At 43.2% G+C, this 144,179-nt stretch overlaps 5 protein-coding genes and 1 pseudogene across 5 annotated transcripts; 2 read left to right on the top strand and 4 right to left on the bottom strand.

Annotated features, from left to right (window-relative positions):
* Positions 1 to 11,188: 11,188 nt before the first annotated feature.
* On the bottom strand, positions 11,189 to 20,078 carry LOC144604698 (CCN family member 2-like). The gene is made up of 5 exons (XM_078419345.1): positions 19,976 to 20,078; positions 18,113 to 18,329; positions 16,432 to 16,680; positions 13,777 to 13,991; positions 11,189 to 11,790 (listed from the first exon to the last, which is right to left on the bottom strand). Exons 1-5 carry the CDS (start codon positions 20,033 to 20,035, stop codon positions 11,539 to 11,541), a joined length of 993 nt encoding a protein of 330 aa, XP_078275471.1. The 5' UTR covers positions 20,036 to 20,078; the 3' UTR covers positions 11,189 to 11,538.
* Positions 20,079 to 58,623: 38,545 nt separating this feature from the next.
* On the top strand, positions 58,624 to 59,673 carry LOC144604604 (P2Y purinoceptor 1). The gene has a single exon (XM_078419223.1). It carries the CDS (start codon positions 58,624 to 58,626, stop codon positions 59,671 to 59,673), a length of 1,050 nt encoding a protein of 349 aa, XP_078275349.1.
* Positions 59,674 to 64,982: 5,309 nt separating this feature from the next.
* Positions 64,983 to 80,261, bottom strand: zgpat (zinc finger, CCCH-type with G patch domain). The gene is made up of 6 exons (XM_078419033.1): positions 79,661 to 80,261; positions 76,298 to 76,431; positions 74,487 to 74,639; positions 73,644 to 73,775; positions 72,185 to 72,605; positions 64,983 to 68,282 (listed from the first exon to the last, which is right to left on the bottom strand). Exons 1-6 carry the CDS (start codon positions 80,182 to 80,184, stop codon positions 68,144 to 68,146), a joined length of 1,503 nt encoding a protein of 500 aa, XP_078275159.1. The 5' UTR covers positions 80,185 to 80,261; the 3' UTR covers positions 64,983 to 68,143.
* Positions 80,262 to 82,465: 2,204 nt separating this feature from the next.
* Positions 82,466 to 98,092, top strand: arfrp1 (ADP-ribosylation factor related protein 1). The gene is made up of 9 exons (XM_078419032.1): positions 82,466 to 82,571; positions 83,449 to 83,538; positions 84,349 to 84,442; positions 87,654 to 87,741; positions 88,083 to 88,165; positions 90,992 to 91,073; positions 93,489 to 93,559; positions 93,952 to 94,052; positions 95,931 to 98,092. Exons 3-9 carry the CDS (start codon positions 84,350 to 84,352, stop codon positions 96,016 to 96,018), a joined length of 606 nt encoding a protein of 201 aa, XP_078275158.1. The 5' UTR covers positions 82,466 to 82,571; positions 83,449 to 83,538; position 84,349; the 3' UTR covers positions 96,019 to 98,092.
* Positions 98,093 to 108,758: 10,666 nt separating this feature from the next.
* On the bottom strand, positions 108,759 to 116,541 carry LOC144604603 (tumor necrosis factor receptor superfamily member 6B-like). Its single transcript, XM_078419222.1, has 4 exons — positions 116,530 to 116,541; positions 112,631 to 113,024; positions 110,936 to 111,130; positions 108,759 to 109,036 (listed from the first exon to the last, which is right to left on the bottom strand). Exons 1-4 carry the CDS (start codon positions 116,539 to 116,541, stop codon positions 108,759 to 108,761), a joined length of 879 nt encoding a protein of 292 aa, XP_078275348.1.
* A 9,469-nt stretch (positions 116,542 to 126,010) lies between these two features.
* LOC144604602 (uncharacterized) lies at positions 126,011 to 138,905 on the bottom strand (annotated as a pseudogene).
* Positions 138,906 to 144,179: the final 5,274 nt, after the last annotated feature.

Below are 144,179 nucleotides of genomic sequence, written 5' to 3'. Positions count from 1 at the left end.
AGACTAGAGTCTTGTTCAGACTAGAGTCTTGTTCGGTCTTGTTCCGAAACATCACCTATTCCTTTTCTCCGAAGATGTTGCCTGACCCACTCAGTTACTGCAGCATTTTTTAATCTTCGGTCTCCATTAAGTGCAATCATGTTGCATGCATTTTCTTAAAAACTTAGATGTAAAATGCATGCAACTTGGTTGTTTTATGACCAAGATAACAAAAAGTGCTGAGTAAATCAGCCGGTCAAGCAACATCTCTGGAGAACATAGATAGGCGTTGTATAGGGTGGGGACCTTTCTTCAGACTAATGACTTTCCTTTTATGACTTAATGTTTTATGACTCTCCTATTTTGTGGATTAATAAGTGTTTCTACAGAGTTTTTCACTTCACTTACAAGATCGATGAAACTAAATCCAAGATGGGTTTCCTGGTAGATTACTTGTGATAGGCTACATGATCTTTCTAGACTCCATCTACACTTCATGCTGCCTCGGCAAGGCCACCAGCATAATCAAGGACAAGTCTCACACCGGTCACTCCCTCTTTTCCCCTCTCCCATCAGGCACGAGGTCCGAAAATGTGAAAACGCACACCTCCAGATTCAGGGACAGTTTCTTCCGATCTGTTATAAGGCAACTGAACCATCCTATCACCAATTAGAGAGTGGTCCTGACCTGCCAACTACCCCATTGGAGACTCCCAGACTGTCTCTAATCGGACTTTGCTGGACTTCATCTTGCACTAAACGTTATTCCTTTTATCTTGTATCTATACACTGTGGACGGCTTGATTGTAATCATGTATTGTCTTTTCACTGACTGGATAGCACGCAAAAAAAAGGCTTTTCACTGTACCTCGTGATAATAATAATAACGTAATCTAAAATGACTTGTATTTTGACACAGCCTACCTCATTGGCTTTCGAGTGCAGCGAACCATAATTAGACGTAACCTGTAGTCACATTTTTCTGAATCGTGGTGTCAGAATCAACATAATCAGTGGCGTTGTTTCATCATTGTTTATGGGAAAATAGTGAAGACTGGCTTTGCATCTATCACGCCAATGGCCTTTTAGATTCATGATGGGAAATGCAGGTTCAACCACACACACTTAGCCGAGTAGGTTTTATTTCTCACCTAATCTCACAAACAGCCAGTTTTCATTCACACGGTATCCTGTTTACCTTGAAGCAATGAAAGAAGACAAAACCAAAACCAGAAAATGCTGGTAGCAGTATAGTCAGAATCTGTGGGGAAAGTGGACTTTTTAACATTCTCAGTGGAGGAAGAGCCTTGGTCAACTTACTGTTTCCAGCGATTTCTATATTTGCTTATAATATACAGTGTCTGGAGGTTTTTTTGTTGCTTTTCTTTGTTTAGGTTGGGGCATGTGAATGAAGGCTTAGCAAGTCCTGTGTTGATATAGATATTCAAGTCAAGTCAAGTTAAGTCCAGTTTATTTGTCACATACATATACAAGATGTGCAGTGAAATGAAAGTGGCAACGCCTGCGGATTGTGCTAAAACTACAAAATAGAATAGAAAAAAATGTTAACACAAAAAATAAATTAATACAGTAAATTAAATTAGTCCCTGGTGATATGAGAGTTAACAGTCCTGATGGCCTGTGGGAAGAAACTCCGTCTCATCCTCTCTGTTTTCACAGCGTGACAGCGGAGGCGTTTGCCTGACCGTAGCAGCTGGAACAGTCCGTTACTGGGGTGGTAGGGGTCCCCCATAATATTGCTGGCTCTGGATCTGCACCTCCTGATGTATAGGTCCTGCAGGGGGGCGAGTGTAGTTCCCATAGTGCGTTCAGCCGAACGCACTACTCTCCGCAGGGCCTTCCTGTCCTGGGCAGAGCTGTTCCCAAACCAGATTATGATGTTTCTGGACAAGATGCTTTCTACAGCCCCAGAGTAGAAGCACTGAAGGATCCTCAGAGAGACCCTGAATTTCCTCAACTGTCTGAGATGGTAAAGGCGCTGCCTTGCCTTACTCACCAGTGCGGCAATGTGTGTTGTCCATGTCAGATCCTCTGTGATGTGGACTCCCAAGTATTCATCTCCTGTATTTACTAGATAATGCCACAAGTCATAGGAGCAGAATTAGGCCATTTGGCCCATTGAGTTTACTCCACCATTCAATCAGGGCTGAATTATATCTTTCCCTCTCAACCCCATTCTTCTGCCTTCTCCCCCTAACCTTTAACACCTTTACCAGTCGTCAATCTCCGCTTTAAAAATACCCAAATGAATTTGGCCTCCACAGCTGTTGTGGGTGAAATGTGTTACTCTATGTCTAGGTTTATTCGTGTCACATGTACTGAGGTACAGTTAACAGCTTTGTTTGGCATGCTAATTTAACAGATCAGATCTACCTTTGTCTACCGCTGTCACACTGTGAAAACAGAGAGGATGAGACGGAGTTTCTTCCCACAGGCCACCAGGACTGTTAACTCCCATATCACCAGGGACTAATTTAATTTACTGTATTAATTTACTTTTTGTTTGTAGTTTAGCACAATCCGCAGGCGTTGCCACTTTCATTTTACTGCACATCTTGTCTATGTATGTGACAAATAAACTTGACTTGACTTGCCTTATATAAATGCAATCAGTACATTGCTTAAGTTAGCAAATAAAACATAGAACAGTCCAGCACAGGAACGGGCTGTTTGGTCCACAATGTCTGTGCCGAACATGATGCCACGTTAAACTGGTCTCATCTGCTTGCACATGATCCACACCCTTCTATTCTCTGTACTTCCTTGTGCCCATCTATCATATCATATCATATCATATATATACAGCCAGAAACAGGCCTTTTCGGCCCACCAAGTCCGTGCCGCCCAGCGATCCCCGTACATTAACACTATCCTACACCCACTAGGGACAATTTTTACATTTACCCAGCCAATTAACCTACATACCCGTACGTCTTTGGAGTATGGGAGGAAACCGAAGATCTCGGAGAAAACCCACGCAGGTCACGGGGAGAACGTACAAACTCCTTACAGTGCAGCACCCGTAGTCAGGATCGAACCTGAGTCTCCGGCGCTGCATTCGCTGTAAAGCAGCAACTCTACCGCTGCGCCACCGTATTATGAAGGTTTAATATTTTTGTTTCAACCCCTGCTGCAGTTTTGAAAACCAGAAAGAACGTGTCTTCTTTTGCATTCAATTTAGTTTGGAGCTCTGATAAGGGTCCTAATTTGCTTTAGTTTAAAAACCTCTTGGACACCACTACCATTTCTGCCTTCACCACTAACTAGGCCTCCACGACTCTCCCTGTAAAAAAACTTGCTCTGTATATCTCCATTAAACGCTCTCCTTCTCTCCTTATAGCTATGGCCTCTAGTGTTGGACATTTCCACCCTGGGAATAAAGGTTCTGATTGTTCACCCTATCTATGCCTCTCTTTATATATAATTCTGGATAGATATCATTATGCTGATTGCTAGGATATTCATTTGGTTTATATATTTCTATTATCAATATAGTTAGAGTCATAGAGTCACTCAGCATGGAACGAGGGTCTTCGGCACAAGTCGCCCATGCCGATCAAGATGCGCCATCTGAGCAGGTCGCATTTGCCTGCATTAGGCCCATATCCCCCTAAACATTTCCTATCCATGTAGCTGTCCAGGACACCATGTTCTTGGAATCCAACACAGAGCTCCAAAGATTCTGATCATTTGCTGGATCGGTTCAATCCTGACCTCAGGTGCTGCCTGTGTGGAGTTTGCATGTTTTCTCTGTAACCGCATGGTTTTCCACCGGGTGCTCCGGTTTCCTCCCACGTCCCAAAGACGTGCAGATTAGTTACTCTTGTAAATTGCCCCCGAGAGTGCAGGGAGTGGATGAGAAAGTGGGATAGCATAGAACTAGTGTGAACGAGTGAGCGATGGTTGGCGTGGACTCAGTGGGCTGGAGACTCTGTTTCCATGCAGTATTTCAAAAAAACTGAAACTTCTGATCGCAATACCGTGTTCAAATACTCTTGGTTACTGGATTTCACTCCAACTGTTCCTCCTTGCTCTGTTTGAAGAAGGGTCTCGACCCGAAACGTCGCCCATTCCTTCTCTCCTGAGATGCTGCCTGACCTGCTGAGTTACTCCAGCATTTTGTGAATAAAAGCCTTCGATTTGTACCAACATCTGCAGTTACTCTCTTATACTCCTTGCTCTGTTGGTCCATTGGTGTTGTTGGTACACATTGACACAACCTAATGCCACAATCTCTCTTTATCATTGACCACATCTCTTGTTTCCCTCTCCTCTGACTCTCCATCTGAAGAAGGTTCTCGACCAGAAACGTCACCTATTCCTTTTCTCCAGAGATGCTGTCTGACCCGCTGAGTTACTCCATCTTTCTGTGTCTATTTTCGGTTTAAACCAACATCTGCAGTTCCTTTCTACACAGTCCCTCTGATGTACCTGGATTCAACCTCTTGTTGGCTCAATATTGACTTTTGTACGTCCTGTACTATCTGATTAATTGGAGAAACTTACTATTAACATTATTTACCATTACATTACCATAACGATTACTACGACATGCCTTACTGTTACACCGCCTCTCCACGTCCCTCCCACCTCTCAGACCTTCCCTGACACCCAACTCATTCCAAACCTTCCTTTCACCTACCGTTACCTTTCAGAAAACTGTGATAGAGTGAGAAAGCTCCAAATAAAGAGCGATCCAGACCGCTCAGTTCTTGGATTCCAATACAGACTAAAGATTCCGATCATTTGTTGGGTCAGATACCTGGAGGGTACGAGTTGGAATGCGGGACACAGCTCACACAGTTCAGCTCCACATTCTGTTGAAGGTTTGGGAAAGTTCAAACGTTGGGACAGCACCGCGGCGCAGCTGGTAGAAGTTGCTGCCTCACAACGTCACCGACCCCGGTTCGATCCTGGCCTCGGGTGCTGTCTGTGTGGAGTTTGCACGTTCTCCCTGTGACCGCGTGGATTTCCCCCGTATTTCACTCTGATTTCCTCCCACATCCCAAAAACGTGCGAGCTTGTAGGTTAATTGATCTCTGTAAATTGCCCCTAGTGCCCTAGAGTATCAGGAGTGGACAAGGAAATGGAATTCAATGGTTCAATTATATCTTAATGTCGCATACAGCATACAAAGTGCGCAAAGAGTCGCCATATATCTGGCGCCAACAGTTACTCATTATGGTCCCGATGTCCCTCTTTATTCTCTCTTCCCCCCTCAATAAGATAGAACTAGTGTGAATGGATGATCGCTGATCTGTGTGGACTCGGCGGGCTGAAGAGTTGTTTCCATACTGTCTCTCGAAAAACTAAAACCAAGCTACATCCACTCCAACACGTGCTTCTTTACAAGTGACGGGTTAAAGCTTTGAGAACTTGATATCTTAAATTCCAACATTCACACCCTATGATCATCCACTCAGAAACAGAACAAAAAGCGTTTGGATAAACCAGCTGATTTGGAGACTTTAAAGATTTTATTTATTTTGATCCCGCAAGCTGAGACATCCTTTCCAAAGTAAGGTATTTATTCACAAAATGCTGGAGTAACTCAGCAGGTCAAAGGTTTTGACCTGCTGAGTTACTCCAGCATTTTGTGAATAAATACCTTCGATTTGTACCAGCATCTGCAGTTATTTTCTTATACTTCTTTCCAAAGTAAGACTGTGCATGAACGTACAATGTTCCACCATTTTCTGCTTTATTTTAGATTTCCAACTTATCCATTTTTTCCCCCCAAAACACCAACATGCAGAGGAAGCGGGTAAAGAGGCACTTCATTTAGACAATCACTTGACATCAAAGTCCCCTTGGAAATATGAAGATTCCAGGATGTACATCCTCTTATCATTCCTCAATACAGGTCCACCACAGATTTTCAGTGGAAAATCACCCTTGGTTCCAGAGCCTTTCTGGATTACCCGTTTTTCCAACCCAACACAGGTCACGGCCTCCGACAGAGGTCCAACGGTACTGGAGCGATCAGCCCAGGCAGCCGGTGAGCCCAGATACCGGCCCGCAAAGTCGGCCTCGGAAGTCGGCTATGGGAACGTATGTACCGGCTCCGGCCGGGCCGGAGTTCCAGAGCCCCGGCCACAGTGGGGCAGATTCGATCCGCCGATCGGCCGCGGAAGTCCCGATGAGGTCGAGATCAGCCGCCTCACCCGGCCTAGGTGCCACATTTTTGGGGGGGATTTCAAGTGCTCTCGTGGAATTTTGTCCGGATTAAAGGAGGTGCCGGACCACCGGCAAAAGCGGTGGTGGACCCGTATATCTATTGAGTTACGCATAATGGAGTCCCTTATGTCAGAGAGAGAGAGGGATTCAGCATGGAAACAGACTCTCACCCATCGAGTCCACACTGACCTTCAACTGTCCATTTATCAGTTCATTGTGGATTACCAGAGATACCAATTGGACTTTTAAAATGCATATGACCTTTGTTCCAATGTTCTCTGCGATGTAAGTGGATTGCACCTTGGCCATTGAATTCTGCTGCATGTTGTTAAACCACCCTTATTCTAATGATTCACATCCTTGTCTTCCGTCGATAGTGTGCGAATGTGCCATTTTTAAAGTATTTATTGGTAATACAAGCTTATCAATCTCTTATTAAAACATGTAAGGGGAGTTCCTATTCTCCTGGTTAAAGGTCCTTTCGTGCGATTTTCGGCATGGCATGGAGTTTGGACCCTGTTCATTGAAACGTTGTCAAAGAAGAACTATCAGTATATTGGTAGGAAGGGAGTGCAGATGCTTGTATAGACCGAAGATAGACACAAAATGCTGGAGTAACTCAGCGGGACAGGCAGCATCTATGGAGAGAAGGATTGTGTAACTTTCGGGTCGAGACCCTTCTTCAGACTGAGAGTCACAAGAACTCATGGGACTTAATTGCTACTTTTTTGCATATCTTTCATTCATTTGTTCTATAACTCTACACATCATCGTCTATATCTCTCATTTCCCTTTCCCCTGACATCAGTCTGAAGAAGGGTCTCGACCCGAAATATCACACATTCTTTCTCTCCAGAGATGCTGCCTGTCACGCTGAGTTACTCCAGCATTTTGTGTCTATTATCAGTAAATTGGTTTTGTTTTGTTGACGTTTCGTGTTATAAACCTGCTCTGTGATCAGATTTCTGGCTCATTTCTTGTGCATAAGTTTATTGATGATCATGGTCGCTTTGAAACTTATTTCCATTCAGGAAATAAACAAGAGGTTATTGAATATGTAGATACAGACCTGGGCATTAAGAGACTGAAAGGACAGACAACTAGAACCTTATTCCCATTGTGTAAATGTCAAAGACTTGAGAGCAAGAGAGCGAGGCACAGCTTTTTACACAGAGGGTGGTGGGAGCCTGGAACGTGCTGCTAGGGGTGGTGGTGGAGGCAGACACGATAGTAGCATTTAAAGAGGATTTAGATAGGATGTGCAGGGAATGGACGGATATGGATCTGGATATAATTTCCCCTGAAAATGACAAAACATAGTCAGAGTCTGAAGAAGAGTTTTGACCTGAAACGTCATCTATCCATGTTTTTCAGGGGTGCTGCCTGACTCGCTGAGTTACTCCAGCAATTTGTGACCATTATTAATAATGATTTATGTTCCATTTATTAAGAGGCGTAAAGAGAGCAGCATTTTAAAACCACACTGGGATTATACATCGCTTGGCTTGACATGACTTTCAGAAGATTAAATTACAGTCAAAGCTAAGATGTCTTGCAGTGCAAATGGTATAAAGACCTGTTCACCACAAATTAAATAATTTTATCAGAATGGTCTGCAATGTTAACTGCTTCGCTTTCCGCAGATGCTATCTGTCACACTAAGTGCTTCCAGCATTTTCTGTTATTTCAGATTTCCTGCTTCTGCGGTTTATTTCACTTTTATTTCATTTACTATTTTCACTCCGCTCAGCTAAGATCTCAATGGCAGACAGCTTGAGGGATTGTGCAATCTATTCCTGTTCCTAAATCATATGTTCCTCATCGATGCTCTGAGCTGCGTCACTTAGACCTTCGAAATTAAGTCTCAGTTGAAATTAAGATGAGGACAGGATAAGTTAATTAGTTCTATGAGCAGAATTTGGCCATTTGGACCATCGGGTCCACACTGCTATTGCATCATGGTTGATCTATCTTTCCCTCTCAACCCCATTTTCCTGCCTTCTCCCCATAATCCCTGACACCCTTACTATTCAAGAACCTGTGAATCTCTGCTTTAAATATACCCAAAGACTTGGCCTCCACAGACATCCATGGTAATGAATTCCACAGATTCACCACCCGAAGACTAAAGAAATTTTGCCTCGGCTCCTTTCTAAAGATACACCCTTTTATTCTGAGGCTGTGCCCTCTGGGCCTAGACTCTGCCACGAGTGGAAACAACCTCTCCACGTCCACTCTATCCAGGCCTTTCACTCTTCTGTAAGTTTCAATGAGGTCCCCCCTCGTCCTTCTAAACTCCAGCGAGTACAGGCCCAGAGCCGTAGAACACTCAGGTCATGCAGGCAGGGTGTTAGAGTAACAAATGGGAGACTCATTGGTCCACTGTTGTGCATTTCCTGCTATGTGTTTCAAAGCTGGGCTGTCGGTGATTATGTAGCAAGATTCTTGAATGGTTTTGAAATGTAACTTTGGCATGGGGTGAAAATCAAAACTATTTCTCCCTGGCTGGTAAAAACATATCATCAGTAAATGGCTTCTTTATTTAAAAATGGGAACATAACGGGAGATTAATCTGAAGACGGGAGTCCGATGAAGGGAGTCCGACCCAAAACATCACCTATTCCTTTTCTCCAAAAATGCTGCCTGACCCGCTGAGTTACTCCAGCTTTTTGTGTCTATCCTCGGTTTAAACCAGCATCTGCAGTTCCTTCCTGCACAATCCCTCTGATGTACTTGAATTCAACCTCTGCTGTTTCGACATTAACTCTTGTATTTCCTGTACTATCTGGGGCGGCACGGTGGCGCAGCGGTAGAGTTGCTGCCATGCAGCGCCAGAGACTCAGGTTCGATCCTGACTACGGGTGCTGTACTGTACGGAGTTTGTACGTTCTCCCTGTGACCTGCGTGGGTTTTCTCCGAGATCTTCGGCTTCCTCCCACACTCCAAAGACGTACAGGTTTGTAGGTTAATTGGCTGGGCAAATGTAAAAATTGTCCCTAGTGGGTGTAGGATAGTGTTAATGTGCGGGGATCGCTGGGCGGCGCGGACCCGGTGGGCCGAAGGGCCTGTTTCTGCGCTGTATCTCTAAATCTAAAAAAATCTGTTTAATTAGAGAAACTTACTATTAACATTACTTACCATTACATTACCAATATGATTACTACTACCACGCCTTACTGTTACACCTCCTCTCGACATTCGTCCCACCTCTCAGACCTTCCCTGACACCCAACTCAGTCCAAAGCTTCCTTTCACCTGCCGTTACCTTTCAGAAAACTCTGGTAGACTCCAGTGCTTTGTGTCTATCTCCAGGAAACTAGATAGACACAAAAAGCTGGAGTAATTCAGCGGGACAGGCAGCATCTCTGGAGAGGAGGAATGGGTGACATTTCGGGTCGATACCCTTCTTCAGACCCCTTCTTAAAGAAATTAGAACTTGTTCTTTGATGAAAATGCAGCCATAAATGACAACACACGGCAATTTTATATAAAACGTTAATCATCCCGACACAACTTGTAACATACATAGTTAGAAGCAATGACAAATAATTAAATGTATGATTATTACATAAAAATAATTCAAGGAAATGTGTACAAACATGAACATAAATTTACATAAAATACATTTTTCAAGCACAAGGCTTTAGAATGCACATTCTTTGCTAATATGCATAATATTACTTTTAATTAAAGATATAACAAAATATTGTATTGCTCTGTTTGCTTCAAAATAAATTGTTGAATACTCGACAGAGATGCAACTTATTTCCTCCTTAAAATGTGTCATATCTTACTGCAGAGATTCACATTCACTTCAGATAATTGCTAGTGTAGGAAGGAACATGCTCTGTAAATGGTGCATTATAATATTGTCAGCAGAGGGAGCTCATGGTTTAATAAATATGTATTGAGATGGGTCCCAACCCGAAACGTGGCCTATCCATGTTCTCCAGAGATGCAGCCTGGCCCGCTGAGTTACTCTAACACGTTGTGCCTTATTCTGTAAACCAGCATCTGCAGTTCCTCAAGTCTGCACTTTGGGATGGGTTCATTGTTTCCCCAAATGGCTAACCGTGATGGTCCGTTGGCATTTACACTTTGCATGAAAAGCAAAAAAGTAGAAATGCCAAAATTTCAAACGCACTCCCACTTCCTAACGCCCTCATCTGCCAACACCAACCAAACCCAACATTCATCCCCATTGACACATGATTGTCAACTTACCTTTAACCCCTTAATAACCATAAGACCTATGACTAAAAACAATCATCAGACCTGCTCCACCTCACTGCTGAACAACTCACTTACCAAGCCCTTTCACTAATTATTGGCCTTTGCACCCCTTCGAATTCTCAACTCTTCATCACTGCCTTGCTTACTCTGATGCTCTGAGCCTTGTGCTCTATTGAATTTCCCATCAGCAGACCTCAATGACATCTTTCCCAATGCAAATAACCTTTAAGGCATCAAAGCTCTTGGAGTGTGACACAAGGAATTGCAGGTGCTGGTTTTCAGAAATAAGACACAAAGTGCAGGAGTAATTCAAAAGGTCTGGAAGTATCTCTGCAGAACATAGACGGTTGACGCTTCGGGTCGGGCTTCCTAACACGAAATGAGGACTCAAAATGTCCTCCAGAGATGCTGCCTGAACTGCTGAGTTACTCAAGCACTTTGTCTTTCTTCTCAATGGCGTTCTGTCCTTGTTTGTCACAACAGAACAACAGTGCAACCTGTAACCTCAAACTCTCGTAACAAAGACTTTAGATACGAAGCAGTTCATTATTGGTATGCAGTAACTTAAGGTGATCACCAATCTATCTTGTTATGAAGATGGAGTGCTATTTCGCACTAGAAACAATATTAAAATGACTGAAGATAGACACAAAAAGCTGGAGTAACTCAGCGGGTCAGGCCGCATCACCAGAGAAAAGGAATAGGTGAAGTTTCGGGACGAGACATCGGAATTTGAAGAAAGGTCTCGACCCAAAACGTCACCTATTCCTTTTCTCCAAAAGTGCTGCCTGACCTGCTGAGTTACTCAAGCTGTTTGTGTCTATCTTCAGGGTAAACCAGCATTCTGCATTTCCTTCCTGCACATTAAAAAATGGCTGAATTGTGCATTAAACCCAGAAGTAATTCAAAGTAAGTTGCTGCAAGTAAGAATGTCATTGTTCTATCTGGGGCATATGACAATAAAATACTCTTGATTTGACTTAACTCTTGACAAAAATGATTCTATTTGAATTTGTTTTGGAAACGGATCATATTTAAACGCTCAATAAAGCAACTTTGTTTTTTACATGGAAAGTCTTGCATGGGAATAAACAGCTCCTGTTGCTGCAGTATGTTGGATGGATTCCATTACTTGTAGGCATGTGAGCAGTTATAATGGCAGGCACAGGTGATGATGAACATCATTGGCTGGTGGACAACCCTGCCATGCTTGCACATGAACTCGATGCTCTCTGTTGCGGTTTTGTATGGGGTACAGCAGCGACTGTCAGAGCAAGACCCACAGTAGGTGGGCCGGTAACTCTTCAAACTGATGCAGTTGTTGTATTCAAAGTGAATTGGTTGAAGTGCTCTTGTGGTCGGCTTGCAATACCTCCTCCCCTGCAAACGAGACGCAGTCAGAGTTCAGTTTAGTTCGGTTTATTGACATGCTTACCGAGATACAGGGAAAAGCTTTCTAACCAGTCAGTGGGAAGACAATACATGATTACAATCGAACCCTTTACAGTGTAAAGATACATGATATGGGAATAACGTTTGGTGCAAGACAAAGCCAGTAAAGTCCGATCAAGGATCGTCACGGCAGAGGGGATCTTATCGAAACGTATTAGATTATTAAGGGGTTGGACACGTTAGAGGCAGGAAACATGTTCCGAATGTTGGGGGAGTCCAGGACAACGGGCCACAGTTTAAGAAAAAGGGGTAGGCCATTTGGAACTGAGACGAGGAAAAACTTTTTCAGTCAGAGAGTTGTGAATCTGTGGAATTCTCTGCCTCAGAAGGCAGTGGAGGCCAATTCTCTGAATGCATTCAAGAGAGCTAGATAGAGTTCTTAAGGATAGCTGAGTCAGGGGGTATGGGGAGAAGGCAGGAAAGGGATACTGATTGAGAATGATCAGCCATGATCACATTGAATGGCGGTGCTGGCTCGAAGGGCCGAATGGCCTCCTCCTGCACCTATTGTCTATTGGCAAGGACACGGCAATTAAGTGCAATTATTCAGCTTGAGAATAGACCATGCAGTTTTTAGTTAAATATCTATATACTAAAACTCTCGTTTGTTATCTTGTTTGTGACTGAACTTCAGCCAAAACGGTACACGATAGCGCAACAATTTTAGGCCCACCTTACTCACCATTGTCATTTTAGTGATAATGCAAGTAGTTTTATTGAAATCGGTGTTATATTTTTTAAGTTATTCACATTTTAAAGTTTAAAAGGAGGGGAGGGGAGGAGGGAGGGAGGGGGAAGGGGGAGAAAGGGGGGGTTGAGGAGAGAGGGGAGGGGGGGAGGACAGGGTGCTGCACCAATGCAGGAGAGGTTTGTCTAGTAAATTCTAATAATTGCATAATTTCCCAGCCAGTAGATATGCTGCCTCACAGCACCAGAGACCCAGGTTCAATCCTGACTGCGGGTCCTGTATATGTGAAGTTTGTATGTTCACCCCATGACTGCAAGGTTTCCTCCGGATGCTCCGGTTCCCTCCCACATCCCCCAAAACATACAGGTTTGCGCATTAATTGGCTTCTGTAAAGTGTAAGTTGTCCCTGGTGTGTAGGATAGTGTTACTGTGCGGGGATCACTGGTCGACATGGTCTTAATGGGCCGAAGGGCCGGTTTCCATGCTGTATCTCTAAGGTAAAGACCTTCAATCATCATTGTTATGAAATCTTCTGTTTTTCACATTTATTACAAAACACTGCAAGACCAACCTCACTGATGAACAGATTACAGTAAACCCTCGCAATAACGGATCTCTATCAGGCGGATTTCGGTTTCAGCGGACCGAGGCTCCCCATAGACTGCCCGTCCACCTCCGCCAGGTTACCCATAGAGCTGGCCCCAGGTGGAGGGAGCCTACCGTTGCAGGAGTGGGAAGAGAGGGAGTAACATGGAGGTCAGTACCGGGCCCGATCAGTAATGATGGTCTGCCGCTCCCCACTTGTTTAACCCCCTCCCCCAACATTGTGTTTCTTCCCTCCCGGCCTGGGGGTTAATCTTTACCCTCACCCGGTTAGAGCGGGCAATCGGCAATAACGGACATCGTCCTCCCCCCGTCCACAGCGCAGAAACAGGCCCTTCGGCCCACCGGGTCCGTGCCGCCCAGCGATCCCCGCACACTAACACTATCCTACACCCACTAGGGACAATTTTTAACATTTGCCCAGCCAATTAACCTACAGACCTGTACGTCTTTGGAGTGTGGGAGGAAACCGAAGATCTCGGAGAAAACCCACGCAGGTCACGGGGAGAACGTACAGACTCCGTACAGACGGCGCCCGTGGTCAGGATCGAACCTGCGTCTAAGGCGCTGCATTCACTGTAAGGCAGCAACTCTACCGCTGCGCCACCGTGCCGCCCACTCACCGTGTAGGCTGGTCTTGCATGATCCTGTTGGCACGGCTTCACTATGCAAAGTTGGCTTTGTGTCTCCAGAACACAGCGGCGATTCTTGTTGGAAACCCGTGTGGAAATCCCCATGCCACAGCTCCTGGAGCAGGCAGACCACCCACTGCTCTGTTCCACGCAATTGTAAAGCACGCTGGAGGGATATCGTCCGTTGAATACTTCTGATCTGAATGCTGGGGATGAAGTGGACAACAACCTTAAGTTATTTCCGCGTCATCCATAAATGATCAAACCATATATTCAACCTGTGAAATAAGGATATAAGGATAATGGCGCAGCGGTAGAGCTACTGCTGCCTTACAACACCGGAGACCCAGGTTCAAGCCTGACCCCGGGTGCAGTCTGTACGGAGTTTGTACATTCTCCATGGGTTTTCTCCGGGTGCTCCGGTTTCCTCCCACACTCCAAGGACGTTCAGGTTTGTAGGTTGTATGACTCTAATAGAAGCTTTTAGATATGACCAGAAGACCACCAGACATAAGAGCAGAATCAGGCCATTTGGCCCATCGAGTTTACTCCACCATTCGATCATGGCCGATCAATCTTTCCCTCTCAACCCCATTCTCCCCCCCTTCTCCCTTTACTAATCAAGAACCTATCAATGTTTTTAAAATACACAATGATTTCGGTTCCACAGCCGTCTGTGGCAATGAATTCCAAAGATTCACCACCCGTTGACTAAAGAAATTCCACTTCATCTTCATTCTAAAGGTACATCCTTTTATCATGAGGCAGTGCCCTCTGGTCTGAGACTTTCCAATTACTGGAAACAGGCACATGCATATTGTCGGGAATGGAGGGATATGGATCATTTGCAGACAGAGGAGATTAGTTTATCCTGGCATCATGTTCGGCACAAATATTGTGGGCACTTCCTGTGCTGTACAACGCTGTGTTCTATCTTGGGCAGCACAGACAATGATAATACAGACTCATTTCACCCCTGCCATCGGGAAGAAGATAGAGGAGTCTGAAAACTGTAACATTCAGGTTCAGGAACAGCTTCTTCCCTACAGCCATCAGGCTATTAAACACCACAACCTCAAATAAGCTCTGAACCACATAGACTATTATTGTTAATATTGCACTATTATTGTTTGTTGATTGTGTACATATGTGCGCATGTATGTAGATATATTTGTTTTTCTACATATGGTTGAAGAAGTGTCTCGACCCAAAACGTCACCCATTCCTTCCTTCCAGAGATGTTGCCCTGACCCGCTGAGTGACTCCAGCTTTTTGTGTCTATCTTATATATATATATACACACTCACACACACACACACACACATACATATTTGTATTTATACACACACTAAACTTTGTTTTCTCATTTATTATATTGTTTACAGTGCATGATGTTTACATATTCTGTTGTGCTGCAGCACGTAAGAATATCATTTTTCTACCTGGGACCTATGACAATAAAACAATAATATTCTTGACTTGAATCTTGAATACTAACAGACAGCTTATTGATTAAAAAGAACGATTTTGTCTCAGACCTCAATACTCTAAGGGTGCATGCATCTTTAAAAGAGAGATGTACAGTCATCTGAAAAGCCCCCTCTTGATCTTAATCCAATTTATGTTAACATTTACTGTTGACTGGTACCCAATATTGTCAGCTCTGTTTCCCAATTCTGCATTTATCAATGTCCTGCATCCCTCGAAGTGTCAGTTCTGTTATTCCACTTGTTTGCTATCTCGGCAACTTCCAAGTCAGCGGCTTTCCGAGCCAATGTGGGAAAGATGTAGTAGATGTTAAAGTAGACCAATGTCCGCTTCCCAAAGAACAGCACAAGAGGCACAGTGTGGTCTAAAGGGGAGATTAGGTACTGAGGTGTCAAATGCCGGCAGATTTGAAAGCTATCACTGAATTTTACCTGACTAGTACCTCCATGATCTGGGCTTCTTTGCATCTACCTGTTCTAAAATACTGATTTAATGACATAGAAAAAATAGAAAATAGGTGTGGGAGTAGGCCATTTGGCCCTTCGAGCCAGCACCATCATTCAATAGGACCCTGGCTGATCATCCAAAATCAGCACACCGTTCCTGCTTTCTCCCCATTTCCCTTGATTCCGTTAGCCCTAAGAGCTATATCTAACTCTCTTGAAAACATCCAGTGAATTGGCCTCCACTGCCTTCTGTGGCAGAGAATTCCACAGATTCACAACTCTCTGGATGGAAACATTTTTCCTCATCTCAGTCTCAGAGATGTGCTGTCAAAATGACACTGATTACATACATTATTACCATCACCAATCTCATCTGATTCCTGCAGCAATTCAAACAATGGCTTTTCTTCCTGTCTGTACAAGAATGTCCTTGTTCCTTTCATCTTCCCCAGCCATAAGCTGCAACTTATCAATTACCTGCCAACGTATCTATCTCCTCACTTCCACAGTCCAACCAAGAACTTTATTCTATGTGCATTATCATCTCAGAGTATGTTTAGTTAAGTTTAGTTTCGTTTATTGTCACGTGTACAGTGAATAGCTTTTGTTGCGTGCTAACCAGTCAGTGGAAAGACAGTACATGATTACAATCGAGCCGTCCACGGTGTACAGATACACGATAAGGGAATAATGTGAATAACGCTTCGTGTACCTGCCAAGGCATCTCCAAAGATACCATTGTCTTGCTTCTCGCATATCCATTGAGGACAGCATTCTCCAGGGATCTCCACACGTTTTGGATAAGGACAATCCGGGCCGGGCAGGCGGATGTCTTCACTGCAGCGTGGAATGCAACCAATTCCTCCATCTGAACACCAACAGTGATGTTTACAGCTGGGCTGGAACACATCACCATCCTTATAGAGCACCCCATTGAATTCACAAGTTCCAGCTTCAAGCGCTAGACACAATTTAAAAATGTTCATCATTCATATCTCATTTAATCTGTTCTTCATTGTAGCACATCTCAATATGTTAAAACACACCATAACATCCATGTACATCCACTGGTATATATTACAATAGACAATAGGTGCAGGAGGAGGCCATTCGGCCCTTCGAGCCAGCACCGCCATTCAATGTGATCATGGCTGATCATTCTCAATCAGTACCCCGTTCCTGCCTTTTCCCATACCCCCTGACTCCACTATCCTTAAGAGCTCTATCTAGCTCTCTCTTGAATGCATTCAGAGAATTGGCCTCCACTGCCTTCTGAGGCAGAGAATTCCACAGATTCACAACTCTCTGACTGAATTTTTTTTTCCTCATCTCAGTTCTAAATGGCCTACCCCTTATTCTTAAACTGTGGCCCCTTGTTCTGGACTCCCCCAACATTGGGAACATGTTTCCTGCCTCTAACGTGTCCAAGCCCTTAATAATTTTATATGTTTCGATAAGATCTCCTCTCATCCTTCTAAATTCCAGTGTATACAAGCCTAGACGCTCCAGTCTTTCAACATATGACAGTCCCGCCATTCCGGGAATTAACCTAGTAAACCTACGCTGCACGCCCTCAATTCCAACAGAATCCTGCATTTTGTGGCCTCCAACTACATTGCCCACACCGACCAACATGCCCCATCTACACTAGTCCCCCCCTGCCTGCATTTGGCCCATATCCCTCCAAACCTGTCCTATCCATGTACCTGTCTAAATGTTTCTTAAACGTTTTGATCGCCTCTGCTCCTGCAGCTCGTTCCATACACCCACCACCCTTTGTGTAAAAAAGTTAGCCCTCAGGTTCCAATAAAATATTTCCCCCCCTTACCTTAAACATATGTTCTCTGGTTCTCGATTCCCCTACTCTGGGTAAAAACAAACTGTGCATTTACCCTCTCTATTCCTCTCATGATTTTGTACACCTCAATGAGCTCACCCCTCATCCTCCTGCACTCCAAGGAATAAAGTCCCAGCCTGCTCAAACTCTCCCTACAGCTCAGGCCCTCGATTTATGTCATCATCCTGGTATATCTTTTCTGCACCCTTTCCAGCTTGACAACATCTTTCCTATAACAGGGGATTAAAACTACACACGATACTCAAGTGTGACTGCCTGACCCACTGAGCAACTTTGTGCCTCTTTTCTCTCCAGAGATGCTGCCTGACTCGCTAATTACTCCAGCACTCTCTGTGTCCTTTGTTTTCCAGAGACGCTGCCTGACCTGCTGAGTTGCTCCAGTACTCCCGTGTTGTAGAGCATCTGCAGGTCCTTGGGTCTGGAGTTCCTCCAGAAGTTTGTTTATTGCTTCATGGCCATTCCTTGCACATCCCTCCTGTTACCCCCCATCTCTCCCACACACACACATACACACGCTCAGTAGCCTTCAACTTACAGGTACAGATCCCTGCGTTGCCAGCGTAGCTGACGCTGTAGTCACAGTAGAGCTCCCGTTCCGGGTCGCACACGTCCGATCTGGTGCAGTGTTCTCCTAATTGTCTCGCACAAACCCGGCAGCAACCGCATGGATCGACAACCAGCGAAGACCCCGGAGCGCAGCGGGGTGGGATCCGGGGACAGCGGCAGGGGTAGAGGCAAGGCTGGGCACCAACCTGCGGGAGAGGGCGGCAGTCGTTAAAGTGCCATGGAACTATGTGGCAAGCACACACTGCGAAAAGCGAGCTGGACATTGAATGGAATTGAAAGATGCAGCATGGAAACAGGCCTTCGGTCCACCACGTCTGTACTGACCACCAGTCGCCCATTTACACTCGTTCTATGTTAAATTTAGTTTTAGATATACAGCATCAATCATGATTCATGCTGTATATCTGAAACTAAATTTAACATAGAACTAGTGTGAATGGGTGATTGGTGGTCAGTATGAACGAGGTGGGCTGAAGGGCCTGTTTTCATGCTGCATGCAAACAGGCCCTTCGGCCCACCAAGTCCATACTGACCCTCGATCACCCATTCATACTGGTTCTATGTTATTCCACTTTCACATCCACTCCCTTACACATTAGAAGCATTTTTTTAAAACAGAGGCCAATTAACCTACTGTTTGTAAATGTAAGAAAATAACTGCAGATGCTGGTACAAATCGAAGGTATTTATTCACAAAATGCTGGAGTAACTCAGCAGGTCAGGCAGCATCTCAGGAGAGAAGGAATTGGCGACGTTTCGGGTCGAGACCTTTCTTCAGACTGATAAACTGGAAAAAGTGAAAAGTAATTTCGAATCCAAATTTCCAAAGTTTTTAATTTAGTTTTAGAGATACGGCATGGAAACTTAATCCGCACAGCTTTGGGATGTGGGAGGAAACCGGGGCACCCGGAGGAAACATGTGGTCACAGAGAGAAGGTACACACACACACACACACACACACACCACCGGAGGTCAGGATCGAACCCGCTTCTCCGGCGCTGTGAGGCCCGAAATAAACATCTTCCAGAGTACAGTCGCGATTATAGTTGGATTGCTGGCAGTGAGAATAAAGTTTGTTCAAATACCCGTGAAAGGAAGAGGAGAAAGGAGAACAAGTTAATATCAAGTTTTTCCGAATTCCTGTAGATCAGATCCGCACTCGCCTGGAAGTTTTTGGCAGCAGCGTTAGTGACTAATCGGCTGCAGGGCATATATTAAATAACTTCAAAGAAACCAAAACATTCTACCAAATAAGGCGAATCATTAATGTCTATCCTGTTGGTGTCTGAAGAAGGGTCTCGACCCGAAACGTCACCCATTCCTCCTGTCCTGAGATGCTGCCTGACCTGCTGAGTTACTCCAGCATTTTGTGAAATAAATACCTTCGATTTGTACCAGCATCTGCAGTTATTTTCTTACATTCCCTGTTGGTGTAGTTATTACTAAAAAAAAAACCCCATTACATGTAGATCTGATCCACGGTCTGAAGAAGGGTCTCAGTCACCAGTACATTTTCTCCAGAGCTGCTGCCTGACCCGCAGTGTTACTCCAGCTTTTTTTGTTGTTGTCTATCTTCGGTTCAAACCAGCATCTGCAGTTCCTTCCTACACACAATACATATTACATAACAATCTGGGACCACACTCTTGATAGTGGATGATCACAAGTGCCGCGTTTCCTGGCACGGAATCTGATTAAGTCAAGTCAAGTCAAGTCAAGTCAATTTTATTTGTATAGCACATTTAAAAACAACCCACGTTGACCAAAGTGCTGCACATCTGATTAGGAAAAAAAAGAAACATACAGTGAACAAGTGTGGCGCAATCTCACCTGGCATGCACAGCAGAGGATATAAGAGGCTAACGCGCTCTTGAGCCCGAGATTCCACATGGTGCTTCGTTCTGCCCTGTCGGTGCGAGGCAGTAAGGTTTGTTTAAAGTTCGCAGCTTCTAGCGAGCCCGGGGAAAGACGTTGTATTTATAGGGAGGAGTGTGACGTTCATCACAGGCGGGATCGCAGACCCAGACAGCCCTGGAACATCACCAGGTTTGTCCGAATTCCTGATACCTACTGACATTCCGACACTCGCTAACTTGTGGTCCAATTTGTTATTGAATAACAGTTAAAGACGCAAGTAGAAAGTTGCGCGGCTGCCGGTCCACTCAATGTGACAGCTCATACATCACTCTGACAGTCATTCACGAATCGCATCTGAAAGCAAATCGATCGTTGCGTCTTTCAATGCAGAAAAAAGTATTTGGAAACATAGAAAGTAGGTGCAGGAGTAGGCCATTCAGCCCTTCGAGCCAGCACCGCCATTCAATATGATCATGGCAATAGACAATAGACAATAGGTGCAGGAGTAGGCCATTCAGCCCTTCGAGCCAGCACCACCATTCAATGTGATCATGGCTGATCATTCTCAATCAGTACCCCGTTCCTGCCTTCTCCCCATACCCCCTGACTCCGCTATCATTAAGAGCTCTATCTAGCTCTCTCTTGAAAGCATCCAGAGAATTGGCCTCCACTGCCTTCTGAGGCAGAGAATTCCACAGATTTACAACTCTCTGACTGAAAAAGTCTTTCCTCATATCATATCATCATATCATATATATACAGCCGGAAACAGGTCTTTTCAGGCCCACCAAGTCCGTGCCGCCCAGCGATCCCCGCACATTAACACTATCCTACACCCACTAGGGACAATTTTTACATTTACCCAGCCAATTAACCTACATACCTGTACGTCTTTGGAGTGTGGGAGGAAACCGAAGATCTCGGAGAAAACCCACGCAGGTCACGGGGAGAACGTACAAACTCCTTACAGTGCAGCACCCGTAGTCAGGATCGAACCTGAGTCTCCGGCGCTGCATTCGCTGTAAAGCAGCAACTCTACCGCTGTGCCACCGTGCCACCGTGCCGCCCGTTCTAAATGGCCTACCCCTTATTCTTAAACTGTGGCCACTGGTTCTGGACTCCCCCAACATTGGGAACATGTTTCCTGCCTCTAGCGTGTCCTATCCCATAATAATCTTATATGTTTCAATAAGATCCCCTCTCATCCTTCTAAATTTCAGCGTACACAAGCCTCGATTGGGCTTGTATACACTGGAATTTAGAAGGATGAGGGGGGATCTTATTGAAACATATAAGATAATTAGGGGATTGGACACATTAGAGGCAGGAAACATGTTCCCAATGTTGGGGGAGTCCAGAACCAGCGGCCACAGTTTAAGAATAAGGGGTAGGCCATTTAGAACGGAGATGAGGAAAGACTTTTTCAGGTGCAGAATAGGCCATAGGTAATAGGTGCAGAATTAGGCCATTCAGCCCATCAAGTCTACACCGCCATTCAATCCTGGCTGATCTATCACTCCCTCCTAACCCCATCCCCCTGCCATATCCCCCTAACCCCTGACACCCTTAGTAATCAAGAATCTGTCCATCTCTGCCTTAAAAATATCCATTAACTTGGCTTCCACAACCCTGTGGCAATGAATTCCACAGATTCACCACCACTAAAGAAATTCATCCTCATCTCCTACCTATAGGAACGCCCTTAAATTCTGAGGCTATGACCTCTAGTCCTAGACTCTCCCACTAGTGGAAACATCCTCTCCACATCCACTCTATCCAAGCCTTTCACTATTCGAAGGAAGGAATTCTTTGTGCAGTCAATGTATAAAGGGTTCACTGGGGGTTGTCCTTTGAGGAAGTTGGTCTTATACTCATTGGAATAATATATAAGAAAATAACTGCAGATGCTGGTACAAATCGATTTATTCACAAAATGCTGGAGTAACTCAGCAGGTCAGGCAGCATCTCGGGAGAGAAGGAATGGGTGACGTTTCGGGTCGAGACCCTTCTTCAGACTCATTGGAGTTTGGATCAATGAGAGATAATTTCATTGAGACATAAAGATCATGTGTGGATTTGATAGTATAGATGACAATGTATCTCCTCATGAACAAATCTAGAACTGGAAACACATTTTCAGAAAGAGGAGTTGCCCAGTTAAGACAATAATGAGAAGAACCTCTTCTTTCTGATGGATTGCCTATCTTTGGAATTCTTTACCTAAGAGAGATGTGGAGCCTGAGGCAGAGAACATTTTGTGTTCTTGTTCTATGCCTGTATGAAACTTTGCGAGTCTTCAAGGTAAAACAGAAGTCTTTATTACAGTAACTCAATGCTGGCAGCAAGACAACTAAAATGGCTGCATCCCCACAATCTGACTGAACACTGTACAGCCAAGATAACTATGTACAAAACATCTCCCTTTGTCCTGTGCAGCGCCACCTGCTGCATGGGAGGAGCAACGGGTCCTCCCACCCCACACAGTCCATCAAACATCACAGAACACACACTAAATCTGGAGATAGACACAAAAAGCTGGAGTAACTCAGCGGCTCAGGCAGCTTCTATGAAGAAAAGGAATTGGTGACGTGTTGGATCAAGATCCTTTTTCAGACACAGTCAGAGGAAAGGGAAAAGAGATACATAGAAAGTACATGAGACAAATGAAAGATGTGAAAAAAACAACGATGATCAAGGAATGTGAAGCCCACAATGGTCCATTGTTGGCTGTGGGCTGGGTGATAACCAGTTATATAGACAGTGAAACTCAACAGGACTACAGTGAAACTATTACAATGACGAGGGTGGGGGGAGGACGGAGAGAGGGGGTGCAAGGGTTACTTGAAGTTAGAGAAATCAATATGTCTTTGTTAATATTCAAATATTTAATAAATATATTTAGTTTGGCAACAAGCTGCGGGTTTGTGGTCTGCGGGCTTGATTCAACGGAGAGTTAAATTTAGCTCTTGGGGCTTAGGGAATCAAGAGATATGGGGAGAAAGCAGGAACGGGATACTGATTGTGAATGATCAGCCAAAGACTGGAGCAATAAACAATAGACAATAGACAATAGGTGCAGGAGTAGGCCATTCAGCCCTTCGAGCCAGCACCGCCATTCAATGCGATCATGGCTGATCACTCTCAATCAGTACCCCGTTCCTGCCTTCTCCCCATACCCCCTCACTCCGATATCCTTAAGAGCTCTATCCAGCTCTCTCTTGAAAGCATCCAACGAACTGGCCTCCACTGCCTCCTGAGGCAGAGAATTCCACACCTTCACCACTCTCTGACTGAAAAAGTTCTTCCTCATCTCCGTTCTAAATGGCCTACCCCTTATTCTTAAACTGTGGCCCCTTGTTCTGGACTCCCCCAACATTGGGAACATGTTTCCTGCCTCTAATGTGTCCAATCCCCTAATTATCTTATATGTTTCAATAAGATCCCCCCTCATCCTTCTAAATTCCAGTGTATACAAGCCCAATCGCTCCAGCCTTTCAACATACGACAGTCCCGCCATTCCGGGAATTAACCTAGTGAACCTACGCTGCACGCCCTCCATAGCAAGAATATCCTTCCTCAAATCTGGTGACCAAAACTGCACACAGTACTCCAGGTGCGGTTTCACCAGGGCCCAGTACAACTGTAGAAGGACCTCTTTGCTCCTATACTCAACTCCTCTTGTTATGAAGGCCAACATTCCATTGGCTTTCTTCACTGCCTGCTGTACCTGCATGCTTCCTTTCATTGACTGATGCACTAGGACACCCAGATCTCGTTGAACTCCCCCTCCTCCTAACTTGACACCATTCAGATAATTATCTGCCTTTCTATTCTTACTTCCAAAGTGAATAACCTCACACTTATCTACATTAAACTGCATCTGCCATGTATCCGCCCACTCACACAACCTGTCCAAGTCACCCTGCAGCCTTATTGCATCTTCCTCACAATTCACACTACCCCCCAGCTTAGTATCATCTGCAAATTTGCTAATGGTACTTTTAATCCCTTCGTCTAAGTCATTAATGTATATCGTAAATAGCTGGGGTCCCAGCAACGAACCTTGCGGTACCCCACTGGTCACTGCCTGCCATTCCGAAAGGGACCCATTTATCCCCACTCTTTGCTTTCTGTCTGTCAACCAATTTTCTATCCATGTCAGTACCCTACCCCCAATACCATGTGCCCTAATTTTGCCCACTAATCTCCTATGTGGGACCTTGTCGAAGGCTTTCTGAAAGTCGAGGTACACCACATCCACTGACTCTCCCCTGTCAATTTTCCTAGTTACATCCTCAAAAAATTCCAGTAGATTTGTCAAGCATGATTTCCCCTTCGTAAATCCATGCTGACTCGGAATGATCATGTTACTGCTGTCCAACTAGGCTTGTGTACGCTGAAATTTAGAAGGATGAGAGGGGATCTTATTGAAACATATAAGATTATTAAGGGATTGGACACGCTAGAGGCAGGAAACATGTTCCCAATGTTGGGGGATTCCAGAACCAGTGGCCACAGTTTAAGAATAAGGGGTAGGCCATTTAGAACGGAGATGAGGAAAGACTTTTTCAGTCAGAGAGTTGTAAATCTGTGGAATTCTCTGCCTCAGAAGGCAGTGGAGGCCAATTCTCTGGATGCTTTCAAGAGAGAGCTAGATAGAGCTCTTAATGATAGCGGAGTCAGGGGGTATGGGGAGAAGGCAGGAACGGGGTACTGATTGAGAATGATCAGCCATGATCACATTGAATGATGGTGCTGGCTCGAAGGGCTGAATGGCCTACTCCTGCACCTATTGTCTTTAGTCTATTGCCATGATCATATTGAATGGTGGTGCTGGCTCGAAGGGCTGAATGGCCTACTCCTGCACCTACTTTCTATGTTTCCAAATACTTCTTTCTGCATTGAAAGACGCAACGATCGATTTGCTTTCAGATGCGATTCGTGAATGACTGTCAGAGTGATGTATGAGCTGTCACATTGAGTGGACCGGCAGCCGCGCAACTTTCTACTTGTGTCTTTAACTGTTATTCAATAACAAATTGGACCACAAGTTAGCGAGTGTGGGAATGTCAGTAGGTATCAGGAATTCGGACAAACCTGGTGATGTTCCAGGGCTGTCTGGGTCTGCGATCCCGCCTGTGATGAACGTCACACTCCTCCCTATAAATACAACGTCTTTCCCCGGGCTCGCTAGAAGCTGCGAACTTTAAACAAACCTTACTGCCTCGCACCGACAGGGCAGAACGAAACACCATGTGGAATCTCGGGCTCAAGAGCGCGTTAGCCTCTTATATCCTCTGCTGTGCATGCCAGGTGAGATTGCGCCACACTTGTTTTCACTTAATTAGATTCCGTGCCAGGAAACGCGGCACTTTTGATCATCCATTATCAAGAGTGTGGTTCCAGATTGTTATGTAATATGTATTGTGTGTAGGAAGGAACTGCAGATGCTGGTTTGAACCGAAGATAGACAACAACAAAAAAAGCTGGAGTAACACTGCGGGTCAGGCAGCAGCTCTGGAGAAAATGTACTGGTGACTGAGACCCTTCTTCAGACCGTGGATCAGATTTACATGTAATGGGGTTTTTTTTTTAGTAATAACTACACCAACAGGGAATGTAAGAAAATAACTGCAGATGCTGGTACAAATCGAAGGTATTTATTTTACAAAATGCTGGAGTAACTCAGCAGGTCAGGCAGCATGTCAGGACAGGAGGAATGGGTGACGTTTCGGGTCGAGAACCTTCTTCAGACACCAACAGGATAGACATTAATGATTCGCCTTGTTTGGTAGAATGTTTTGGTTTCTTTGAAATTCTATAATATATGCCCTGTGGCCGATTAGTCACTAATGCTGCAGCCAAAAACTTCCAGGCGAGTGTGGATCTGATATTAACTTGTTCTCCTTTCTCCTCTTCCTTTCAAGGGTGCAGCTCTGTCCGGGTGCAGCCCAGTGAGGGAAGTGCCCAGTGAGAAAAGTGCGAGTCTTTGGCTGCGAGTCTTCGGCGAGGTGGCTGAGGTGAGGAGGGTACAATTGTTTTAAGCCTGAACTGTTTATAGACACAAGGTAATGGCGGAAAAGTTGGTGCAGTGTGTTTCCTGCAGGATGTGGGAAGATAGGGACGTCGCTGGAGCTTCTGGGAGCTACACCTGCAAGAACTGTGTCCAGGTGCAGCTCCTGAATGGACGTGTGGTGGAGTTGGAGAGGCAGTTGGATGACCTCAGGGCCATCCGGGAATGCGAGAGTTTCCTCGACAGCACCTATTGTGAGGCTGTCACGCCAAGGGTCCAGGTCGAGCGAAGGTGGGAGACTGTTTCAGGGGGGAGTGGACGTGGACGTGGACGTGGACTACAGGAGACCCCAGTGGCTGTGCCTATTGCAAATAGGTATACCCTCTTGGGAACTGTCGGGGCAGAAGACTTTTCCAGTCCGAGTGGCGGACCTGTTGGCAAGGATACTCGACAGGGGAGACCGAAGTCAGGAAGAGCCGTAGTGGTGGGTGACTCCATCGTCCGAGGGACGGACAGAAGATTCTGTGGCAGCAGGAGGGACTTGAGGATGGTCTGTTGCCTCCCTGGTGTCAGGGTTCAGCACATCACGGACCGGCTTCAGAAAATCCTAGTGAGGGAAGGCGATCAACCTGAAGTCATTGTGCACGTGGGCACGAATGACGTCGGGCGGAAGAGGAAGGAGGTGCTACAGCGGGAGTTTAGAGAGTTAGGAAAAAGACTGAGAAGTAGGACGTCGAAGGTGGTTATCTCTGGACTGCTACCGGTACCTTGTGCTGGTGAGGCCAGGAACAGAGAGATAGAGGGTATGAATTTATGGCTGAGGGGCTGGTGCAGAGAGCAGGCATTTAGATTTCTGGACCACTGGGATCTCTTCTGGGCTAGGGGTGACTTGTACAAAAGGGACGGGTTACATCTTAACAGCAGGGGGACAAACATTCTGGCAGGCAGGTTTGCTAGTGCGATACCTGTGGCTTTAAACTAAGTAGTGGGGGGAAGGGGTTAACAAATTGGGAATATGAAGATGAGGTTAAAGGGAATACAGGAGATATTGCAGAAGACTCTCGGAAGAATGGGAACAGAAGTTCTAGAGGGGAAAAGAGATTAAGGGCAGGGCCATTTGTGACCGATGTGAGAGGGGAGGTAAATACAGAAGTTAAAGTGTTGTACTTAAATGCGCATAGTATAAAAAATAAAGTGGATGAGCTTGAGGATCAGTTAGTCATGGGCAAGTATGATGTTGTAGGGATCACTGAGACATGGCTACAAGAGGACCAGGGCTGGGAACTGAATATTCAGGGGTACACAACGTATAGAAAAGACAGACAGGTGGGCAGAGGGGGTGGGGTTGCTCTGCTGGTAAGGAATGATATTCATTCCCTTGCAAGGGGTGACATAGAATCAGGAGATGTTGAATCAGTATGGATAGAAATGAGGAATTATAAGGGTAAAAAGACCCTAATGGGAGTTATCTATAGGCCCCCAAACAGTAGCCTCGACATAGGGTGCAAGTTGAATCAGGAGATAAAATTGGCGTGTCACAAATGTAATGCTACGGTGGTTATGGGAGATTTCAACATGCAGGTAGACTGGGAAAATCAGGTTGGAAATGGACCCCAGGAAAGAGAGTTTGTAGAGTGCCTTCGAGATGGATTCTTAGAACAGCTTGTACTGGAGCCTACCAGGGAGAAGGCAATTCTGGATTTAGTGTTGTGTAATGATCCTGATCTGATAAGGGGACTAGAGGTAAAAGAGCCATTAGGAGGCAGTGATCACAACATGATAAGCTTTACTCTGCAAATGGAAAGGCAGAAGGGAAAATCGGAAGTGTCAGTATTACAGTATAGCAAAGGGGATTACAGAGGCATGAGGCAGGAGCTGGCCAAAATTGACTGGAAGGAGGCCCTAGCAGGGAAAACGGTAGAACAGCAATGGCAGGTATTCCTGGGAATAATGCAGAGGTTGCAGGATCAATTTATCCCAAAGAGGCGGAAAGACTCTAAGGGGAGTAAGAGACACCTGTGGCTGACAAGGGAAGTCAAGGACAGCATAAAAATTAAGGAGAGGAAGTATAACATAGCAAAGAAGAGTGGGAAGACAGAGGATTGGGACTCTTTTAAAGAGCAACAAAAGTTAACTAAAAAGGCAATACGGGGAGAAAAGATGAGGTACGAGAGTAAACTAGCCAATAATATAAAGGAGGATAGCAAAAGTTTTTTAGGTACGTGAAGAGGAAAAATGTGGGTCAAGGCAAATGTGGGTCCCTTGAAGACAGAAGCAGGGGAATTTATTATGGGGAACAAAGAAATGGCAGACGAGTTAAACCGTTACTTTGGATCTGTCTTCACTGAGGAAGATACACACAATCTCCCAAATGTTCTAGGGGCCGGAGAACCTAGGGTGATGGAGGAACTGAAGGAAATCCACATTAGGCAGGAAATGGTTTTGGGTAGACTGATGGGACTGAAGGCTGATAAATCCCCAGGGCCTGATGGTCTGCATCCCAGGGTACTTAAGGAGGTGGCTCTAGAAATAGTGGAAGCATTGGAGATCATTTTTCAATGTTCTATAGATTCAGGATCAGTTCCTGTGGATTGGAGGATAGCAAATGTTATCCCACTTTTTAAGAAAGGAGGGAGAGAGAAAACGGGTAATTATAGACCAGTTAGTCTGACATCAGTGGTGGGGAAGATGCTGGAGTCAATTATAAAAGACGAAATTGCTGAGCATTTGGATAGCAGTAACAGGATCATTCCGAGTCAGCATGGATTTACGAAGGGGAAATCATGCTTGACAAATCTACTGGAATTTTTTGAGGATGTAACTAGGAAAATTGACAGGGGAGAGTCAGTGGATGTGGTGTACCTCGACTTTCAGAAAGCCTTCGACAAGATCCCCGCATAGGAGATTAGTGGGCAAAATTAGAGCACATGGTATTGGGGGTAGGGTACTGACATGGATAGAAAATTGGTTGACAGACAGAAAGCAAAGAGTGGGGATAAATGGGTCCCTTTCGGAATGGCAGGCAGTGACCAGTGGGGTACTGCAAGGTTCGGTGCTGGGACCCCAGCTATTTACGATATACATTAATGACTTAGATGAAGGGATTAAAAGTACCATTAGCAAATTTGCAGATGATACTAAGCTGGGGGGGTAGTGTGAATTGTGAGGAAGATGCAATAAGGCTGCAGGGTGACTTGGACAGGTTGTGTGAGTGGGCGGATACATGGCAGATGCAGTTTAATGTAGATAAGTGTGAGGTTATTCACTTTGGAAGTAAGAATAGAAAGGCAGATTATTATCTGAATGGTGTCAAGTTAGGAAGAGGGGATGTTCAACGAGATCTGGTTGTCCTAGTGCATCAGTCACTGAAAGGAAGCATGCAGGTACAGCAGGCAGTGAAGAAAGCCAATGGAATGTTGGCCTTCATAACAAGAGGAGTTGAGTATAGGAGCAAAGAGGTCCTTCTACAGTTGTACCGGGCCCTGGTGAGACCGCACCTGGAGTACTGTGTGCAGTTTTGGTCTCCAAATTTGAGGAAGGATATTCTTGCTATTGAGGGCGTGCAGCGTAGGTTCACTAGGTTAATTCCCGGAATGGCGGGACTGTCGTATGTTGAAAGGCTGGAGCAATTAGGCTTGTATACACTGGAATTTAGAAGGATGAGGGGGGATCTTATTGAAACATATAAGATAATTAGGGGATTGGACACATTAGAGGCAGGAAACATGTTCCCAATGTTGGGGGAGTCCAGAACAAGGGGCCACAGTTTAAGAATAAGGGGTAGGCCATTTAGAACGGAGATGAGGAAGAACTTTTCCAGTGGAGGCCAGTTCGTTGGATGCTTTCAAGAGAGAGCTGGATAGAGCTCTTAAGGATAGCGGAGTGAGGGGGTATGGGGAGAAGGCAGGAATGGGGTACTGATTGAGAGTGATCAGCCATGATCGCATTAAATGGCGGTGCTGGCTCGAAGGGCTGAATGGCCTACTCCTGCACCTATTGTCTATTGTCTATTGTTTGTAGGTTATTTGACTTCTGCAGATTATTCCTAGTGTGTAGGATAAAACTACTGTACAGGTGATTGCTGATCGGTGCAGACTTGGTGGGCCGAAGGGCCTGCTTCCATGTTCGAGCTCTAAATTAACCATCTCTCAACAATTTCTACTTCATGTCTCTCAAGATCAGATGAAGTCATAGAGTCATACAAACAGCCCCCTCAGCTCAACTTGTCCATGACGACCAAGATGCCCCATCTAAGCAGTCCTATTTGCCCACATTTGGCCCATATCCCTCCAAACCTTTCCTATCATTGCACTTGTCCAAATGTCTTTTAAATGATGTTACTATATCTGCCTCACCTACTTCATCTGATAGCTCATTCCGCACACCCTCCATCCTCTGTGTGAAGAAGTTGACCCCTCACGTTCATATTAAATCTTTCCCCTCTCCCCTTAAACCTATTGCCTCCAGTTGTTGATTTCCCTATCACAGCAACAATGAAGACCTTTTGGGCAAATGTTTTGGGTAATGTTCTTAACTGCATCACTTAACAACTTCATCTGCCTGAAAACATTACCACCTACCCATTACTTTTCTTCACACCACAAATTTGTCACGGATTTGTATTCGATTCTGTTTTAGTTGTTGACCACAGCACAGTTATTGCTATCCTGCCATTGCATCCAGATGTGCGGTGGGTATCATAAGATCATAAGTGACTTGGCCTCCACAGCCTTCTGTGGCAAAGGATGCCACAGATTCACCACCATCTGCCCAAAGAAATTCCTCCTAATCTTCTTCCTAAAAAAACGTCCTTTAATTCTGAGGCTGTGATCTCTAGTCCTGGACTCTCCCACGAGTGAAAACATCCTCTCCACATCCACTCTATCCAAGCCTTGCACTATTCTGTACATTTAGACAATAGACAATAGACAATAGGTGCAGGAGGAGGCCATTCGGCCCTTCGAGCCAGCACCGCCATCCAATGTGATCATGGCTGATCATTCTCAATCAATACCCCGTTCCTGCTTTCTCCCCATACCCCCTGACTCCGCTATCCTTAAGAGCTCTATCTAGCTCTCTCTTGAATGCTTTCAGAGAATTGGCCTCCACTGCCTTCTGAGGCAGAGAATTCCACAGATTCACAACTCTCTGACTGAAAAAGTTTCTCCTCATCTCAGTTCTAAATGGCCTACCCCTTATTCTTAAACTGTGGCCCCTTGTTGTGGACTCCCCCAACATTGGGAACATGTTTCCTGTCTCTAATGTGTCCAACCCCTTAATAATCTTATATGTTTCGATAAGGTTTCAATGAGGTCCCCCCTCATTCTTCTAAACTCCAGCAACTCCAAAGACGTACAGGTATGTAGGTTAATTGGCTGGGTAAATGTAAAAAAATTGTCCCTAGTGGGTGTAGGATAGTGTTAATGTACGGGGATCACTGGGCGGCACGGACTTGGAGGGCCGAAAAGCCTGTTTCCGGCTGTATATATATGATATGATATGATATGATAAGTGCAGGCCCAGTGCCGTCAAACGCTCATCATATGTTAACCTACTGATTCCTGAGATCATTGTTGTAAACCTCCTCTGGGCCCTCTCCAGAGCTAGCACATCCTTCCTCAGACCTGGTGCCCATATTTGCTCACAATGTTCCAAATGCGGCCTGACCAGCGCCTTATAGAGCCTCGGCATTACATTACATAGTATTGGATTAAACCCAACCTACAACCTGAATCAAATTTGCAACGTGACAATTTATTCAATTGAAGTTGATATATTCTGAACGGTTTGGGCCAAAAAACAATCAAGTAGTTCACAAAAGTTCTTTGGGGAATAGAACTTGCTAACCTCGGCAGTCCAGCATGTGAATTGAACTATTGTAGTTAGCTAAAGTGGTATAACTCCCTATTTAAATAGGTCTAATCGCAATGAATCATCAAATGATGGTACCTATAACCTCCACATACAGAATGTTGGAACGACTACAAAAAAACAATTAATAAAAACAAAGACAATTTAAAATAGTCATTGTTATGACTGTGATTCCATTATCTGGTTCTGTACCACAGCCAAAGAAATTTTTCAACTGAAGTGTGAGCATAATTCTTTAATGGTGCTTGAGATTGAGAGAACACTTTCAATAATTTCAGATACAAGGAACTGCAGGTGCTGGTTAACAGAAAAAAACACAAAGTGCTGAAGGGTCAAGCAGCATCCCTGGAGAACATCGACAGGTGACATTTTGGGTCCTTTTTCTTCATCTCAAGACCCTTCCCCAGACTGAAGAAGGGTCCCAATCTGAAACTTCACCGATCCATGTTCGCTGGAGATGCTGCCAGACCTGCCAGGTTACTCCAGCACTGTGTGTCTTTATTCCTAAGAGTAACTGCAGATTATCCCCAAATTTCAATATTTTTCCAAGGTTTTTAAAGCCGGCTGAAACTTGAAAGGATGCTGCAAAGCGAAATATCAAAATCAAGAAATTGAAAATTGACCGCTTTGATCAGTGGCCCAAGGAACATTTTGCTTGTGGTATAGAACCAAAGAGTCATACAGCACGAAAACAGGCTCTTTGGCCCAACTAGTCCATGCCATCCAAGATACCCCATCTAAGCTAATACCATTTACCCACATTTGGCCACAACTCATTCCATATACATACCATACTCTGAGTGAAAAGGTTGTCCTTTAGGTTCTCATTAAATCCTTTCCCCCTCACCTTAAATCTATGTCCTCAGGTTCTTGATTCCCCTTCCTGTGTAAAAGACGTTATACAGTCACCATACCTATTCCCCTCATGATTTTACACACCTCTACAAGATCACCTTTCAGCCTACCGCGCTCCAAGGAATAATGTCCTAGCCTGTCCAACCTCTCTCTATAGTTCAAGCCATCAAATTGTGGCAACATCCTTGTACTATTATAAGAAGATAACTGCAGATGCTGGTACAAATCGATTTATTCACAAAATGCTGGAGTAACTCAGCAGGTCAGGCAGCATCTCGGGAGAGAAGAAATGGGTGACGTTTCGGGTCGAGACCCTTCTTCAGTCTGAAGAAGGGTCTCGACCCGAAACGTCACCCATTCCTTCTCTCCCGAGATGCTGCCTGACCTGCTGAGTTACTCCAGCATTTTGTGAATAAATCCTTGTACTATTTCCGGCTTAATGATACCCTTCCTAATAGCAGGGTGTGAAACAGGGGTGATGGCCTCATCAACGTCTTATAACATAACATCCCAAATTCTATACCCAATACTCTGACTGATGAAGACCGCTGCACATATTCACTTTTTAGGTTTTAGTATCCTCTTTGATTGAAAGATACAGTTTGGAAACAGGCCCTTCAGCCCACTGAGACACCATCGACAATCAATCACCCATTCGTTCACACTGGTTCTATGTTATCTCACTCTTGCTACAGTCAATTAACCTGCAAGCTCACTTGATGTGTGTTTGTGCTGTGGGAGGAAAACGGAGCACCTGGAGGAAACCCACGGGAGAATGTGCAGGGAGAATGTGCAAATCACACACGCCAATGGCCAAGGTCACACAATGGCACAGCTGGTAGAACTATTGGGGGCAATCTATTGAAATGTTATCCTAACCCTAATGCAACAGCAATGTTATCAATTCTACAGTATTTTATATCTTCTGAATATATAATTTGATCTGCTTTAAAATTTTCCATTTAGTTTAATTTTTTTAAATCATTCAGCTTTGGCACAATACAAACTATTTAGTGTTTATTAAATAAACATTTTAGGTCAATTTAACCTTTAATATTGTTTTCATATGTGCTCTTTTATCTCTGTCAGTTTAATTGCTGTTTAAAAAAATACCCTGGCTCTTTCTTCATCGTGTCTGCGATGTATTCTAATCACTTACTAAAAATCACCCGAATTGGTGAAAATAAATCCTAGTCACGTTGTTCAGCTTGCATGTAATTACCGACTCACAGATCAAAGTTTCCCAGTTTCCAAGTCTTCTCATGACAGAACATCATGCCAGGAATTTGAGCGGTCATATTTAACAACTTTTCTCAAGTATAACTTATTGAATGTACAAAGCAGAGCTTCGGAGCACAACACTGATATATTAACCTGGAGGCTAGACATCAAATTGTATGTCAAAAATTCTTATGGGGTGATGGGAAATCCCTTTTAATGTGAAACAAAAAAAGCCATTATTTTACAAAGCACGCCGTTTCCAACTCAACAAAACAAAAAGCATGAAAGGGCTGTGGGAAAAGAACAGGAATTTAAGATACCGAGCTGGATGATTGCCCATGACTGTATTAAATCGCAGAGCTAGCCCAGAGAAATAAATCAACTGTTCCAGCTCCTAAGCTTCAGTGCTCCAGGTTTCTATGTGCTCAACTTCATCAAGATATAAATTTTGAGAACTATATAAATCCGCTCCAAAATAAACATCACCATGTATACGCATGAATTTTACCAATACCCAAACCTACTTGTATGCATTGCAACCATTATTTGTTGACTGGAAAATACAGCTGGCATTTTCAATAGATAAACAGGAAAGGTTTTGGAAGGAAGGAGTAACTCAGCGGGTCAATTAGCATCTCTGGAGAAAAGGACTAGGTGACGTTTTGGATCTGAAGAAGGGTCTCGGCCTGAAACGTCAACAATTCCTTTTCTCCAGAAATCCTGTCAGACCCATTGAGTTACTCCAGCTTTTTGGTTTAAACCAGAATCTGCAGTTCCTTCCTGCAGGTTTAGAAGGATATGGGCCAAATGCAAGCAAGTTGGGATTAGCGTGGATAGGGCATCTTGGTCAGTGTAGACAAGTGTGACCAAAGATCCTGTTTCCCAGCTGTATGGCTCTTTGACTCTGATTATTTAATATAGTTGTATAACATTGTATTCTCTACCATTTTAATTAAAGCACTGCGATTATTTTAATGAAAGCCTTCAAAGCATTCATTGATATATGATATAAGATTTTTTTAAATGTCTTTAAATAAGAGGAAATGGTTGTCCAACAGTATTTTTCAGGTAATGAACAATTAAGTGTGCTGGAATATGAAGTAAATGTAGAATGTGTGCTGTTTAGTTTACTTTAGACTTTAGAGATACAGAGCGGAAGCAGGCCCTTCGGCCCACCGGACTCCGTGCCAACCAACGATCACCACGTTCATTAGCACTATCCTACACACACCAGGGACAATTCACAATTTTACCAAAGCCAATTAACCTACAAATTTGTACGTCTTTGGAGTGCAGGAGGAAACCGGAGCACCTGGAGAAACCTCACGCGGTCACCGGGAGAACATACAAACTCCGTACAGACTGCATCCATTGTCGGGATCGATCCCAGGACGCAGGCACTGCAACTATTCATTTTTGTTTTATGTTCATGTATATATATATATATATGTGTGTGTGTGTGTGTGTGTGTGCGTGTACCGAGCTGGTATACTGATATTAGCTATACTGAACTTGTTTTAGTTTAATATTTTGTTTACAGAGTATTATGTTTACATATTCTGTTGTTCTCTTGTATTCCATTGGGTTTTTTTGGAAAAATATGCCATTAAGACACGCTTGACTCCACCATGCTTATGAATGTTTCCAACATTTTCTGTTTTTATTTCAAGTAAGTTAGCTGGCATTGGGACCCAGAACATGGTTAACGGTAATAACTTTAAACAATAATGTTTTGCCTTTTGCACTGAGCTTGAGTGCAGGTGGTTTTATGAATAGCTGCCACCGGCTTGATCTTTTCAGTAGCCATGAGAAACACATCCAGGTGCATTGGCAAAGTTGCCACAAAAAAAAAACACCGGGGCAAGTGTTTGAAATTGCACGTCAGATTCTTACAACTCTTTCTACTTTGTTGATCCTGACGGCAGCACACTTTATAAATCTGTAACCTAGGATTACATTATTTTGATGTATCTCAAATGTGAAAGCAATACCTTTTTGAGTTACAGTACCACTGGTGCACCAAATATTTAAACCAGTCTCTCGGGACCAGCGGTTCCATTGTAGGTGGAGCCAAAGTGCGTTAGTGAATTAGTGAAAATTGGTTTAATGGCGGAAAGTTAGTGGCAATGGCTTCTGTTCAGTTTTCTGCCACGAAATCCGGCTTCTTTGATTATGCACTGGAAACCGCGTGGCAATTCATCTCCTCTCTATTGCTTTCCTCTGTTCCACGGTGTGGTTCTGGAAAAACATAGCCCAGAATTTTGGATATTGAAACAAAATTTAAATCCAAGTTGTTATTGGCAAGTTCAAGGCAAATTCAATGTGAACTGTGCACTTTTTGCATTTAATTAGTCTTCGCACAATATTCTAGCTCCGGGAACAGATTTGGACAGGTGGCAAGTGTGCACCAGCAGAAGGGGCAGCACAGTGGCCCAGCAGTAGAGTTGGTGCCTTACAGCGCCAGAGACCCGGGTTCGATCCTGACTACGGGTGCGGTCTGTACGGAGTTTTTACATTCTCCCCATGACCTGCGATGGTTTTCTCCGGGTGCTCTGGTTAGCTCCCACACTCCAAAGACGTGAAGGTTAATTGGCTTTGGTAAAATTGTAAAATGGTCCCTAGCATGTAGGATGGTTTTGGTGTACGGGGTGATTGCTGGTAAGCGCGGACTCAATGGGCCAATATCCGTGTTGTATCTATAAAATCTAAGGTCTAAGATCTCATGTATATAAGTAGATGGTGATAATTGAAAATGGATGTCAATTGTTTGTGAAAAATTGTGACGGTCTTTGAGAAATACAGCAGACATTCAATAACTAGCGTTTGACTGTGAAATAATGGGAAAGGCACAAAGGTAATGGGTCAGAGGGCCTGAGCTATACGGTTCAAGAACATGCTACAGGGAAAGGCTGGGCAGACTAGGACTCTATTGCTTAGAATGCAGGAGGCTGATATATAAAATGATGAGGGGAATAGATAGGGTGAGTACACAGAGCCTTTTACCCAGGATAGGGGAATCAAGAATCAGAAGACATGAGTTTAAGGTGAGAGAGGAAAGATTTAATAAAAACCTGAGGGGCGACTTTTTCACTCAGAGGGTGGTGCGTATATTGAACGAGCTTCCTGAAGAGGTATTGAGACAGGTACTATAACAACATATATACAGACCCTTGTACAGATACAGGTTTAGGAAAGGTTTAGAGGGATATGGGCTAAACGCTGGCAAATGGGACTAGCTAAGATGGGGCATCGTGGCATGGGCAAGTTGGGCCGCAGGGCCTGTTTCCGTGCTGTATTACTCTATGGCTCTGAGTTGGCCCTTGACACTTTACCTACATTGAATGAATAAGAATAACCAGCAATTCAATATTTTTAAATGAATCAATCTTTTTTTCGTGCTCCCTTGGAGTTTTCTTTGAGGCTTGGTCTGAAATTAGTCAAAATATATTGGTTCAGGCTAATGATTTGTTTAGATGTGATTTGGCCAACTCACAGTTGATCATTCAGCCCCTGATCCTGCTCTGTGTTCCAGCAGGTTTAAGGCTGCTCTGAGATAAGTGGAAGAGTAGATAATGTGGAGTGTCTGTTCCTCTCTTTTGATCTACACCCTGCATTTGAAAATTTCACTCACTTGCTGAAAGGTAGAGCTGCTGCCTCAAGGCGCTGGAGACCCGGGTTCGATCCCGACCTCGGATGCTGCCTTTGTGGAGTTTGCATGTTCTCCCTATGACCGCGTGGATTTTCTCCATCTGCTCCGGTTTCCTCCCACATCCCAAAGGTGTGCGGTTTTGTAGGTTAATTGGCCTCTGTAAATTGCCCCCAGTGTGTAGGGAGTGGATGTGAAAGTGGGATAACATAGAACCAGTGTGAATGGGTGATTGAGGGTCAGCATGGACTTGGTGGGATGAAGGGCCTGTTTCCATGCTGTATCTCCAAAACTAAACTTAAAACTAAATTTGGAATCTAATTACTTTTCACTTTTTCCAGTTTCATTGGGAACTTTTGTAGTAATTGATCCTTTTACAATACAATACAATACAATATATCTTTATTGTCATTGTGCAGGGGTACAACGAGATTGGGAATGCGCCTCCCATATGATGCAATAAATTAATTAGCTAGTCAGTATTAATTTAAACAACCCAATGAAACAAATTAGAACAGTTTTAAAACAGAATAAAGTGCAAGTAGATCTGTGCGGTTTGCTGTGCGATGTGACCATCCGGCTCAGCAGGACCGGTTCGTAGCAGTTATGGCCCTGGGGATGAAGCTGTTCCTGAGTCTGGAGGTGCGGGCGTAGAAGGCCTTGTATCGTCTGCCCGATGGTAGAAGTTCGAACAGACTGTTGCAGGGGTGTGAAGAGTCTTTGTGGATGCTGGTGGCTTTTCTGAGGCATCGTGTGTTGTAGATGCCCCCCAAGGCTGGTAGCTGTGTTCCGATGACCCTCTGAGCTCTATGGACAATTGCACAATTGTGTACCTTATTTATAAACTTCTGAAGCATAGTTTAATATTAAGTAACTAATTCTAAAATATTAATTTATCTTATTCCAGATTCCATAAACCTTTTATATATATTTTTAATTTGAAAGTTCTTTGATGTGACACAGACACCTGTTTCCATGTATTATCTTTGAACTAAACGTTACTCGTGCAATCCTTAACATATCCAAATCGTACATTGTAACATTGCCTCTTGTAAAGATCTTTCAACCTTCACTTTGAATTTCTGTTTTTATCTTGTTTTGCCCAGCAAATGAGTGTATCAGAACAGCTGCAAACCAGATGTTTGGAATTGACATTGGCCTTCTGTCCTCTGGATAAATGCCAATAATCAGCCAAATGTGTTGAAGTAAAAGAAGGAAATGACACCTGGATTCCCTACATTTTTACCAAAGCAATATATTCCTGCAAAATCCAAAAGGCCGTTTCACAGCCAGTAGCAAGGCATACAATTTATCTATTTTAGCAAAACTATAGAAAGACACTATTAATTCAGTGCGGGTTACAAGGCAAGAACTCACTGTCTATGATTAGTGTCTAAATTTTAGTTTAGTTTGGTTAGTTTAGTTTAAAAATACAGCGTAGAAACAGGTCCTTCGGCCCACCCAGTCCACACCGACTAACAGTCACCCTTACAAAAGCTCTTTAGATTTTTGTACGCGTGACAATAAACAAAACTAAACTAAACTAGTTTTATGTTATCCCAGTTTCGCATCCTACACACTAGGGACAATTTACAGAAGCCAAGTAACGAACAGACCTGCACGTCTTTGGAGTGTGGGAGGAAACCGGAGCACCCGGAGAAAACCCACGTGGTCACAGGGAGAACGTACAAACTTCATACAGACAGCACCATAGTCGGGATCGATCACAGGTCTCCGCCACTGTAAGGCTGCCACTCCACCATTGCGCTGCCTTTAAATGTCCTTTTGCTAAATGAGATATTGGAATTGCTCATAGAAAATCACTCTCTTCAAATTCTGCTGGAAAAAGACACAAAGTAGAGCTTTTCCAATGTGCTCAAATCAGTGCTCGGCAACTGAAGGCCAAAGTGCAGAGTCACACCTGAACTAACAGCTCCATGTAGAAATTCATCTTTGTTTTTCACATCCATGCTGGCAACACATCGGTGTTATGCACACTGACACAACAGTGCTATTCCAGTTACTGTTGTCCAATCATCAGATAATTTGCTGCCATAAGACTTTTACATCCTATTTATCTTAGCAGCTAGTTCACCTGCTGGCATTAGGCATTGGATTTCCTGACCAGTCTGTTTGCTGGAAGGCTTCAATCCACATGGATGAATCAGTCCTGACCAAAGTGAATTTTATGGCGTTATTTTAAATGTTTCAGTTGAAACACAATCTGGACAAAGTGAAAGGTGGTGGTTTTGGCAGTCAATATCATCATCGTACTGATAAATGGAATAATCTGCACTGTTCCAGTAAAGCAAGAAAAATCGATCGTACCTTCCAAAATGTTCTGTTGTGAGTAGAATGGATATATACTTGGCCTCATTGTGTCACAGTGGTTCAGAATTTACCATAGAACATAGAAGAGTATAGTACAGGAACAGACCCTTCAGCCTACAAAACCCTTGCCAAATATGATACCACCCTAAACTCATCTCATCTCATCTGCCTGCACATGATGCATACCCCTCCATTCCTTGCATGGGCCTATCTAAAGGCCTCTCAAAAGCCACTATTATATCTGTCTCCACCACCATTCCAAGCACTTCCTCCAAAAAACCGACCCGCACATCTCCTTTAAACATTGCCACATCTGTCTGAAAGCAATGCCTTTGAGTCTCTGACATTTCCACCTTGGGGGATAAGGTTCCCTCTGTCTACCCGATTTATGTCTCTCATACTTTTATCTACTTACTAGACCAAGTGGACCCGTTGGGCCCAAACCTCTCCTGCATTGGTGCAGCACACTCTCCTCCCCCCTCCCCCCCCTCCCCCCCCTATCCCCCTCCCCCCATCCCCCTCTCCCCTTCCTCCCCCTTCCTCTCCCCTCCCTCCTCCCCTGCCTCCCTCTCTCCTCTCCCCTCCCCTCCCCCTTCTCCTCCCCCACTCCATTCCTCTCAACCCCCCTCATCCTCCCTCCCCCCCACTCCATTCCTCTCAACCCCTTCATCCTCCCTCCTTCCTCCCTCCCTCCCTCCCTCCCTCCCTCCCTCCCTCCCCCTCCCTCCCTAGGAGATAGATTTAAACTTTAAAATGTGAATAACTTATAAAAAATATAACACCGATTTCAATGAAACTTCTTCCATTAGCACCAAACGGATGACGGTGAGTAAAGTAGGCCTAAATTTATCGCGCTGTCGTGTACTGTTTTGGCTGTAGATCAGGAACAAACAAACAAACAAACGAGAGTTTTCGTATATAGATATCAGGTCTCCGAAGTTCCACAGAGAACTATCCAATTTTGTTCAACCTCTATATCTGAAGAAGGGTCTCGACCCGAAACGCCACCCTTTCCTTCTCTCCAGAGATTCTGCCTGTCCCGCTGAGTTACCCCAGCTTTTTGTGTCTATCTTCTCTATGCTTAATACCCTTTAATCCAGGGAGATAATCCAGGTATTATCAATAATGCTTCTCTGAGGACTAGGTGGGCCGAAGGGCCTGTTTCAGCGCTGTGTCGCTAGGGACAAATTATAATTTTGCCTAAGTCAATTAACCTACAAACCTGTGCATCTTTGGAGTGTGGGAGGAAACCGGAGCGCCCAGAGAAAACCCACACGGTCACAGGGAGAACGTACAATCTCCGTACAGACAGCACCAGTAGTCAGGATCGAACCCGGCTCTCTGGCGCTGTAAGGCAGCAACTCTACCACTGCGCCACCGTGCCATCCTTCCCTTTTGTTCTCAGTGGTCCTTCTCATTTTCAATTGTTGGAAGACCATTTGCTGGATGAGCTATTGCAAAAGCAATTGGAATCAATGGGAACAACTTCCAAAGTGAGTTGCCATGTGCAAGAGGGGAGATGCTATGGAAAATGTTAGGTATTGATGAATAGTGTTCCAAGTACCAAGTAAGCATGGTGAAGATGTTTAAGAAAATAACTGCAGATGCCTGTACCAATCGAAGGTGTTTATTTCACAAAATGCTGGAGTAACTCAGCAGGTTAGGCAGCATCTCCGGACAGAAGGAATGGGTGACGTTTCGGGTCGAGACCCTTCTTCAGACTGATGTCATGGGGGCGGGACAAAGGAAGGATATAGATGGAGACAGGAAGATAGAGGGAAAACTGGGAAGGGGGAGGGGAAGAGAGGGACAGAGGAACTATCTAAAGTTGGTGAAGTCAATGTTCATACCGCTGGGTATGAAAAAAATGTTTGAGATTTAACTTGTGAAAGACGCTGCATGAATGATCTCGAAACAAGATTTACTTCAGATGTTTCATCCATCAGTACAACCTTGGAAAATATTACTAAACCACAGATTCCCAAAAAAATGATATCTCTCAAATGTTTGTAAAAAGGTAAGACGTCTATCATTGTCTTCAAGTGCATAGCTTATGGTAAAAATTGAGTTTTATAAATTTTGATATTGCTAACCAGTTAGTTACTCCTTTGATGAGAACATAAGAAATCACCAATAGAGTCGTAGAGGCATACAGCATGGAAACAGGCCCTTTGTCCCAACTTGTCCATGCCAGCCAAGATGCCCCATCTACACTAGTCCCACCTGCCAACATGTGGCCCATTTCTCTCTAAACCTATCCTATCCATATGTTTTTAGTGCCTTTAGATGCTGGAATCTTGAGCTTGAATTATGTTATTTGAAGATTAGATTAGTTTAATATACCATTACAATTAACCTACAAGCCTGTACGTCTTTGGAGCGTGGGAAGAAACCGGAGATCCCGGAGAAAACTCATTGAAGTCACGGGTAGAAACTACAAACTCTGTACAGACAAGCACGTGTAGTCAGGATCGAACAAGGGTCTCTGGCGCTGTAAGGCAGTCACTCTACCGCTGCGCCACCGTGTCGTGTTGAACATCTATGCGATCCATATAGTAACAAATGGACTTGGAGCTACTTATTCATTGCCAAGGTGGAAGCCAGCAAGTGTTGACAAGACTACAAAAAGGATGACATAAGAATAAAATACATTCCCAAATGGTTTATATCCAGATGTAGAATGTTTTGATTTCCTCGACAAATGATAATTTTGATGTTGCTAATAAATATTTTTAAAACATTGTTGTGTTCAGGATAAACTTAAATAAACGGTATTCTGGCAGGAAAATTAAATCCTTACAGATGTTTGCAACCACACGAAAATTCACCATGGGTACAAAGTATCATGCCATAATCAGGATTCCTTCCTTAAATGAACAGCCAGTACTTTCCTGCACAAAGGAATGAAAAATAAGTTTTTAGTGCCAAAGGTCTTTTTTTCTGTGTAAAATCTGGACATGGTTTATTTTTGTAAGTGCCATAATTTTCTTTAAAGAGTACTCCAATCATTTTATGAGGGGAAAAAATCATTTCTGATAATGCCTGTGAAAGGGAAATGTAAATTTCTCTTTCAGCGTCAGGCAATCAATCCTAGTTCCACATTTTGTACAGTCTCCGGAGATAACATTTAACGTAAAAAATAGATGTAAGGGGAACAAATGAGCAACCACAAGCCACCAGAAGGGTGAGATTCACTAACATTCTTGGACGTTTTCAAGAGAAAGTTAGATATAGCTCTTAGAGCTAACGGAATTGAGCGATATGGGGAGAAAGCAATAACGGGGTACTGATTTTGGATGGTCAGCCTTGATCATAGTGAAAGGCGGTGCTGGCTCGAAGGGCTGAATGGCCTACTCCACCTATTTTCTATGTTTCTTTGCTCTAACAAGCATTTCTTTCAACAGTAAATTCCTTCTTTCAAACCATCAAATTTTACGAGTCAAAAAAAATTATTTTCAACAAACTGGAACAATCCATGGCCAATTCCTTTCAAGTCTAGTAAAGAGCTGACCATGATTTGAACTGGAAGGGGAAGGACATTTGTTAAGGACTCCTTAGTTCTATAAACTGAGGATCTATATGTTGCAATCATACAGTGGTGCGGCTGGTAGAGTTACTGCTCACAGTGCCACAGACCTGGGTTCTATCCTGACTTTAACTGCTGTGTGTGTACGTTCTCCCTGTGACCGTGTGAGTTTCTTCTGGAGTTCTGGTTTCCTCCCACATGCCTAAGACATGCGGGGGTTTAGGTTAATTGACTGTAAATCTCCCCTAATATGTAGGGAGTGGACAAGAAAGTGGATAACCTAGACCCATTGCAAACGGGAGATCAATGTTCAGCCTGAACTCGATGGGCAGAAGGGCTTAATTCCATGCTGTATCTTTCAAACAACCAATCACTCAATCATTCAATCACTCAATCGATCAATCAATCGGTCAATCAATCGATCAACCAACCAATCGATCAATCAAAGTAGGCCATCAACAATTTGATTTTGGCATTTAGCTGGATCTACAAATGATTCATGATTTGCACAGTTTAAATGACATTGAGAAATTAATATGATTTACAGACTTATATATGTTAACTGATTTAAAATTGCTGAACCTATTGTATTCTAAAAAAATGAAAGCAAAATGGTTTGATTTTCTACAAAATACCTACACTTATCCCATTATATTCCAAATGTACAAGATATATCATAGGCAGGCATTAATGTTAATGCAAATACAATGTTCAAAAAATAACAAAATGCCATAAATGGCATAAGTTTTCAATAGCTGCAAAGAGCAGTTTAGAAATAAATGTAAATGATGTGCAGAAAAGTCTCGCAAGTGCTTGAGATACCTGTGTAACCTTCTCAATTTGCTTAATTTGTCTGAAATCAGTGTGAACTTCATTTCTCTTTCCAACAGGAAGACTTGATGCTACTCCGTAAGGCTTTGGTCAGGCCGCATATGGAGTACTTCATGCAGTTATGGTCACCCCATTACAGGAAGGATATCGGGGCTTTGGAGAGAGTGCAGTGCAGAGGAGGTTTACCAGAATGCTGCCTGGATTAGAGGGTTTCAGATACAAGGAGAGGTTGGATAAAATTGGATTGCTTTTTCTTGAACGTCAGAGGTTGAGGGGAGACTTGATAGAAGTATATAAAATTATGAGAGGAGTATAAATGGTAGACAGCAGAACCCTTTTCCCAGGGTGGAAACGTCCAACACGAGAGGGCTTAGCTAAAAGGTGAGAGGGGAAAAGATTAATGGAGGTGTGTGCAGCAAGTTTTTTTACACAGAGAGTGGTGGGGGCCTGGAATGTACAGCTAAGGTTGGTGGAGGCAGATATAATTGTGGTGTTTAAGAGGCTTTTAGATAAGCATAGTGCATGGAATAGAGGGATATGGATCATGTGTAGGCAGATGCATCATGCTTGGCATAAACATTGTTCCTGTATTGTACTGTTCTAAGTTCTATGATACTTATGAACTACTTTATATTTTAAATTGGCATATCATAGAGTTTGGACATACTTGTCTCCAGGACGGAAGACTAAAAATTACCGTTTGATTAGTGCCTCAAATTATTTATGGTTTAAAATCAGTAGAAGAAAATTTTATTTCCTTCATTTTTTCTTCAAGTCTTGTTGAATTAAATCATGGAAACCAATGATTTGCAAAGCAACAAGTTTGCCAAAGGAACATTGTGTGCGTTTTATCTACTGTGCACGAGAGAAATGGCAATACCATAACACTTTCAAATGTACTAAATTGTTTCCATAGTACACAAGGGCAAAAAAACACTTGGCAGAACTTCAGTACGAATCCGAAAATAGATACAAAATGCTGGAGTAACTCAGCGGGACAGGCAGCATCTCTGGAGAGAAGGAATGGATGGGTGATGTTTCAGGTCTGAAAAAACGTCACCCATTCCTTCTCTCTAGAGATGCTGCCTGTCCAGCTGAGTTACTCCAGCAATTTGTGTCTATCGTCGGTTTAAACCGGCGTCTGCAGTTCCTTCCTACACATTCAGTATGATTCCGTCTTGAACACTTTTAAAAAAAAATCATTGTAGAAATTACAGAGAGAAACAGTTTGGTTCATTATCTATATACTAAAACTCTCGTTTGTTTGTTTTGTTTGTTCCTGAACTACAGCCAAAACGGTACACGATAACGCGACAATTTTAGGCCCACCTTACTCACCGTCGTCCCTTTGGTGCTAATGGAAGAAGTTTAATTGAAATCGGTGTTATATTTCTTAAGTTATTCACATTTTAAAGTTTAAATCTATCTCCTAGGGAGGGAGGGGTGAGGGAAGGAGGGAGGTGGAGGGAGGGAGGGAGGGGGGAGGGACGGAGGGAGGTGGAGGGAGGGAGGGGAGGAGGGAGGATAAGGGGGTTGAGGGGGATGGAGTGGGGGGGGACAGGAAGGGGGGAGTGGGAGGGGAGGGAGAGGGGAGGGGGAGGGGGAGGGAGGGAAGGAGGGAGGTGGAGGGAGGAAGGGAGGGGGAGGGAAGGAGGGAGGGGGAGGAGGGAGGATAAGGGGGTTGAAGGGGATGGAGTGGGGGGGACAGGAAGGGGGGAGGGGGAGGGAAAGGGGAGGAGGAGGGGGGAAGGGAAGGGAGAGAGGAGGGGGTAGGAGAGCATGCTGCACCAATGCAGGGGAGGTTTGGGCCCAATGGGTCCACTTGCTCTAGTTAGTAATAAAAAGGAACTGCAGTTGCTGGTTTACACCATGGATACAAAATGCTGGAGTAACTCAGCAGGTCACACAACATCTTTGGAAAAAAGGAGCAGGTGATGTTTCGGGTTGAAACCCTTCTTCAGGTTGAGAGTCGGGGGGAGGGAAACTAGAGGTATGAAAAGCTTCAGAACAAACCAGAGCCGGCACCGATGAGCAAAGAAAGACAGAGCCCACTGTTGTGATATTGCTGGGACTACTTTGTGTATCCAAGGACTACTTTGTATGCCTGTGTATATAAGTGATTGGTGTGATTAGGCGGTCACTCTGGATGCAGGTGGCCACGGAATAAACAGCCTGGAGTTGAGCTCCAGCAATGTAACCTTTTATACACATGTACTTGTGGTCCGTCCAGAGTCACTAAAGGTACAACAGGTACCGGACCACGAAGTATAACATGGTGGCAGCGGCTTGGTGTTTCGCCTAGGGAGGGAATGAAGCATGCCCGAGCAGACAAGGTTAAAAAAAAATTTTTTTTTAAAGAGCCCTGAAGGGAAACAAAACGAAAGAAAAGTTTCCAGCTCGGTACGGGACGTTTGGAGTGCATCCCGACTGGGCCAGTGTGAGTTGGTATAGTTACCTGCTCAGTAGTCGGCGCCGAGTTGCCGACGTGATGCTGCAAGCTGCTGGGGGCGGTGCGTGTAGACCCACGTCGCGCCCCAGCACCTGTGTAGGCCCGAGATTAGAAGCCTGCGACTGCTTCGCGAGAGAGAGACCGGGAGATCCGACACACGGAGATGTGCGGTGACCGGGGAAGACCGACACCCATGGAGGTGTGCGGCGACCGGTGGAGACCGGCACCCATGGAGGTGTGCGGCGACCGGAGGAGACCGGGAGACCCGACACCCATGGAGGTGTGCGGCGACCGGGAGACCCGACACCCATGGAGGTGTGCGGCGACCGGGAGACCCGACACCCATGGAGGTGTGCGGCGACCGGAGGAGACCGGGAGACCCGACACCCACGGAGGTGTGCGGTGACCGGGGAAGACCGACACCCACGGAGGTGTGCGGCGACCGGGAGAGCCCTGGAGGAGACCGACACCCATGGAGGTGTGCGGCGACCGGGAGAGCCCCGGGGGAGGCTGACACCCACGGAGGTGTGCGGCGACCGGGAGAGCCCTGGAGGAGACCGACACCAACGGAGGTTTGCGGCGACCGGAGGGACCGACCACCCGCGGAGGTGCGGCGGCCGGTAAGGCCGAGGCACTACATACTCACCCAGGCGCGTCGACCGTAGAGTCGGGACGGCCCTGGGCCCGAGGCAGCGGCAGCACGTTGGAATTGCGCGGCAGCTGCCGGGAGCACCTGTGGGCGGGGCCGGGGAGCACCTGTGGGCGGGGCCAGCGCGCAGCGGCAGCGCGTTCGAAAAGTTGAGCGGCAGCTGCCGTGGAGCACCTGTGGGCGGGACCAGCGCACACTGCAGAGGAGGCGCGATCGCACCGCGATTACAGCAGTGGGAGCCCAGCAGTGCCAGCCCAGCAGTGGGAGCCCAGCAGTGCCAACCCAGCAGTGGGAGCCCAGCAGTGCCAGCCCAGCAGTGGGAGCCCAGCAGTGGGAGCCCAGCAGTGCCAACCCAGCAGTGGGAGCCCAGCAGTGGGAGGCCAGCAGTGGCAGGCAAATCATGGTGGTGGAGCACCTAGAGCCTACACTACGTTTGATCTACACAGCACGTCTTCTTGAGGGGAAGATATGGAACAAAATGAATATTTTGTGTTTAATGACCTGTGTAGTGATCTATGTACTGAAAGCTTAATGTATTATATTTGATGCTTTTGTATATGTATATATCTGTGGAGTGACCACACGGAGTGAGTGACCACACGGAGATGAGTGACCACCCGGCGATGAGTGAAATTCCGCAGAGGAGTAACCACCATGATGGCGAAAAAAGCAATTGTGTTTAGTTGTGCTATTGGTTTTGTTTGCAAAAAGCAATGGTGTTTTGGTTTTGTTTGTTAAATATATTTTAGCCCTCGAATGGTAAAGATTTTTTTTTATATAAGACAAGGGGGATGTTGTAATATATAAGACAAGGAGGATGTTGTGATATTGCTGGGACTACTTTGTGTATCCAAGGACTACTTTGTATGCCTGTGTATATAAGTGATTGGTGTGATTAGGCGGTCACTCTGGATGCAGGTGGCCACGGAATAAACAGCCTGGAGTTGAGCTCCAGCAATGTAACCTTTTATACACGTGTACTTGTGGTCCGTCCAGAGTCACTAAAGGTACAACAGGTACCGGACCACAAAGTATAACACCCACAATGGTCTATTGTTGGTAGTGGAAGAGGTGATAAGGAAGGGATACGAACAATGAAACGAGCAGGCCGACTAGGGTGGGGAGGTGCGAAGAGAGAGGGAAGGCAAGGGTTACTTAAAATAAGAGAAATAAATATTCATACCGCTGGGTTGTGAGCTGCCCAAGCGAAATATGAGGTGCTGTTCCTCCAATTTGCGTGTGGCCTCACTCTGACAGTGGAGGAGGCCCAGGACAGAAAGGTCAGTATGGGAATGGGATGGGGAGTTAAAATGTTTGGCAACCAGGAGATGGCGTAGACCAAGGCAGACTGAGCGTAGGTGTTCATTGAAACATCTTAAACTGTCCTAGAGTGCATCTTTTGAGATGTTACGCGCCGATATAGCTTACCGAACGCCTGAAGTGTTATCACCTGAAGAAGGGTCCCGACCCGAAATGACACCTACCCATGTCCTCCAGAGATGCTGCCTGACCTACTGAATTACTCCAGCACTCTGTGTCCTCATGAGTACTCCAACACATTATTCCTCCTTTCCAGAGATGCTGCCTGTCCCTCTGAGTTACTCCGGCATTTTGTGTCTATCCTGATTGTAAAATATAGCCCGCAGATGGCAATGCATCCTCATTAATTTATAAAAGAGAGGTATGAGAAATTATTTTAGCATAATTTTAATGCAAAGGGATTTATTCAAAAAACTGACTTCTAAACAAGAAATTTTATTCACAAAATGCTGGAGTAACTCAGCAGGTCAGGCAGCATCTCGACCCGAAATGTCACCCATTCCCCTTCTCTCCTGAGATGCTGCCTGACCTGCATTTTGTGAATAAAATACCTTCGATTTGTACCAGCATCTGCAGTTATTTTCTTATACTATCTAAACAACACATGGTGATTCTTGTGGAAGGCAATATTTGTTACGATTTGGCTGTTCATATATTATGGGTATGAGGAGGTGTCTGAGAGATGGCGCCTGGCACAGTAGAGGTCAGCCCGCCAGACTACCATGGCACCGCCCTTGTCAGTGGGTTTAATAAAGATGTTGTGACTGTTGCTGAGTGAGTGGAGGGGTGTGTGCGTGCGGGAGGGGGAGAGATTGGAGTGGGTGAGGGGAATGGAGAAGTCAAGACGGCTGATGCTCCACCAGCAGATGGGGAAATAAAGGTCCAAAGAGGTTGGAATGCCGACAGGGGGAGTCCATGGGGAGGAGGAATGTTGATGACGGAAGCAGGGGTCGTCACTGAGCAGCTATTCCCATTGAGATGACACATTCCAAGCATAACACACCACATCCCACCTACAACATAAATGCCACGCTCTGTAACAAATGCAAAGCATTCAATAAATTAAGGAGAATGTGGAATTTGAAATTCACAAACACCATTCACAGGTTTGTGTCAAACATTTGTGTCTATTGGAATGGAAACGGTGAATGGTCCTGGTTTCTCTTTTCCCAGGGTAGGGGAGTCTAAAACAAGAGGTCACACATATAAGGTGAGAAGACATATCAGTCTGAAGGAGGGTCTCGACCCGAAATGTCACCCATTCCTTCTCTCCCGAGATGCTGCCTGACCTGTTGAGTTACTCCAGCATTTTGTGAATAAATACCTTCGATTTGTACCAGCATCTACAGTTATTTTCTTATACTAAGGTGAGAAGGGAAAGATTTAAAAGGGACCTGAGGGGCAATACTTCCACACAGAGAGTGATAGATGGATGGAACGAGTTGCCAGAGGAAGCTGGAGAGGCTGGTACAACTATGCTTAAAAGACATTTAGATAGGAACATGGATAGAAAAGGTTCAGAGGGAAATGGGACCATTAAAGGTATAGGTCCTCCTTGAATAGGCACGTTAGGCCGAAGGACCACTTCAATGCTGTATGACTGTATCACTAAGAACATGAAAACTAGGAGCAGGAGTAAGCCATGGGACCCTTCCAGGCTGCTCTGCAATTCAATAATATCAAGGCTGATCTGATTCTGATCTTAATTTCTGTTTCTGCTCTGCTCCTGCCTCTTCCCCACAACCTCTGACTCAGCTGTGGACCAAAAACCTCTTGGATATATGCAGTAATTCAGCTTCGGGTACCCTCTGGGCTGAAAAAAAATCCAAAGATTCATAAGCCTCTGACAACAGAAATTTTTCATTGGATTGCAATGGATGACTTCTTACTCCAAATCCAATGTCCCTAATCTTTAGATATTCACAGAGCATTGCGGCTCAGATCATGGGTAGATAGGGTGGTCAAGAAGGGTTTTGGTACATCGGCTTTCATCAGTCAGGGTATCGATTGTAGAAGTTGGGACATTCTGTTGCAGTTGCTCAAGACTTTGGTGAGGCCACTTTTGGAGTATTGTGTTCAGTTTCGGTCACCCTGCTTTAGGAAGGATGTTTTTAAGCGGTAAAGAGTGCAGAGAAGATTGACAAGGTGTTGCCAGGACTTGAGGTCCTGAGCTATAGGGAGAGATTGAGAAAGTCAGGACTTTATTTCTTGCAGCACTGGATGCTAAGGGGTGATCATATAGGAGTTAAGATCTTAGATTCATAGAGTCATGGAGTCATACAGTGCAGACACAGGCACATCAGCTGAAATTGCCCACACCGACCAACATGTTCATCCGATCCATCTACACTGGTCCCACCTGCCTGCATTTGGCCCATATCCCTCTAAACCTATCATGTCCATGTACCTAACCAAATGTCTCTTAAACATTGCAATATTACTTGCCTCAACTTCCTTCTCCGGCAGCTCGTTCCATATACCCACCACTTTCTGTTACCCCTCAGGTTCCTATTAAATGTTACCCCTCAGGTTCCTATTAAATCTTATTAGACTCTTATTAGCCATTGACTCTTACATTTTCACCAAAAAAAAGAACGTAGGGACCTGTTTACATGCAAAGAGATAATATGAGTGGTTTGGAAAGTAGGGGAGAGATCTAATTAAAGATTTGTGTACATTATGTAGAAATGATATAAGAATTGAATTAAGAGGTGAAAATTTAAAGAAGCAATCAGAGTCAGCAAGATACAAAGCTACACAGATACACAGCAAGATTCATCCCGTCAACGGAAGGTTAGAGGCCCCCGACCGCTGGAGGACAAAGAAGGGAGAGATTGAACTTTTTATTGTTATGACTGTATGGTAAATGAAGTTCCTCATATGTTGCAAAACATACTTGGCTAATAAAATATTATTGTGATTGTGATTTTGAAAGGTTTGTCCTGACATCAGGCAGATGTACAACAACAGAGATTACCACACCCACCATATGTACACCCTTATAGATCTTTAGACTGACCAACTGGCTAGGTAGCCGTATGTTTCTCAGTTCAGACAGAAAGGGACAGAATTCGAGCTGTTTAGCTTTCACGGGATGAGCACCGAGATATAACTAAGATATAACTTGATGCCAACCGGCTCCTGTCCACAGTACATATGAAATAACAAGGAACTGCAGATGCTGGCTTACGGCGTGGACTTGGTGGGCCGAAGTCTGATTTGTTCGGTACACATCTCGTCTCTGATTTGTTCCCTACCTTTTCGTATTTCTCGTTTCTCACTCCCCTGACTCTCAATCTGCAGAAAGGTCTCGACTCAAAACATTGCCTATTCCTTCTCTCCAGGGATGCTGCCTGATCTACTGAGTTACTCCAGCATTTTGTGCCTATCTCTGGTCTTTACTTCTTGTGCCTAAAACTATACTTCTGTGTTTTTTCTATAAATGGCTATCATAAAGTGGTTCCTCTTGTTTCATGATCAACTTCATTAAACATAGCCTGTGGTTTATAAACACCCCTTGTTTATCTTTACTTCAGATAGCTTTGCTAAATACTTCCTTCATCTAATTACAGCCTCTTCTAATATGTCCTTTAAATTAACTTCATTTGGTTGGCCTTATTTCACACATCATCCTTTTCCAGTATATGAAGGACTCTTAGGTTAAATTCACTACAAATTTCTAATATTTTCTCATAATTTCCAGTAATCCCTACATCAACAGCAATATAAATTTATTTATTAAAAGATGATTAATCTTTTGGCAAATTAACATCTGAAAAAATTCAGCCATCTTTTCACACGTCTTTACATGTGGAAAATTCTTTATGTAAGGTTTTAAGTTACTTCTTTATTCTGGATATTTATTTAGTTAATCTCACGCACCAGAATGAACTTGCCACAGACTGCTTTTGGAATTCATTGCTTGGTTCTGCACAAAGACCAGAACCCTGACACATATTAGGAAATCAAATCTCGCTGAGGTCAGCCATTTCAAATGTGTGCTGTTGACTGCATTTTCCTGCATCCTTTATCTCTACTAAAAAAATTTAATTGTTTTCTTTCTGGGCAAAACCAGATTGAGAGACAGTTGCTTCCCAGCTGTTATTAGGCAACTGAATTATCCCACCACTACCAGAGGACAGTCCTGCTCCTCCTATTCACATACAAAGCCCTAAATGGGCTTGACCCCCCCCCCCCCATATCAAAAATCTTCTAACCCATCACTCTATCTCCAGGTCCCTCAGGTTGGCCGACTTGGGGCTACTGACTATCCCGCGGTCTCGGCTTAAGCTCAGGGGTGACCGCGCTTTTGCGGTTGCAGCTCCTAGACTGTGGAACAGCATCCCTCTCCCCATCAGAACTGCTCCCTCCATCGACTCCTTTAAGTCCAGGTTCAAAACCTATTTCTACTCCCTAGCGTTTGAGGCCCTCTGAGGGGGCGCCATGAACTGTTTATGTATGTGCTGTTATGTTTGTGTGCCATTGTATGTTCGTTTTTAGTACCTGAACTGATGTACAGCACTTTGGTCAACGTGGGTTGTTTTTAAATGTGCTATACAAATAAAATTGACTTGACTTGACTTGACTACTATCTACCTCATTGGTGAACCTCGGACTAGCCTTGATTGGACTTTGCTGGCTTTACCTTGCACTAATCATTATTCCCTTATCACTGTAAATGGCTTGATTGCAATCATATTTTGTCTTTCTGCTGTAAGGTTAGCCCACAACAAAAGCTTTTCACTGTACCTTGGTATAGGTGACAATAAACTAAACTGAATGACAGCTATCACCATTAAAGTAATATTTACAGTGTTTACAGAACATTTAATGTGCAATTGTGGCATTTTCATGAGGCTTAGGGCAAAAGGACTTTGCAGAGTGGACTTAATGTGCAATGCTGGCTGATTTATACATTAATATGAGAGCAATATTTGGTGTATTATCATTGCTGTATTTAACCCTGTTAGCCATAAAAGGCATATGATTTAAATCTCATTTTCTTTATCTGAGAAATATAGTGCAGATTCATGGGTTGGAAGTCCAGAAGTGAAATCAATAATAGTTAAAAAATATAATAAGTCATTCATCATAGCACGTTGTTTTTGACAACATTATTAACTCCAGCAGCAGTACATCCTGATACAGGCTGTAACCTGAAGAATTTAAGCCCGTCAGCATGAGAACCCGTTTCGCTTGAACAATAATATTGTGTAAATCATTTTCCAACATTTCCATTTCTTCAGGCCTTTAATTGAGCATGTCAAGATTTTTGCTTCGTAATCCCTAGTCAAACACTGCACAAAGCATAACTGATGGTCCTTCTATTATTGATACTAAATGCTAGAGTAACTCAGCGGGACAGGCAGCATCTCTGGAGAGGAATAGGTGACGTTTCGGGTCGAGAGCCTTCTCCTAATCATGTTTTTTTACACATCACGTTGCAAAAGGAGATGGTTGCTTAACACTGACCAAGTCCACAGCTTTGAACTCAGTTGTTTGAACCCAAACATCAGCTGTTTGGAAGCCATTTATCACATACAGATGGAGACACAAGAAACAGCTCATTCCATACACCCACCACCCTCTGTGTGAAAACATTGCCCTCAGATTCCTATTAAATCTTTCCCCCTTCACCTTAAACCTAACCTATTCTCTGGTTCTCAAGCCCCCTACTGTGAATGAAAGACTCAGTGCATTTACCCTATCTATTTCTCATGACTTAAATGGAAAAGGGGTGGAAAACTGAATGAAGAATTGTTTCTGGATATGGTTTTATGCATTGAACAATCTCCCAATGGGCTGCAAAAAAAAAAGCTGGAAACAGGTTAGATAGCATCAAAAGCAGTGTTGTGTTGGAAAGAATTGCAGATGTTGGTTTAAATCGAAGGTACATACAAAATGCTGGAGTAACTCGGCTGGACAGGCAGCATCTCTGGATAGAAGGAATGGGTGACGTTTCGGGTCGAGACCCTTTTTCAGACCGATGTCAGGGGAGTGGGCGGGACAGAGATAGGATGTAGTCGGAGACAGTAAGACAAGGTTCTCCCACCAGTCTTACTGTCTCCGGCCACAATCTAGTGTAAGAAAATAACTGCAGATGCTGGTACAAATCGAAGGTATTTATTCCCAAAATGCTGGAGTAACTCAGCAGGTTAGGCAGCATCTCAGGAGAGAAGGAATGGGTGACGTTTCTGGTCGAGACCCTTCTTCAGACTACAATCTATCTCTGTCTCACACACTCCCCTGACATCAGTCTGAAAAAGGGTCCCCACCCGAAACATCACCCATTCCTATAAAAAGCAGAGTTAATGTTTCATCAGAACAGAAGAAGTGTGAAATTAAGTTTGTTATATGTTACAGAGAGGGTGGAGTAGAGACCTAGGACAAAGGAAGGGGGGGAGGCTACATTTACTTGAGAGAAACGGTTGCAAAGCTATTTGGTTAACAAATTAATAAGGGCAGTTGAAGAGAAGGAAAACAAAGGGGCATGTATGTATACTGTATATGGCCATCATAGGCTCATCACTTCCTTCCATCTTGACTCTGTGTTGCAACAGAAAGCCTGGTACTATTGTCAATGTCATTGAGCAGTGATTGTCAATGGCCAGCCATTCCCTTTTCTCTCTTCAGCCTTCCTCAAGAGGACACACAGGTGCTTGAAAGCTCGGAGCTCCAGGCTTAAGGAGGGGCCTTACCTTTCCTGCCCTCGTGGTCGGCTTGTTCCGCGGGGAACAAGGGCGGAAGAGGGTCAGTGTGGAGAGGGACAGCGTTTCGTGGGACGGCCAGGATGGAGGCGATGGCTGCAATGGGCCACTGTGAGGAATTTTACAGCCGGGGCTGTAAAATGGCACCACTCGCAAAGAGATTCAGTGGGTTGTTCTGTACACTCTGTACTAACCTGTGATGTATGGTGAGAGAAATGCTCAGCTGTATGCAACAAAAAAAGTATTTCACTGTATCTGGTACACGCGATAATAAAGAAACCGTTGAGGACAGTTGTTCATTCCCCACTGCTTACAGACTTCTGAACCACTCCACTCTTTCACACAATCTTCATTCCTGGGGGTGCGGCCACACACACTTTTACTTTCAACTCTTATCTCATTCAGATATTCCATTATTGTAAGTTAATATCTTTTGCACTATTTCAGACTGCATTACAAATTTTGTAGGAAGGTACTGCAGATGCTGGTTTACAAAGGGTCTCGACCCGAAACATCTCCCTTTCCTTCTGTCCAGAGATGCTGCCTATCCCGCTGAGATACTCCAGCATTTTGTGTCTATCTTCGGTGCGGCAATCTTGTACCATTCCCCAATTTTCTATTCATGGTTGTATTTATCATTACTATACCTTTAGTGTTTGCTCGCTGAGCATCATGTGACGAGAGGATTTATTTGCACCTGGTGTAAAGGACAATAAACCGATCTGAAATAATCTAATGGAAGACACGCAGAAGGTAAGGAAGGAGGACAGGCAGCATCTGTGCAGGACATTTTAGGCCAGGACCCTTCATCTAACTCTCTAATTCATCAACTGAACGGCAACGCAGTGGGAGAAGATAGGCACAAAATGTTGGAGTAATTCAGCAGGAGAAAAGGAATGGGTGACGTTTCGGGTCGAGGCGAACAGGGATTATTGGTGATAACGGATGGTAGAGTACGAATATCAAGCCGTCTTTCCAACTGTCCAGCTGCCCTTTTCTGAGACACAAAATTTAAAGGCTTTAGTGTTTTTTTCTGTAGTGGTTTAAAGAGAGATAGAATCTTCCCGATAGCTACCGGTGGGTCCATTCGGAACAGCCAGTGGTTGGAAATGTAGCCTTTTAAACGTTAGCTGATCTGGACTGCACTGTCCAGGCTTGTATACATTGGAATTTAGAAGGATGAGAGGAGATCTTATCGAAACATATAAGATTATTAAGGGGTTGGACACGTTAGAGGCAGGAAACATGTTCCCAATGTTGGGGGAGTCCAGAACCAGGGGCCACAGTTTAAGAATAAGGGGTAGGCCATTTAGAACTGAGATGAGGAAAAACTTTTTCAGTCAGAGAGTTGTAAATCTGTGGAATTCTCTGCCTCAGAAGGCAGTGGAGGCCAGTTCTCTGAATGCATTCAAGGGAGAGCTAGATAGAGCTCTTAAGGATAGCGGAGTCAGGGGGTATGGGGAGAAGGCAGGAACGGGGTACTGATTGAGAATGATCAGCCATGATCACATTGAATGGTGGTGCTGGCAAGAAGGGCCGAATGGCCTCCACCTGCACCTATTGTCTATTGTCCACTGCACTGTCCTCCGTCCCCCTGGTGGAGGGGTAGACCTCACGGCCCTTGACAACAGCACATTCCACTGGCTGCAGCGCCTGGAGGGCGTTACATAATTTCTGCTGCCTCAAACGCAAGAAGAAGAAGGTCTGGACTTTTGACCTAGTGTTGTCAAATGTGAAAGCACCAAGGAAGGGGGGGGGGGGGGGGGTGTGGAAGCGGGGCTTCCAAATGCTGAGATCCTTCAGCCTTCACACGGGAGGGGGTTTGGGGGGGTAGATCTCAAATTCTGCACCAGGAACAAACACTCAAATGGTTTCAATGGGAAGATGGGGGCAATTGGATAGAAGCAAAAGGGGGAAAATAATATGTTCTTATAATAACTTGTCAGTAAAACGGCTGATTGTTTATGTTTACACGTGGTTCCATGAATCAATTGATTCAAAGATTCAGCCTAGAAACAGGCCGTTCGGCCCGTCGAGTCCACGCCGGTCGCTTCCTTAATCTCATTTGGTAGAAACTAGTCTGAATGATTGATGTGATTGACAGATACAGCATGGCAACAGGCCCTTCGGCCCAACGAGTCCACACTGACCAGTCGATCACCCGCACACACGAGTTCTATGTTATCCCATCCACTTCCCCCATCCACTCCCTACACACTAGGGACAATTTACAGAGACCAATTTACAGAGACCACTTTGTGCCTTTTATTTTAAATACTCTTGACTTTTTTTTAATAGTTTGTAAATGTATCTGAATGCCAACGTTGGGGAGGGGTGCTTTATCACCTGTTACAAACCCCGCACGTCTTTGTGGAGTGTGGGATGAAACCGGAGCACCCGGAGGAAACCCACGCGGTCACAGGCAGAACGTGCAAACTCCACACAGACACAACACCCGGGGTCTGAATCGAACCCGGGTCTCTAGTGTTGTGAGGCAGCAGCTCTACCAGATGTGTCACGGCGCCGCCCGTTTAAACGCACATCTTAACCACTTTGTGCCTTTTATTTTAAATACCCTTGACTTTTTTTTAATAGTTTGTAAATGTATCTGAATGCCAAAGTTGGGGAGGGGGGCGGCTTTATCACCTGTTAAAGTTTCCCAGTCACTTCGACCTCGCTGTGTTGTTAATATTTGGGTTTCAGGATAGCTCGTCCACTCCGGCCGTGAGGAGACCACGGGTCAGTTATCTCAGCACCGCCCACTCCCCTGTCATCAGTCTGAAGAAGGGTCTCGACCCAATCCTTCTCTCCAGAGATGCTGCCTGTCCCGCTGAGTTATTCCAGCTTTTTGGGGTCTACCTTCACTTTAGACCAGTTCTATGATGCAGGACCTTGCATGTTCTGGGAGAACGGGGTGTGGCTGTAATCCTTTAATTGCTGAGCCGCACGCCCATGCTTACATTGAATCACATTACGCTGGGACACGGAATGGCGTTCAGCTCCTCTGGTTGAACAGTTGGGAGTTCGGATTCTGAAGAAGTTGTCCCGACCCAAAGATGCCGCCGAATTACTCCAAAACTTCGTATTTTGCTGGTTCAGATTTATAGCGTGGCTTTTGGTTGACTGGACCACAAGGTTATTTTTTTTAAATGCGGCCCTTCCTCCCATCCTCTCCGCCGTGCTGTCCCGTGTGCCTTGTGGAATGACCGAGGCAAGCTCTTTGGTCGCGGCCTCGCCCGCTTCTGGTTTCATAGTGTGGAACCAAACTGACGACTGCCAAGTCAACAAGACCTTTCAGGACAAGTTCATCTCCATCACCTACGTGATCGTGTTCGTGGTGGGTTTCTGCACAAACGCCACGGTGCTGGGCTGCCTGTGTTTGAGGCGGAGGAAGTGGTCCAACGGGGACTTCTTCGTGTTCCACCTGGCCTTCGCCGACTTGCTCCACGTCCTCACCCTACCTTTCTTCGTGGCTTACTACGCCGCCCGCGCCCGCTGGGTTTTCGGCAAAGGCTTTTGCCGAATCAGCAGGCTGGTTTTCTATCTGAATTTGTACGGGAGCATCGGATTCCTCACCTGCATCAGCGTGCAGCGATACATGGGCATCGTGCATCCCATGAAGGTATTGGGACGATGGAAGACCCGCCAGTCGGCTCAGATCAGTGCCCTGGTTTGGTCCTTGGTTTTGCTACAAACCGTAATGGATTTCTATTTCACCAAGACCAACAACAATGGCTTAAAGTGCTACGACACTGTGATAACCGAAGAGGTGCCCTCTTACCTGTTGTACGTCAAGGTCGTTTCAGTGACTGGATTTCTGATCCCTTTCCTAATCATCATAGCATGTTACTGTCAAATCGCAGTGGTCCTCAGCAAAAACCGCAGCCTAGACAGAGGTCCCAAGAAGCGGTCCCGGAACCTTGCCATCATTATTATGCTTTTGTTCTCCGTTTGCTTTGCACCTTACCATCTCTTGCGATATCTCAATTTAACTTCCAGGCACTCTCGGTTGAAAGGTTTCTGCAAGCAAAACACCAGGTCGGTTTACGTGTATTACCAGGTCAGCAAAGGGCTGACCTGTTTAAACAGCTGCATCGACCCGTTCATTTACTTTGTCATCAGGGACGGCATGGTGGCTAAAATGAAAACGTTCTGCGTAAAAATGCGCCGTTTATTCAACCGCCCCAGAGAAAACCACCCTTCAGTTCCGCTGGGCGATTTATTGCCGACTGGTAACGAAACAGCCGTGTGAAGCCATTTAGATGTTTAGGATTTATTCACAAAATGTTGGAGTAACTCAGCAGGTCAGGCAGCATCTCGGGAGAGAAGGAATGGGCGACGTTTCGGGTCGAGACCCTTCTTCACTCCCGAGATGCTGCCTGACCTGCTGAGTTACTCCAGCATTTTGTGAATAAATCGATTTGTACCAGCATCTGCAGTTATTTTCTTATACTAGATGTTTAGGATATCAGTTGTGGATCCACTGCGTGTGTCAGGAAGGGACTGCAGATGCTGATTTACACCGAAGATAGACACAAATGCCGGATATTTGTGCTGGATTAATGCAACGATATTTGATATTGAATAATTCAAAATAATCCATCTCAAAGTTCGTTTTTAATTAGGCCGGGGTTTGCATTCTGCGTTGAAACCAATTCCACGCTTAGATGTTTAGAGGAGTTTTGTCTAGAGAGACAGCAAGGAAACAGGCTATTCGGCCCACCGAGTCCACACCCACCTTTGATCATCTGTTGACGCTAGTTCTATGTTATCCCACTTTGTCATCCACTGCCGACACGTTTGGAGCAATTTACCGAGGCCGATTAACCTACAATCCCGCACGCCTTTAGTAGACATAGGGAATTGAAGATACTGCTTTAAGAACAAGAAGAGACAAAAACTTGCGAAACGTCATCCATCCATGTACTCCGGAGATGCTGCCTGACTCGCTGAGTTACTTCAAAACGTTGTGTCTCTTTTTCCGCATGTATTTGGGATGTTGAAGGAAACCAGAGCACCTGGAGAAGACCCACGCGGCCACAGGGAGAACGTGAAAACTCCACACAGGCAGCGACCGCGGTCTGGATCGAACCTGGAGTCTCAGCGCTGTGAGGCAGAAGCTCTACCAGCTGCACCGTGGTGACGCCCAAAGGCGGTGGAATTTCGCAGCATGTTGCAGGGAATGGAAAAGCTTCTTCTTCTCATGGGGGTACCTGGCGCTTTATCGAACAGGACAACTCATTGTGTATCTCCTTGACTGAAACGTTCGCGTGCGCCAGCACAGAAAGTGTTAATCTGAAGAAGAAACATCACTCATCCCTTCTCTCCAGAGATGCTGCCTGACCCGCTGAGTTACTCCAGATTTTTGTGTCTATCTTCGGTTGAAACCAGCATCTGTAGTTCCTTCCTACAGAAGTGTTAACGAGAATAGTGTTTGCAACATCAAATCAACCACCGATGGCGCATGGATTGGTATAAGAGAGTTAAATGATGAAATGCAAATTTTAAAAAATAATTAGAAAGTATTACAGCTTAACTCTTGCGAAAAGCTAATCTTCCGTAGTAATAATTGGGCTTAAATGCAAAAAAAAATTAAAATAATAATGACTAAGCATTCAAACATCCAATTTCAGTCGTAGTAACTATCACAGTGTTAACAAAATTATATAGACATGAATGGACATGTCTTGATCTTTCCTGGGGCGTGTATGAAAAATAAACAATACATCCCCCCCGAATTCCTAAAAACAGTTCTTGAACGCTGTGTTTTTAGGTGAAATTCGGTTACGGTAGTTTCAATCTTTATTAACGACGCTCACTGTTCGACAATGGGTAACTGGGAATCTTTGCATGCTGTGCCTTCTTCATCATCAAGTGTTCAGCCATGATCACATTGAATGGTGGTGCTGGCTCGAAGGGCGGAATGGCCTCCTCCTGCACCTATTGTCTATTGTCTAAGTGTGCTTCCGGGAATGTAGCAGTCTCCTGCAATCATAAAGCAACAATGATTACGCACGAAATGCGCCAAAATGGTGTGAGGAGTTACTGCCGCCAACTAAGCTTACAGCCGCTGGGGAGATGGGGACAAACATCGCGAAACAGGCCCTTCGGCTCAAGTGCTTGCCGACTAAGGTGCCCATTAAAGCTAGTCCAAATTATCCTCGGAAAGACGCAACATGCTGGTTAACTCAGGAAGGAACTGCAGATACTGATTTAAACCGAGGATAGACACAAAATGCTGGAGTAACTCAGCGGGTCAGGCAGCATCCCTGGAGAACATGGATAGGTGACGTTTCGGGTTGAGACAGTCTGATGAAGAGTTTTGATCCGTATCGTCGCCCATTCCTTCTCTCCAGAGATGCTGCCTGTTTCGCTGAGTTACTCCAGCATTTTGTGTCTATCTTCGGGCTGGTCTAACATTACTCCAGCAGTTTTGTGTTTTTCTTTGGTAAACCAGCAAACGCAGTTCCGTGTTTCCTATTTGTCTGCGTTTGGCTCGTATCCCTCTAAACCTTTCCTATCGATGTACCTGCCCAATTGTCTTTTAAATGTTGTAACTACAATTGCCTCAAAATACTTCCCCTGGCCGCTCCTTCCCTGTTAGAAACGCCCTCTTTTGTGGAAAATGTTTTTCTTCAGGCTCGGTTGAAATATTTCCCCGCTCACCTTAAATCTATGCCACACGATCAAGTGAGTGGTGGGTGTATGGAACGAGCTGCCAGAGGAGGTAGTTGAGGCAGTTACTATGACTGCTTTTAAAAGATACTTGCACAGGTACATCGATAGTGAACGTGTATGGATATGGACCAAAGGCAGGTAAATGGTACTAGCATAAATGGAGTTTCTTGGTCAGCATGGGTGTGTTGGCCTGAAGGACCTGTTTCCTTGCTGTAGGACTCTTTGATTCTAATTGTATTGCAGGAAATTCCGATAGCAGCTCGGCTGGTTCGGTACAAAGTGTATTTCTTAATCTTGGACGTTGTATGGAATAAGGCACCTGCCGCTTATCTAACCCTGGACAATAGACAATAGATGCTTAAGAGCTCTATCTAGCTCTCTCTTGAATGCATTCAGAGAATTGGCCTCCACTGCCTTCTGAGGCAGAGAATTCCATAGATTCACAACTCTCTGACTGAAAAAGTTTTTCCTCATCTCAGTTCTAAATGGCCTACCCCTTATTCTTAAACCGCGGCCACTCGTTCTGGAACATGTTTCCTGCCTCTAACGTGTCCAACCCCTTAATAATCTTACACGTTTAGATACGATTTCCTCTCATCCTTCTAAATTCCAGTGTATACAAGCCTAGTCGCTCCAGTCTTTCAACATATGAAAGTCCCGCCATTCCGGGAATTAACCTGGAATCAGATTGTCATTGGCAACTGGTTTTTAAACAATGCAGTAGTCCTCGGGATTTCATCATGACGACGGCATGTTTATTTCCCGAGGAAATTGCGGCCCTGCATCGATATCATCGACATCGGGCAACTTTTATTTCCACACGAGGTAGAACCGTTAACAGACGTGTAGGAAGGAACTGCAGATGCTGGTTTAAACCGAGGATAGACACAAAGTGCTGGAGCAACTCCAGCGGGACAGGCAGCATCTCTGGAGAGAAGGAATGGGTGACGTTTCGTGTCGAGGAGACCCTTCTTCAGACTTTAACAGACCGCTTTCAGAGATGCTGTTTCAAATCCGGCTTTCTGTGTCCTTAAATGATCCCATTCATTTGCCGCTGGATGTAAAACATTCTCAGCAATAGATGTGGCATTAGACCTGGCGAAATGCCCATTGACAAGAAAAATACTGTACCATAATGGAAGTACATTTTCCACCTTGTATCTACTACTCCATATTTATCGTATGTCAACTATTGTGTCACGGTGAGCCATGAAGGCTGGACATCCAAATAAAACTTCTACAAACAACATTTCGCACCACCGGAACATATAAACAGTGTTTTTTGCACGAGTAGTTCTACTCAATAACCAGTCTGTAGTCTCTTTTTTGCTCTGGTTTATTTTCACCCACATGTTTAGACCGTAATGTTGTATCCTTATTGTTTTGATGTGTTTATGCTTTATTCTTAATTGTTAACTGTATGTTTGTGTTGTCATTTGTGAGCGGAGCACCAAGGCACATTCCTTGTATATGCACATACTTGGCCAATAAACTTATTCACTTATTCATTCATCTCATCGTAAAATATGGTTCATGTTTTTTTGGGTGGTAAACTATGTATTGTTTAAAATTTCTGAGTTATACATAACTTTGATACTCGGTTATTTTGTTATCTGCGCTTTATATTTCTGTTGCGGACTATACAAAATAAAATAACTTAATGATGCTGGAAATCTGAAATAAAATTCAGAAAACTGTGGGATACTGAGTGAATGAGGCCGTGTCTGTGGAAAGTATGAGTTAATGCTTCTGATCAATGAATCTTCAGAAGAACGAGGTGCATGTTTAAAATGGAGAGGTGAATCTAGTAGCGAGAATAAAGACATGTTTGTTTCGTATGGTAACTAAGATTGTCAGATGATACAACTAATTTTGGTGCTACCAGAGGAACATTAATGCGAGTTACTAAAGAGGTGTAGGAAGGAACTGCAGATATTAGTTTACACCAAGGATAGACACAGAATGCTGGAGGAACTCAATGGGCTTGGCAGCATCTCTGGAGTAAAATAGGTGATGTTTCGGGTCGAGACGCTTCTTCAGGCCGAGAGTCAGGGCGTAGGGAAAATATAGATATGAAAAGGTACAAAGAACAAATGAATGAGAAAAAATGTTGCCTAACCCGCTGAGTTACTCCAGCATTTTGTCTAGTTACTTAAGAGTTGGTCTGTCTAGAGGAGTGTAAGAAGACAGAAGGGAATGAGAGCAATTAGCATGGGAGGGAGAATTACATGCGTAGATGTTTGAAAATTTGCCCTTTCTGATAGGCTTTCGCGAGGCCTTTGACAAGGCACATTACACTGGTCTGGAAGGTTTGATCAAATAGGACCCAGGAAACATAATAATGCAAGATGTCGATTCTCATTCCATTTCAAAAAATTATTGACCTGAATTGGTCGATGCCACTCCCAAATTAGAAGCAAAATAAAAACATTTTCTCTTTGGCTATGAGCCCAACTGTTCAACGTCGAACTGGTTTTGGAGCCTGTTATGGTTCTGAAAACAGTTTGCCACCATGCCAATGAGAACACTAAATAAATCCAAACCTCCCTATTTTCTTTGATTCGTGGGTCTGAGCTGAGAATGCTTATCACACTGAGCACAAGATCACATTGACCTTGTGCTTGGGCCAACCCTCAGCAAACATGAGAATTCTTTCATAGGAAGGATTGGCCCCATTAAGGTTTCATTCAGATTCCATTTAAGTGCTTAATTTCAGAGCTGCTGAGGCATTTGGATTGATCAAAGTATCCGCACTTCTGAAGGGCAAAATCCCCCCCCCCCCCCTCTTCCGTCGGTCAAAAGGTACAAAAGCTTGAAAGCATATGCCAGCGATTTCTTCCCCTCTGTTGTCAGACTACTGAGCAGCTTGGGTGTAGTCCCGATCTTCCAATCTATGTCATTGTGGGCATTGGACTTTTATCTATGGGACTGTAACACGACAATGCTGTAAACCATATTCTGTACTCGAATATAGTTCTCTTTGAACTACCTGGTGTACTTCTGTTTCGCTTGATTATACTCGTGTATAGTACAATCTGATTTAATTGGATGGCACGCAAACAAAACCTTTTCACTGAACCTCAATACACATGACAAAAACACATTAATACCAATATTAAGGCAATTACATTCATGGCACTATTTCTCAGTTCAAGAGTTACAATGGTCAGCTTTGTTCATGCATGACTGTCTTCATCTGCTAAATTTAACTAGCAGGCCTCTATTGGAATTAAAACAGAGGAATAACGCCTCTGAATGTCCATCTATAAATGGTGAACTTGCTTTAAAAGTCCCTATAACACAAATGTATCATTGAAAAAGATACCATCTACAGAAATGTGTATGACTCTGAGTGTTTGTTGGCTCTGCACCAAATTCTGTTTGAGGTTGGGAGTAGACTCCTTCAAGGCCTTTGCCACCTCTTGAGATATGTTACATAGAGCATTGTACATGAATACAGAGACAGAGATGCAGTGATATTGCCTTTCTTACATGGACATGGCATTGAAGCAGAACACAAGAGATCCCCAGGGTGGTGAATCTGTGGAATTCATTGCCACAGAAGACTGTGGACATTTTTCTAGACTGTAGAGGCCGTCAATAGATATTTTTAATGTGGATATTGACAGATTCTTGGTTAGCATGAGTGTCGGGTTATGGGGAGAAGACTGGAGAATGGGGTTGTGAGGGAAGATAGATCAGCCATGATTGAATGGCGGAGAAGACTCGATGGGCCAAATAGACTAATTTTGCTCTTATAACTTTCTTCAGAAAATTCCTCATCTTCCCTTTACGCCTTCTACCAGTTAATTTAAATACATGCTTCTTGGTTTTTGACCCCTCTGCTATTGAGCCTATTTTCTCCAGAATTTAAAAGAATGAGGGTTGGTACCTCTTTGCTGCACGAACCAACCGTATATTTCTTGATAGCCATTATATCTGAAAATCTTTTGATTTCTTTCTTGAATGTAATCGACGATTGAAGGCTCCACAACCGTTTAGGCCCAGCTGAATGAAGAACCCTCTTCTCACATATACTCTGAATGGCCCAGATCTTATTTTGTAAGAATGGCCCTAGTTCAACCAAGGGAAACATTTGCAGTTAAACATACAACATTTTTAAGGGCTTGACAAGAGAGATGTGAGGTTGACATTGTCCTATTGGACCAGGGTCCTTCTCACAAAATAGGAGCTGGCCGAGTACTGCATACAGTTCAGCTGGGGTGCAGAACTGCCCAGTACTCAAGCTATGATCTAACAAGCTGTATGCAATTCTAACACAAACTCTTATCTTTTATTATTCCAAGCTAAGCTAATAAAATTATTTTGCCTTCCTGACCATCTTTCTGATCTATCCATTACGGCCTGTGGACACACACTCCAAGGTCCCTTTGTTCCCCCACCACTACCCAATATTCTCTCATTTACTGTGCACTCCCTTTCTCCTCCCAAATGCATTATCTCTCACTATTTTGGAATTAATTCCAGTTGCTCCTTTTCTGCTCAATTGACCAGACCATATCTCCTTGACAAGAGACACATCAAGATGGAGTAACTTAGTGGGGGCAGGCAGCATCTCTGGAGAGAAGGAATGGGTGATGTTTCGGGTCGAGACCCTTCTTCAATCTGAAACGTCACCCATTCCTTCTCTCCAGAGATGCTGCCTGTCCCTGCTGAGTTACTCCATCATTTTGTGTCCATCTTCGATTTAAACCAGCATTTGCAGTTCTTTCCTACCCAAAGCTGGAGTAACTCAGCAGGTCAGACGGCATCTCTATCGAAAAGTAATGGGTGACATTTCAGGTCCAGAGCCTTGCTTGACGTTGTGTGCAGAGAGCAGAATGCAATGACTGCAAATGACACAAGATTTGAAACATAGGACCATTAGCCATAGGTCCTATGTTGAAGACTGAAAAGATTTCAGGTAAAATGGGCACTGGAAAGAATCTTTAATATTTTCCTTTGTGCATTTCATTTGTTGGCTACTTTTCAAATTTATGCAAATTTAATCACATGTTCGACATTTACTTTTAATTTATTCCTTGATGTTGGATTAAACCTTTCAAGAGCAAAACCATCTGTTCAGCAGAAAACAAATTCAATTCCTGTGCATTTCATTCAGCTCTATCAATAAAATGCCTCCTGTTTATTCAAACTATTGCCACATTAAACATTTTTTTGTCAACCTCCTCCTTCTATAAACATGACTGCCCTTGCCAGTCTCAACACGTTTAATGCCTGACACTTGGCCTTACCATTTTCACTGGCCAGTACGTGCTCACTGCCACTGCTGTTCATCACAAAACACCATTTCAAAATCATCTATTTTCTCCACAATCTTGGTTCACTGTTGCAATATCTTCCAGTTCACACCTACAAATCATACGATGCTGAGGCCCTCTGCTGTATTACCTGCAGATGGAGCTCCAGGTTTTCCCTGAGTCAGTCATCTAACGGCCTAGAAGTAAACAAGTTCCATTTGATACAGAGTTCCAGGATCTACTGTAACACATGAGTGGGAGTATGGCTGGTATCTGGTTCCTCAAATGCCAAGGTGTTGAATCCTGTGATTGAATCCAGGAATCACAATTGTTAAATTGAGTTGATATTTGAAACCAAATCAATTTCCAGTCTGTCAACACACGGAAACAGAAAATCTCTTCTTTCAAAAAAAAAAGTTATTCTTTGAGTTTGACCAGAAGTTTCAGTTTAAGTCCATGTTCTTAAGTTATGTACAATCACAGGGGAGAAAACATTTTAATATAACATCCACTTTACGATATACAAGTCCAAAGCAAGATAACTTTTCTGGGTTTTAAACTAGTTAGTGGAACATTTGTGATGCCTGGGTGCTTACATCGAGTCACTTCTAAGAACAGAAGAGATTTTCATTATTAGTTCTCTGCAAACCCTTCAAAAAGTCACAACTAATAGCACAGGGACCGTATTACACTACTTTCATTGTGTACATATATTTGCTGCAGAAAATGCCGCACAAATGTTTACACTTCAAAACAGAACAAAGAGCACAGGAGGACCTAAAATCAGAATTTGGTCATCATCTTGTGCGTGTTTCCTTTCCTTAGTTCACGCGTTGCCCCGGATTCCTGAGTCTTCAGATAGGATAACTGCTTCCTTGCATTAGACAACCTCTCTTCCAGATGAGAAGTTACTGCTTTGTCTCTGTAATAGAGCAGTGGAGAATAGTGAAGTATACTACTAAGTGATCTTGATGTTACATAACTCTTGATATTCTTCGACCAACGAGTTAAACCTTCACCTTTACTCTAAAGGATTGAAAAATATTTTACCTCGTTTGAGACTCCACACAATATAAAACAACTTTATCGCAGCTTTCTCCCTCCCTTTAAAATATTTATTTCTGCAGTAATATGAAGATCAGGTAAAAAAAAGGGAATACAGAAGATATTGCAAAAGACTCTCGGAAGAATGGGAACAGAAGTTCTAGAGGGGAAAATAAATTAAGGGCAGGGCCAATTGTGACCGATGAGAGAGGGGAGGTGAATACAGAAGTTAAAGTGTTGTGATTAAATGCGCGTAGTATAAAAAATAAAGTGGATGAGCTTGAGGCTCAGTTAGTCATGGGCAAGTATGATGTTGTAGGGATCACTGAGACATGGCTACAAGAGGACCAGGGCTGGGAACTGAATATTCAGGGGTACACAACGTATAGAAAAGACAGACAGGTGGGCAGAGGGGGTGGGGTTGCTCTGATGGTAAGGAATGATATTCATTCCCTTGCAAGGGGTAACATAGAATCAGGAGATGTTGAATCAGTATGGATAGAAATGAGAAATTGTAAGGGTAAAAAGACCCTAATGGGAGTTATCTATAGGCCCCCAAACAGTAGCCTCGACATAGGGTGCAAGTTGAATCAGGAGATAAAATTGACGTGTCAAAAATGTAATGCTACGGTGGTTATGGGAGATTTCAACATGCAGGTAGACTGGGAAAATCAGGTTGGAAATGGACCCCAGGAAAGAGAGTTTGTAGAGTGCCTTCGAGATGGATTCTTAGAACAGCTTGTACTGGAGCCTACCAGGGAGAAGGCAATTCTGGATTTAGTGTTGTGTAATGATCCTGATCTGATAAGGGGACTAGAGGTAAAAGAGCCATTAGGAGGCAGTGATCACAACATGATAAGTTTTTCTCTGCAAATGGAAAGGCAGAAGGGAAAATCGGAAGTGTCAGTATTACAGTATAGCAAAGGGGATTACAGAGGCATGAGGCAGGAGCTGGCCAAAATTGACTGGAAGGAGGCCCTAGCAGGGAAGACGGTAGAACAGCAATGGCAGGTATTCCTGGGAATAATGCAGAGGTTGCAGGATCAATTTATTCCAAAGAGGTGGAAAGACTCTAAGGGGAGTAAGAGACACCTGTGGCTGACAAGGGAAGTCAGGGACAGCATAAAAATTAAGGAGAGGAAGTATAACATAGCAAAGAAGAGTGGGAAGACAGAGGATTGGGACTCTTTTAAAGAGCAACAAACGTTAACTAAAAAGGCAATACGGGGAGAAAAGATGAGGTACGAGGGTAAACTAGCCAATAATATAAAGGAGGATAGCAAAAGTTTTTTTAGGTACGTGAAGAGGAAAAAAATAGTCAAGGCAAATGTGGGTTCTTGAAGACAGAAACAGGGGAATTTATTATGGGGAACAAAGAAATGGCAGACGAGTTAAACCGTTACTTTGGATCTGTCTTCACTGAGGAAGATACACACAATCTCCCAAATGTTCTAGGGGCCGGAGAACCTAGGGTGATGGAGGAACTGAAGGAAATCCACATTAGGCAGGAAATGGTTTTGGGTAGACTGATGGGACTGAAGGCTGATAAATCCCCAGGGCCTGATGGTCTGCATCCCAGGGTACTTAAGAAGGTGGCTCTAGAAATAGTGGAAGCATTGGAGATCATTTTTCAATGTTCTATAGATTCAGGATCAGTTCCTGTGGATTGGAGGATAGCAAATGTTATCCCACTTTTTAAGAAAGGAGGGAGAGAGAAAACGGGTAATTATAGACCAGTTAGTCTGACATCAGTGGTGGGGAAGATGCTGGAGTCAATTATAAAAGACGAAATTGCTGAGCATTTGGATAGCAGTAACGGGATCATTCCGAGTCAGCATGGATTTACGAAGGGGAAATCATGCTTGACAAATCTACTGGAATTTTTTGAGGATGTAACTAGGAAAATTGACAGGGGAGAGTCAGTGGATGTGGTGTACCTCGACTTTCAGAAAGCCTTCGACAAGGTCCCACATAGGAGATTAGTGGGCAAAATTAGGGCACATGGTATTGGGGGTAGGGTACTGACATGGATAGAAAATTGGTTGACAGACAGAAAGCAAAGAGTGGGGATAAATGGGGCCCATTCGGAATGGCAGGCAGTGACCAGTGGGGTACCGCAAGGTTCGGTGCTGGGACCATTTGCGATATACATTAATGACTTAGACGAAGGGATTAAAAGTACCATTAGCAAATTTGCAGATGATACTAAGCTGGGGGGTAGTGTGAATTGTGAGGAAGATGCAATAAGGCTGCAGGGTGACTTGGACAGGTTGTGTGAGTGGGCGGATTCATGGCAGATGCAGTTTAATGTAGATAAGTGTGAGGTTATTCACTTTGGAAGTAAGAATAGAAAGGCAGATTATTATCTGAATGGTGTCAAGTTAGGAGGAGGGGGAGTTCAACGAGATCTGGGTGTCCTAGTGCATCAGTCAATGAAAGGAAGCATGCAGGTTAGGCAGGCAGTGAAGAAAGCCAATGGAATGTTGGCCTTCATAACAAGAGGAGTTGAGTATAGGAGCAAAGAGGTCCTTCTACAGTTGTACCGGGCCCTGGTGAGACCGCACCTGGAGTACTGTGTGCAGTTTTGGTCTCCAAATTTGAGGAAGGATATTCTTGCTATGGACGGCGTGCAGCGTAGGTTCACTAGGTTAATTCCCGGAATGGCGGGACTGTCGTATGTTGAAAGGCTGGAGCGATTGGGCTTGTATACACTGGAATTTAGAAGGATGAGGGGGGATCTTATTGAAACATATAAGATAATTAGGGGATTGGACACATTAGAGGCAGGAAACATGTTCCCAATGTTGGGGGAGTCCAGAACAAGGGGCCACAGTTTAAGAATAAGGGGTAGGCCATTTAGAACGGAGATGAGGAAGAACATTTTCAGTCAGAGAGTGGTGAAGGTGTGGAATTCTCTGCCTCAGAAGGCAGTGGAGGCCAGTTCGTTGGATGCTTTCCAGAGAGAGCTGGATAGAGCTCTTAAGGATAGCGGAGTGAGGGGGTATGGGGAGAAGGCAGGAACGGGGTACTGATTGAGAGTGATCAGCCATGATCGCATTGAATGGCGGTGCTGGCTCGAAGGGCTGAATGGCCTACTCCTGCACCTATTGTCTATTGTCTATTGTCTATTGTGAACGTGATGAACAATAACTTGGTTATTGGTGGCATTGGAAAAGTTGAATGTTGAAAGCATTTGCAGACGACACTAAAATTGGTGGTAAAGTGAACATTAAAAATGGTTGAAATCACAGGTCAGGCAACATCCCCGGAGAAAAGGAGTCCGAAACGGCACCTACTCCTTTTCTCCGAAGATGCTGCCTGACCTGGAGTTACTCCAGCATTTTGTGTCTATCTTCAGTGTAAACCAGCTTCTGCAGTTCCTTCCCACACATTAAAAACGGTTGTCCAAGATTTCAACAGGTTGTAACATAAGGACTCCAACCTGGAACACTACCCCTGTTTCTCCTTCCACAAATGCTGCCTAACCTGCTGAGTATTTCAGCATTGTCAGTTTTCCAACATCTTGAGTTTCATTCCAGACTACTGTCCAATTGACATATTCTTCCAATTCCACCCAGTTTACCCATTGAGCAGCTGAGAAAGAGATGCAATGTCAGGGTGCTATTTTCTGATAGGAACCAAACAGGGTCCTTTCCTCCTTTTAATTTTGAGCTGCTTCATCACATTCATCAGTAATTACCTACTATCTTAAACAATATGATTTAATAACATGACAGAACTAATTTAAATTAAGATCAAATTGTAAAGAGTGGTAGATACCTTCCAACATTTCTTGCAAGTGCTTCCATAATTTTTACAATGTCCTTTTCTGTATGGTCTATCTTTTGCATTATCTGAAAGAGCTGGACATTTAGCGTTTTCTTCATGCTGTTGCTGGCCCTGTAACATTCTTTGCTGTTTTTCTCTCTTTTAGCAAGTTCAGTTTGAGCTGACGAGCTGCTGGTCTGCCCAGTACTTTGGAGTTTATCATTCAAAAAGTCAAACACATTTTGGCGAGGTTTTCTCTGTTTAATGCAAGAGCCGCCTTGACCTTTCCTCTTGTGCTTCTTTTTATGAAGATGGTTCAGTTTTCCTTCTCTCTTTTTTTGCAGGATTTCAGTGCATTGATCCAGAGACTTCCCTGGTGGCAAAACCACTGCATGTACTGGCTCCACCCGACCTTCAGCATTCTTCCCTAAACCTAAAAGGAAAAAAAACGCCCCAAATTATTAATCAAAAAGCAAACAAGAGTGAATGCTGGAAATCTGAAATAAAAACAGAAAGTTGGAAAGTCAGCAGGTCAGGCTAAATCTGTGAAGAAGAGACCAAAGTCACTCTTTCTGGCCGAAGGTGAGAAGTCAGTGACAGTGACTTGATCTGATCTGACTGAAAAGGCGGCACAGTTGCATAGCAATACAGTTGCTGTTTTACAGCACGAGACTTCGAGTTCGATTCTGCTTGTGGGTGCTGTCTGTACGGAGTTTGTATGTTCTCCCTGTGACCACACGGGTTTTCTCCAGGTGCTCCGGTTTCCTCCCACATACCCGACATACAGGTTTGTAGGTTAATTGGGTTTGGTTAAAAAAAAAAGTGCAAATTGTCCCTAGTGTGTGGGATAGTATTAGTGTACGGTGTGATCGCTGATAGGTGCGGACTCGGTGGGCCGAAGGGCCTGTATCCGCACTGTATGTCGCTAGTAATCCCTAAGGTCAATGGTGAAAAGACAATGACCTGAACTGTTAACATTATTTCTCTCTCTATAGATGCAGCTTGACCTGATGTGTATTTCAGTTTTTATTTCGGTTACAAACTGCTTGTGTGCAGTTGATTTATTTGGAAAGGGAATACAATGTATAAATTTAAGAAATATAGAAATCATTTTTTGGTATCAATAAACACATTTTTTTGTTTAGCAGTATTGCATCATTCATTCTCAAGACTACACCATTGCAGAAAGTAAAGGATAGAAGTATTGCAAACACTAAATAATTCAATTTGGGAAACAGCATGCAGCTCATGACACAACTTCAACTTTTCAAAATCTTCTGAGCATCATCTGTTGCATGCCAAATGACTAACATAAATATCGTAACTGAAATCACATTTAATACATAAAGTTCAATATGTTAATATAATTATGCAACTAATTAATAGAAACAATATCTTGTGCTGGCCAGTCATTTGTTTGAATCTCAGCAAGAGTATTAAGTATTTCTCTACCAGGTGATAACCTTCTTACCTTTGCCAAATTCATAACCCATCTTCATCATTAGTTTGGATCCCATGCCTCGAGTGTGGGCTTCCCAACCTGCAAATGAAGAGCTGGAAGATGCTGTCGAATTTTCCATCTCCCCAGGTTTTGCATCCAAAACTGTGAAACAAAATAAATGGAAATAAATGGAAGGGAAAAAGCAGACGATTTTTTTTTAGGAGTCTAATGTATTGTTTTACAAACTTGATTGGAACAATATATGTAATAATCCCAGAGCTCCACAGGAAGAAATGGTCAACAAATAAAAAGTCACAGATAACCGACTGGAGACCCAGTGAGTTTACAGGGAGTACAGGAACTGAACTAATGTAATTAAAAAAAAAAAAATTGCACAGCAGATTATTTAAGTTTTATCACACATAGTAACAAAACTAAATTTGCATTTATATCCTTGCACATCAAGTGCTCTTAATTTTAGAATAAGAGGAGTAGAAATTAAGTTTAAAACATATCTATTCATAAAGTAGTGTTTTTCATAAACGGGAGCCCAAGCCTTGAACAATTAAAATTAGGCTGCTTCGAAGTTCTAATGCCAATGGTGAAATCTTGTCCAGGATAGAATTCAATCAAGTATTTCAAAAGATTATTGTGTACTAGTATTGAACCATAGAATTATGACCTGACAACATTCTTGGCCACCAGTCACTTTATAATTTCTTATCTAACATTACATTGTAGGTATTATTTAATCATTGTTTTAAATTGATAAAATACCTTCTCTTCCCGCAAAAGGTTTTTAAAATACATTATACTGTTCAATGGACGTGGTTTGCTGAAGAACTAGCTACAGTTTTTTGTTGTCAGCCTTACCTTTGGCATAACCAAGCCGACCCTCATCCTCAGAGCTAGATGACGAGGAAGACTCGTCACTCCGATGGACTGGCATAATCCCATCCCCTTCCACTACTATTTCTTTTTGAAGCAAGGAGTCAAATTTTACTGTAAAATAACCATTATCTATATCTGAAAAAAAACACAAATCATTTGCACATATGAGCCAAAATTCAGAAATACAAACTTTTCTACATAGCTGTGGAGTTTATAATGAATTTACTCAATGCTTATTCTTTGTAATCTGGGTCTCCCTTTTCTGAACCCGTGCTCTTCATTATTTTTAAACACAAACTCTGACTTGTTATATTTTTTGAATTTATTTTTGCACAATGCTGGAATGCTCAAAATTGAAGGAAAATGTTCAGACGGCAGAATGGTGAATGGGAGAACAAAGGAGTCGAATAATAATAGTGTTTCATCAAAATACAAAGCACAAAGTAGGCTTTAAGATATACAGCATGCAAGAATGAATTCGAACAGCTGAGACTTTAGTTCTCACATTTTAAGGATGTTCTTTTGAATGTTACGTTTCAAATTTACCTTCATTCAATGTATGAAAATTAAAACATTCAGAGGAAAATAAGATCAAAATTTCACTCTAAACCGCCACCTATTGACTGAAGCTTGCAACTAAATGCGGCGCACATAGCAAATAAATAGCCAGGAGGTTTTTCCCAAACACAATGATCAAATTTCAGCTCATTCAAAACAAATATCAAAATATGCAGCATTTTAGATTTTATAATTTAAAAAGCAAGATAAAACAGATGAAGTGGGACAGTGTTGTATATTTGGTACAAACAGAACTGAATAATAGTGGCCTAAATCAGAGAACTGAAGGGCAGAAATAATTTTATTTCTTAAACTACTTATAAGTCATAACTAATATATATGGTGCTGCAGCTTACATTTTAAGCAGGCAGTTTTCTATATACTGCTTCTAAACAGATACGGAAGCCTGTGAGATTTCACATTATTAGTTTTAATCTTGTATCATTTGGAACTAGAACTATAGAATTTAACTGCAGAAACAGGCAATTAAGCCAAGAAAGGCGAGCTCTTATTCTTTCGTCACATAAACTCTCAAACTAATCTCACTTGCCTGCTCATTCACTACCTGCAAAGGATTAGCCAAAGCACAATTACGTAATCACATTCTATGATAAACCCACTTGCCTGCATTTGGCCCATTTCTCTGTAAACCTTTCCCAATCAGATGCTGGTCCACATGCAATTCAAACGCTGCAATTGTACCTGCCTCAGCCATCTCCTCTGCCCACGCAATGCACAAACACACTTCCAATGCTACTTGACCTGTTGAATTCCTCCAGCACCTTGCTTTTATTAGCATCACGTCAAATTCCCTTTCTTCTGAATTTAGAACTTACTTTACAATACTGTGCAATTTACAATAAAAGGTAACACAGTTCAATTGCAGTATATCAATGCTAATTTAAAACAGACAGGATTTAAACTCACTGATAGATACACTTATATTTTCCATATAAACAATATTATGTTAAATAACAGAACTAGTGAAAATTTATACATGTCTCGCATAAAGTTACAGTGACAATCCCAGTATCCTGCAATTAAAATATTCAGCAGATAAAGTAATTTCTTCTGCAGTGAAAAGTTGAATTTATTGCACAGATATAGACTTGATCCAATTATATTAATATTTACTTACTGGTCTAAAAAAAAGTATTAAGATAATCTACACAATAATAACCATAGGGAGCACGTTTACAGTTTCTTAGAATTAGATGAATAAATAATGTACTCACCTAGGACTTTAGCTGGGTACCAAATCTCATCTTCAAATTTAGCTAAACAGGGTGAACCCACTTCAAGTGAACTAAGGTCCAGTTCTTCAAACTCTCGTAGTTCAGATATAGCCACAACCTCTCCATGCGAGAATCTGGTCAAACAATTAGTTTCAGCACTGAAAATGTTGCTACAAAATACATAATTTTCCACTAGTCTTTTATTTAAGTCAACATTATTGGTCTAAATCCAGGCCTCGCTCACCCAGACCTGCAATGGGCCTCAACGTTACTTCATCCTCCATCGGATCCAGGCCTTCAATCCCTTGTATCTCCTTTCCCCCCCCCCCCCCCCATTTACCAACGCTAGTTGTGCTAATATCTCACAAAAGTACCTTGTCTCCAGTAAATAATAAGGGGCATCAAAACAAGCATCCAGGTACATGCACTACCTATCACTCACTGAAAAATTCCTATCCTGCAAGGCGACATGACTTGGAGACATTATAAATCAAACTAGATATCTTTCTTTTTAATTACAAGGAACAGCAGGTGCTGGTTTGTCAAGTCTCCAGATATCTTTCAGTTTCACCTCGCCTCACCACAACAAATAGGTACTACAGCAATGCAGAACTGAGTTAAACTGGAAGTTGATCGCCTGGTGTTTATGATCAACCATTTTGTTTATATTTTATTTTTAAATATTTTGAAGGTCACTCTGAGAAGAGCCAAACAATTTCATATCTAAACCAGTTACTCACTACATCTTGATGATGCTTGTAATTGTGTAGACCTTGAGGCAAAAGATCAATTTAACCCTGAATTATATTACAATAGACAATAGGTGCAGGAGGAGGCCATTCGGCCCTTTGAGCCAGCACCGCCATTCAATGTGATCATGGCTGATCATTCTCAATCAGTACCCCGTTCCTGCCTTCTCCCCATACCCACTGACTCCGCTATCCTTAAGAGCTCTATCCAGCTCTCTCTTGAATGCATTCAGAGAATTGGCCTCCACTGCCTTCTGAGGCAGAGAATTCCACAGATTCACAACTCTCTGACTGAAATTTATTTTCCTCATCTCAGTTCTAAATGGCCTACTCCTTATTCTTAAACTGTGGACCCTTGTTCTGGACTCCCCCAACATTTCCTGCCTCTAACGTGTCCAACCTCTTAATAATCTTATACGTTTCGATAAGATCTCCTCTCATCCTTCTAAATTCCAGTGTATACAAGCCTAGTCGCAGATACAAACTATACACTTGGACAAACTGTTTAATTCTAATTCTTTATCATCAATGGAGAAATTGTTCTATTCGTTTCCCCCTTATATCCCTATCTGTATTTGAAATGTTAGTATGGATGAGCTTTAAATTCTTCCACTGCATGCATCAGGGAGTACCTATACCTCCCTCCTATAGATTTTGAGTCATGCAAGTAAAGACAAGGTGATCTACGTACATTACCTGGGACACTTAGCAGGTCAGGCAATATCTGCCGAGAGAAACAATGAACATTTTAAGTCCATGATCTGATGAAATACTGTTTCTCTCTGCACAGATGTTGCTTGACCTGCTGAGTATCTCCAGTATATATACATAAAAGAACTGTGGATGCTGGAATCTTGTGTGGAACATAAAGTACTGGAGTAACTCGTCCGGTCAGGCAGCATCTCCATAGGACATGGATAGGTGATATTTCTGGTCGGGACCTCTCTTCAGAATAATTGCGCTGGAGGGGGAAAAGCTGGGAGAGAAAATGGGCGAGTGATAGGGAGGTTATTTGATAGGCAGAAGGTCGGAGAAAGGCCGGAGATGAAAAGGCAAGAGGTTTGAGACAAGGATAGAAGTGTGAATTCTGAAGCCAGAGGAAGGAACATAGTGGAAACGGGGCTTAAGAAGGATCCCAACCCAAAACGTAATCTATCGAAATTCAGTCTGAAGAAGGGACCCATCCTGAAGTGTCATCTATCCATGTTCTCCACAGATGCTGTCAGATCCGCTGAGTATCTCCAGCATGTAGACATAAGGAACTGCAACTGCTGGAATCTGGTGTAGAACACAAAGTACTGAGTAACTGAACGGGTCACGCAGCATCTCTGAAGGACATTGATAGGCAATGTTTCGGCTCGGGACTGAAGAAGGATTCTGACGCAAAACTACACCTATCCATGTTCAGTCTGAAGAAAGGTCCCAACCCAAAACATGTTCTCCGCAGATGCTGCCTGACCCACTGAGTTCATCCAGCACTTTGTTTTCTGCAGGGGTATCTCCAGCACGTAGAAACAAAGAACTGCAGATGCTGGCTTATACCTAAGATAGATGCAAAATGCTGGTGTAACTTAGCGGGTCAAGTACTGGAGTAACTCAGTGGGTCAGGCAGCATTTCTGGAGGACATTGATAGACGATGTTTTGGGTCGGGTCTGAAGGATCCTGACCCAAAACATTACCTATTCATGTTCAGTCTGAAGAAAGGTCCCAACCAAAAACATGTTCTCCCCAGAAGATAAGCTGTAGTCACTCAGCGGGTCAAACAGCATCTCTGGAGAAAAGGGAAAGATGATTTTTCGGGTCAACCAGTCTGATGAAGGGTCTCGACCCGAAACAGGCACAGGTTACTGATTGTAGATGATCAGCCATGATCACAATGAATGGTGGTGCTGGCTCGAAGGGCCAAATGGCCTCTTCCTGTACCTATTATCCATGTTTCTATGTCACCTATTCCTTTCCTCCAAAGTACTGGAGTAACGTAACTCCCGCTAAGTTACTCCAGCACTTTGTGTCTATCTTCGGTGTAAACCAGCATCTGCAGTTCTTTCTTAGTCATATTCTCCAGAGATGCTGTCTGACCTGCTGAGTTCCTCCTGCACTTTGTGTTCTGCAGGAGTATCTCCAGCATGTGGAAACAACTGCAGATTTCAGTTTATACCAAAGATAGAAACAAAGTGCTGGTGTAACAGCTTTTCTGGAGGATGTTGATATGGTCGGGTCGAGTCTGAATGAGGATCATATCTATGTTCAGTCTGAAGGAGGGTGAAACCGGAGATGCTGCCTGTTCCGCTGAGTTCCTCCAGTACTTTGTGTCTATCTTTGGGATCTTCAGTTTGGTTTTTTGTTCTTCAGGCTTCCAGCACACATTTGATTTGCCAATCGAATCCTTTGATTCCATGTAGAAACAAAGCACTGCAGATGCTGGTTTATACCAAAGATAGACCCAAAAATGCTGGAGAAACTCTCTTGGAGAGAAGGAGTCCTTTGTCTGAAGAAGGGTCTCAACCCCGAAACGTCAATCAAACCTTCTCTCCAAAGACGCTGCCTGCCCCGCTGAGTTACTGCAGCTTTTTGTGTCTATCTTTTTTTGAGAAGCAGCTTGCTTCGGGCTACCTGCAGGAGTCGAGGAAGCGGCAGGTGCCAGTGAGGTGGTACGGACAGGGCTTCATGGCGCGCAGGGTGGGGTGGATCCACAGGACTCGCACGGTGGGCTCGGGCGGCTCGTCGCTCTCCATGTCCACGATCATGGCGTTGTGGTACTGCAGCGGTGCCCAGGGTGTGCGGTAGGGAGCCCGCACCTTGGTGCCGCCAACCTCGCCCACCCCCTCGACCACCTCCTCCTCCTCCGCCGCTGGCGCTGGCTCGCCGCCGCCCACAGCCGCCTGGAAAGCGGCGTATTCGTCGTCCTGTGCGGGCTCCAGCCGCTCCAGTAGCCGGCTCTTGCGCACCGACAGCAGGCTGGACTCGGTGAGGGCCACCAGCTGCTGCAGGTCGGCGCGGAGCTGCTGCAGGTCGGCCTGGGCCTCCCCCTCCGCCTCGGCCTGGCCTCCCTCCGCCTCGGCCCCCAAGGCCGCCTCCACCTGCCGCAGCTGCCCCTTGTACACCTCGATGGCCGCCTCCAGGCTCCCCTCGTCCATGGCCCTGGCCTAGCCTCGGTCCTTACGGCCCCTCTGCCCCGCTCCTCAGCGCCATCCCACCGCCGCCTCAGCGGCTCGATCCGCCCCCCCCCACCGGACCCCCGCGACACCGCCTCTCAGCGGCGGGGAGGACTCGTGTCGCCCCAGCCCGGCCCGGCTGTCAGAGCAAAACCCATTCGAGAGTGTCTTATTGTCATAGGTCCCAGAGAGAACAATGACATTCTTACTTGCAGCAACACAACAGAATATGTAAACATAGTACACTGTAAACAACATAATAAACGAGAAAACAAAGTTCAATATGTGTGTGTGTGTATTGAACTTTGTGTGTGTATATGAATGTGTGTGTGTGTGTATATGTATATACGTATATATATATATATATATATACACACATACATATATACACACACACATAAACACACATATATATTCACACACACAACTACACATGTACACACACATATATATATATACACACACAAATATAAATATAGACACACACACATATCTATACACACATATATACACACACATATACGTACACACATATATATACACACACACACACATATATATATATATATATATATACACACACACACACACATATATATATATATGTGTGTGTGTGTGTGCATGTATATGTGTATATGTGTGTGTGTGTGTGTATATACACACATACATACACACACACACATCTACCCGAAACGTCACCAATTCCTTCTCTCCAGGACAGCCAGCAACCCTGGAGAGAAGGAATAGGTGACATTTCGGATATACATACACATAAAAACAACCAAAGAATAAAAGTGCAAAGACACAAAACGAATGCCCCCAAATCTATGTAGTTCAGAGCTTATTTGGAGGTTGTCGTGTTTAATGCCTAATAGTGCTGGAATTACCATGTAGGAAGGAACTACAGATGCTGGAATTATTCATTGGGTCAGGCAGCATCTCTGGAGAAAAATAAAGACACAAAGTGCAGGAGTAACTCAGTGGGCCAGGCAGCATTTCTGGAGAGAGAAAAAAGGCTCAAAGTACTGGTGTAAGTTAGTGGGCCAGACAGCATCACTGGGTTGGGAAGAAACTATTCTTGAACCTGGTGGTCATTGTTTCCTGACTCCTTTCCCTTCTTCCTGATGGTAGGAGTGAAATGAATGCATGGCCAGGCAGTATCTGTGGAAGGCAAGGATAGGCAATGTTTCAGTTTGGGATCCTCCAAAGGTTCAAAGAAGGGTCCTGATCCGAAACATCGCCCACCCATATCCTCCACAGTTGTTGCTTGACCCGCTGAATTACTCCAGCACTTTGTGTTTTGTTCAAGACGTCTCCATTTTTTCTTGTTTCTCCTGCTGTAAGAAGGTTTGAGATGAGGTAGTATTTGGCAGCTAACAATCTATTATTTCAAGAGTCAAGAGATTACAGATTAGTTTACACGGGAGTCTGGGATTTCAGCTTCAGATCAGGAAAAGGATAGCACAGAACCGTACAGTATGACACAGGAACAGGCTCTCCTGCCCAAAAGTCTGTGCCAAACAAGGTGCCAAGATAAACTGCACATGATCCACATCCCTCCATATCCACGTGACTATCCAAAAGCCTCTAAGTGCCACTATTGGACCTGCCTTCACTCCCAGCCTTGGCAGTGCATTCCAGGCACCCACTGTATCTCCTTAAAACTTTGATCTTAAACCTATACCATCTTTGATATTTTCACCCTGTGCAAAAAAAGGACCCAGTAGAAGGAATGGGTGACTCATTCCTTTTCTCCAGGGATACTGCCTGTCCTGCTGAGTTACGCCAGCATTCTGCGTCTATCCTTGGTGTAAACCAGCACTCGAAACGTCACCCATTCCTTCTCTCCAGAGTTGCTGTCTGTCCTGCTGAATTACTCCAGCATTTTATGTCTATCTGTAGTTCCTTCTTTCAAATGAGTGGGGTGAGACTGGGTTAACAGTGAGATCAAGGAATACCATTGTATCTGAACACTAAATACAGCATTAACTCCTTTCATAATGGTTCTTAGATAGTTATAGCTATAAAACCAAGTAAATGCTGCCTGCTACTTCCTGCTTTTATTGCCATCCAATGGTGTTTAACCATCCAATGATTTTTTTTTAACCATCCAATGTCCCACTTCAGGGAAAATGTGTCTGAAAATGTCCTCCCCCAGGCCGCCGCGCGGGGGAGCATGGGATTTGTAGTTCAATATGCCGATTCATTCACGTAGACACGGCGGGCAAAACTACAAGATCCAGAAGCCCACGGTGCAGTAGTCCTTCCGGTGGTGCCTGGATGTACCTGGACTCAGTGGAGAGTCGCTCTCACCCAGAGAGGAGGGAATCAAAGCGTTTTAAATGGAGAGAGAGAGAGAGGGGTAGCAGGTAGGAGCTGCTCTTTGCAAGTGTTACTTTGGAGGAAGAGCTTGCTGTTTCCTTCAGAATCATGCAAAGGGTAGTGTTTGTATATTTACAGCTGGAGCTGCTTCCATTCAGCTAGGAGCACCAGATGTTTGCCAGCTGGTTAGGTCTTAATGCTTTCAGGGTCTACTAGGAAAAAATACAGTCAAAGTCTAGCCTTTTACTTGCATGGGGACTCGAGACGCCCCCGGCATTCTTTAGCGTTGGAAGGAAATGTAATGCATCTCCTTGGCTGCTTTTAATGATGTAGCACATCTAATTAAGATTAAATGGTTATTAAAGAGTTATTCAGCGGGCCAGGCAACATCTCTGGAGTTACTTCAACTTTTTGTGTCTATTTGGTGTAAACCAGACGTCTGCAATTCCCGTTCTACACATTTAATGGTCCATGGGTGATGGAAAGATAAACAAAGTGCACAACCTTGCACGGAACCTGGGTCAAGCATTTATATTAAGCCTATGTTGCTGGGTGGAAGAGTATGATACAGTGAGAAACCTGATAAAAATGGAACAAAGTAGAAGATGCTCTGACAACATATTGGTGATAGTCTTGCTGAGCTCTATGCGAATGAAGTTTACTGTTCCTTGGGACACGTGATAATAAAGAAACCATGGAACCATTGTACATGGAAGGAAAGGTGTGGTGGGATATGGGCCAAATGCAGGCATTGGGGGTGGAATAGGCAAGTCGGGCTAAGTGACTCCATTTGTATCTTGGAGATTTGAGTAGCTGAGAATCTTTTGTAGAAATCAATTTTACAGTACTTTGTCTGTTCTAAAGACTTTTATCTATTACTAATATCATTGTTAGTTGTCTAATTCTATATTCCTTCCTTACCAGATTTTACATGAATGTTTTCACACATTTCTGACTGATTTGGTGCCCTGCAGACCTCTATCATTTTCTGTAGCCTTGTCTACTATATGCTGAGTAAGTAAACAATTCACAATACCTATCCTGTCCTCTTTCTCTTCACTTAAATTTATTTTTCTAGCAGTAAAGAGACTATGATGCAGAAATCCAAGTTAAAAGAAGATCTAGATCAGTGTGGGGAGAAGCTTTAACTCTGGTGGAACTGATAGGAATTGTTGAGGTTGACCAGATTGAATGTAAAGTTGGAAGTTACATTAAAATTAATAAACATTAGACACTAGCTGAAGTGGGTTACATTGGAACAAGCTCCACTTATCTTGAATAAGCAACAGCTTCATGGCCGATGGTGACAGCAGTAAGAAGGCACTGCCCGAATAGTGGGGATCCCTGATGATGGATGCCGCTGCCTTGAAGCAGCGCTGTGTATAGATGCTTTTGATGGAGGGGAGGACTGTGCATGTGAAGCAGTGGGCAAAGTCTGCCACTTTCTGCAGCCTCTTGCATACCTGTGCATTGGAATTGCTGTAACATGGTGCAACCAGTCAGGATACTTTCTCTAGTGTATCTGTAAGAAGTATGTTAGAGTATTCACCAGGCTGACATTTACAGAGTCCAATTAACCTGTAAACCTGCACGTCTTTGGGATGTGGGCAGAACCCGGAGCACCGGAGGAAGCCCACACCATCACAGGAAGAACGTGCAAACTCCACACAGACAGCTCCCGAGGTTGGGAAAAAATGCAGGTCTCTGGCGCTATGAGGCAGAAGCTCTACGAGCTGCGCCACTGTGCCGCCCAACATGATGTCTCAACTTATTTATCTGCAATGAAAATATTTGAAAATGAAAATATCCTGTTTTATTTTACAGGATGTATACATTACTGTCGGGTCTGTGGAAGTACATGTTCCAAAAGGATGAATACTGCATTCTTATCCTTGGATTGGACAATGCAGGCAAAACTGTAAGGTGATATCTGTGACCTCTTGGCTTGTCCTTGCTTTAATCTATTCTGTGACTAGTTAATACAGTGGTAATGGATATCTTGATTGTTTTATTAATAATTCTCTCGCATCTGCATGCAGATACTTTCTTCTTTTTGCACCTCTACCCTCTCTACCTTCTCTCACGCCTCTCCCTTTATGAAGTACCACATGTCAAGAAGAATCACTACATTGGTTTGAAAATGGCATGTTTTTGTCTTGCTGAATGAATGGAAATTGTGATGTCTGTTTTTTTTTTCCATGGAAAGAAACTGGAAAATTCACATTTGTGCTATCGTGTGCATACAGTGTCCAGTACTTTTATCATTTGTTATGGAGTATTGTGAGAATTGGTGGTACTGTAAAACTCCAATAATCCTCTATCTGATCATTCCAAAATCCAATGTTTGGCACTGTCTCGCCGGGTGAAGTGTGCGGTAAACCATTCCAACTAACTGGCACCCTGTTTGCTGCTCTGCCTTTAAATTTCACCACTGGGGTATCTGGAATGTTAATCATAATTGGAAGTTTCTTGGGGGCAGGATTGACTTGCATTTATGAAAGCACTGACCTATTCGGGATAATCAGTATACATTTGTGCTGGGAGATTCTGTTTCACAAATGTAATTAAGTTTCCTGGTGATGTGATGTGGATGATTGTTGAGCAGAGGGCAGTGGATGTGTGCCCTGCTGCACTTTAGTAAAGCATTTGACAAGACCCCTCATTGTAGGCTGGTCCAGAAGATTAAGTCATATGGTGTCCATAAAGACAAAGGGTGAATGGCCTAATTCTGCTCCTATCAAGTCTATTCCGTCATTCGATCATGGCTGATCCACATTTCCCTCTCGGCCCCATTCTCCTGCCTACTATTGATGCCAATGGATCCATGGTAAATTTCATCCAAAATGAGTTTGGTCATAGAGGGCAGAGGGTAGTGGTAGAGGGGTGATTTTTCTGACTGCACATTTTTGTTCTGCAAGGACCTCTGCTTTTTCTGATACATATTTTTAAAGTTTGATTGCAAATATAGGTAGATGATTAGTATGTTTTGCAGATGACGTGAAAATTGGTGGAGATGTAGATAGCATGGAAAGGATGCAGTTAAAAAATTTGCTACAAAAATAGCAGACAGAATTTACTCGATACAAATGTGCGGAGGTGCATCTTGAATGCACGCTGAAGGTACACAGTAAATGGCAGAACCTTTGGGACCATTGAGATACAGAGGTAGCTTGGGGGTGACACAAATGGATAGGTGGTAAAGAGGGGCATGCATGCCTTCATCAGTCAGGGCACTGAGTGTAAAAAATGCAACTGTATAAAACTCTGAGTCACATTTGGAATATTGGATGCAGTTTAGACTTTAGAGATGCAGCGCGGAAACCGGCCCCTCAGCACACTGAGTCTGCACCGACCAGCAATCATCCCGTACACTGACACTATCCTATGCATTAGGGACGGTGTACAATTTTTACCGCAGCCAATTAACCTACAAACCTGTATGTTTTTGGAGTGTGGGAGAAAACTGGAGTATCCGGAGCAAACCCGAGCGGTAACAGGGAGAATGTACAAACTCAGTACAGACAGCACCTTTAGTCAGGATCGAACCTGGGTCTCTGGCACTGTAGGCAGCAGCTCTACCGCTTTGGAGAAGGTGCAGAAGAATTTACCAAGTTGTTGCCTGGATTGGATTGTGTTTCCTAAAAGTATAGATTGAACAAACTTGGATTTGCTGGGACATTGTAGGTCAAGAGCAACCTGTTTGTGTATAAAATTGTGAGAAGCATAGAAATGTCAAATACTAGAGGACAGAGGTTTAAGGTGAGAACGGGTAGATATAAAGGGGAAATACAAATCATGTTATCTTACATGGAGAATAAGTGTCTGGAATGTGCTGTTCAGGAAGGTGGTAGATGCAGACAAACAGCAATGATTAGAAGGCATTTTGACAGACACATGCACAGGGGGGAATAGAGTTAGACATGTGTAGGCAGATGGAATTTGTTTAGACTGGAATCAATGCCAGCCAAGGCATGGTAGGCCAAAAGGCCTGTTCTTGTGCTGTACTGTTCTATATTTGATGATTGTTAATATTTAAAACATTTTTATTTCACTTATTTTAACTACAAGAATTAAAAATGTATTTGAATTGAATAAAATCTAATATACCAGAAAATGTGCTAATCCAGGTCCACTGAAAGCCTAAATTTGCTGGATTATTGGAGTTTTACTACATAAGTGAGTTGAAGGCACCATTTAGCATTTGAACAAAACTAGTCCAAGAGAATAGTATTGGTGGATATCTGGCTATATGTTGCATGGATAACCTCCTGGAGAAAGAAGAAATTGTTGAAAACTCATCCAGAAGAAGGAAATAAAGAAATGGTTTTTTTTAGGATAATACCAATGCGAATGGTTTGTGTTCTTTAGTTATGGAAAAGTAATGCATGTGGTTCAGCATACTAACTAAAATCCAAAATCTGACAAATTTATGTCACAAAAAGTTTAAAAGACTTTTGGCTGTAACAGTTTAGAAACTTTATCAGATATCATTTATTGCTGAGGTAAGACAGAGTGCTAGAGTAACTTAGATGGTCAGGCAGCATCCTTGGAGAATATGGATAGGTGAGGTTTTGGGTCAGGATCCTTCTTCAAATGTTTTCCTGACCTGAAGCGTTACCTATTCACGTTCTCCAGAGATGCTGCGTGACCCATTGAATTACTCCAGCACTTTGTGTCTTTGTAAACCAGCATCTGCCGTTCCTTTATGGCTGATATTGTTTAGCATTGGAGTAATCCAACTAATGCACTATAAGTGCAACAGTTGCAGTTCAGTACTTCAATATGATTCAATGGAGCTTGCTGCATAATAGGAAAACTTTATTTGGTCTGCAACCTTGATGTAAAAACAAAAGGTAACAATGACCGTGTCGATTTAAAATGCGTTCAAAAGTATATAGTTTGAAAATGACATTCCTTTTTATTAATGTATGATATGTGGGCTGACATTATAATCAAAAGAATAAGCACTTGTCAGATATATAAATAATATATAGATTCACTGCTGCATGTGGTGTTGCCATTTATCATATTTTTCTATACTATCACAGAGAATTTGTGAGGTTTTTTTAATGCTGTGGAGTTTGCGTTTTACTGTCATATAATTCTTCACTTTTGACCAATATGTGCAGACCTTCCTGGAACAGACAAAGACTAAATTTAGCAGAAACTACAAAGGAATGAATTTAGCAAAGATCACTACTACAGTTGGCTTAAACAGTAAGTTTTTAAGCTGTCCCTGTATCTGATGTCTTTCCAAAAGTATCCAGCATGTTCGCGTTGATGGATTGTGGCTATGATTAGAGTTTGAAACATATGGCTTAGAATTTTGGCTGAAATACAGAAGAGGCAAAGTTCGCAATGTACACATTAAATAAAAATATTTTTAATACGATGAGGGATCTTGTCAAAGAAATTCAACAGAATTCCATACTACTCAAGTTAATTATAATAGCATCAGCCAGTTCTAATTTTAATTGTATTGAAGTCATCTTTGTGGTGTTTATTTTAGTACTCACTAGTTCATAACCATAAAACAGTTTAATTTTTGTTACTTGAAGTTGGCACCATTGATGTTGGCTCAGCACGTCTCATGTTTTGGGATCTTGGAGGACAAGAAGAACTCCAGTCATTATGGGATAAGGTATTCATTTTTCCTTTCTTTTAAATTATAATAAAGATTTTGTTCAAGGCAGAAAATTAAACATGCTGGAAAGCAGACTGTTCAAATTGCTTTCTTAAGTTGCTTTGGGCGGCAAGGTGGCACAGCGGTAGTGTAGCTGCCTTGTTATGCTTGAGACCCAGGTTTGATCTCGACTATTGGGTGCTGTCTGTATGGAGTTTGTACATTCTCCCTGTGACCTGCGTGGGTTTTCTCCGGGTGCTCTGGTTTCCTCACGCTCCAAAGACGTACAGGTTTGTAGGCTAATTGGCTTGGTAAAATTGTTAATTGTCCCTAGAGTGCATAGGATAGTGTTAGTGTGCAGGGATCACTGGTCGACGCAGCCTCAATGGGCCAAACGCCCTGTTTCCGTGCAGAATTAGGCCATTCGATTCATTGAGCTTACCTGGCCATTCAATCATGACTGGTCTATCTTTCCCTCAGCCCCATGCTCCTGCCTTTGCTCCATAACCTTTAACACCATTACTAATCAAGAACCTGTGAATCTCCAATTTTAAAATACCCAAGGACTTGGCCTCCACAGCCGTTTGTGACTTTACCATGATTTATTAATAAATGGAAAATAGCTATTAAGTATTAGGTGATCATTCTTTGTAGACAACCAGATGTGTAATGTTGATAGATTCCAGTTGTGCAAGTTGTCACAATCAAATTTGCTCACGTTCTTATCCAACATCCATATGAGACAAATCCCAGCAGTATTTCCTTGAAATCATAGTAACTGGAATCCTGTCTGAATTATTTTCACTTTCTAACTTGGAGCCAATTTTTAATGATCTTAAGCCAAACCTTTCAAGGATTCGTGTAAAATTAGGACCTGATGTTCTGCACAGTGAGGCATACATGATAACTTTCGTCACAAGGCAATGAATGGGAGAACCATTTATTTATCATCAAGTGTTATTTGAATAGATATTACACATTGGGCATCCTTTGGTTAATATCTCCCTGGTGTTTAATGAAGTCATTATAAGCAACATTTGATGGCAGTTTATTTCTAGAGAGATTTATCTTGCACTAAACCTTTGATCCAAATCAAAGCGTTGTACACAGTTCTGTGATCCACATATTAAAAAGGATATGGACAGACCAGAGAAATTACAGAAGTATCTTGTGAAAATGGTAGTTAGACACAAAATGCTGGAGTCATTCAGCGGAACAGGCAGCATCTCTGGAGAGAAGGAACGGGTAATGTTTCGGATTGAGACCCTCCTTCAGACTGAAGAAGGTACCACAACTAAAGTAACAATCAGGAACAAATTAAATGAACTGGCGTTCCTTTTTCTCTGGAAAAATTACATCTGTGAGATGACCCAACGGAGGGTTTGTGGGATGGCCGATATGTGCGATTCACTAAAATAATGCATTGTATGAGAACAATTTCTCCCTGTGACATTGTGATTTCTCTGGTTTCCCCACCTATCCCAAAGCTGGACCTGCAGATTAATTGGCCCAAATGTATATTACCCTAAGTATGGATAAGTGACAAATTAATCAATGGGGAGTTAATGGCATGTAAAAGAGAATACATTGCTGGATTAGAGGGAAATAGGAGATGGAACGGGATTGCTCTTATGGAAGCTGGCATGCAATCAATGGGCCAAATGGTCGCCATGTTACAATAAGAGAAAGAAGTGAGAAGTAAGAGTGCCTCCTTATGTTATTTGACAGCTTCCACCATTTTAGTCATGGGGTCCATGTGCATTCAGCTTGTGGGATACTGTATCCAATGAGCCTTGACCTACATGGGCTTGTGGTGGTGCTTTGTGCATGGTTGAACATGGGGTTGTGAAATGTTTTAGTTATCAGTCCACCCTTCTTGAAATAACCAAAGAATCTTTGCTGTATTTTTTATCAAAAGTAAATACTTCGGACAATTTATATGAAGTTGCTTGGTGTGACATTGACATGGAATTGCTATTAGAGGTTAATCGTGTCATAGAAAACATTAGTTTTAATACTCAATTTTCTTATAGAACTGAAAACAATTAAAATGCATTTCTCGTTCCCCTAATCCCTAACCAGTCTGAAGAAGGGTCTCGACCCGAACAATCACCCATTCCTTCTCTCCAGAGATGCTGCCTGTCCTGCTGAGTTACTCCAGCTTTTTGTGTCTATCTTCAGTTTAAACCAGCATCTGCAGTTCCTTCTTACAAATAAATATGTTGCATTGTGTGCTTCCATGCTTTTGATAGTACTCTGGCCATTTCAATGTTAAAAATGTAACAGTGAATAAATAATTGCAGTCTAATCTGATGTTACAAAGATTTCAGCGGTGGGCACATAAAGATCAATCAGCCAGCAAACAACTGCCCCCCACTTCTCTTTCGTCCCCCTCCCTCTCTTCCATGTTCATACCTGAATGTCTATCCCATGCTGTCCACGCATCTATTTCTCCCACAATGCCGCCTACATCCTTTCATCTGGCTTCACATTACCTATCCAATTCCTCCACAGATCCTGTTTCACCCACTAAATTTGGCACTTAGTGTTTTGCTCCGGATTCCAGTAACTGTGGTTCCTTGTGTCTCCTTTAATGGTCAAATACTGGTTTCCCTGTTTTCCCTCCATTTTCTTTTGCAAATATGGCATACGAATGTACACTGACTTCTACATTACTCTGTAATCTAAAACACGAGTTGAATTTTATAAATCTTGTAAGGCAGTGGACTTTGCAAACCATTTTGAACAATGTCAAAGAATATTTAATTCAATGGTTACAAAGACCAGTTATCTGCATACTGTCAGCAAACTCTGCAATATTACGACCCGCCCCCTCTTTTTCAGTATTACGCAGAATCCCATGGTGTAATATATGTCATTGATTCAACCGATGAAGAAAGATTATCCGAATCAAAAATAGCCTTTGGTAAGTACAACACTATGAAAAATGTTGCTCAATTGCAAGTAAACATCTTTTAATGATTCTTTATTTCTATTTGTGCTGTGCACAATGTGAATGTATGAAACATTTTGGCAAACTGGAGAATTACTGTGAGATTTCCACAAAAACAATAGACAATAGACAATAGACAATAGGTGCAGGAGTAGGCCATTCAGCCCTTCGAGCCAGCACCGCCATTCAATGCGATCATGGCTGATCACTCTCAATCAGTACCCCGTTCCTGCCTTCTCCCCATACCCCCTCACTCCGCTATCCTTAAGAGCTCTATCCAGCTCTCTCTTGAAAGCATCCAACGAACTGGCCTCCACTGCCCTCTGAGGCAGAGAATTCCACACCTTCACCACTCTCTGACTGAAAAAGTTCTTCCTCATCTCCGTTCTAAATGGCCTACCCCTTATTCTCAAACTGTGGCCCCTTGTTCTGGACTCCCCCAACATTGGGAACATGTTATCTGCCTCTAATGTGTCCAATCCCCTAATTATCTTATATGTTTCAATAAGATCCCCCCAAGGTGGTTCATTCGTTCCCCACCTTGCCCCCCCACCCACCCCCATTCAAATGCCAGTAAATTCTACATTCCTGCATATGTATGTGAAATAACTAATACTCTAATTACAAGCTACTTCCTGACTGCTCTAATATTAGTAGCTTTGTATGAAGGTCTGGTCATTGTCTAACACTTGCATTGGGGAATGTGCCAGGGAAAATCTCATGCCAAAGTGCGGGCTTTGGCTGTTCTTTTGATGACCTTCTTTCCATCAATTACTGACATGGGCAGAGAAGTGGCAGATGGAGTTTAATTTGCGCAAGAGTGAGGTGTTGCACTTTGGGAGGTCAAACATAAGGGAAAGGTATACAGTTCAAGGCAAGACCTTGGTCAGCATTCACATACATAGGGATCTTGGGGTCTAAGTCCATATGTAGCTCCATGAAAGTAGCAACACAAATAGAAAGTGCGATGGAGTAGATAATATGCTTGCCTTCATCGGTTGGGCATTGGGTACAAGAGTCAGGAAGTCAAGTTGCAGTTTTATAAAACTTTTAGTTTGCATTCGCACAATTGTGTACAATCTTGGTCACACATTACAGGAAGGATATGGACGCTTTAGAAAAGTTGGCAGAAAAGGTTTACCAGGATGCTGCTTGGATAAAAGTATATTAGCTTTAAGGGGAGATTGGACAGCCTTGGATATTTGTTTCACCGGAGTGTCGGAGGCTGAGTGGACTTGTTAGGAACTTTTTAAATAATGAGGGGCCGAGAGGAGATGGCCAAAACCTGTTTTCCAGGGTGGCAATGTCAAAGACTAGAGGACTTGGCTAAAGGTCAGGGGACAGTTAAAGGAGATGTGCAGGATTGCAGGGAGGTCATTATGGAAAGACACAAAATGCTGGAGTAACTCAGTGGGTCAGGCAGCATCCCTGAAGAACGCATGTGATGTTTAGGGTTGGGACTCTTCTCAAGACCTTCAGGGAGATAATTAAATTTGATTCAATGCTGGGGCTTATAAAGACGTCATTAATCTGACTGGGAATAGTTTGTCCGTATATGCAGCCTTGGAAATGACCACTTTTATAACCACGCAGACCCATCTTTTTGCCAAAGGTATATTTTTCACCAATCATATCGAATGAATTCAAACCCAGATTGCAAAAGTTATAGGATTACATGTTAACACATTGCATTCAGCAGGTCCTAGGAGGGCAGGTGAAGGAGGGACTTGGTGTACTATGAGTGGTGAATATGTGGAGTTCATTGCCACAGACAGCAGTGGAGGCCAAGTCATTGGGTATTTTTAAAACAGAGATTGATGAGTTCTTGATTAATATGTGTGTCATGCACGGGAGAAGGCGAGAAAATGGCGTTGAGATGGGGAAAAAATAGATCAGCCTTGATCGAAAGGCGCAGCAGACTTTAGTTTAGAGATGCAATGCAGATACAGGCCCTTTGGTCCACTGAATCTGCACCAATCAACAATCCCCTATACTAGCACTATCCTACACACTGGGGCCAATTTAGTCTTTACCAAAGCCAATTAACCTGCAAACGTCTACGCCTTTGGAATGTAGGAAACCGAAACACCCGGAGAAACCCCACGCAGTCACGGGGAGAACAGACAAACCATACCGTCAGGATCGAACCCGCTTCTCTAGCGCAGTAAGGCAGCAACTCTACCGTTACACTACCGTGTCGCCCTTTATGGGTTGAATGGTCTCATTCTGCTCCTGTGTCTTAGTCTTGCGTGTGCCATGTATGTGTGCCATGACTTCTGCTTTGGTTGTTTTAGAAATGTTATTCCCACTACTTGAGATCCCGGAAATGTGCTGAGGTTTTTGCTAAATTTCACTTCTCTAAATGCCTTTAATGTTTCGTTACTACAGAGAAAATGATCACAAGCGAGGTGCTAGATGGAGTTCCATTGTTGGTCTTGGCAAACAAACAGGACATCGAGGTATATTTCCTCTTGTCATAATTAGTTTCATTTTATTTTAATTAATTATGCCATGCAATTTTTTTTGTAGTAGTAATATCAGTTTTAAATAACCAGCTTCATGTAGACCTGTTAAGACCCTTGAATTATCTTTCCAGAGAGTGTTTGGAGAATTATTCTCAGGTAATCCATCTTTCTGATGAGCGTAATTTTTTTTTCTTTTTAAATGGAATAAATACTAAAATTGGAATTTGTTCAATCTTTTAATTTGTCACTTTATAATTGACATTGGTATGGTATAGATTTTTTTCGCTCTATATGGATTTTGACTGCGCGATTCTTACTGTTTCTCTTCACAGTGTGAGCTCGCTTAGTTTATCATTAATGTTTTTGTTCTTTCCCATGACTGGTAGACCTGTCTCTCGGTTGGAGATATAAAGACGGCTTTCAGCGACTGTGCTCCAAAGATAGGGAAGCGAGACTGCTTGGTGCAGCCATGTTCTGCCCTTACGGGGTAAGTCTGCATTCATGACAACATATTGAATTGAGATTGAGGACCTTAGTGGCTACCCTCACTATGTGAAGTGTGTCGATTCATATAAGATGGATCGTGTTGGGTTGAAAGGCATGGGGGCCGATTGTGATAGAAATATAATGAAAAGGGTCTACTTGGAGCATGCAACAGTGGAACAGGCCCTTCATCCTACAATGTCCATGCCAAATATGACGCCAAAATGTGTAGGAAGGAACTGCAGATGCTGGTTTACACTGAAGATAGACACACAATGCTGGAGTAACAGCAGGACAGGCAACATCTCTGGAGGGAAGGAATGGGTGATGTTTCGGTCTTGAGATCGTTCTTCAGACAAAATGTTGGAGTGACTCAGCAGGTTAGGCGGCATCTCTGGAGAAAAGGAATAGGTGATAAAAATGAATGGATCGCATTAAGTCTATAAAAAGGTAATTTCAAGCAGAGAAATCAATAATACAAACATGTTAAGTATTGGATTGAATTATTTAAGAATGAGAGTTTGTAAATTTATTGCACGTTGCACAGGAATTTCCAGAGTGTTGTAGGGCCAGTTGCTTGGTAAACTCTTCGCCCTTGAACAGTGTCATCTGGACATCTCTCCTACAGCTTCTGAAACTGTTGGACACAAAATTGCTTATTTTGTCACAATTAAAACTGCTCCTAAATATACCTAGGAACATTTCTAATCCAATGGTTTTGAAAGAATTGTTCTGTCATTTGTGCTGGTTGGGAGGACATGTTATTTTTAAAGTGACTTGGACAGGTTGAGTGAGTGGGCAGATGCATGGCAGATGAAGTATAATGTAGATAAATGTGAGGTTATCCTCTTTGGCGGCAAAAACAAGGAGGCAGATTATTATCTCAATGGTGTCAGATTAGGTAAAGGGGAAGTGCAACGAGACCTGGGTGTCCTTGTACAACGGTCACTGGAAGTAAGTGTGCAGGTACAGCAGGCAGTGAAGAAAGCTAATGGCATGTTGGCCTTATAACGAGAGGATTTGAGTATAGGAGTAAAGAGGTCCTTCTGCAGTTGTATAGGGCCCCGGTGAGACCACATCTGCAGTATTGTATGCAGTTTTGGTCTCCTAATTTGAGGAAGGACGTCCTTGCTATAGGTGCAAGGTTCACGAGGTTAGGACTCGTATGAGGAAAGACTGGGCTTGTATTCACTGGAGTTTAGAAGGATGAGAGGGAATCTTATAGTGAGGTATAAAATTATGAAAGGACTGGACAAGCTAGATGCAGGAAAAAAGTTCCCAATATTGGGGGAGTCCAGAACCAGGGGCCACAGTCTCGGAATAAAGGGGAGGCCATTTAAAACTGAGGTGATAAAAAACGTTTTCACCCAGATGAATTTGTGGAATTCTCTGCCACAGAAGGCAGTGGAGGCCAATTCACTGGATGAATTTAAAAGAGAGTTAGATAGAGCTCTAGGGACTAGTGGGATCAAGGGATATGGGGAGAAGGCAGGCACAGGTTACTGATTGTGGATGATCACAATGAATGGCAGTGCTGGCTCAAAGGGCCAAATGGCCTCCTGCACCTATTTTCTATGTTTTAAAGCTATGTTCAAATGTGTCTGAATGGCACGTTAAGAAAGAAGAACCAACTACAAGAGCAAGGTAGCTGGTGTCGAAATTGCTTTGCACTGCATCAAAATTAAATATGAGCTTTGAGAGGTGCCGGAGTTATTTCACTTCTAATTGGATGCTATAGTTTTTTAATAATTTGAATAGAATGTCATAAACAAAATGCCGCAGTTTCTTGTAATTCTCTCAATTGAAGGTATCCCATTGATGTCCATTTACTGTTTTATTTACAATTTTATTGGACTGAAACGTGTTTTTGTCTTCCTTCTAGGCAAGGTGTAAATGATGGCATTGAATGGATGGTCAAATGTGTGATCAGGAACATTCACAGATCACCAAGGCAAAAGGATATCACATAAAGGATGTCACATAAAGTGTTCAATATTAGACTGGGTATGAAATCTTGTTTCATCAGAAATGTCAAGTAAAGGTGTAGTCGGATCTGTGGAACTCCAACTTTTACAAGTAACACCACACCTGAAGATAATTACTGTTTGATATTTTTGTTATTTTTTCACTTCAAACACCTCTTTGGGGATTTCTGTACCTTTTTGCATGTTATTTTGCATACATTGAGAACATCATTGGGATATGTCCAAATGCATCATAATGTTTAGAAAGGAGTTTTTCCTCCCACCCACTAGTTTTTTTTTTTTGTTCCTACATGCAAAAAGTAAGCTTCATCATGACTGATTTAAAAGTCCAGGATGGAAAAGATCTGTATTTGATGTTACATTTGTTCAGTTGGCTAACCATCACTGGAATATTGTTAGGAGCACAATAATCACAAGATTCCCCAAGGGCGTCACGGTGATGCAGCGATAGAGACCCGGGTTCAAGCCTGACTACAAGTGCTGTCTGTACGGATTTTCTATGTTCTCTCCGTGACCTGCGTGGGTTTTCTCAGGGTGCTCCGGTTTCCTCCCGCACTCCAAATATGTACAGGCTTGTAGTTTAATGGGCTCGGTAAAATTATAAATTGTCCCTAGTGTGTGTAGGATAGTGTTAGTGTGCAGGGATCGCTGGTCAGTGCGGACTCAGTGGGCCGAAGGGCCTGTCTCCGCGCTGTATCTCTAAACTAAACCCCGGGCATGTTTCTGACACTAAATTGCTATACAGCAGTCCTTTACTGAAGCATATGTGAATCAAAATGGGATGGGAATATTATCAAACTTTGTCTTCTCCAATCAGCCCATAAACATCTGACATTGATATCTGATTAAAGGTTGTCTAGCAAGGGAAAAATGGGTTTATTGTCTGTCAAACTATAGTTCAAAACAAGGGAAAAGCTGAGTAATAGATGGGGCATATTGGTTTACATCAGAGTGGTACTTCATATCTTGGTTTATGATTTGCAATGTAACCTGATATGTGATTTGATTCATAGTTTTTCAGGTGTATTTCATTCCATTTATAAACAAAAATATATAGGGTTAACCTATTTTCCAGGAAAGATTTGAGATAACCTACTGAATAGCAAAATTATTGCAATGGAAATATTCTTAACCGATCCAGAGTACATGAGGTAAGATTGCGACAGGATGGACTAGATATTTTAAATAAGTTGTGTGGAAGCAGGAAACATTATTTCTCTGAGTGCTACATCTCAACAGTTTGTGAATCTCTGAACTCAACGAAACCCAGAAATGCAATGAGCACTTTTAATCTTTTTTGCTGTCTTTGATATTTGATACATTGGAGCCAACACTTTTCGTTTTATGTCCAATTAAGTACAGATGCAACTGAAATTGTGTAGCTGGTCCTGGCAAAAGGCACTGTTCTTTCGGTTTGGTTCATCACAAGGATTGAGGCTAAATATCTAAACTACATTCATACTTTCCTGAGACTTTAATTTTCGCTACAAATATTTATTTTTGAAGTCGTTATCCAAAAACGTGGATGGTAACAACTGCCAAAATTTAGTTCCAATTATTATATTTTCTTTTGTACAGATCCACCACTACTCTTTTTTTTTTTTTTTCTCTCTCCGGCACCCTTGGTTCCAGAGTCTGTTCCAGGCTTATGCCTTTGTCAGACCAAAGGAGATCACTGCCTCCGAGAGGAGTCTCAACGGTCCACCCGGGCTGCCCTGGCACTGAGACACCGGCCCGTAAGGTTGACCTGGGAAGTTGGCTGTGGGAACGGATCTGCCGGCCGAGCCGGAGTTCCAGATCCCCGTCCACAGAGGGGGAAATTCGACCCCCCAATCGGCCGCAGAAGTCCCGATCAAGCCGAGATCGGCCGCCTCACCCGGCCTAGGTGCCCCATCTTCCAATAATTTCCAGGGGAGGGGATTTCAAGTGCACTCTCGTAATTCGGACCACCAGTTGCCGGAGGATCGGTGGTGGGCCCCAAGTAGCTTTTTCAACTCAATGACACGGTGATCTCTGATGTAATGCATTCCATTTTGTATCCAACGAATAAAAATGCTTCCTGTTTTAAGATTAAAATGTCTGCTTCAATACAGAATATGCACCGAGTCTTTAATGTCTGTGAGACTGTCTTTAAAACTTCATTGGATAGAGACAAATCTTACTCAGACCCTCGGTAGACACAAAAAGCTGGAGTAACTCAGCGGGTCAGGCAGTATCTCTGGAGAGAAGGACTAGGTCATGTTTCGGGTCGAGACCCTTCTTCAAACGTCACCCATTCCTTCTCTCCAGAGATTCTGCCTGACCTGCTGAGTTACTCCAGCTTGTTGTGTCTACCTTTGATTTAAGCTGCATCTGCAGGTTTTTTTTCCTACTCAAACCCTCCATAGATTTATAAGAATGATCCCAGAAACGAGTGGGTTAACTTATGATGAGCGTTTGACGGCACTGGGCCTGCACTTGCTGGAGTTTGGAGGGATGAGGGGGGACCTCATTGAAACATACCAAATAGTGGAAGGCATGTATAGAGTGGATGTGGAGAGGATGTTTCCACTAGAGGGAGTGTCTAGGACTAGAGATCATAGCCTCAGAATTAAAGGTTCCTTTTGGAAAGAGATGAGAAGGAATTTATTTGGTCATAGGGTGGTAATCTGTGGAATTCTTTGCCACAGAAGGCTGTGGAGGCCAAGTCAATGGATATTTTTAAAGCAGAGATAGATAGATTCTTGATTAGTACATGTGTCAGGGTTTATGGGGAGAAGGCAGGCGAATGGGGTTAGGAGGGAGAGATAGATCAGCCACGATTGAATGGCGGAGTAGACTTGATAGGCCGAGTGCCCTAATTCTGCTGTTGTTTCTTATGACCTTCTGACAATCCTGCATCCCACCAATCAACCAAGTGAATCTAAACTGCACTGATATTTAAAGTCAATATAGAAACACAAGATATTTTCCTGCAATAAAAAAATCAGGATCGAACCCGGGTCTCTGGTGCTGTAAGGCAGCAACTCTACCGCTGAGCCACTGTGCTGCCCAATTCTCTTTCAATTGCCATCATCCTGTGTGTGGACACCTGTAAGAACATTAGCGACAGAGGCTGGTGGCACATTTCGACCTTTGAGCCTGCTCACTGTGATCGCAGCTGATTCTGTGTAGCTTCCCATCTCATCACCATATTCTTCTGGCATCATTAATACATTTATCTTTGGTTTTTTCCTCAGTGCCTGAGCATGCACGGTTGAGAATTCCAAAGATTTACAACTCTGCATGGGAAAAAAAAGCATGATGATTGCGCAATGTTCAATTCAAAATTGGAACTCCACACCAAACAAGCAGCTGATGTCTGTATCTAGGAAGCCCAGGCTGCATTCAAACATTAGCGAGGAAGTGGCAAGTAATATTCATGCATCAAGGTTCAAGGCAGTGGCCATCGTCATTGTGGGAATGTTTAACCCCTGAGAATGCTGTTATCAGGCAACTGAACCATCCTACCACAACTAGAGAGCAGTCCTGAACTATCTACCTCACTGGAGACCATCGGACTACTTTTGATCAAACTTTACTGGCGTTAACTTGCACTAGGTGTTATTCATGTTATTCCCTTTATCGTGTATCTGTGCACTGGATGGCTCAATTCTAATGTATTGTCTTTCCGCTGACTGGTTAGAACGCAATAAAAGCTTTTCACTCTTCCTTCGATACATGTGACATTAAACTCAATTCAACCCCCTGGAATTTACATCCGAAGGCATCTCTGAATTGCCCTGTCATTAACATCCTGGGGGTTCACCATTGACCAGAAGCTCCACTAACCAGCGATATAAATATTATGGCTCCAGCAAGTCAGTGGATGGTATCTTGTCAGGAGTGAATCTCGCACATTAACATCTTTCCACTATCCACGAGGAACAAGTCCAGAGCTGAATCACCAGCGCGAGATGGTGTCCTCTGTAGACCAATTTTTCCTGCACATGAATTGCAGGTGGTCTAGTCTGTCTGGTAGATTGGCACAGATGTGGATCATTACCAGTCTTTCAATGCACTTCATTATGGTCAATGTTAGAGCTATACTGGGTGCTAGCCATTGAAATACGTCACTTCACTTTTCTTGGGGACTGCAATGATGGAGGTATCCTAGAAGCAAATGGGAATGGTAGACTGTTAGATACAAGAAGTAGCATTATCTGGGGAAGATTAAAGGACTTTTCTTGGTGTCTAAGACAATGAAACATCAAGCATGTCATCTGATGATTATCTCCTTGCCAGGTCATTCAATTCTCTGCAACAAGCCCTTCATTTTTAACAAGTCAAAGTCAAAGTCAATTTTATTGTCAATCCTCAGCCAGTTTACACAGACAGAAAATCGAAATACCGTTTCCCACAATCCCGAGGAACAAAGTGCATAAAACTAAGTTAAAATTAAAAAGGCACAGCAAACAACAATCAACATAAAATATAAAATATAGTCACTTCAAATGCGTTAAAAAAAAGTGTCTGGTGCTGGATGTGCGTGTGTGTGGGGTGTTAAAGTCCAGGTCCAATGGGGGCAGGGGAGAGAGGAGGAAGGGAGGGGAGAGAGTTCAGCATCCTGACAGCCTGGTGGAAAAAACTGTTCTTTAGTCGGGTGGTGCTCGACCTCAGGCTGCGAAACCTTCTCCCTGAAGGCAGGAGGGTGAAGATGCTGTTGGAGGGGTGGGAGGGGTCACCCACAATGCTCAATGCTTTGCGGGTGAGGCGGGTGGTGTAAAGGACCGGGAGTGTTGGGAGTGAGGCGCCAGTGATCCTCTCAGCAGTGTTCACTTGGCGCTGCAGGGTGTTGCGGCTGGAGGCTGTGCAGCTGCCGAACCACACAGTGATGCAGCTGCTGAGGATGCTCTCGATGGCGCCTCGGTAAAAAGTGTACATGATGGGTGTGGGCGCTCCCGCTCTCTTCAGTTTGCGGAGGAAGTAGAGGCGCTGCTGGGCTTTCTTGGCGATGGACGTGATGTTGTTGCTCCAGGAGAGATCCTTGGTGATGTTCACCCCCAGGAATTTGGTGCTGCTGACCTGCTCCACAGCAGCACCATTGATGGTCAGTGGGTGGGGGTGTTGGGTGTGCGTTCTCCTGAAGTCGACAACAATCTCCTTTGTTTTCTCCACATTCAGGAAGAGATTGTTGTCTGTGTACCACGCGGCCAGCTGGTCCACCTCCTTCCTGTAGTGGGTCTCGTCGTTGTTGCTGATGAGACCCACCACTGTTGTGTCATCCACAAACTTGACGAAGTGGTTGGAGCTGTAGGTGGGTGTGCAGTCGTGGGTCAGCAAGGTGAAGAGCAGGGGGCTTAGCACACATCCTTGTGGGGCACCCGTACTCAGCGTGATGGTGTCCGATGTGTTGCTGCCGACCCGTACAGACTGGGGTCTGGCAGTGAGGAAGTCCAGCAGCCAGTTGCAGAGAAGGGGGCTGAGGCCCAGATTTGTTAGTTTACAAACCAGCTGCTGGGGGATGATGGTGTTGAATGCTGAGCTAAAGTCTATGAACAGCATCCTAACATATGAGTTTTTAGTGTCCAAGTGGGTGAGGGCTGGGTGTAGAGCAGAGGAGATGGCATCCTCAGTGGACCGCTTAGCTCGATATGCAAACTGAAACGGGTCCAGGGAGGGGGGGAGGTTGGATCTGATCTGCTTCATGACCAGCCTCTCGAAGCACTTCATGATGGTTGAAGTCAGCGCTACAGGGCGATAGTCGTTGAAGCAGGATGGAGAAGACTTCTTGGGCACAGGTATGATGGTGGTTTCTTTGAAGCACAAGGGAACAACAGCCTGGCTCAGGGAGATGTTGAAGATGTCTGTGAGGACATCTGTGAGCTCAGCTGCGCAGTCTTTTAGCACACGACCAGGAATGTTGTCAGGTCCAGAAGCTTTCCGGGTGTTAATCCTTAACAGTGTGCTCCTCACACTGCCTGGAGACAGACAAATAGCCTGGTCGTTGGGGGGGGAGTTGTTTTCTGCGCAGGTGTGTTGCTCTGTGCTTCAAAGCGTGCGAAGAAGCCGTTGAGGTCGTTCAGGAGAGAGGTGTCACTGTCACAGGTCTGTGGTAAGGGTTTGTAGTCCGTGATAGTCCTAATACCCTTCCACAGGCTCCGTGTGTCTCTGCTGTCACTGAAGTGGGCTGTGATGCGCCGGGTGTAGTGTTGTTTGGCTTTCCTGATGCCACTGGAAAGGTTGGCCCTGGCTGCTCTGAGACCAGAATATGTGCATTTCTTGGCAAAAAGTTTTGTTTCAAAAGCACAAGACAACAAATAGTAGAAGCACAAGATGATCTGAATAGTAGGTCGCTGTATATCTACTGTAATGAAAACCCTATAGTAACTCTGGTCAATGAAAACACATTCTCTCATGTTTAGTTTAGTTTATAGAGATACAGCGCGGAAACAGGCCCTTCGGCCCACCGAATCCGCACCGACCAGTGATCCCTGCACACAAACACCATCCGACACACGGGGGACAATTTACAAATTTACCAAGCCAATTAGCCTACAAACCTGTACGTCTTTGGAATGTGGGAAGAAACCAGAGCTCCCAGAGAAAACTTACGCCGGTCACGGGGAGAGCGTACAAACTCTGTACAGACAGCACCTGGATCTCTGGCGCTGTAAGTCAGCATCTCCTTCGCTACGCCACTGTGCCGCCCTGTCAATCCTTTTATCTATTTTTAACATAGGCTCATCTATTAAAACCATAATCCTGGTGAATCAAACTATATATTTGGAACCAGAAATATTATCTAACTTCGATGTGAAGCAAAACATTCATGTGTACGGCTGTAGTGTATCTGAATTTGCTAAATGTATATTTAAAAATATAAAGAATGTCTAGGAGAGTGTATTTTCCAGATCTATCTTAAATGCAATTCCCTTGGAAGAAGTCCAAATTATTCATATCTGAAAATGCTGCAACTCAGGATAGAATTGCACTGCAAACAACTTAAAATGACTTTAGATACCAGGAAGCGCAGATGCTGGTTTTAAAAAAAAGACCCAAAGTGCTGGAGTAACTCAGCGAGTCAGGCAGCATCTCTGGAGGACATAGATGTTTTGGGTTGGGACCCTTCCGTCCGACAACTTCAGTGGATCTCAAATTGCTGGAACAATGCAAAATCTTCAAGATTCAACTCCCAGTAATGTGGGGATGGATAGTCGGAAGGATCCAATTCATGATAAATAATTAGCGGGACAGTCGAGGACCAGAGGCCAAAGCCATCACCTCAGAATAAAAGGATGTACCTTTAGAAAGGAGATGAGGATCATGAATCTGTGGAATTTATAGCCACAGAAGGCTGTGGAGCCCAAGTCAGTGGATATTTTTAAGGTGGAGTTTGATAGATTTGTGATTAGTACGGGTTTCTGGGGTTATGGGGAGAAGGCAGGAGAATGGGGTTGAGTGGGAGAGATAGATCAGTCACGATTGAATTGTGAAGTAGGCTTGATGGCTGAATGGCTTAATTCTGCTCCAACAACTTATGAACATCAATGGTTTCCAAGGCAGTATAATCAAGGACGAGTCGCACCCTGGCCACTCCCTCCGATCCCCTCTCCCATCAGGCAAAAGTTATATAAGTGTGAAAACACACACCTCCAGATTCAGGGACAGTTCCCTCCCAGCTGTTATTAGGCAACTGAACCATCCTACCACAACCAGAAAGCAGCGCTGAACTACTATCCACCTCGTTGATGACCCTCGGACTATCCTTGATCGGACTTTGTTGGCATTACCTTGCACTAAATCTTATTCCGTTATCATGTATCTACAGTATACACTGTAAATGGATTGATTGTAATCATGTACAATCTTTCTGCTGACTGGATAGCACGCAACAAAAGTTTTTCACTGTACCTCGGTACGTGACAATGAACTAAACTGAAGTATACAAATCGCTGGATTTCTCAGCTAGTTTGAATTTAATCTGAACCCGCTTCAGTTGAAGAAAACAAGTCTAGACACAGAAAGTAGCATAATTTGGAATTGCTTTAAAGGTTTATTGAAATTAAATTAAAACATCCTTAAAACATTGGTTCGATTGAAACATAATCCACAAGAAATAACAGCATGGAATGTTCCCAAAACTTATTTGAAATTAGCGACTGTTGATAGTTCCTTTGTAACCTCAGACTTCATTAACACTTAGTTGTAACAACGTCTTCTTCCATTAATTTGTCATGGAGTATCACTCGTTCAAAGCCATCACTGGAAGAAGCTTGTTCCTGGTGATGAATAGGCTATCAGTCCAGTCCAGGTTGCACTCAAGTTGCCCCGAAACATCTTTATGATAGTACAATCAGAGAAACATAGAAAATAGGTGCAGGAGTAGGCCATTCGGCCCTTCGAGCCTGCACCGCCATTCAATATGATCATGGCTGATCATCCAGTTCAGTAACCTGTACCTGCCTTCTCTCTGTACCCCCTGATCCCTTTAGCCACAAGGGCCACATCTAACTCCCTCTTAAATATAGCCAATGAACTGGCCTCAACTACCTTCTGTGGCAGAGAATTCCACAGACTCACCACTCTCTGTGTGAAGAAATGTTTTCTCATCTCGGTCCTAAAAGACTTCCCCCTTATCCTTAAGCTGTGACCCCTGGTTCTGGACTTCCCCAACATCGGGAACAATCTTCCCGCATCTAGCCTCTCCAACCCCTTAAGAATTTTATATGTTTCAATAAGATCCCCCCTCAGTCTTCTAAATTCCAGCGAGTATAAGCCTAGTCTATCCAGTCTTTCTTCATATGAAAGTCCTGCCATTCCAGGGATCAATCTGGTGAACCTTCTCTGTACTCCCTCTAAGGCTAGAATGTATTTCCTCAGATTAGGAGACCAAAACTGTACACAATACTCCAGGTGCGGTCTCACCAAGGCCCTGTACAACTGCAGCAGAACCTCCCTGCTCCTATACTCAAATCCTCTTGCTATGAATGCTAACATACCATTCGCTTTCTTCACTGTCTGCTGCACCTGCATGCCTACTTTCAATGACTGGTGCACCATGACACCCAGGTCACGTTGCATCTCCCCTTTTCCTAATTGGCCACCATTCAGGTAATACTCTGCTTTCCTGTTCTTGCCACCAAAGTGGATAACCACATTTATCCACATTATATTGCATCTGCCATGCATTTGCCCACTCTCCTAATCTATCCAAGTCACTCTGCAGCCTCCTAGCATCCTCCTCACAGCTAACACTGCCACCCAGCTTTGTGTCATCCGCAAACTTAGAGATGTTGCATTCAATTCCCTCGTCCAAATCATTAATATATATTGTAAATAACAGGTCCCAGCACTGAGCCTTGCGGTACCCCACTACTCACTGCTTGCCATTCCGAAAAGGACCCGTTTATTCCTACTCTTTGCTTCCTGTCCACCAACCAATTCTCTATCCACCTCAACACTGAACCCCCAATACCGTGTACTTTAAGTTTGTACCCCAATCTCCTATGTGGGACCTTGTTGAAGGCCTTCTGAAAGTCCAGATATAACACATGGACTGGTTCTCCCTTATCCACTCTACTAGTTACATCCTCGAAAAATTCTATAAGATTCGTCAGGCATGATTTGCCTTTCATAAATCCATGCTGACTTTGTCCGATGATTTCACCACTTTCCAAATGTGATGCTATCACATCTTTAATAACTGACTCTAGCATTTTCCCCACTACCGATGTTACTTGCAACAATAAATATTTCTTGCTGATACCATCTGTGTGCAAGGAAGTTCCTATAATTCCAAGATTTGCTGGATTCAATTTGAGACTGTGTTAGTAATTTTGACAGAAACTTTGTTTTGATGGAGAAAACTCTAAATCAGTCAGCATCTTCAAAAGATCTGACCCTGGCCCTCGTTCATCTTTTGCCTTGAAAATTCTGAAGAGAGCTGTCTTACCAAAACCCTCTCCAGTGAGCAGAGAAACACCGGCCATGGGTCTCTTTATCTACAATGCATTTCACAGAATCATAGCTAGTGTCGAGAGTTCCTTCACACAGTTGGGGCACTGGATGATATGCTGGCTTAGCAACCTTGATCTAGTCTGAGTCAATGTTAATCACTGACAATACCTCACTCAAACTTCTTCCAAATAGACATGTAAAAGTGAATGATTTAGCAGTTACAACTATAGTGAATAGAAAAATAGATATCCTTTGGGAATTCTTGAAATGCACCATTATAACATATCTAGAAATATAAATATAGATAACTTAGCAGCAGGTTTCACAATTTTGCATCCATTATTTCATTGTTTAAGTCATAATTTATCTCACATCTCATTTTTTATACAGATAATATAAAGTATATGTGATTCTTCATAGAATGCTACAACAATATAGAATGGACAGAGGCTTTTCACCATTAAATGGGCTCCTGGGTCTTTGGTGGAGGCAACTTATGATAACACCGATGAACCCAAGTGTTTTTACAGCCCAGCTTCTTTTTGTTAATTGTTTCGAAACAAGGAACTGCAGTGCTGGTTCACAAAAAAACTCAACACGAAGTGCTGGAGTAACTCAGGGAGTCAGGCAGAATCTCTGGAGAACATGGATAGGGGATGTTTGGGATTGGGATTTTAGAGTGTGCAAACCTTCGTCCCATCGAGTCCATGCCAATCATCAATCACACGACTACAAGTTCTATGTTACCCCACTTCTGCATCCCACACACTCGAGGAAATTTACAAAAAACAATCAACCTGCAAGTTTTGAAATGCGGGAGGAAATTGAAGCACCTGGTGAAAACCCACGTGGTCACAGGGAAAACGTACAAACTCTGCACACAGACAGCACCCGAGGTCAGGATCGAACCTGGGTCGCTAGCGCTGTGAAGCAACAGCTCTGCTACTGTGATACAAGAGGTGTCTTGACCTGAAAGCGCACCTATCCATGTCTTGCAGAGACGCTATCTGACCTGTTGAGTTACTCCAGCACGGTGCTTTTTTTTCATTTAATTATTTGATGGTCCTATTCTCATAGTCGTAATTTCTTTCTGAAAATTTATGGAATTCTATTTTTGAACATTTCTGTGGAATCTTCTTCCATAAACCTCTCCAATCACAGCAAATCAGAAGGTAAAACTGTTCCTCATTTTGCAAATGTCTTTTGTCCTTCATCTCAAATACTTCAGCTGCCACCAAGAATGGAGAATGCGTCATCATTCATTGTTATCTATATACTAAAACTCTCGTTTGTTTGTTTGTTTGTTCCTGAACTACAGCCAGAACGGTAAGCAATAGCGCGACAATTTTAGGCCCACCTCACTCACCGTCGTCCCTTTGGTGCTAATTGAAGAAGTTTCATTGAAATCGGTGTTATATTATTAAAGTTATTCACATTTTAATGTTTAAATCTATCTCCTAGGGAGGGAGGGGGAGGGAAGATAAGGGGAGTTGAGGGGAATGGAGTGAGGGGGAGGGGAGGAGAAGGGAGGAGGAGGGAGGAGGAGGGAGGAGGGAGAGGGGGAGAGAGGGTGCTGCACCAATGCAGGAGAGGTTTGGGCCCAATGGGTCCACTTCGTCTAGTTATATTGTAAAACTGTTCCATCTTTTGAAATCTGTATGTCCAAAGTTAAATATAGAAATAGAATACTTTTTGCCAGTGTTGTGCTTTACAGTGTTATGCAAACAGATTAAGTTTTATTCGAATTGGCAAGTTTAAACACATATCTAATTTTTTCTTTACTATTGTTCTGTACAAATCATGTGGATATTAATCTCAGTGAATGATGGTAGTCTAATATTGTAGTATGCAAAACCATAACAACCCCTGAATGTTCTCAAATTTTATTTTATATCCATAAAATATTAAAAGTCTTTATCCACATTAATATAGCTTTAAATGTTCTTTGTATGACATTCCTTTTTTCAACTTAATCATTTCTCCCACGTGTGATAATTTCACTTTTAGCCGAATTTTAATTGAATACAAACTGGTTAGTTGCTGTTTGCTCTCTGTGGAAATGTTTCAATGTCATTCTGAGCCTGTATAACATCATAACTGTTTTCAGACACTAGTGAACCCATGGCAGAAGGGTAATAGATAGGGAGAATGCACAGTCTTTTACCCAGGGTAAGAGAATCAAGAACCAGAGAACAAAGGTTTAAGTTGAGAGGGGAAAGATTCAATAGGAACCTTAGGGGCAACCTTTCCACTCAGAGGGTGGTGTGTGTACGGAACAAGCTGCTAAAGAAGGTAATTGAGGCAGATAAAATAAACGCATTTAAAAGACATTTGGACAGATAGAACTGGTTTAGATAGATATGGGCCAAATGCAGCTTAAATGGGGCATCTTAGTCAGCATGGGCAAGTTAGGGCTAAGGCCATGCTGCAGTGCTGTTTGACTATGACACTCTATCCACGACCATGAATCTATGATTGGAGCTCTCTGACTGTATGAGAGGTTTCAGCAGAAGACAGGCTGAAATAGCAGTATTTGTCTCTTGATTCTTGACTCTCTTGCTACTCTACAAACCCCGCCACCGGTTTAAGCCACTACACAGACTTGCAGGATTGACAGCAAAAGTAGGAAACCAAGTTTGTTTTGCCTTTCTCTCCCTTGCATCCAACAATGGGCAATAAACAAACTGGAACCTGGAATAAAATAAAAACCCTCTTTCGACGTACAATTTACCAATACCTTGTCCTTAAACACAATGCTTTTGGGAACCATTCAGGGCGAATGACTAAACATGACTTTGACTGACACCTCACCAAAAACGACTTTGAACCTTTGCTATGACATCATTCAAGTCTGCTCTTTCAAGTACTGAGATCATCAACTGTGGAACAGGCTGCCCGTTGACAGTTTCTCTCCATTTTATCAGAAGAGGATATAACATGGTATACATCATATTCGTGTTCAAATCTAACATTTCCCCAAGTAATCTCTCAACGTTTTCAGTATTAAGAGAACGAAGAAACATTTCGAGTTTTTGTTTTGCGATCTTCTGATAGGCCACAAACTGAATAAGTGCGTCATCACACGCTGTTGAAAGAGAGAAAGAACTCAAGTTAGTTGTGTTGGTTTATAGCCGTTGATCTATTTCCAGTCACATTAAATGTCATGCTTTGCTTTTCCATTAATCCCCCAAAAAAGAAAACTTAATAAAATCTTAATTGAACCATAAACTCCAGACACATTAGAGAGGTAATATAATCTAATAATGTACTACATAGATTAGTTGCAATAATTCCCGTGTTGAGTGTATGAAGTTAGTGTAACTTGGCATCATGTTCAGCACAGCCATTATCATCAGGTCATAAGTGATAGGAGCAGAATTAGACCAATCGGCCCATCAAGTCGACTTGCCATTCAATCATGTCTGATCTGTCTCGTCCCACCTGGCCCCATTATCCTGCTCTCTCCCCATAACCTCTGACACCCGTACTGATCAAGAATCTACCTATCTCTGCCTCAGAAATATCAATTGACTTGACATCCACAGCCTTCTGTGGCAAATAATACCACAGATTCACCACCCGCTGACTAAAGAAATTCCTCTTCATCTCCTTCGTAAAAGAATGTCCTTTATTTCAGAGGCTATGAGCGCTAGTCCTGGACTCGCTCACCAGTGGAAACATCCTCTCCACATCCACTCGATCCAAGCTTTTCACTATTCTGTACGTTTCAATGAGGTCCCCCCTCATTCTTCAAAACTCCAGCAAGTACAGGCCCTGTGCCGTCAAACGCTCATCGAATGTTAACCCACTCATGCCTGGGACTCATCCCATTCATTCAATTTACAGAAGCCAATTAACCTACAAACTGGTTTCCTCCCACTTTGGAAAGTGGGAGGAAACTAGAGCGCTTGGAGCAATCCCACGTGATCACAGGGAGAACGTACTGCCTCCGTGATCAGGATGGAACACGTGTCTCTGGCGCTGTAAGGCAGCAACTCATGTGAACACATGTAAGGGTTAAAACTGTGGAAACCATTTTGTGCTAACTATGGCAGACATTTTAAGCTGAATATGCTCCCGTGGGAAGTTGGCCTTCACGGTACCAAACACCTGCAGATAAGAAGTTGTTTCTCAGAGTTTAGAAGTTGTTTCTCATGGTTTATTGAGGACAGGACATTCCAATGTTCTGAACTAGATGCTATGGTGTTCCCCTTATCGCACAACGGTGCCTCTCTAATCATCTTAGCTATGCAACTCCTCTTTACCTCTTTACTCCCGTTTGACTCCCTAACACAATGAAAGGAACTATACTATGGGAACTCTACTATGTTATTGTTAGGACAGGCTGATGTCATTTAACTATGGAAAATTACTGAACTGTGGAAAATTACTGGATGTGCTTTTGTACTGCTTTGGGCTGTATAAATATTGCCTGTATTTGGAGTATTCTTTGAGAGGACGGGAGCAGGTGCTTGAGTGAACAACAGTACACTCAGGTCTCCGTGTCTTCTCCCACCTTGGTGCAAAAGTAAAAAGGTTTTGTTAGCTGAGTCTTGTGTTCTTTGAATCATTTCAAAGATAAGTCTAGGCGACTATCTCACACTTGAGAATAATAAACTAATCTGAATTAAACAACATTAAACTAAGCTAAACTAAACTGCACACAGCTCTCCAATGATATTGGTATGAATGAATGAATGAATGCTTTGTTGTCACATGTGGCAAGTCACAGTGAAATTCTTTGTTTCAAGGTATGCAAAGAGTCACCACATAAAGGGCGACAACAAAGTTACAAAGTATCCCACACCAGGTCGTACCTTTCTCCCCCCCCCCACCCTCTCACGGATGTCCCCCCCCCCCACGCCGGGTCCTCCTTTGTCCTAACTTCCCAATGATTTATTCTGGAAATATATTTCATTAAATAAATTTTAACATTTTAGGATGGTATTTTAGTTAACCAACAAAAGAAAATTACTTTACGTACCTGTGTTACTGACAGAAGTTCCAACATATTTATTGCAGGAGGTACACAGAGTGTCGTGGTAAATGTTACCTGGAACATTGACCACTAAACCATCCTGGCAGATTGTGTGTGCAGTACATGGATCCGTACTAGAGACTGTTGGAGAGAAAAAGCCACTGGGACATTCTGCACACGTTGAATTGCGAGCACGGGATCCTAGAAAACCCAAAGTCCATAGGTTCAGTTAAAATTCATGGAAAATACTACGTAGGATTTTTTTTCTTAAAAAGAGTAAAAAAGATATACAAAAGAAAACGGTGCATAAACTATTCATACATTCTCTGTACATTCAATAGCATTATACTCAGCAGTGTTTACATCCAATCTAAAGCAAAACACCGATACCACTCCTGTGGCCCCCTGATGTCTTATCCCTGCCCTTGTTGGAGGGGCGCCACCACCGGACTCTATCCCTCAATGTCCAGCAGCTGAAGGACCCGAGACTGTGGTCCTCCCCCAGAGAGTCTTGGTGTTGCTGCACCGAGCTTCAGCGCCTCCCGCAGCACGAACTCCTGCAGTCTGGATCGGGCCTGTCGGCAATATTTCCCGACAGACATCTCACTCTGCTGGGAGACCAACACGTTTTGGGCAGACCAAAGACTGTCCTTCACCAAGTTGATGGTCTTCCAGCAAGTGTGTCCCTTGAAACAGTCGGTAAATCAGAGAGTGCTCTGTTATGGAACTGTTCGGGATGAACTATGGAAATGCAGATGCTATTGAATGCAATATACATGGAATTGTGGAGTTTAACATTTTTGCCCAGAAATAATCGATTTGCCGTCTATGATGAATTTTGAAACCCCATTAATTTTCAAACAAAGTAGAATAAAAGCAAATAAAATAATGGGACACTTGTTTGAGAATTATCTCCTACATGCCAACCACTTAAAATGTCCTTTCATTAAATGAAACATTATATTAGTGGTTGAAATGGCAGCCAAATTCAGCTTTGTTACTGAGAATACATAAACGGTTACTTTGAACTAACTTTATCAGCCGAACAATTTATTTCATTCTCTGGTTCAGGATAAATTCATCAGCTACATTAACCGCACACAATCTTCCCAATTTCCCACTCATCTGGAATTAATGTGCTGCACATATTGTAGTTTAGGCACAAAATGATGGAGTAACTCAGTGGGTCAGGCAGCAAGTCTCGTACCTTTTCACACCTCAAGTTTCCCCTCTCCCCTGACTCTCACCCTGAAGAGAGGTCTTGACCCAAAACGTCACCTATTCCTTTTCTCCAGAGATGCTGCCTGACCCGCTGAATGACTCCAGCAAGTTTTTACGTCTATCTTCGGTATAAGCCAGCATCTGCAGCTCCTTTCCACACATATTGTAGTTTGGACAAGCTTTGCAGAAAGATAAACCATGGGCTCAAGGTGATGGGTGAATAGAGTAAAAATTAAGATAGACACAAAAAGCTGGAGTAACTCAGCGGGACAGGCAGCATCTCTGGAGAGAAGGAATGGGTGACGTTTCGGGTTGAGACCCTTCTTCAGACTGGTTAGGGATAAGGTAAATGAGAGATATAGACGGCGATGTGGAGAGATAAAGAACAATGAATTAAAGAAATGCAAAAAAGAGAAGGAATGGGTGGCGTTTCGGGCCGAGACCCATCTTCAAAGTTAATATTGGAAATATTAAACGTACCTGGCCTCTCCACACCATGACCATAGGTGCACTTGGCATGTCTCTGGCAGTAATGACGATTCCAGAAATAGTTAGTGTCGCACTCACACCTCCTGTCGCGTATGAAGGTGCATGGGCGGGTTTCATGCTGGTTGTCTCTGCAGGGGGTGCAGTCATGGCATTTTTCATGGCTGTTCCAGTATCTAAGGTGTTGCTCGGGCAAGCAGTGGGCGCACGATGTTTGCACGTATCTCGAGCACGGTCTTCGCACATGTGTAGTAGGCGGGCACTTCCCACATTCCAATATCAGACCAGATCTTGGATCGGTCCAATTGTAAGTGGGTCTCACAAACCGATTTGATCCATTTGGAATTGAACTTGAAACGGTTTCAATCAGTGCAAATACGACGAGACACTTTAGAGGAAATAATAACCAAAGCGTAATAATTGCTGAAACTGTCCATCATTACCATTCACAGCATGATATCTGAAATAACTTTACTCATTTTGATTGCCTTAATTTAGAAATGGTAAAACTTAAAACTGCATCATCAGACATCTAGTGTAGGAAGCAACTGCAGATGCTGGCTTTACACCAAAGATAGACACAAAATGCTGGAGTAACTCAGCGGGTCAGGCAGCATCCCTGAAGAGAAGGAATGGGTGACATTACGGGTCGAGACCCTTTTGACATCTGAGCTCTGCCCTGTAGATGCCACCCGCCGCCTATCTCATTCTGTCACACGGGTGGAATGTGTTCCAGGAGCAAATACGCTGAGCCCTAAACCTTTCACCCAACTCACTGCTGCAAAAACAAGGAACTGCAGTCGCTGGTTTAATACACAAAAGGACACATGGAGCTGGAGTCTGAATAAGGGGCCTGGACCTGAAACTTCACCTGTCCATGTTCTCCAGAGATGCTGCATGACCGGTTGAGTTACTACAGCGCTTTGTGCCCTTTCATCTACTATAGTAGCAGCATGGACCGCTCGGATCAGCAGAATGCTTGAGTACATAGAGTTGCGATGTAACACTTTACAGTGCAGGACGCAATTGCCAACATTGAACTCAAAAGATTACTGTAATAAGAAGGAACTACAGATGACCAAGATGTAGATACAACTGCAGATGCTGGTTTACACACAAGGACACAAAGGGCAATGAGAAATATAAAGATTGTTCAGGGGAGTGCATTTTCTAAATCCATTTAAAATGGAATTCCCTTGTAAGAAGTCCAAATTAGTCATAACTGCAAAAATGCTGCAACAACTCAGCAGGGAATCACTGCAAACAACTTACAACAACCTTACAATTTACAACAACTTACAACAACCAATAAGGTAATTGTGGTAGGGGATTTTAACTTTCCCAGTAAAGACTGGGAAAATCATAGCGTGACGGGAGTGCGATTCCTCAAAAGTATACAGGAGAGTTTTCTTAAGCAGTATGTGGAGGCCCCCACACTTGAGAGGGCGACGCTGGATCTAGTATTGGGAAATTGGGAGGGGCAAGTTAATGAAGTGTTTGTGGGGGAGCCTTTTGTGACCAGTGACTACAGTTCGATTAGGTTTAAGATAGTTATGGATAGGTTCGGAGAGGGTGCATGTGTTAAAATGCTCAACTGGGGTAAGGCCAGCTTTGAAGGTCTCATTCAAGTTGACTGGAGCAGGTTATTTGAGGGGAAAGGAACATCGGCCAAGTGGGATGTTTTTAAGTGTAATGAAGCAAGCTCAGGAGGTGTACGTCCCCGTTAGAGTGAATGGCAAAGTAGGCAAACGTAAGGAAGCTTGGCTGATGAGGGAAATTGAGACATTAGTCAAAAACAAGAGGATGCATGGGACAGGTATAGGCAGCCAGGATCAACTGCATCCCTGGAGGAGTTTCGGAAACTAAGGACTATACTAAAAAAATAAATTGGAGGGGCAAAAAGGGGCCAGGAGATAGCTCTGGTGGGTAGCATTAAGGACAATCCCAAAAGATTTTATAAATACAGAGGGAAAGGGTAACTCGAGAAAGAGTGGGGCCCCTCAGGAATCAAAGTGGTCACCTCTTTGTGGAACCACAGGAGATGGGCAAGGTCCTAAATGAATATTTCTCCTCTGTATTTCTCCGAGGAGAAAGACAGTAGGACGGAGGAAATTGGAGCAGTCACTGGAAGTGTATTGAGAGCAGTCAGGGTTACCATCGAAGAAGTACTGAAGGTACTGTCGTGTTTACAGGTAGACAAATCCCCAGGGCCTGATCAGATATATCCAAGGGCATTGCGGGAAACTAGAGTGGAAATTGCGGGAACCCTGGTTGAAATTTACGAGTCGTCCTTAAATACAGGAGAGGTGCCGGAAGACCGGAGGGTGGCAAATGTTGTGCCTCTTTTCAAGAACGGCTGCAGGGAAAATGTTGGGAACTGGAGGCTGATGAGCTTAACATCTGTAGTTGGTAAGTTACTGGAGAGTATTTTGAGGGATAGGTTATACAGGCATTTGGATGGGCAAGGGCTGATTAGGGTTGGTCAGCATGGTTTTGTACGATGGAGGTCGTGTCTCACAAATCTGATTGGATTTTTAAAGATGTGGCCAAAAAGGTTGATGAGGGCAGAGCTGTAGATGGACATGGACATGGACATGGACATGGACATGTAGATGTACATGGACTTCAGTAAGGCGTTCAACAAGGTTCCGCATGGTAGGCTACTCTGGAAGGTTAGATCGCATGGGATCCAAGGAGAGTTAGCTGAATGGATAGCAAATTGGCTCAGTGGAAGGAAGCAGAGGGTGATGGTGGAAGATTGCTTCTCAGACTGGTGGCCAGTGACTAGTGGTGTGCCTCGGGGTTTGGTGCTGGGCACGTTACTGTTTGTCATCTACATCAATGATTTGAATGAGAACATACAGGGCAAGATTAGCAAGTTTGCTGACAATACAAAAGTGAGTTGTTTTGCAGAGAGTGAAGATGGTTGTGAAAGATTGCAGCAAGATCTGGATCGATTGGGCAGGTGGGCAGAGGAATGGTGGATGGAATTTAATACAGAAGCCAAGTATGATGAACTATACTAATCCGTCTGAAAGGGGGCCCGACCCGAAACATCACCAATGCATGTTCTCCACAGATGCTGCCTGACTCGCCGATTTAATCCTGCACTTTGTACTTTTTTCTGTTAGCCAGCACCTGCAGTTCCTTGTCGTTTAAAGTTCTTTGCAGTGCAGTTCTATGCGAACATGAGCATATTTATTAATGTTTACATGTATATATTTATAAACGAGCATGTGTGTATTTATTCATTTTAACTTATTATATAACGAATATATATATATATATATATATATATATATATATATATAGATAGATATTCGGTGTATATAAATTGTGTGTATATAAATTTTAACTTGTTTATACATATATATATATTCGGTGTATATAAATTTTAACTTGTGTATATATATATATATATATATATATATATATATATATATATATATATATATATATATATATACACACACAAGTTAAAATTTATATACACACAATGAGTTTCGCATATGGAACTACACACACAAACATACAATAAGTTACAATTAATAAATATACTCATGTTTCATACATATAATAAGTTACAAATAATAAATATACTCATGTTTCATACATATAATAAGTTACAAATAATAAATATACTCATGTTTCATACATATAATAAGTTACAAATAATAAATATACTCATGTTTCATACATATAATAAGTTTTAAATAATAAATATACTCATGTTTCATACATATAATAAGTTACAAATAATAAATATACTCATGTTTCTTCAAAATAAAACTTTCAAAGGAAAACCTTCAGCATCATTGAAGCAACGATCTTAGCACTGGTGCACCATAGAGTTGATGTGAAGCGAAGCTGTTTGATCTTGCATGCCACCTTACCTTGAGGATCATGCTTGCTCGCTGTGGACGCGCTCAGTTGTTGAGGGTCGAAGTTGCACGGGCTGGTTTTATCAGCTGAATGACGCGCGGTGGGTGAGTCACTGCTCCACCGGCTTTCTTTACGAAGGAGGAAAATCTAACTCCCCCGTCGAATGATGTCTTTTTGGGAAATGTCTGGTGATTTCTTCGGTGTACCAGAAACGACGGAGTACGTTTAGTTTAACAAAGAAAGTAAAACGCGTGTTCAATGAACAGAGGGGACTGCTTCCAACTCAACGACAATAATGCAGGTGACTTTTTGTTTTACATTGCAAGCTCGACCCAAATTTGCAGATAATGGAATTGATACTGAAAGCATCAAAGTGATGGCGTTTACAATGGTCAAGGTTCATCCAAACTCCAGTGAGAAAGTAAAGTAAGGGATGATTGATGGTCGCATGGATACTTTCAGTGGTTATGACATGTTTGTGGGACATGGACGATGGATAACGTTGCGGCGGCCAAGGGGCTGCACAAATCCAGATGTTCACAGAAAATAAACTGTAAATGACGATGGCAGCCGTGCGGTAACAGTGGGGGGGAAATGTGGTTGTGATCAACGTCCAACTCGGAGCGTGGCAAATTGCAGAATTGAAAGCTGAGATAAGGTACTCCCAAACTTCATAAGGGATTGGACGGGATAGATGCAGGAAAAATGTCCTCGATGTTTTAGTTTTAGAGATACAGCGCGGACCTTTCGGTCCACCGGGGACCAGCGATCCCCGCACACTAATACTATCCTACACCCGCTGGGGACGACGTTCACAATGATACCAAGCCAATTAACCTGCACACCTGCACGTCTTTGGAGTGTGGGGGGGGGGACCGAAGATCTCGGAGAAAACCCCACGCAGGTGTGCAGGTTAGTTTGAGGGCAAAGGGATATATGGAAAGTGGGATGCTTTTAAAAGTGTTATATCACCAGCGCTCTGAGCAGCACTTGATTGAGAATGATCAGCCATGATCACATTGGCTCGAAGGGCCGAATGGCCTACTCCTGTACTTATTGTCTATTGTCAAACAATAGCGTGCAGGGGACACAGGTAGGAGAAAGGAAGCCTGGATGACGAGAGAAATTAAAAGACTCTGGTCTGGAGAAATGGAGTCTAATAATCCAAAAAAATCATTATTAGCCAGAAAAGAACAGGAAAATAAAAACGGGTCGGCGCGGACTCGGTGGGCCGAAGGGCCTGTATCCGTGCTGTATCTCAAACCAATATCGAAACAAAACTATATGTCTGCAATTATCAGATTGCAATTATACCTTATACTTCATACACTTTATCCATTTTAAAGCAAGTGCTTACATGCATTAAAATAAGACAGGCATGCCAAGTCAGGTGAAGTGTCGCAGCTGAAACACGTGGGGGTTATCAGCACGGGGGTCTCTACTCCTCCATACTATGGCTCTGACCCAAGCTTTACCCCTTGTTAAAACCTGTCAGGGCCTTCAAAGCCCAGTGTCTTTAGCTCCACGTCGTAATAGTGGGCAAGAGAAACTCAGTAACATTCTGCACTCTCCCAGGCTCCTGTAGTCTTTCTAAAGTTGAGAATCCCAAGATCAACTCGAACTGCTGTCTCACCAATGAATTAATTTACCAATTGACCGTTGCTCAGTTTTGTACTTTGAAATTATATTTATAAAACCCAGAGATCCATTTCTTACCCCACAAAAAAAAATGCTTTAAGGACTAGTTTAGTTTATTGTCATGTGTACTGAGGTACAGTGAAAAGCTTTTTGTTGCGTGCTATCCAGTCAGCGGAAAGACTATACATGATTACAGTCAAGCCTTCCACAGTGCACAGATACCAGGATAAAGGGTATCCTTCATGTCCTTTCATCTCACTGTATTTATTATTTTATATAAAGAAAAATTCAGTGTCATTTATCATACTGGAACAATTCAGGGCACGAGAGTTGGTACAAAACACTTCATATGATAGTATTTATTATTCACAGACGCTGTGACACAGACACAAAAATAAGCTAGAAATTACAGTTCACCATTTTGACACTTTTAAAAACATACGAGACAAAGTGGACCCATTGGGCCCAAACCTCTCCTGCATTGGTGCAACACCCTCTCCTCCTATATAACACCGATTTCAATGAAACTTCTTCCATTAGCACCAAAGGGATGACGGTGAGTAAGGTGGGCCTAAAATTGTTGCGCTATCATGTACCATTTTGGCTGTAGTTCAGGAACAAACAAACAAACAAATGAGAGTTTTAATATATCGATTTATGCTCAAATAAACCACAGTTTTCTTGATATTCATTGTACTATCCAATCATTCAAGAACGTCCATCAGAACTCTGTGATTCATCTCTCTCAAACAAAATTTGCCTCAAGTATCTTCTCGTGGTGGTTACGTTGCATTTTAGACACATCTTATTTCCTGGAGGGATGACAGTACAGTGGAAGTTTAAAGCATGCGGTATTTCAATATATACTTTGGACAGCTGAGAGAACAATCATCGCCATTCAACCACTCAATTTAATTTGGTTCACAGTGTAGAATAATCACAATAATTATAATCAAAGACATGTCAGTCAGGAGTAGCATTAACGTGTTTTTCAGTTTTTAGAAATACTTAAAACAGTTCACTCAATATTCCCTTTTCTCTTTCCTACTTATCCTACCTTTGATTTTCTAAGGACAAAATACTACAATGTTGATTGAACTCCACCGGGTGGCGTCAGCAATGGCTGCCTCGCCAACAGTCTGCCTGTCCTTTCCTTCTTTGTGTTTTAGCAGTATCTGTTAAATGTATGTTTTTAGTGTTGTTTAGCTTCTTTTATGTGGGGGGGGGGGGGGGTGGGGGTTGGGGGAAACTTTTTCTAATCTCTTACCTTGACAGTGATGTGATTTTTTCTTTTCCGTATCGTATCTCCATCCGCACTGCGGCCTAACATTGAGGAGTTGGCGGTCTTTGCTGGAGACCGACTTTTGACTGTTCCACCGCGGGGAGCCAACAGGACTTTAACATCGCGGAGCCAGCGATCCATTTGCCAGGGATCGACCTCGGAGCTCCAACCTGGGTGCTTGCGGACTTAACATCACGGAGCTCACGGTCTCTAGTCAGAGATCGACTTCGGGAACTCCAAGCCGCAGCAGCTTCGACCGCCCCGACACGGGAACTTTGATCGCCCCGACGCGGGAGCTTTGATCGCCCCAACGCAGAAGCTTCAACCGCCCTGACAGATGGTTCAACTGCCCCGACCGCGGGAGAATAAAGAGCAAGAAGCTTGGACACTTTGCCTTCCATCACAGTGGGGAATGTGGGGAATCTGCTGTGGGGGATGTTTATATTAACTTTAAAGTCAGGCAAGTGATGGGAGGATACGGTGGGGGGAGGGGGGGAGGGATTATTTGATAGGCACGTGGCTGGTCAAAGGCCAGAGATGAATAGACAAAAGGAGTGAGATAAGGATTGAAGACTTGTAAAGCCAGAGGAGGTATCACAAAATGCTGGAGTAACTCAGCGGGTCAGGCAGCATCTCAGGAGAGAAGGAATAGATTACTTTTCGGGTCAAGACCCTTCTTCAGACTGTAAAGCCAGAGAAAGAAATATAGTGGATAAGGTGAGGGGGAAAATGAGGTTAATGGGGGGAAATGGGGAGAAACGCATCCAGCTGGAGCACAGGAAAGAGAGGGGGGTGATGCCTAAATTTGGAGAATTGAAAGTTTATACCGTTCGGTTATAAACTACCAAGGCAGAATAAGAGATGCTCTTCCTCCAGTTTGCACGTGGCCTCACTCAGGCAATGGGGGAGGCCTGGGACAACAAAGGTCAGTATGGGAACGGGAACGCAAATTAAAATGATCAGCATCGGGGGGATCCAGTCGGAATTGTAGACAGACTGGAGAGTTTTAAGACATAGAAAACTCAGAGTGCAGGAGTAGCTTGGCAGGTCAGGCATCAACTCAGGAGAACACTGATGGGCAATGTTTCTGGTGGGGACCCTTCTTCAGACAGATTATGGGGTGGGGCGTGGGAGAAATCTGCAAGAGAGGAGGGGCAGGACAAAGCCTGCAGGTATTAGGCTGACGCAGATGAGGGGGGGTTATTTGTTTGGCAGATGGTTGCACACCCCAGAGATGAAAAGACACAAGGTGTGATACAAAAGGATGGAAGAGTTGCAAATTGTGAAGCTGGAGGAAAGAATGTAGGTGGAAGGAGAGGAGTAGATGCAAGTCCAGGCGGGGCACAGAGAAGAGGTGGGTTATATGGCGGGAGGGTTATATAGTTACTTAAAATTGGAGAATTCAACTTTCAAATGAAGTTTTAAGGCAGATTCATGTTGTTCTAACAAATTGGGAAAATGTTTCCAACAAAATTTTCATACATTGGTACCTGCTCAGTAGGAACAACTCTAGGAAGTATTGTGCTTCCTTAAATTAACTAGTGACTCAATGGTAATGTTGAATGAACAGGTGACTAATGTTTTTGGTGTATAAAACATATATTCAAATTATACAAATGTATTGCACAGTTATAAGTCAGCCTAACATTGGGACTGAAATACGGCTCCAAAAAGGCAGAATAAACTCAATAAAACATCGAATATGTGTGTATCTTGGTAGAGAATACATAAAAGGGAAGAGCACAGTTGGTTTTTAAAATCTAATCTTAAGCAGATTTTTAAATTGATTTCGTAAACAAGAAACCCTTGCATCTTACCACATTGAACTGATAGTCTTGGTCACTTCAAACCAATCCACAGTCTGAAAATGCTGTAGCTTAATCTTTATGTATAGATAAATGCAACTGACATCATTTTATTCAAGTGCCCAGTACTTAAATTGCCAGATATGCACAAGCTTTACTTCTCAATTCAAAGTAATGTAAATAGACTCAACGGGACAGGCAGCATCTCTGGATAGAAGGAATGGGTGATGTTTCGGGTCGAGACCCTTCATCAGATTACATCAGGGGGGAGGGAGATGTAAGGAAGTGTAAGGTGTGAACACGAGACAAAGGGGATGGAGATCAAGGGAAATGTAGAACATATCATTGTTAGCTAGGAGAAGGTAACAACAAACCAAACAGATACAGTGCCCTCCATAATGTTTGGGACAAAGAGCCATAATTTATTTATTTGCCTTTGTACTGCACAATTTGAGATTTGTAATAGACAAAATCACATGTGGTTAAAGTGCACATTGTCAGATTTTATTAATGGGTATTTTTATACATTTTGGTTTCACCATGTAGAAATTACAGCTGTGTTTATACATAGTCCCCCCCATTTCAGGGCACCATAATGTTGGGGACACATGGCTTCACAGGTCTTTGTAATTGCTCAGGTGTGTTTAATTGCCTCTTTAATGCAGGTACAAGAGAGCTCTCAGCGCCTAGTCTATCCTCCAATCTTTCCATCACTTTGGAAACTTTTATTGCTGTTGATCAACATGAGGACCAAAGTTGTGCCAATGAACGTCAAAGAAGACATTATGAAACTGAGAAACAAGAATAAAACTGTTAGAGACATCAGCCAAACCTCAGGCTTACCAAAATCAACTGTTTGGAACATGATTAAGAAGAAACAGAGCACTGGTGAGAAAGAGAGCACTTGGCCAATTGCAAAGGGACTGGCAGGCCAAGGAAGACCTCCACAGCTGATGAAAGAATAATTCTCTCTATAATAAAGAAAAATCCCCAAACATCTGTCCAACAGATCAGAAACACTCTTCAGGAGTCAGGAGTGGGTTAGTCAATGTCCACTGTCCGCAGAAGACTTCATGAACAAAAATACAGAGGCTACACTGCAAGAGGCTACACTGGTTAGCTGCAAAAATAGGATGGCCAGGTTACAGTTTGCCAAGAAGTTCTTAAAAGAGCAACCACAGTTCTGGAAAAAGGTCTTGTGGACAGGTGAGATGAAGATTAACATATCAGAATGATGGCAACAGCAAAGTATGGAGGAGGGAAGGAAATGCCCAAGATCCAAAGCATACTTCCTTATCTGTGAAACATGGTGGTGGGGGTGTTATGGCCTGGGCATGTATGGCTGCTGAAGGTACTGGCTCACTTATCTTCATTGATGATACAACTACTGATGGTAGTACCATAATGAATTCTGAAGTGTATAGACACATCCTATCTGCTCAAGTTCAAACAAATGCCTCACAAATCGCCGGTGGTTCATTCTACAGCAAGACAATGATCCCTAACATACTGCGAAAGCAACAAAGGAGTTTTTCAAAACCAAAAAATGGTCAATTCTTGAGTGGCCAAGTCAATCACCCGATCTGAACCCAATTGAGCATGCCTTTTATATGCTGAAGAGAAAACAGAAGGGGACTAGCCCCCAAAACAAGCATAAGCTAAAGATGTCTGCAATACAGGCCTGGCAGAGCATCACCAGAGAAGACACCCAGCAACTGGTGATGTCCATGAATCGCAGACTTCAAGCAGTCATTGCATGCAAAGGATGTGCAACAAAATACTAAACATAACTACTTTCATTTACATGACATTGCTGTGTCCCAAACATTATGGTGCCCTGAAATTGGGGGGGGGGGGGGGGGGGGGGACTATATATAAACACTGCTGTAATTTCTACATGGTGAAACGAAAATGTGTAAAAATGGCCTTTATGAAAATCGGACAATGTGTACTTTAACCACATGTGATTTTTCCTATTACAAATCTCAAATTGTGGAGTACAGAGGCAAATAAGTAAATGATGGCCCAAACATTATGGAGGGCACTGTAAAATGTAAACGAGGACCATCAGACTAGTCGGAGAACTGGGAAGGGGGGAGAGGATGGAGAGAGGGAAGGCAATCATCTTTGAAATTATCGTACTACAACCATTTCAGGTAAATTGCATAAAGTCTTACTCATCACTGTGTGCTTGCTGACTCACGTTGACTCTTTAATAAATAGACGATACTAAAATTAACTTTCCCAATTTCATTTCTAACCCTGTAATTATTGTTACCCTATGGCACAATTAAATTAAGATCACATCTATGAACGCAAGTAATGGTATTGGTTCCCACAACGCCTTTAAAGTGGTAAGTTCATCTTGTGAAGGGTATCAGTGACCAGAGAGCAGTGTTGGGATGTCCTGAGAAAGTGAACGTTAATAAAGGATTCAAGTCCTCAAATTCTTTTCAAACTTCCCTCTCCCTTCTCTTTTCAAAACATATCAGGAAATTCATTTCAACTCTCAGATTCATTAAGAATAAACCATCAGATGAGCTGGTGGATGCAAAAACACCGGGATAGTTTCAGAATGAAGAGATGCCTACTTAGTGGCGCTGCGGTAGAGTTGCTGCCTTACAGCGAATGCAGCGCCGGAGTCCCGGGTTCGATCCCGACTGCGGGTCTGTCTGTACGGAGTTTGTACGTTCTTCCCGTGAACTGCGTGGGTTTTCTCCAAGATCTTCGGTTTCCTCCCACACTCCAAAGACGTACAGGTTTGTAGGTTAATTGGCTTGGTAAATGTAAATATTGGTCCAAGTGGGTATAGGATGGTGTTAATGTGCGGGGATCGCTGAGCGGCGCGGACCCGGTGGGTTGAAATGGCCTGTTTCTGCGCTATATCTCTCTCTCTCTAAACTAAAAGCAATTGTTTAAGAACCGTATAGATTATAATTACTAATCAATGCAAGGAGAAGTGTTTTAGGGTCGGCACAATGCCTAACTGCTGGTGGAGTCGCTGCCATTACAGCGCCAGAGGGTTTGATCCTGACTGCAAATGTTGTCCTTGGAGTTTGCATTTTCTCCCTGTGGCCGCGTGGGTTTCCTCTGGGTGTTGTGGTTCCCCGTCCCGTCCCAAGGCGTATGGGTTGGGAGGTTAATTGGCAGCTGTAAATTGCCGCTAATGTCGGGAGCGGCTTACTTGCATGGTGCATCTTTCAATCAAAACCCGTATGTTGTTTAAGCTGTGTTACAATAGAGAGTGGTGTGCAGGCAGGTAAGTGGTAGAATCTGGGAGGAATTGATAATATGGAGAGGCTATAGTTGGATTGGATCAGTAAACGATCACACTGGCCGTCATTTATCTTTTGCCTTGAAAATTCAGGAAAGAGCCGTACTACCAAAACTCCATTCTTCTTCTTTCGTGTCCATCATCCGTGTATTAAATGTTACGTCGCTGTTATCGTCCGTCCTGAAAAGGACGCAAGCTTCCGACGACAGTCAGTGGGAGCCATCACTTGTACAGTAGACTATGGTGGTGGTAGCAGAATTAGCTCAGGACACTTCCAGTTTCCAGCCCAGCGACGTGGACGCTTCTGCTAAGGGGCCACCAAAACTCCATGCTGCGAGCAGATGAACACCTTCCTCGGATCTCTTCATCGACAGGTCCTTTCGCAAAAGCAGATCCAGTCTTGAGAGTTTCTTCACACAGTTGGGGCTCTTGATGGTTTAGAGATACACGAGCCCGCACTGACCAGCGATCCCCTCACATTAACACCATCCGGCACACTCTCGGTACAATTTGCATTTATACCAAGCCAATTAACCTGTACGTCTTTGGAGTGTGGGAGGAAACCAAATATCTTGGAGAAAACCCCACGCGGGCATGGGGAGAACATGCAAACTCCGTATAGACAGCACCCGTGATGATCCCTGCTCTTATGCTGACAATCTCGGAGGTTTTACCCACTGTTTATTTTTCTTAGCTATAGAGTTTCCTCCCATACCTCAACACTTTTGAAAGAACCGCTCACAGTTGCAACGATTGGTTCCCATTCCATTTTCAATGACAAATTTGTATCCAACGCCTGCTCTCTCTAACTTCCATCATTCCCCATCCAAGCCCCACTTTGGGAGCAAGAAATCGCAAGAAATTGCAGAGAATTGTGGTCGCAGCCTAGACCATCACACAAACTAACCTTTCTTCTATTGACTGCATTTATACCCAACGCTGCCTCGGCCAGGCCAGCGGCATAATTAAGGACGAGTCGCACCCTGGCCACTCTCTCTGCACCTCTCTCCCATCAGGCTAAAGGTATATGTGTGAAAATACACACCTCCAGGTTCAGGGACAGTTTCCTCCCAGCTGTTATCAGGTAACTGAACCATCCTACCACAACCAGAGAGCAGTGCTGAACTACTATCCACCTCGTTGATGACCCTCGGACTATCCTTGATCGGACTTTGTTGGCTTTACCTTGCATTAATTCTAATTCCTTTATCATGTATCTACAGTATACACTGTAAATGGATCGATTGCAATCATGTCTCGTCTTTCAGCTGACTGATAGCACACAACAAAAGCTTTTCACTGTACCTCGGTACACGTGACAATAAACTTAACTGTACTAAGTATACTAATCGCTGGATTTCTCAGCTAAAGTTTGAATTTAATCGGAACCCGCTTCAGTTGAAGAAAACAAATCAAGACACAGAAAGCAGCATCATTTGGAATTGCTTTAAAGGTTTATTGAAAATAAATTAAAACTTTCTTAAAACATTGGTTCGATTGAAACATAATCCACAAGAAATAACGTAGCATGAAATGTTCCAAAAACTTATTTGAAATTAGTCTGTAAAATATCATGTGCTGATAGGTCCTTTGTAACCTCAGACTTCGTTAACACTTAGTTGTAACGACGTCTTCTCCCATTTCTTTGTCATGGAGTATCACTCGTTCAAAGCCATCACTGGAAGAAGCTTGTTCCTGGTGATGAATAGGCTATCAGTCCAGTCCAGGTTGCACTCAAGTTGCCCCGAAACATCTTTATGACAGTACAAAGAATCACACTTGCAACAATAAATATTTCTTGCTAACACCATCTGTGTGCAAGGATGCAGAGACCATAAAGTAGCATTTCATCTGAAAATGATATCTCTGTCATTGCTGCCCTCCCTCAGTGTTACATTGGGCAATCATAAGTCCATAAGTTCTGGGAGCAGAATTAGGCCATTCAGCCCTTTGAGTCTATGCCATTCAATCATGGCTGATCTATCTTTCCCTCTCAACCCCATTCTCCTGCCTTCTCCCCACAACCCCTGACACCTGTACTAATCTAGAATCTGTCAGTCTCTGCCCTAAAAATATCCATCAACTTGGCCTCCACTGTTGCGATGAATTCCACGGATTTACCACCCTCCGACTAAAGAAATTCCACTTTAAATGAACTTTAGCCTTTTATTCTGAGGCTATGCCCTCTGGTCCAAGACTCCCACTAGTGGAAACATCCTCTCCACATCCACTCTATCCAGGCCTTTCACTATTCGGTAAGTTTCAATGAGGTCCCCCTCCTCCCTCTAAAATCAGCCTGGATTTACGTTCATATTCATCAACTTCTGAAGTGGCGAGCAGTTGAGGGAAAAAATACTGGCACAGCTCTTCATGTGCCTTCAGGAATCACTAAAACTCTTGCCCGTTCTCCCTGTGTTTTTCCTCCTTAAGTGGAGAAAAGGTTGTTACTCGTCCCAAAGGCATGCCTGGAATGTTACAGGCATGTTGAGACAGAGCCTGCCCAGCAACATTGTGAGAGAAATCAGAATAAGGAAGGTCGGCACAAAATGCTGGAGTAACTCAGTGGGCCAGGCAGCATCTCTGGAGAAAAGGAATAGGCGACGTTTTGGGTCGAAACCCTTCATCGGACTGAGTGAGGAGGAAAGTAGAGTTATGAGGTACAAAGCAAAGCAGAGCCTGCATCGATGACTCAGGATAGTTGGAGACCACAATGGTCCATTGTTGGATGGGGACGAGGTGATATTGAAGCGATGCAAATGGTGAAATTAGCGAGAGGACTGGGGTGGAGGAGGGACGGGGGGAGACGGAATGCAATGTTTACCTGAAGTTAAAGAAATCATTTCATACCGCTGTGTTGTAAACTGCCCAAGTGAAATACGAGGTGCTGTTCCTCCAATTTGCGTGCAGCCTCACTCTGGCAGTGGAGGAGGCCCAGGACAGAAAGTATCACAAAATGCTGGAGTAACTCAGCGGGTCAGGCAGCATCTAGGAGAGAGGGAATGGGTGACGTTTCGGGTCGAGACCCTTCTTCAGACACTGAGTTACTCCAGCATTTTGTGATGCCTTCGATTTGTACCAGCATCTGCAGTTATTTCCCTACCCAGGACAGAAAGGTCAATGTCATCATGCAACCACATTTGGTGGATTAATCCACTCGGATTGACTCCGAGATTGTAGGATTTAGAACAACCCGTGCCATAGCATTGTGTGCTGTAAGCTTCAGACCGCCCCCGGTACTGCTTAGATGCCAAACAGCTGTGGAAAACACAACCATAAATTCTCACCATATTCTTTGAATTATGTTTTTAGGCCATTTAGGGACAGTACGTAGCTATGAATACAATATATCGCACTCATTTCCCAACATCAAATGTAACCCTACACTTAACTCAGACAAATGCACGCATTAACTGCACCGATAGTTAAAATTGCATGTTGTTTTCAAAATATTCCCAAGTATCACAAATCCAATAACTGACAATACCTCACTCAAACTTCTTCCAAATAGACATGTAAAAGTGAATGATTTAGCAGTTACAACTATAGTGAATAGAAAAATAGATATCCTTATTTGGGAATTCTTGAAATGCACCATTATAACATATCAAGAAATATAAATACAGATAACTTAGCAGCAGGCTTCACAATTTTGCATCCATTATTTCATTGTTTAAGTCATGATTTATCTCACATCTCATTTTTTATACAAATAATATAAATGTATATGTGATTCTTCATAGAATGCTACAGCAATATAGAATGGACAGAGGTTTTTCACCAATAAATGGGCTCCTGGGTCTTTGGTGGAGGCAACTTATGATAACACCGATGAACCCAAGTGTTTTTACAGCCCAGCTTCTTTTTGTTTATCCAATCCCTTTAATTGTTTAGAAACAAGGAACTGCAGTGTTGGTTCACAAAAAAACTCAACACAAAGTGCTGGAGTAACTCAGGCAGAATCTCTGGAGAACATGGATAGGGGATGTTTGGGATTGGGATTTTAGAGTTTAGAGATATAGCGTGCAAATAGGTCCTTCGTCCCATCGAGTCCATGCCAACCACACACTCAGGGCAATTTACAAAAGACAATTAACCTGCAAACCTGCAGGTCTTTGAAATGCGGGAGGAAATTGGAGCACCCGGAGAAAACCCACGCGGTCACAGGGAGAATGTACAAACTCCGCACACAGACAGCACCCGAGGTCAGGATCGAACCTGGGTCACTAGCGCTGTGAAGCAACAGCACTGCCAATATGATACTGTGGTGCCCAGAAGCGTTTGAAGAAGTGTCTCGACCTGAAAGGCCGCCTATCCATGTCTTCCAGAGACGCTATCTGACCTGTTGAGTTACTCCAGCACTGTGCTTTTTTTTTCCAATTTAATTATTTGATGGTCCTATTCTCATAGCTGTAATTTCCTTCTGAAAATTTATGGAATTCTATTTTTGAACATTTCTGTGGAATCTTCTTCCATAAACCTCTCCAATCACAACAACTCAGAAGATAAAAAATGTTCCTCGTCTTGCAAATGTCTTTTGTCCTTCATCTCAAATACTTCAGCTGTCACCAAGAATGGAGAATGCGTCATCATTCATTGTTATTGTATTGTAAAATTGTTCCAACTTTTGAAATCTGTATGTCCAAAGTTAAATATAGAAATAGAATACTTGTTGCCAGTGTTGTGCTTTGTAGTTTTATGCTAACAGATTAAGTTTTATTTGAATTGGCAAGTTTAAACACATATCTAATTTTTTCTTTACCATTTTTCTGTACAAATCATGTGGATATTAATCTCAGTGAATGATGGTAGAATAATATTGTAGTATGCGAAACCATAACAACCCCTGAATGTTCTTAAATCTTATTTTATATCCATAGAATATCAAAAGTCTTTATCCACATTAATATTCCTTTAAATGTTCTTTTTATGACATTCCTTTTTTCGACTTAATCATTTCTTCCACGTGTGATTATTTCACTTTTAGCCGAATTTTAATTGAATACAAACTGGTTAGTTGCTGTTTGCTCTCTGTGGAAATGTTTCAATGCTCGAAAGTCACACAAATAGCAGTATTTGTCTCTTGATTCTTGACTCCCTTGAAATTACTAACCCCGCCACCAGTTTAAGCCACTACACAGACTTGCAGGATTGACAGCTAAAGTAGGAAACCAAGTTTGTTTTGCCTTTCTCACCCTTGCATCCAACAACGGCCAATAAACAAACTGGAACCTGGAATAAAATAAAAACCCTCTTTCGACGTACAATTTACCAATACCTTGTCCTTAAACACAATGCTTTTGGGAACCATTCAGGGCGAATGACTAAACATGACTTTGACTGACACCTCACCAAAAACGACTTTGAACCTTTACTACGACATCATTCAAGTCTGCTCTTTCAAGTACTGAGATCATCAACTGTGGAACAGGCTGCCCGTTGACAGTTTCTCTCCATTTTACCAGAAGAGGATATAACATGGTATACATCATATTCGTGTTCAAATCTAACATTTCCCCAAGTAATCCCTCAATGTTTTCAGTATTAAGAGAACGAAGAAACGTTTCAATGTTTATTTTTGCGATCTTCTGATAGGCCACAAACTGAATAAGTGCGTCATCACACGCTGTTGAAAGAGAGAAAGAACTAAATTTAGTTGTGTTGTTTCTTGCTGTTGATCTATTTCCAGTCACATTAAATGTTATGCTTTGCTTTTCCATTAATCACAAAAAAAAGAAAACTTAATAAAATCTTAATTGAACCATAAACTCCAGACACGTTAGAGAGGTAATATAATGTAATAATGTACTGTATAGATTAGTTGCAATAATTCCCATGTTGAGTGTATGAAGTTAGTGCAACTTGGCATCATGTTCAGCACAGACATTATTATCGGGTCATAAGATCATAAAAGATAGGAGCAGAATTAGGCCATTCAGCCAATCATGTCTACTCCGCCATTCAATCATGGCTAATCTATCTCTCCCCCCCCTTGTCCCATTCTCCTGCCTTCTCCCCGTAACCCCTGACACCCGTACTAATCAAGAATCTATCTATCTCTGCCTCAGAAATATCCATTGATTTGACATCCACAGCCTTCTGTGGCAAATAATACCACAGATTCACCACCCTCTGACTAAAGAAATTCCTCCTCATCTCCTTCCTAAAGGAACGTCCTTTATTTCTGAGGCTATGACCGCTAGTCCTAGACTCTCCCACCAGTTGAAACAACCTCTCCACATTCACTCCATCCAAGCCTTTTACTATTTGTTACGTTACAATGAGGTCCCCCCTCATTCTTCTAATCTTCAGCGACTACAGGCCCAGTGCCACCCTTCCATGGTTCCTGCATGTCCATGGAGGAGGAGCCAGCGCTGCCCTCGCAGCTGCGGCTTGCCTGCAGTCCGTTGTCTTTTGTGTTTTTTGTTGTTTTTGTCTTAATTGTAGTTTAAATATGATGTAGTGTTGCAGTTGTGTGTTATGTTGGGGGGGGGGGGGGGGGAACTGTAACATTGTCTCTCCCGAACGGAGTCCCGACCTTTTGTTTTCTGTGTCGTGTCTCCGTTCCCGCTGTGGTCTACCACCGGCCATGCACCTGGAGTTGGCGGGCTCTGGCTGGGACCACCTGGGCTCTGGTTCGCAGAGCCCGTGGCCCGGACTCACCACCTGCGGCGCTGGCTGCCTTCGGATGCTGCAGGAGCGGCTGCCACTCGTCTCCGGAGGCTCCGGCGCGGGCCGCCTGGACGTCGGAAGCCCGCAGGCCCCTGGGTGGGGGCCGACATCGGGAGCTCCGGCAGCGGCAGCGACAGCGTCTTCGCCCGCCCCGAATCGCGAGGCTTGGGTTGGCCCGCCGCGGACCTTTCACCGTCCGGCGTGGCCTGAAATAGGCCGCGGGTTTTTCTCCGCCCAGCGGGGGCTTCAATGTCAGGAGCCCCGACCGCCCCGACGTGGCAACTCCAACAGCCTGACCGCGGGAGAAGACGGCAAGGGAAGAGAAAAGACATTCTGGCCTTCCATCACAGTGAGGAGGTGACTGGAGGAGACTCACTGTGATGGATGTTTCTTTTGTTTGGTGTTGGTTATGATTGTATGTGTTATTGCATTTTTATTGATTATTCTTATTGGTATTATTGTTGAACTGCGGGTAATTTTTCATTTCACTGCACATTTATGTGTATGTGACAAATAAATTGAATATTGACTATTGACTATATAACGGTGCAATACATCAATTCACATTTATTATTGTTACGTATACCGAGCTTTGAAAAGCTTTGTTTTGAATGCTATCCACTCCTATCAGATGATACTATACATAAATTAATCGACAAATTCAGGTCCAACGGGTGGAGCAAAGGGGAAGATATAGAGTGCAGAATGCCGTTTATGTTCTTTTATATAATAAACGGACATATTTAGTAAATTGTAAAGAGCTTTGGGTCATCTTGAGATTAAAAAATGAGTAATATAATGTTATGTAAAGCGTAATATTTGCACAGGTACATGGACAGGACAGGTTTAGAGGGATATGGGCCAAACGCAGGCAGGTGGGACTAGTGTAGATGGGGCATATTGATTAGCGTGGGCAAGTTGGGCCAAAGGGTCTGTTTCCACTCTGTATGAATCTATGACTCTATAAAAGCATGAATTACTTTTTAATGTCATAAAATGTACTACTTAAAATAAAGTTGCAGCATTAAGATAAGTGATCAGAAAATGCCTGTACTGGATCGTTAAACTGTTCACACCAGTAGCTGCTTAATCTGATTAGCAGGCAACTATTTCCATCTCATTTGGCTCAGAGAAAGGTTTGCAATATCTGCTTGGTTTTCCCTGCATTTTTACTCTTACCTGTATTTTCTGAACAACAGTAAAGTGCTGCATTTATCTGTGAAATAAGGCTTGATTGTATTCATGTATAGTCTTTTCTTTGACTGGATAGCACACAAATAAAGCTTTTTATGTATCTCCATACACTTGTGAATAATAAACTAAGCTGAACTAAACAACATTAAACTAAGCTAAACTAAACTAAACTGCACACAGCTCTCCAATGAGATTGGTATGAATGAATGAATGAATGAATGAATGAATGAATGCTTTGTTGTCGCATGTGACAAGTCACAGTGAAATTCTTTGTTTCAAGGTATGCAAAGAGTCACCACATAAAGGGCGACAACAAAGTTACAAAGTATCCCACGCCAGGTCGTACATTTCTTCCCTCCCCCCCCCCCCCCTCGCGGAGATCTCCCCACGCCGGGTCCTCCTTTGTCCTAACTTCCCAATGATTTATTCTGATTCACGAAATATAATTCATAAAATAAATTTTAACATTTAAGGATGGCATTTTAGTTAACCTACAAACGAAAATTACATTACGTACCTGTGTTACTATCAGAAGTTCCAACATATTTATTGCAGGAGGTACACAGAGTGTCGTGGTAAATGTTACCTGGAACATTGACCACTAAACCACCCTGGCAGATTGTGTGTGCAGTACATTGTTGCTTACTCGATCTTTTTTGAGAATAAAAGCCACTGGTACATTCTTCACACGTTGAATCGCTTGTAGGGGTTCCTAGAAAACACAAAGTCCATAGTTTCAGTTAAAATTCGTGGAAATTACCACGTAGGAACTGTTTTCCAAAAAAGAACATTCAGTGAAAAACATACAGTACATATACAAAAGAAAACTGTGCATAAACTATTCATACATTCTCTGTACATTCAATAGCATCATACTCAGCAGTGTTTACATCCAATCTAAAGCAAAACACATATACCACTTCTGTGGCCCCCTGAGGTGATATCCCTGCCCTTGTTGGAGGGGCGTCTCCACTGGACTCTATCCCTCAATGTCCAGCAGCTGAAGGACCCGAGACTGTGGTCCTCCCCCTGAGAGTCTTGGCGTTGGCTGCACCGAGCTCCAGTGCCTCCCACAGCACGTACTCCTGCAGTCTGGAGCGGGCATGTCGGCAATATTCCCCGACAGACATCTCAAGTTGCTGGGAGACCAATAAGTTTTGGGCAGACCAAAGACTGTCCTTCACCAAGTTGATGGTCTTCCAGCAAGTGTGTCCCTTGAAACAGTCTGTTATGGAACTGTTCGGGATGAACTATGGAAATGCAGACGTTATTGAAGGTAATATACATGGAGTTTTGTGGAGTTTAACATTTGTTCCCAGAAATAAGTCATTTGTCGTGTGGTGAATTTTGAAACCCCATTAATTAGAATAAAAGCAAATAAAATCGTGGGACACTTGTTTGAGAATTATCTCCTACATGCAAATCTTTTAAAATGTCCTTTCATTAAATGAAACATTATATTAGTGGTTGAAATGGCAGCCAAATTCAGCTTTGTTCCTGAGAATACATAATGGGTTACTTTGAACGAACTTTATCAGTCGAACTATTTATTTCATTCTCTGGTTCAGGATAAATTCACCAGCTACATTAACCGCACACTCTCTTCCCAATTTCCCACTCATCTAGAATTAGTGTGCTGCACATATTGTAGTTTAGGCACAAAATGATGGAGTAACTAAAGGAGTACCTTTTCACACCTCTAGTTCCCCCTCTCCCCTGACTCTCAGTTTGAAGCGAGGTCTCGACCCGAAACGTCACCTGTTCCTTTTCTCCAGAGATGCTGCCTGACCCGCTGAATGACTCCAGTATGTTTGCGTCTGTCTTCGGTGTAAGCCAGCATCTGCAGTTCCTTTCTACACATATTGTAGTTTGGACAAGCTTTGCAGAAAGATAAACCATGGGCTCAAGGTGATGGGTGAATAGAGTAAAAATTAAGATAGACACAAAAAGCTGGAGTAACTCAGCGGGACAGACAGCATCTCTGGAGAGAAGGAATGGGTGACGTTTCGGGTTGAGACCATTCTGCAGACTGGTTAGGGATAAGGGAAACGAGAGATATAGACGGCAATGTAGAGAGATAAAGAACAATGGATGAAAGATATCCAAAAAAAAGAGAAGGAATGGGTGGTGTTTCCTGTGGAGACCATTCTTCAAAATTAATATTGGAAACATTAAACGTACCTGGTATCACCGCGCCATGACCATATGTACATTTGGTATGTCTCTCGCAGGAACCAAATTTGCGGAAATAGTCAGCGTTGCATTCACACTTCCTTTCGAGGGTCCGGGTGCAAATCTGCGTTTCGTGCTCATTGGCCCCGCAATGGATGCAAGCAGTGCAGTTTTCTTTTTTGGTAAGTATTTTACTGTAATAGCCGTAGGCGCAGGGAGTGCACACTGAATCCATGGTATGGGTGCACTTTCTATACAAAACTGAACCAGGCGGGCACTTCCAACATGTCAATTGGCGATTAGAAATTGGTTCGACATATCTGTAAATGCGATGCGTATACCATCTTCGTGGATCAGGATCTGAACTTGAAACGGTTTCAATCAGTACAAATACGACGAGGCACTGGAGAGGAAATAATAACCAAAGCGTAATAATTACTGAAACTATCCACCATTAATTACCATTCACAGCATCATATCTGAAATAACTTTACTCATTTTGGTTGCCTTAACTTAGAAATGGTAAAACTTAAAACAGCATCATCAGACATCTAGTGTAGGAAGTAACTGCAGATGCTGGCTTTACACCAAAGATAGACACAAAATACTGGAGTAGCTCAGCAGGTCAGGCAGCATCCCTGGAGAGAAGGAAAAGGTGACATTTCGGGTTGAGACCCTTCATCAGACTGATGAAGGGTCTCGACCCGAAGCGTCACCTATTCCTCTTCTCCAGCTATGCTGCCTGACCTGCAGAGTTACTCCAGCATTTTGTGTCGACCATGAGACATCTATCTCTATCTGCAATAAATAGATGATGCAAGCTTTTATTTGATGTTGATGATGATGGTGACGATGATACATTATTGTCACATGTACGTGTGAAATTCTGTGTTCAGTATGCACTGCGCAAAGTATGCAAAGAGTCGCCACCTACAGGGCGCCGACAAAGTTACAAAAAGCATTGGTTATAGTCCCGATGGTCCCTCTTCATTCATTCTATCTGTGAGGCATGAGGAAATGCACAGGCACGATGGGCCGAATGAACTCCTCTGCACTCTGATTGCACAAAGTAAAATTTAAAACGTGTCTCTCTTAACTTAAATATATTAATTTATTTATCCAACCCGATTTCAGATCTCAGTAACGGGATGACTCGAATCAGTCCCCGCCATGCGCGCGAACCCACAATGTTCAAAATATCAATCAATAAATGAAGCGCAAATGGATGAGTTATATGAATTTTGTAGATCTGTGTCTGGTTTCTACGAGGTCATCTTGTGGCCGCTTCTAGCTATTCTTCAGATTCGAAGAGGAGTTTGAACTTGGAGCAGCTAAGTGTTTGTACTCCATGTGTTCTGCTAATAAAGAACTTCTATACGAAACGGAATTACTCGGTGTTTATACAGCAACAAATACTTGACACGCAGAGATTCTGAGCTCTGCCCTGTAGATCCACGCGCCGCATCTCATTCTGTCACACTCTGAATATAGTCCAGGACCAAATACACTGAGCCCTAAACCTTTCATCCAACTCACTGCCGTGGAAGCAAGGAACTGCAGTCGCTGGTTTAATACACAGAAGGACACATGGAGCTGGAGTCTGAAGAAGGGCCTGGACCTGAAACGTCACCTGTCCATGTTCTCCAGAGATGCTGCAAGACCCGCTGAGTTACTACAGCGCTTTGTGCCCTTTCATCTACTGGAGTAGCAGCATGGACAGCTCGGATCAGCAGAATGCTTGAATACATAGAGTTGCGATGTAACACTTTACAGTGCAGGACGCAATTGCCAACAATGAACTCAAAAGATTACTGTAATAACAAGGAACTACAGATGACCAAGATGTAGATACAACTGCAGATGCTGGTTTACACACAAGGACACAAAAGGCATTTAGAAATATAAAGATTGTCCAGGGGAGTGCAATTTCCAGATCAATTTTTTAATGGAATTCCCTTGTAAGAAGTCCAAGTTTGTCATATCTGCAACAATGCTGCAACTACTCAGCAGGGAATCACTGCAAACAACTTACAACAACCTTACAATTTACAACAACTTACAACAACCAATAAGGTTGTTGTGGTAGGGGATTTTAACTTTCCCAGTATAGACTGGGAAAATCATAGCGTGGAGGGTTTAGATGGGGTGCAATTCCTGAAAAGTGTTCAGGAGAGTTTTCTTAAGCAGTAAGTGGACATGCGAGAGGGCAACGCTGGATCTAGTATTGGGAAATTGGGAGGGGCAAGTTAATGAAGTGTGTGTGGAGGAGACGTTTGGGACCAGTGACTACAGTTCGATTAGGTTTAAGATAGTTATGAATAGGGATATATTGAGGGGAAAGGAACATCGGCCAAGTGGGATGTTTTTATAACTGTACTGAAGACAGCCCAGGAGGTGTACGTCCCTGTTAGAGTGAATGGCAAAGCAGGCAAATGTAAGAAAGCTTGGCTGACAAGGGAAATTGAGACGTTAATCAAAAACAAGAAGGATGCATGGGACAGGTATAGGCAGCTGGGATCAAATGCATCCCTGGAGGAGTTTCGGAAACTATACTAAAAAAAGGAAATTGGAAGGGCAAAAATGGGCCAGGAGATAGCTCTGGCGGGTAGCATTAAGAACAATTCCAAAAGACTATAAATACATAAGGGGGTAAAGGGGAACTCGAGAAAGAGTGGGACCCCTCAGGAATCAAAGTGGTCACAGGAGCCACAGGAGATGGGCAAGGTCCTAAATGAGTATTTCTTCTCTGTATTTACTGAGTCGGACGGAGGAAATTAGAGCAGTCACTGGAAGTGTCTTGAGAGCAGTCAGGGTTATCGTCGAAGAAGTACTGAAGGTACTGTCGTGTTTAAAGGTAGACAAATCCCCAGGGCCTGATCAGATATATCCGAGGGCATTGCGGGAAACTAGAGTGGAAATTGCGGGTGCCCTGGTTGAAATTTACGAGTCGTCCTTAAGTACAGGAGAGGTGCCGGAAGACCGGAAGGTGGCAAATGTTGTGCCTCTTTTCAAGAACGGCTGCAGGGCCAATGTTGGGAACTGGAGGCTCGTGAGCCTAACATCTGTAGTTGGTAAGTTACTGGAGAGTATTCTGAGGGATAGGTTATACAGGCATTTGAATGGGCAAGGGCTGATTAGGGTTGGTCAGCATGGTTTTGTACGATGGAGGTCGTGTCTCACAAATTTGATTGATTTTTTTTGAAGACGTGGCCAAAAAGGTCGATGAGGGCAGAGCTGTAGATGTTGTGTACATGGACTTCAGTAAGGTGTTCAACAAGGTTCCGCATGGTAGGCTGCTCTGGAAGATTAGATCGCATGGGATCCAAGGAGAGATAGCTGAATGGATAGCAAATTGGCTCCGTGGAAGGAAGCAGAGGGTGATGGTGGAAGGTTGCTTCTCAGACTGGAGGCCAGGGCTAGTGGTGTACCTCAGGGTTGGTTTACAAAAAAAGGTACAAAGTGCTGAAGTAACTCAGCAGGTCACACAGCAACTGTGGCGAACATATGCTATACGAGACACTTAATCAGACCGGCTGCTCTAAAGATCAATATATATAGAAATATATATAATGTGTCCTGCACAGTAAACTGTTACATAGCAGCTCTACAAAATATATATATGTATATATTACATAGATATATTATATATATCACCTGCAGTTCCTTGTCGTTTAAAATTGTTTGCAGTGCAGTTCTATGCTAACATGAGCATATTTATATATATATATGCCGATAAAGATTGGTCTTTTATAGCAATCCGTCTGAAGAGGAGGTCTGACCCGAAACATCACCAATCCATATTCTCCACAGATGCTGCCTGGCTCGCTGATTTACTCCAGCACTTTGTACTTTTTTTGTAAACCATCACCTGCAGTTCCTTGTCGTTTAAAATTGTTTGCAGTGCAGTTCTACGCTAACATGAGCATATTTATTAATGTTTACATGTGTGTGTGTGTGTATACACATATATATATGAGGATGTGTGTATTAATTAATTTTAACATATTTTATATATATATATATACGTTACAATTTATATGTGCAAAACGAGCTTCGCACCTGGAACTATATATATATATATATATATATATATATACATATACAAAAACATATAATAAGTTCAAATTGATAAATACACATGCTCATGTTTCCTCAAAATAAAACTTTAAGAGTAAAACCTTCAGCATCATTGAAGCAACGATCTTTGCACTTAGCACTGTTGCACGTAGCACTTAGAGTTGATGTGAAGCGAAGCTGTTTGATCTTGCATGCCACCTTACCTTGAGGATCATGCTTGCTCACTGTGGACGTGCTCAGTCGTTGTCGGTCGAAGTTGCACGAAGTTGCATTCATTTTATCAGCTGAATGACGCGCGGTGGGTGAGTCACTGCGCCACCGGCGTTCTTTACAAAGGAGGAAAACCCCAACATGGAACTCCCCCCTGTCGTCCCGGTTCCAGTGATGGAAATGGGGTTTAGGAACTAGGGGTACTCTAAGGCCCGTGAGGCTGAGGTTGGGAAGGAAGGGGGGGGGGGATTATTTTGTTTATGCGCGGTCATACCCATGTAAGAGTACAAGAATGCATAACTTGTTTATTGTGTATTTATAATATAGTTTATTGTGTATTATATGTCATAGCTGCTTTCTGGCATCTCTCGCTCTCTCTCTCTGTGGAATTCTCTGCCTCAGAAGGCAGTGGAGGCCAATTCTCTGAACGCATTCAAGAGAGAGCTGGATAGAGCTTTTAAGGATAGCGGAGTCAGGGGGTATGGGGAGAAGGCAGGAACGGGGTACTGATTGAGAATGATCAGCCATGATCACATTGAATGGCGGTGCTGGCTCGAAGGGCCGAATGGCCTCCTCTTGCACCTATTGTCTATTGTTTACATTACAAAATGTTCCATAATGCTATATAATCTCCATTTTTTTCTGTCGCCTCCTCTTTCTTTCTGCATGCCTTCAGTATCTTCAGCACGCCTTCTGCCACTAAGAAGCAATGTCCTCACATATTCTTCGGGTTTGAATTTTGACAGAGGAGGTCCCACCAACTTAATAAATAGAAGAGTTGAGAGATTGTCTGAACTGTCACTTGAACTGCAGAACCGAAATTGTTACACTTAGTAAAGCACACGAGGAAATTAAACGAACTATCAATTGATCAGTTTGAAGTCTTGCACGTTGTGGTGAGTTGCAGAAATTCATGCCACTGAAGCTCCTTTCACATTCTGCTGTTGATACCGGAATTGTATTTACAGCCGTTACCAGCTGCTGAAAATCTGCAGAAACTATCTTCTCTTTAGATTCCTTGAATTCTCTGAAGGCTCTGACACAAAGCCGACCATTTAAGCCAAATTGTTCTGCCATTTCTTCTACATCATTATCCCCAAAGGTAATAAGTGAATCTTCTGGAATATTGTTAATATCTAAATATTTCGACTTGTTAATTAACTTTTTACATTTATCATTGGAAGCCGTTGTAGATTCAAGCAGCCTGGATTTCATGTTATTGACCAAACTCCTCAAAAACTGTTGTCTATGTATAGTAGGTATTTTACCGACTCTCAAATTTATTCCATTAAATATCATCTGGCTTGTTGCTTTCTCCACTTGAGCATAAAATTTTCCTGGCTTCTCTATTTGACATTCAAGAACCTTGATAGTTTGTTTAATTTCCTCATGTGCTTTACTAAGTGTACAATTTCGGTTCTGCAGTTCAAGTGACCGTTCACACAACTCTAGCAAACTGTCCATCAACAAGCCCAAATTATTTACGAAAGCTGATGACTCTAATACTTTTTTCAGCCCCTCGTACTTTGCTCTCTCTGCACTAGATCTTGAAGCATCGCAGCGTGCTTTTCCAAAATGCTCCCAAATAGCTTTATAAGACTGCCACATTGCCTTTACAGTTCAGTAAGACGTAGCAACCCATCTCACACTGAAAACACGACCAATTTTCAACAGTTGACAGTGAAGAGCCTCAGCACATGCAGTTAACTAATCCTAATTCTTAGGAGACCAATGATATAAGGAATACAATTTATCACAAAATATCTGAAAATGATTCAAACCTGCAACTTCATTTATAACATCACCTACACTGAGTTCAAGCCTGTGACTGGCACAGTGCCAAACAGTTGCATTAGGGAAATCATCAAGAAATAGTTTTGCAACCCCTGCATTTCATCCTAACATTACTGATGCACCATCAGTAAATGGTCAAGGTTCATCCAAACTCGAGTGAGAAAGTAAAGTAAGGGATGATTGGATCCTTTAGTGTGGTTATGACATGTTTGTGGGACATGGACGATGGATAACGTTGTGGCGGCCAATGGGCTGCACAAATCCAGATGTTCACAGAAAATAAACTGTAAATGACGATGGCAACCGTGCGATAACAGCCGGTGGGCAATGGTTGTGACCAACGTCCAACCCGGAGCGTGGCAAATTGCAGAATTGAAAGCTGAGATAAGGTTCTCCCAAACTTCGTAAGGGATTGGACGGGATAGATGCAGGAAAATGTCCCCGATGTTTTAGTTTTAGAGATACAGCGCGGAAACAGGCCTTTTCGGTCCACCGGGTCCGCGCCGACCAGCGATCCCTGCACACTAACACTATCCTACACCCGCTGGGGACAATTTTTACAATTATAGCAAGCCAATTAACCTACAAACCTGTACGTCTTTGGAGTGTGGGAGGAAACCTATGATTTCGGAGAAAACCCACGCAGGTCATGGGGAAAACGTACAAACTCCATACAGACAGTACCCGTAGTCGGGATCGAACCCGGGTCTCCGGCGCTGCATTCGCAGTAAGGCAGCAACTCTACCGCTGCTGCCGGTGTTGGGGGAGTCCAGAACCGGGGGGGGGGATCACAGTTTAAGAATAAGGCCATTTAGGACTGAGATGAGGAAACACTTTTTCACCCAGAGAGTTGTGAATCTGCAATTCCCTGCCACCGAAGGCAGTGGAGGCCAATTCACTGGAAGTACTCAAGAGCTAGTTAGACATAGCTCTTCGGACTAACGGAATCAAGGGATATGGGGAGAAAGCAGGAACTGATTTTGGATGATCAGCCATGATCATATTGAATGATGGTTTTAGACAGGAACTTGCACATCCATTTGAGTAGGTTATTTGAGGGCAAAGGGATATCTGGAAAGTGGGATGCTTTTAAAAGTGTTTTCACGAGCGCTCTAAGCAAACATGTTCCTGTTAACGTGAAGGGAATACAGGAAGGAAGCCTGGATGCCGAGAGAAATTAAAGGACTGGTCAGGAGAAATGGAGTCTAATAATCCATTATAATCCATCTATAATTTCCATAATAATCCATATTCCATCTATAATAATCCATAATAGTCTATCTATAATTTCAAAGTACAAAACTGAGCAACGTTCCATTTGTAAATTCATTGGTGAGACAGCAGTTCGAGTTGAGAATCCTAAGATCAACTCGAACTGCTGCCCCACCGATGAATTTACAAATGTACCGCTGCTCAGTTTTGTACTTTGAAATTATATTTATAAATCCGAGAGATCCATTTCTTACCCCACAAAAAATTGCTTTAAGGACTAGTTTAATTTATTGTCATGCGTACTGAGGTACAGAGAAAAGCTTTTTGGTATGTGCTATGCAGTCAACAGAAAGACTAGACATGATGACAATCAAGCCTTCCACAGTGTACAGATACCAGGGTAAAGGGTATGTCAATTCATGTCGCTTCATGTCAATGTATTTATTATTTATATAAAGAAAAATTCAGTGACATTTATCATCCTGGAACAATTCACAGCACGAGAGTTGGTACAAAACACTTCATATGATAGTATTTATTTTTCATAGACGCTGTGACACAGACACAAAAATAGGATAGAAATTACAGTTCACCATTTTGACACTTTTAAAAACATATTTATGTTCAAATAAACCACGATTTTCTTGATATTCATTGTACTATCCAGTCATTCGAGAACGCCCATCAGAACTCTGTGATTCATCTCTCTCAAACAAAATTTGCCTCAAGTATCTTCTCGTGGTGGTTACTCTGCATTTTGGACACATCTTATTTCCTGATGGGATGACAGGACAGTAAAAGTTTAAATCATGCGGTATTCCAATATATACTTTGGACAGCTGAGAGAACAATCATCGCCATTCAACCACTCAATTTAATTTGGTTCACAGTGTAGAATAATCAGAATAATTATAATCAAAGGCATGTCAGTCGGGAGTAATCAGAATAATTATAATCAAAGACATGTCATTCCTGCAGATGCTGGAATCTTCATCAAAAACCAGTGCATGTGGAACTATACGCAGCAGAGCACATGGAATGTACAGATGACATTATGGAACACAACACTTCAGATTCCAGTTTGAAGACTGAAGAAGGGTCCCAATCAAATACGTCACCTGTCCATTGCCTCCACAGATGTTGCCTGGTCTTGCCTGATGCGCTGAGTTCTTCTAGCACAATGTTTTTTTTAAACATTGAACTGTATAAAGTTACAGACCTGGCACCCATTTTACCTACTGGATTAAAATGAGCTACTTTTAAGGATATTCCATAATCCCACTACCTGATTCTTTCTTCAGAGCCCTGTAATTGTTTAGTTTTAGTTCAGAGATACAGCGTGGAAACAGGCCCTTTGGCCCATCGAGTCCACACCGACCAGTGATCCACGCACACTAGCACCATCCTACACACACTAGGGACAATTTACACTTATACCAAGCTAATTAACCCACCTGTATATCTCTGGAGTGTGTAAACATACCGAAAATTTCGGAGAAAACCCATGCGGTTACGGGGAGAAGGTACAAACTCGGTACAGACAGCACCCGAAGTCGGGATCGAACCTGGGTCTGTGGCGCTGCTAGCGTTGGAAGGCAGCAACTTTACCGCTACGCCATTTTTATGAAATATTTATCCTGCGATAATTATTGCTGCAAAGCATTCAATTTCCAACAAGTTTGTTGTTCTCTTCATCTCTTTCCCCACTTTGTCAACAACTCTCAACCACAGAAAATACTCTTAACATACATGCGATCAAATCCTTGATAATGAATTGGCTTTATTATTTCATCTATCTTATCTCATTGGTAACCACCATAGCATTCCTAGTGTTTCATGACAAGATTTTCAACCACTGTATCATTACAGCTATTCCACCACGTGTTCAAAATGCCTTTTAATCCTCATAGAATCCAAAATCTACATTACCTTGACTGGGACCTGATAAGTCTCTTGCACTGGCGTGTCCAAACATGCCAGAAATTCAAATCATTTGGAAGTGGATGTTACTTTTAATTTTAGGGAAAGATTTTATACAATCTAAAGCTTTAGAGTTCTTTTAACATTCTCTGTTTTTATATATTTCATCAAGTGGATTGTTATGGGCGTGATCACAAGACCTAAGAGTGGAATTGATGCAAGTCCAGGAGGGGCACAGAGAAGAGGTGGGTTAAATGGGGGGAGGGTTATGTAGTTACTTAAAATTGGAGAATTCAACTTCCAATTGGAGTCTTCAGGCCGATTCATGTTGTTCCAACAAATTGGGAAAATATTTCCAGCAAAATTTTCATGCAGTGGTACCTGCTGACCAACTCTAGAACTGTATTGTGCTTC

This window comes from Rhinoraja longicauda, chromosome 22, assembly GCF_053455715.1.
Source record: "Rhinoraja longicauda isolate Sanriku21f chromosome 22, sRhiLon1.1, whole genome shotgun sequence".
Classification (NCBI taxonomy): domain Eukaryota; kingdom Metazoa; phylum Chordata; class Chondrichthyes; order Rajiformes; family Arhynchobatidae; genus Rhinoraja; species Rhinoraja longicauda.
Note: the sequence above shows the minus strand (reverse complement) of the source record. Positions and strands in the feature narration are given on the sequence as shown.

What these genes read in the sequence shown, in the direction of transcription:
- LOC144604698 (XM_078419345.1), bottom strand. Translation starts at nt 20,035, where the DNA reads ATGTGGAATCTCGGGCTCAAGAGCGCGTTAGCCTCTTATATCCTCTGC. An exon ending in CTTTGGAGATGCCTTGGCAG is followed by an intron (nt 13,992 to 16,431) that starts GTACACGAAGCG and finishes CTTCATCCCCAG; the next exon opens with CATTCAGATCAGAAGTATTC. An exon ending in ATGCAAGACCAGCCTACACG is followed by an intron (nt 11,791 to 13,776) that starts GTGAGTGGGCGG and finishes TCTCGTTTGCAG; the next exon opens with GGGAGGAGGTATTGCAAGCC.
- LOC144604604 (XM_078419223.1), top strand. Translation starts at nt 58,624, where the DNA reads ATGACCGAGGCAAGCTCTTTGGTCGCGGCCTCGCCCGCTTCTGGTTTC.
- zgpat (XM_078419033.1), bottom strand. Translation starts at nt 80,184, where the DNA reads ATGGACGAGGGGAGCCTGGAGGCGGCCATCGAGGTGTACAAGGGGCAG. An exon ending in TCGGCTTGGTTATGCCAAAG is followed by an intron (nt 73,776 to 74,486) that starts GTAAGGCTGACA and finishes TTTGTTTCACAG; the next exon opens with TTTTGGATGCAAAACCTGGG. An exon ending in CTTGCAAGAAATGTTGGAAG is followed by an intron (nt 68,283 to 72,184) that starts GTATCTACCACT and finishes GCTCTATTACAG; the next exon opens with AGACAAAGCAGTAACTTCTC.
- arfrp1 (XM_078419032.1), top strand. Translation starts at nt 84,350, where the DNA reads ATGTATACATTACTGTCGGGTCTGTGGAAGTACATGTTCCAAAAGGAT. An exon ending in CAAACAAACAGGACATCGAG is followed by an intron (nt 93,560 to 93,951) that starts GTATATTTCCTC and finishes CATGACTGGTAG; the next exon opens with ACCTGTCTCTCGGTTGGAGA. An exon ending in CCATGTTCTGCCCTTACGGG is followed by an intron (nt 94,053 to 95,930) that starts GTAAGTCTGCAT and finishes TCTTCCTTCTAG; the next exon opens with GCAAGGTGTAAATGATGGCA.
- LOC144604603 (XM_078419222.1), bottom strand. An exon ending in TCATGGTGTGGAGAGGCCAG is followed by an intron (nt 111,131 to 112,630) that starts GTACGTTTAATA and finishes TGGGTTTTCTAG; the next exon opens with GATCCCGTGCTCGCAATTCA. An exon ending in AACTTCTGTCAGTAACACAG is followed by an intron (nt 109,037 to 110,935) that starts GTACGTAAAGTA and finishes CTCTTTCAACAG; the next exon opens with CGTGTGATGACGCACTTATT.